The sequence below is a fragment of the Cibotium barometz genome, chromosome 58 (assembly GCF_041138505.1).
Source record: "Cibotium barometz isolate CiBa-2024 chromosome 58, ASM4113850v1, whole genome shotgun sequence".
NCBI classification, from domain to species: Eukaryota; Viridiplantae; Streptophyta; class Polypodiopsida; order Cyatheales; family Cibotiaceae; genus Cibotium; species Cibotium barometz.
In genome coordinates this window covers 36852608-36996786 of record NC_141103.1, presented here as the reverse complement: position 1 = coordinate 36996786, position 144179 = coordinate 36852608, and the positions used below count along the sequence as shown (strand labels likewise).

Here is a 144179-nt window from a genome sequence, read left to right as displayed (position 1 = left end):
ATAATCAATAACCAGCAATTTCTCATTAGACAAATGCCTCAATTTATAGAGTTTACATCCAAGCATCTAATCCCACTTATTTCTCCTTGATTCACTCCACCTCTCCCAGAATATCTCCACCTCTTTTGCTTGATTCTCTCCACCTCTTCACTTTTCCCAGAATATCTCTACACTTCCTAAATCTTCTCATGCTACCCTTTATTCTCTCCCAGTAGATTCTTCTCACCTTTTCACAAGTTCTTTCACATTTACACATTCTTTTACAACCTCTAACCAAGGGCTTGTTCTCGCACACACCCTATTCACTTGTATATTTCAACACATCTTGGGTCGACCCTTCATGCGACAAACACAACTGATCCATGATTGGGATACACATTATGTCTGCCTCTGCAAAGGGTCTCAAAACACTCAAGGTCAATTGATATACTTGACAATCCCATCCCATGGCCAAAGATCCCTTTGTCAAAGACTCTGTGACCGCCCACCACAGGAGAAATGACCGCCAGGAGAAATGAGCTCTTTGTTTGAGATGCATGTCATCAAGCCCTTGATGATGCGCAGGTGCTATGCACGGTCGCTTCTATCAAATAGTGACGGAGTCAACCACAATTTGTTTAAAATCCTTGCTACTCCCAGATTTCAAACTCGGCACACAATTTGTGCTCCCAAATGGCCAAACCCTCCATGAACGCTACAAAGCCATTGTCTCGCTTAGCACCCTAAGTGTAAGTGTAGCTCCACAACCCAAAACACTCACCCTTAGGGTTTAGATAGATTTTCCCTTTGGCAGAAATATGCACCGAAAACATGCCTTGCTGTCTTCCACAACTAGTGAAAGATCCCTGCCCCCACTGTGCATTGAATTCGGGGGTGCTAGCAGCGGAAGTAGCACTTCTTGTGTAGGGCAGAGTCTTCCACTCGGGGCCTCGCCCACAATGTTAACCTATGAGACGGACAATGAGACGTACTATGTTTTACATCATGTAATTAGTTTAACTATTCTGAGTCATGGGCCGGGCTTGTCGGCACCATATGTTAAGGATAAAGGGATTGGGTGATCGCCGATGAGAGGCGCACCTTGAATATTAGCAAGGTAAGGGTTAGGATCGGCCGGCCATGTATGGGCGCCCAAGTGTGAACGGCTAAGTCACCTATAAGAGTCAAATGTAACCCTAAAATCCTCATTCTCATGTGTTGTGAATACAAGAGTGCTCTTCTCCTGCGTGTGTGAGAGAGAGAGAGAGAGAGAGTGAGAGAGCGATCGAGCACTGTGTAGCGGCACGGCGGCGGAGAGGCAGTAGAGCGGCGACGGTGGCTCCTTCTTCACTACGACGCGGGAATCCGTCAAGGCGGCGGTTGAGCGGTGAGTGACACACCCTTTGCATTCTGTTTGAGCTTCCTTCCCTGGTTGTATGCTTGCAGCCATTCGTGGCTTGCATACGGTGTTCGGCAAGTCCCCAGCTACGACCTGTGCGGCAAAAGCACACATTTTTGGCGCCGCTACCGGGGAGTTTCCCTGCACCAAGCTCCAGTTTGCAGCTCGGGCTGTTGCGCGAAGTTTAATTTACACTGTAGGAAAGCGACTGTGTGTTTGTTGTTGAGGTCGTTCCATGTTCTGTTAGGCTGTTTCTGCAATTTGTCTTTTGCATTTCTATTTCTTCTATTATTTTTCCGCTCCGCGTGTGGGCGTGCGTTCTGTTATCTGGTTTTCTGCGTGCAGGGGGATTTCTGAATTCCCAGACTTGTGCTGTGTGCGAACTGCGCCACGGCCAAGGCTGAACCCTAGAAAGACATCGCAGAAAACTTATCTCAAGAAAATTAAAAAAAATTAATAATTTTTAAAAAATAAAAAAAATAAAAAAATTTAATTTTATCTTTAAAGAAAAAACCAAACGTGTGGAGAGGAAAGATTTTTTAATTAGAGAAAAAAAAAATTAAAAAGAAAAACTCCCAATTGACCCCGACCCCGGCCTCGGTCTCGGTCTTTTGATATATATATATATAGGAGAGTGAGCCTCCATAGCTTTCTTTCAAGTGAGAGCTTATGGGAAGTTGTGCCCCATATGTAGCCCACTCCCCAAGGAGTAAAGTGAGCATGTGGGATAAAGCCCTCACCCTTTCCTCCACAAGCAAATAGGCTTTCGTCCCTTCCCCCATAGGGAAACGGACTGTTTTGAGGACTACGAGAGCTCTAGATAGGCGAACACGGGACTATAAAGCACACTAGGACCCTTTGAATGATACGCTCGTTTCGAGCTATCACACGCCCTAGTCCAAGTTCGATCGTAAGTAAGGGGGTCAAAAACAAGTTAAAAACAATCTAAAAACAAGTAAAAACGGGGTGCGAAATACCCAAAAACCAATTGTGTGGGCTTCAAGGGTAGTTACCAACGCACGTGGGGTAACCACGTCACATGCATCTACGCTCTGGTCGGGTGCTAGAGCCTGAGCCACTAGAAAGCGTTTGAGTTTACGCAGGCTCACACCATCCCTCCACGTTGGCATCTTGGCCTTCGGCTGGAACCCAAGGGAGTGCAACCCAAGATCCATGAATAGTGGATAGTGACTCGTCCTCTGACTCAGAAGCCATGGAAGGACACCCTACCAAGAACCCTGAGGAGACAAGCCAAAACATGCCAGTGTGGGCCCCACAACCCAGATCTAGCATGTTTAGTCGTCTAATAGAGACCTTTAGTAGAGGTACGCGCTCTGAACATGCGACAAGCGAAGTAAATGAAGAAGGAGGGGTAGTGGATTCGCCAATCACATCTTATGTAGACCCTACCCTCCCAAAGAGTGTCCATGTGGATATTCTACCGACTTCGTTTAATGAGGGCCCTACTGAGCTACCACATTCTGATGCTCTTCCTAAAGTAGAGGTCCCTAGAAGCCAATCCATAAGAAGTGACATTGCGTCCACTTTAAGGGAACCGTTTGGCACACCAAGTCTGGATGGGATATTTCTCAATGAAAATTGGGAATATTATCTACACACAGAGACTCTAACTGACCTATACACGGGCTACACATACCATGTAGGTTGGTTACCTACGATCTACATCTAGCGCCACTAATCTAGAGGAGCAACAACAAATGATATGTGAGGTTATTCATAGAATTATCCAAATTGAGAGGCAAAATAGGGGAGTGAACTTAGGTTCCACTGGCCCTATGAGATTTTAGGATACAGGCAAGGCCAAACAACCAACCCTATCACAATTGGAGACTCCCTCGATGAGTCCCATAGACCCTTCGTATGTTGTTTCTCCTGGAGTCTCAATGCAAGTTGAGCCCACAAGCAGTAACTTTAGCTTTCCAACCTTGGCTCAACTTTCTCCTGGAGTCTCAATGCAGGTTGAGCCCACAAGCAGTAACTTTAGCTTTCCATTAAGGAATCCACAATGCCTACCCCAATGATGAGCATGACAGAAAGCGCACCTGTTGCCACTGTAGTTAGTACGACACCGCTACCTAGTGGAACAGTACCTACAACAGTGCGTGCCAGTGCCTATCGACCCTATGTACCTATCACTACTCATGCTCATGTAGCTCCTATGCCTCATAGTATGCCAATGGCGTATGCTCCACGATTGCCTTATCACAACCCTTATCCAAGAGGAGCTAGACCTAGCCACATATCATATCCTACGTCATTTGCCAACATACTCAGACCAACGCCAACTCCTGTCAGCCAGGCTATCCCAGAAGTGCCTCTACCAGCTATGCCTGCTCACCTAGGTGATCTTGCAGTGTTTGCTCAGACGATCGGACGATCTATTGCAGAAAACATGCGGGGTATGCCTAAGAGAGAACCTAGAAGCAAGGCAGTACAAGTGGCTAAGCTCACTCAAAACTTCAGTGGTAACGAGGATGTTAGGAAGCACATTGAAGTCTTTGAACACGTGTGTGATTCCTTGGAAGAGCACAATGAGCTGCATAAGTGTAAAGCCTTAGGCTTAACCTTGAGTGGGAAGGCCGGAGATTGGTATCGAACCTTAAGGGTTGAAGAGCGCACTCACTACCCCACTCTTAAGAGATTGTTCTTGAAAGAATACATACGTGAGGGTGTGCTTTGGGGAGTAGCATCTCAACTCCAAAAAGCTGAACGCGAGGAAGGGGAGTCAGTGAGAGACTTTATAAGTCAATTGAAGCATCTAAATTCTCGCTGCACTCCCAATGAGCGCTTCAATAACAACCAACTCCTCGATAGATTCATCCAAGGATTATGCCACGAGGACATTTACAATGGCCTAGTCATTAGAGGTCTTACAACGTGGGAAGCAGTCACTGCCAATGCAATCTAGTTAGAAGACAACTTGATGATTGCAGGTAAAAAGGTGTCTTCAGAAACAAAATCCGTTAGTTCGCAAGTATCTGGGCACGAGCCAATGACAGTAAAAGCTATGGCCAAGGAGCCCAAGATATCTGAAATGTCTGTGACCGACCTTACTAAGGCTCTCCAAGAATACTTTAGGGGTAATCGAGCTCCTCAGAATAGCCATATGTACCCAAGAAGAGAGCAACAATGGTGTTCGGTGTGTTTAGGACCACATAGCACGAGTGAATGTCCCACATTCAGAGTCAAATTCAATGGGAATTGCAATGCATGTGGTAAGTACGGCCATCAATCTAAGAATTGCCTAGTACTTAAGCGAATGTTAGCAAATCAAGCACCACTAGCCTGGTCAAACACACCTCAAGTACCCGTGCTAATGCCTTCACAACCTGTCGAGCAACTACCACAGCACATAGTTCCAAGGAATCCGAATGTAGTCCAGTCTGTGCCGTTACCACCGCCAGTGCTAGGACCACAACCTCCACATCCACCAAGGATTACCCCAATAAACCAGATCGGTTGTGAGTCACATAGTGCGTGTGGGGATTATGAAGAGGAGATAGACCCCACTGCTCCATATGGGATTGATACGTTTGAAATGATTCCCCAGTACTACATGAAGGATCATCTCGGGCAAGTCAAGCCTGTATATCAAGCAGCTGCTCTCGCCACTAGAGGGCAAAACCTTAATACCTTGGCAAGGAGACCACCTCTTCAACGCTACGATTGTGGTGGACCGCATCGTGTAGCGGAGTGTCCTAATAGGCTACAGAAGATCGCTACTCAGATGCAACCAAATCAAGGGAGCACATCGAGAATGCCGGTACTTACATGTAATCGTTATGGCATAGATCATTTGATCGCTCAATGTCCACATAATCCTAATGCACCCAAGATTACGCCATTGAATTTGGTTGAGGTCACCAACCAAGCACGAGGAACCACACCCGTTGTACCCGCGAATGTAGTTACACGGTCAATGCTTCAAAATCAAAACTACATTCTTGAAGAGAGGGATACTGCATCAATTGCTCGAGCAAAGAAAAAGAAAACGCGACGGAAGAGATCGCTTAATGCCACGAGCTCCAAGCCCAGTTCAAAGACCAACATAGGGACAAGAGACGACCCCGTGTATATGAATAATCCTGAAGATGATTCTGATTTAATAGAAACCATGGGGACCAAAGCCACTACCTTAAGGGAGGAACCCACTCGGGAGCTCAATGAAGGAGAATCAAGTGAGTACATAAATAAGGGAAAACAGAAGGAAACTTCCTCAGCCCCACAACCAAGTCAGTTAATGCCCTCTCGACCACCCAAATTGACTGAGACTCCCCAAGACAAGCCACGTGGGCCAAAAACCCTCAAGAAAAAGATTGGGACTTACCCAAACCCAGTTGAGGAGATTGAACAAGTGCAACACTTAAGGGGGTTGGTGGAAGAAACACAAAGAGAACTGGAGCCAAACCCGAGAAAAATCAAAATTCCAGACACAGTGTTTCCGACGCAAGTTCAGCCTCACAGGAACCATAAACCGTTAGCTATACCTAGTATCATTCGGGAAGAAAGTGAGGATAGGACATCAGGAAGTGGGCAAACACCCTTCTTGCTGGAAAGGATGTTTAGTGAGGGAATGCCTGACCCCATTGAAGAGGAAGTAATTCCATCTTCACCAGTTTCTAGTCAAGGAGCGATATCTCGAAAAGTACCATTGAATTTGTCCAAGCTAATGGATTTCATGTCCTCTGAAATCAGAACCACAATCATATCCAAATTATACGGAGATCCTGAGCTATTCTTAGCTCTTCGGGCATTTCTCAATGGACAACTAAAGGCGGGGCTACCACAATTTGCAAATATGGATAGACCCGACACGCTTCAAGATGAAGGGGAACATTGGGATCTACAACCCAACCCAGATGAAGACTCGGTCATTGAAATACCTGTGAACAAGTTGGGACAGTACTTTGAAGGTGGCGAATCTAATGCCACCCTCCCCATTACTACCAAGGGATTAACTCTAAAGGGAATCCTTGATGGTGGTGCTGGAGTGAGCATTGTGACTAAAAACTGTTGGGAATCCATGGGAAGACCTTACCTTGAAGTCACAAACATAGTGGTTAAGATGGCAAATGGAACCATAGCTAAACCTATTGGAATGTTAAGGGACCTTAAGATCAAGGTCCTGGGATACAAGGTAAAACATACCTTCATTGTAATGGATTTCTCCAAGCATCCTATGTCATATCAAATGATCTTAGGACGTCCTTTCATGAGGGAAGCACAAATGGTGCATGACTGGTCGAAAAACCATGTCTATCTACAATTCCAGGACTCTGTCATTCGAGTTGATCTTGAGAATGGTCGTGCACATCCTTTAGGAAGTAAGGTTATCATCGATAATCAATCGGATACCACTGTTCACTCCGCCCCATTAAGGTATTGCTATACATGCAAAAAAGAGATTAATGATGGGAAAGATTCTCCTTATATGGATGTCCTACCGGGTATGACTGAGTCGGATAACGTGGATTGGGTACACCTAGCGGCAACCATAGACACATGGGGGAATAGAGGCACAAGCTGGGTAACACCTGAGGGGCAAGATATGCCACCGTTAGTGCCAATAAACATGATAGGTGTTATGCACTTGACTCCTGATGGCGAGGAAGTGGCAAACTCCCTTGACAATGACAGTAGCGAAGACTCTGACCAATGCAACTCTAAGTCATCTAAATCTCAAGAAGAAATTGACTCTGAGCCTGATGGGAGGGATGAATCAAATATTCACCCAAATGGGAAAGCAATGTGCCCAAGGCCTAGGATGGTGACCTCCTGCTGTGCAGTTCATCCGAAGGTGAGGGGGACACAAGTGAAGATCGACCAAGTGAGTTCGAATCTGATAGAAACAAAAATCAAAAACTTGGTAAGAAGAAAACGAGACATAAGCGCCAACGCTATCGAGCTAATGTACGAACTGCAATAAACAAAGAGAGATCCACTGCAGAATGGCTTAGTTATGTAGGAGCCATTGACGCTCATCGGAAGATAGCGGATAATTGGGGACAATACCTCCAAAGTGTCATGTGGTGTATTCCGCAACCTCATGACGTCGCCCAATTAGAAATCAAAGAGAAGCCGAAACTAAGTCGTACTGCAAGAAGGCGGCAAAACCAAGAGTTAGCTCAGCAGCAAAAGGAGGCGGAATTGAAAGAAAAAAGCCTGGCATAACAAGAACCAGTAGACTTACACCCCGCACCCAAGCATTTCAAATCATTCACCACAGGGGAATGTAAAGTGGTCTACATAAAAGCCCAACGAATGCCTACCAATGGGAGTAGCGGTGTCTACGATGGCCCTGCGGTAGTTAAGGAGATAGACGTAGAACACCATATTGGGGAATATGGGAATTTCCCACAAGTTTGGGACACGTGGTCAAAAGTTTGGATTAACCATAACTTGAACAGCACTAATCCAAAATGAGCGCTTTATAGCTCTTTAGATTCCATTTTTCAAGCGCTTTCCAACGATAGGTCATATGATAGGGTTTTGAGAAACTTACAAACATGTTATCCATGTCCCCTTTTTTAAGTATTCAAAAATGGAAATTGGGAAATTTCCAAATTCACTAATATGGTGTTTTAGCAGATCTGGGTGAGGAGTCTAAACCAATTTTTATTGCTCAAGACCTCACCAAGGCGGAAGAAGCTGCACTTACGAAGCTTCTTAAGGAATTCAAGGACATATTTGCCTGGACATATCATGATATGAAGGGTGTTCCACCCTCGGTGGTGCAACACACGATTCCAATGATTAGCACTGCTAAACCAGTCCAGCAACGTCCCTACCCACCAATGAATCCTAAGTACGCAAAGATTGTACAAGAGGAAATTGAAAAGCTTGTAAAATGTGGATTCATATACCCTATTGAGCACTCAGAATGGGTTTCTCCGATAGTCATCGTACCAAAGAAGAATGGGAAACTCAGAGTGTGCGTTGATCTCAAAAAGGTTAATGCAGCCACCAGAAGGGATCATTACCCCTTGCTGTATTCGAAACATGTGCTTGAAAGAGTGGCAGGCAAGGAGGCATATAGCTTTTTAGATGGGTACTCGGGTTACAATTAGATCACAATTGCAGTCGAGGACCAAGCTAAAACAGCATTTATCACGGAGTTTGGAGTGTTTGCCTTTCGCGTCATAGCTTTTGGCTTGACCAATGCACCTGCAACATTCCAACGATTGATAAACACGGCCTTTAAGGAATATCTAAGGGACTTCTGTGAAGCTTTCTTAGATGATCTTTGTGTTCATTCCTCTTGGGATGAGCACTTGAGGTGTTTACGAAAAATATTTGAAAGGTGTAGATTATATCGCATCTCCGTTGAGTCCTTTCAAATGCCAATTCTAGGTTAAACACGGAGTTATCTTAGGGCATATAGTGTCCAAAAATGGGATTTCCACTGACGAGAGTAAAATCAAGGTCATTCTGGAATTGCCCCCACCCACCAACTATAAGGGAGTCCAACGCTTTATGGGCCACGTTGGTTATTATCGAAGGTTTATTCTATTCTTCGCGGAGATAGCTCGACCATTGTATAAGCTTCTCATCGAGTTTATTTGGACCGAAGACTGTGACCGTGCCTATGAGCTATTAAAGAAGGCCTTGGCGAGTGCTCCAATCTTGAGAATGCCTAACTGGGATTTACTCTTCCATGTGCATATTGATGCATCAAACTTTGCTATTGGGTGTGTGTTGACTCAACCTGGAGAACACAAGCTAGACTACCCCATTAGCTTTGCCAGTCTCGCTAGTTGAACGATGCTGAGATGAACTACACCACTATGGAGCGAGAAGGGTTGGCAATGATATATGCAGTAAGGAAATTTCGTTACTACCTCCTTGCCACCAAGTTTGTTTTCTATGTGGATCATCAAACATTGCTGTATCTGGTAAACAAACCATGCTCCACACGAAGAATCACACGATGGCTATTGATTCTTCTTGAGTTTGATTTCACTGTTGTTGTGAGACCTGGCAAAAAACATGTTATGGCTGATCATTTGTCTCGCATACCTAATGGTGAGGCTCCTACGGGGGTTGATGATGACTTACCTGACACTTCCTTGTTCATGGTGGAGACAATGCTTGAATGGAGTGAGAAGATTGTTAACTTTTTGGTTAATGGCTTTCCACCCAAGGAGCTTCGTAAAGATCTAGCTCGAAAGCTGATCAAAGAATGCGAACCCTATTGCTTGATAGCAGGGACTCTTTATAAAAGAGGAAAGGATGACGTTCTTAGGCGTTGTGCCCGAGAGGATGAGTATCTATACATTTTGCAAGAGGCACATATAGGCGTAGCCGGTGGTCACTTCTCAGGAGACTTAACTACGTGAAAGATCTTACAATCAGGGTATTGGTGGCCCACTATGTTCCAAGACGCATCACTCTTTGTGAAGGGTTGCGATGAATGCCAACGATACAAGAAACCCCAACGGAAAGATCAGATGCCTCTACATCCGATCAAAGTAAGCCAACCATTTGAAAAGTGGGGTTTAGACTTTGTAGGTCCAATTAGCCCAGCGGCCCGAAACACACAATCTCGCTATATTATTGTGGCCACTGACTATATGACCAAATGGGCTGAAGCAAAAGCGAAACGTAAGGCAGATGCGAGGACAACAGCCAAGTTCCTCTTTGAAAATATAATCACACGCTTCGGTTGTCCTTTTGAACTTGTGAGCGACAATGGTACGCATTTTATAAATGAAGTGATTAAGGAGCTCACAACAAATTTCATGATATCCCATCATAAATCTACTCCTTACTATCCGTAAGCGAATGGCCAAGCCGAGAGTACCAACAAGACTTTAATCTCTGTTTTGACAAAGACAGTTGAAGCTCATCATACGGATTGGGATCTAAAGCTTACGACAGCTTTATGGGCCTATCGTAATGCGTACAAAGTGGCTATTAACTGACACCATTCAAAATGGTATACGGCCAAGAAGCAGTCATGCTGTGGGAATTTGTCATTCCTAGTCTTCGTGTTGCTACTCAAGAGGGTTGGGATGGTAATCCCTTAGTAGAGTGACTGTATATCCTTGAGCGACTAAATGAAGAAAGACAATTGGTTGTGTACAATGCCCTTGTGGAGAAGGATAGAAGGAAAAGATGGTTTGATTGCCACCTAAAGGACAAGGACATCAAGGTTGGGGATAAAGTCCTGATGTATGGAGTGTGAAACGAAAAGAAGAAGCTCAAATATGCTGGTAAGGGACCGTATAGAGTATGTGAAATTACCCCACAAGGTACCATCAGAGTGGAGACTCTCGACGGAGTTGAAACCATTGGATTCCTTAATGGGAGCAAATTCAAAAGGTACTATGTCCCCCTGAGCCAAGAGGAGTTACATGCAATCCATCAAAAGAAGGCAGCCAAAGAACAAGCTGAGCTTAAAAAGATACAAGCGAGAGTCAAAGCCAAAGAACGTCAACAGCGTGCTAGGCGACAACGAGAAGCCAAATTGGGAATTACGCAAGTATTTTTCGAGGAAGCAGAGGAGGATGCTCTGGAATCCGACCCGCCTCTAAGATACCCAATTGAGTTACAGAGTCCTTACGGGGAGGTGCTGTATAATGCATTATTGGATACAGGAGCTCAACACAATTTGCTATCATATGGCGTGTGGTGTCAACTTGGAAAACCACCTTTATCCAAGAGTGCTATCCAAGTTCAAGGAATCAACAAGAAAAAAACCCCTGTCTCAGGAGTTCTGCACACTCTGGTTGCCTATGACAAGGGGATCGTAATTCAAAGCTTTTTAGTTATGCCTGTGGGTACCATGGAAGGGACTGTAAACTTAGGGCGCAAATGGATGATGGCTACCAAGTGCAATATAGATTGGGCAACCAGACGAGTCACAACGCAAGAACCAACACTAGGTCTGACCGCTCAAAATCCCGCACCTAAGTCATCCACTCAAATCTTAGATAATGAAAAATCACAAAGTCCAACCAATGGCAAAACCATCTTTGATTGTTTGCCACCCCTCTAACGCTTCAACGCTAAGAGTGGAAACATGCAAGGTGGTCTCTAAAGCCCCGCTTACTATGCCAAAAAACACATACAAATGGGTCCCAAAAGCTTCGTTAATAGCTACTTCCCTTGCTCAATCTTGTTCAGCCACCAAGAAGCCTCGTAAAAGGAAAGCAGCTAACCACCCGAGAAGCCTCGTAAAAGGAAATCAGCTAACCACCCGAGAAAGGGCAATGTAACATCGCGATGGATCCCTAAAAAATTAATAGTAGCCCAAGGGTACTACGAGGGGAATGACCAGATTTGGGTCCCTAAACATAAGCTGAATCCCTCTACATCACCTGTAAAACCTTGCAAACCAATTGTTGCCACCTCAATGACAATTCAACATGGTAAGGGAACGGTAACAGAGTGCTCCGCACCACTTCTTCCAGAGTTAGTTTGGATTCCTAAACGATATCGATCATTACCACCTAGCTCACGAAGGGGGGAGCCACATGAAGCTTCTAGCTCCTCATGCCAGGCACACACTCATATAGAAGTTTCTACATGCTCTATACCTACTCTTGCCAACACCCCCAACAAAAAACCGATGAGTCTACATCTCCCCTTGTAATAGTATCATCGGAAACCATTTCCTCCATTCGTCAATGGAAGCGTACACTACCATCTCTACAATTGGATGTGGCCACAAGGGTCATAAAAAGCTATCTGTCCACATCACAACCTATGACCCGCTGGACAAATTGGTTCCAAGAGGCTGCAACATCATTGCAAATAATATGATCCACCCAAGGAAAGAGGGAGCATGTACTCACGCTCGACATTCTAATGCTTCCTCAATCTTCTCCCCTGACCATGTAATTGCCAAATTCAAGGGGATGTATATATATAGCTTCATACATTAAAATAATAATAATAATAATAAAGAAAAGAAAAACAAAAAATAGTAAAAAGAGCAAGAGCACAAAAAGAGGATAAATATCCGTATACAAACAAGAACTAGATTGACCTGTCACAAACCTACTGATGCTATATCTGTGTTTGCAGATATGGCAGATGTATGATCATCATACACTTCATCCACTCCTACCTTTGGTAAGAGGTATTATCTGTACCTTTCTCAGATATTTCACATGTGCTATCCTGTAATTGAAACTGAATGGGATCATATAGATGTACTAGCCAGAGAGGAAAATGTTGAGGAATTAGAATGGCTAATTTGCCTATTGACCATGACTGACCCCTACTCCGTAGAGGAAATATCCCCGATAGCCCAATTAATGCTTTCCTTTTCCACAAGATGACTATCCTCGCATGGTTACATTCTTGATGAGTTTATGTGGATGGGAAAATGAAAAGGAAATATTTGACAATGATGAATGGACGGATGAAACTCATGGCACTACTGAGGTTGACTTTATTTGTTTGGATGATGCGGATAGAGGCTTAGCCTTAGGGCTAGAGCCAGGACTCTACAACATCCTCTTACCGTATCCTCAGTAGTAGTGTGGTGACTGGTAGATAGGTTAGTGTTTTCAAGTTTTTTCTAGTTTGGAGTCCTAAAACGAGTCTTGAATTTTTCACACTGATGTGCCTCTCGAGGTATAGTGCTTGTTAGTTGATTGTACAAGTTGAAAAGTTTGAGGTGGGTTCGCTTTCAAGTCCTGAGATAGCCCAACGCTCATACATAAATATCTCATCAAATTGCGGGCAATTCTCTCATCGCATCAAGGAGATCTCCAAAATACAGGTGTAATTCTTCCATACCCACTCTCTTTCGTTTTTTCTGTTCAATTAATTGCATAAACTATAATGCATGACCACATGGAAATTGTCAATATACTACTTAGTTTTTAAAGTTGCTTGACGTGCTAGTGTAAATCATTAATGAGCTTAACCTTATTGGATATATTCCTGAGAGTGCATGACGTCTTTAGTTAACCTTGGAATACGATTGTCTTAGGTCTAGGGTCAAACCATCTTAATGTTTGACACCTGGCCATGTGTGTGTTGACCTCTAGGACATAGCTTTTACCCCTTTGTCGAAAGGATGCAAGATAAATTATAGTTCAGGAGCGAAGATCAAAAGAAATAGATTTAAAAAAAAGCCTACAATAAATGGCAATACAAGTCTATGATGTGCTTTAATGTTGGCCTATCACCTTATTGATACTTGGTCGGCGAGGAGTATTCTACTCCAGACCGATGCCTTGGTTGGTAGGGGGTAGCCTTGCCTAAAGTGAGCTAATAGATTCCTGGATAATGCCTTGTGTTAAACATGGTACCAGGATCGATGTTAGTTTTGCCTTAGGAAGGTCGCCATTGTGTGTAAAAATTATCACGTGCATTAAAAAAAAATAAAGGCAAAAGGCTCCTGTAACTCTGATGTTTCTTGTGTCCCTAGGCTCGTGGTATTAACTTGTTCTTAGAGTAGACACAGTGTGGTCATCTGTTTATTTATTAAGCTTGGTTATTTTCCTTGACTTAGGCCAGTTATAAACCTTGATTAACCTTTGACACCTTGCTAACTCTTGATTTACTTTCAATAATTTTAGACTCATGTTAATTTGCTACACTAGCTCATTCATGTGACCCCTTAAACTAAGTTCTCATAGTAGCAACATCCATTGTGGTCTAACATGCTTGAATTTTACACTTTATATCTTTTAAATTCCAGCATACTTTCACTCTACTTCCCTGTTTTGCAGACGGTTCACCACAACAACCCTGTCGAGCTTACCATATCATAGCTTCTGAGGACGGAATCTACATCAGGAAGGGGGGCATGTTAACCTATGAGACGGACAATGAGACGTACTATGTTTTACATCATGTAATTAGTTTAACTATTCTGAGTCATGGGCCAGGCTTGTCGGCACCATATGTTAAGGATAAAGGGATTGGGTGATCGCCGATGAGAGGTGCACCTTGAATATCAGCAGGGTAAGGGTTAGGATCGGCCGGCCACGTATGGGCGCCCAAGTGTGAACGGCTAAGTCACCTATAAGAGTCAAATGTAACCCTAAAATCCTCATTCTCATGTGTTGTGAATACAAGAGTGCTCTTGCCTTAACTCTTTGGTTTCCTTCTCCTGCGTGTGTGAGAGAGAGAGAGTGAGAGAGCGATCGAGCACTGTGTAGTGGCACGGCGGCGGAGAGGCAGTAGAGCGGCCAAGGTGGCTCCTTCTTCACTGCGACGCGGGAATCCTTCAAGGCGGCGGTTGAGCGGTGAGTGACACACCCTTTGCATTCTGTTTGAGCTTCCTTCCCTGGTTGTATGCTTGCAGCCATTCGTGGCTTGCATACGGTGTTCGGCAAGTCCCCAGCTACGACCTGTGCGGCAAAAGCGCACACACGAATATCCGGACAAGAGACTAATCCCTTGGTTCTTCCAGAATCGAACCCGAAAAAAAATTCCCTCGTCCAGAAAGCACGAGCGATTCCTCTAAGAATCCATGCCCATGTTCAGAAAACAACTCCAACTCATTGTACTATTTTGTTCCTTGACGCACGTGTGGGTATCTTTAGTGACCCAGAGCTCGAGCACCATATGGTCAGCACCCTCTAGGCTCCTTCGCAGGCCACCTAGCGCTTCACTCATAGGCCGCTTCCTTGGTCCCTCATCCACCATACTAGAAGCTCACCATTTTAAATCGAACAACCGAGGCTGGTCGGCCAACCTTGCCACGTGAGGCGTCCTCCATTGACTCTCCGTCAGGTATTGCAACTTTCACTTAGGTCGTCCTCAATAATCGACATGATAGTCAAAATGCTTCCCCAGCATTCTTGACATAAAACAATCATTTAAAAATAGGTCATAAATATAGTTTCTAACGAACTCTCATCTTTCCACATTGTTCCACATCATTTCTTGTTATTTCACATTCGTCTACATCAATTCACATTGCTTATTCCACATCTAGTCATATCTATTTCCATCGTCCTTCATCCATACTCATCCAATATCATCATATTACATCTCATCACATCTATCCATATCTATTTCCATCGTCCTTCATCCATACTCATCCAATATCATCATATTACATCTCATCACATCTATCCATATCTATCCTCATTACATCATGTCACATTTATCCACATCACATCTCATCCATTCACATCTATCCAGGTCCACATCACATCACATCACATCTGTCCACATCATATCTCATCCATTCTCATCTACCCAGATCCATATCACATCATATCACATTCAACCACATTACATCTCATCCATCCATTCACATCACATCACATCCATTTATATTCATTTAGATCCACATCTCATCACATCATATCCATCCACATCACATCTCATCCATTCACATCTCATCACATCACATTCATATCCATTTACATCTCATCACATCACATTCACATCACCACATCACATCACATCACATCCATTCACATCACATCACATTCATTACATCTACCCAGATCCACATCACATCACATTCACATCACATCCACATCACACCGTAAAAATGGGATCAGACACTACCCTTGTCCAGAATAAGGCAAGAGGCGGGACCTCCCGCATAGATTTGGGTTTGCATTGCATAATGACACAAGATAAACATCAAAAGCCCAAAAGAACTGTCAACAATACATTAAAACATGATGCTCACATGGAGCAAGAACTGACGGACAAGCTCGTGGCCCCAACCATGAAAGAAGAAGAACATCTCTTTCCAAGAGGAGGATCAACACCGAGAAGAAGAGCTAGAGGGAGCATTGAAGGAAGACATGGACACGTGAAGAGGAGCTGCCACAACAAGAAGACTGAAAGAAGAGGAAGACATGGACGCGTGAAGAGAAGCTACCACGACAAGAAGACTGAAGACAAGAGAAGATGTGAGGCTCCACCAAGAAGTGAGGAGCCATGTATAAATCTCTGAGAGAGAGAGAGAGAGAGAGAGAGAGAGAGAGAGAGAGAGAGAGAGAGAGAGAGAGAGAGAAACCCCATAACCCATGTAACCTACCGCCCCAACAGAGTAAAACCACCTTTGAGCTAGTGATGATGTAGGCCATGTGGTAGATGTATGTGTGAGCACTTTAGTCAAGGTCACGGGCACTTGTAGTAGCCTTGGACACATAGAGAGAGAGAGTGTCAAGGACTATGAGTTTAGGGACTTGAGGCACCGGTCACGGACTATCAAGTAAGAAGGAAACTTAGTATAGGGTCCAGGTGTGCTAGGATTATTCACGTGAGGGGAGGTGTGCTAGGCACTGGTCGCGGACTATCAAGTAAGAGGGAAACTTGGTATCAGGTCTAGGTGTGCTAGGAGTATTCACTTGAGGGGAGGTGTTGAAATATACAAGTGAATAGGGTGTGTGCAGGAACAAGTCCTTAGCAAGAGGCTGTAAAAGAGAATCTATAAATGTGAGAGAACATGTGAAAAGGTGAGAAGTATCTACTGGGAGAGAATAAAGGGTACCATGAGGAGATTTAGGAGGTGTGGAGATATTCTGGGAGAGGTGGAGAGAATCAATCAAGAGAGGTGGAGAGAATCAAGCAAAAGAGGTGGAGTGAATCAAGGAGAAATCAGTGGGATTGGATGCTTGGATGTAAACTCTATAAATTGAGGCATTGGCCTAATGAGAATTTGCTGGATTTCGATTACCAATGCCTACATTAAGCTATCAGTTAATTGCTCACTAATCACATCTTAATTATCATCTAATCTCTTTGCTAATGATATTGATTCTAGCATTTGATCCACCATAGCTCATCACATTACTGCAAATTTAACAGGCCGAGGTCTTAACCATAGCTCATCACATTGTTGCAAATTTAGCAGGCCGAGGTCTTAACCAGCCTCGGTTCGATTTAAATGGTGAGCTTCCGGTATGGTGGATGAGGGACTAAGGAAGCGGCCTATGAGTGAAGCGCTAGGTGACCTGCGAAGGATCCTAGAGGGTACTGACCATATGGTGCTCGGGCTCTGAGTCGCCAAAGATACCCACACGTACGTTGTGGAAGATATTGGAACAAGGAAAAGAGTTGTTTTCTGAATTCGGGCATGGATCTGGTTGATTGACCTTGCTAGTCCTCAATGGATGAGTCCATGGCTCTTTTATATGGATATGTTGGTTGATCTTGCTGATCTTTAACGAAGATTTCATTTTGATTTTTATAAGTGAATATATTGTCGGGTACTATGAGCTAGGAACTATCAAAAAGGCCCCTAAGTGGACAGGTGGTGAGCATTCTGGTTGCCAATGATGCCATAGGTACATCGATGAAGGAAAAATTAGAAATTAGGATTCAACCGGATATTTTGGAGGATTATGATCAGTGATACTATAGTTTCATTAAATGATTGTTTTAAAGACAACTGAATCTGTGAAAAAGGCAATTTCATATTGGTGTGTAAGTGGTGTGAACTAGTTTTAAGTTTGCATGAATATCCGGCTAGGGGGCCTGGGAACTCTTTTCGCTGGTACGCCGGACAAAACCTAACCAAATTCTTAAATGGATCCCATCACTACAGTGGGGCTAACCCATACGAGAGTGGATGGGGTTAGGCTGGACTGATGGATCCCTAAAATGAGACTCAATTCTATTATAGTACGATAGATGAAGTAAATCTCGGATAAAAATTGTTCTATGGAAAAGAATCAACAGCTGTGCCTCTCAATGAGGAAAAAAGCGTTGGTCTCTATGATCCAAGTGCAAGTCTTTTCCTTGATCTGACTATGATACTTACGGGCTCGGTCAAATCAGTTCAGTTTGTTAAGGCTCTTGACTACGTTAGAGTAAAAATATCCTGGAGGAATTGCCCGTGCTTTCCGGATGAGGGAAGTTTTTTCGGGTTCGGTTTTGGAAGAACCGAGGGATTAGTCTCTTTTTCGGATATTCGTGGGCGAGGCCCCAAGTGAAGGACCCTACCCCGTGTAAGAAGTGCTACTTCTGCTGCTAGCACCCCAGGATTCATTGCATGGAGGGGACAGGGATCTTTCAAATTAGGTTGCAAGATAGATTAACTTGCACTCATAAAGAAACTTAAGGAATGTACTCCATATTACATTGCTTGAAAATTTCTCCCTTATATATGAGGGAGGTACAACTTGCTTTGCTAGCTCATGTGGAATAAAGTGGCCTAGATGATGTGGCTCACTCCTCATTGCCATTTATAACAGATTCGGCTGGCTTTAAAAGAATCCTTCAATAGAAATCATAATATTACTGATCATCATCCTCCAAAATTTTGAGTCCATTATATTACAAAATGTCTGGACTCTCCGTTGAAGACCAGCTGGCCAACCAACGAGATCCAGTATCAAAATTTGGTTCACAAAAATCTTTCCTTTTAGTCTACTCAAATCTTCCTCGATGCACGCATGGGTGTCCTAGCAACCACGAGCCCATGCATCACCTGCTCAGAACCCTCTAGGATCCTCATAAGGTGTCGTAGCACTTCACTTAGGGACCGCTTCGTCGGTCCTCACCCATCGTACACCAGAAGCGCACCATTTTAATCGTACCGAGGCTGGTCAAGACCTCTGCAGGCTTTGCCGGCGAGTGACGTCCCTCGACAACTCCCCGTCACCAGTTGTTGCAACAAACCTCCTCTTAGTAAAACACATGCCAAACGCTTCCTCCAGATTCTGGCGTAAAACAATTCTTTAAATGAAAACAGAGGTTCTATGCAAATAAAATTTCTAGTTTGAGATTGGTTCCACAAAAACTCCTTTTTCCTTAATTTCCCAATTTCATAATGAGAATCCTTGATCTCTCATCAGGGTAATCTACCCATCATTTGACTCATTGTCCAACTAGATTCTTGGTGATTTCGATCAAAGGAAAATTAGTTTAATTCAATGGTGGTCTATTCTTTGTATTTAGGAACTGGAATTGCTCACGAAGTTTTTGCTTGATTCAGATTGAGAAAAAGACAAGTAGGTTTATTGTCTGTCCCTCTCGTAGTCTAATCATTCGGTTTAGTTCTAACAAGGATTTTCTTTAGATAAATATCTTCTTTTGGGTAAGTAACAATTTAGTGATTTAGCCACATAAAATATCTAAAGATATTCTTTCTACCATTTAATTTCTCAACCTTAATTCCCTAGGTAGAATTTTGGTGAAAATTTATCTTTCGACACCTAAAATTAATTCAAATATTTCTTTTCTTAAATATCATAAAAAAAATTCTTTTAACTAAATGCCAATATCTATTTTTTTGAATAAGCTTGAAATTCCTCTCTTTCTCATTTAGTGAGTGCAATCCAATTGTCATGGGAATTCTTCTTTTATCATAACTTAAATCTATCTAAAATTCCTCTTTCAAGTTAAATAAAAATATTCAATATTCCAATATACCAAGAATTCTTCTTTTTCCATTTAAATGATTGAATTCTAAATATGATGGATATTCCTCTTTCATCATTTAAATCTATTCATGCATAAAATAATTTTAACTAAAATTTCTCTTAAAAATTACATAAAAATATCCATTAATCCTAATCTGACAAGAATTCCACTTTTTCCATTTAAATGATTGAATTCCAAATATGATGGAAATTCCTCTTTTATCATTTAAATTTTTCCTATGCATAAAAATAAATTTAACTAAAATTTCTCTTAAAATTGAATAAAAATATCCATTAATCCAAATATGACAAGAATTCCACTTTTTCCAAATAAATGATTGAATTCCAATTATGATGGAAATTCCTCTTTCATCATTTAAAGTTTTCATGCATAAAAATAATTTATCTAAAATTCTTCTTTAATTTTAAATAAAATATCCATTATTTTAGTATTCCAAATTTTCTCTTTGTCCATTGGAATACATGGATCTCCATTATCATGGGAATTTCTCTTTTATCATAAAAGTGAAATTACTAAAAATTTCTCTTTTTCTCTAATTAACTATTTATGCATAAACATTAAAATTTAATTTTCCATGGATATGATGAGAATTATCCATTTAACATAGGATGACTAATCCTGGAATATGGTAGGAAGTTTCCTTTTCACATTATGCATAAAAATGATTTATGTGTTAATTTTTAAAAAATTTGCCTTAGCTCCGTTGCTATTACTAAAAATTTTTAAAATTTTCTAAAAGAATAAGACTTAGTAATAGGATTATGATAGAGTAACTATCATTTGGACCAATATCCAATTTATGGACTTAATTCCTAAGTTTACCATAATTTATGTGACATTAAAGCATTAAAAAAAACCAGTTCTTTGGCCTCCTCTAGCTTGACTAGTGTAATCGCATTTACTTCTTGCACGGATAGTAAGCGATTACGAGACTGGTTACCTTCTTCACCGCATACTTATCTTACAGATGGATAAAAGATTAAGTTAATAGCATCACAGATTGAAGACAAGTATGGAAAAATTACACAGAACATTGGAATAGATTTCATTGATTGAAGAATTCCATTGATTCGTACATACAGTTACATCCATATATAGGAATAGTATCTGTGATCCGAATAGATACATCTACTAATGACATCCCTTGGAATCTCTACTGACTATTGCACATAACAGTTTATCCAGTGCGGTTACAAGAATACGGTTGCAGTGTGCGGTAAATGATGCAACACTTGGCACGCACGGTGGACTTGCGTGAACCCCAAAAAAAAAAGTTGCCCTTGATAGAAGTCAAGTGCCTTATGCATCCAACCGCATCTACATCCCTCTTAAGCTTCATCATTTGAATCCAAAGTTTCCACTTGTTCTGCTGCATTCTTCGGAGCAACTGCAGCATGCTCTCTCGTAGATTGTGGAACTCTGGCTCTATGTAATTCATCAATTTCCCACACCAGGTCCGTGTATCGTTCTGTTACGACTGGCCGTGTTACAGGCCACTGCGTGTGCGAGGAATCCATTGTTGCACATATTCATTCCGGCCGGCCCTTGGTTCTTCAGGTGTAGGTTCCCTGAGAATGACCCTTTCAGCAGGAGGGGCTTGAAGCTGAGCAAAAGGTACATGTCGCTCATAATGCTGGCTAAGATAGGAATCAGCTTCAGTCCAATACGGTGGTTGAGGGGGTAATGCTAGGGCAAATGAATGTCCCATCTGCTCCAGCAAGAAACATAGGTGCTGAATTTGTTCCTTCTGCCTATTCACCATCGAAGAAGCTCGGTGCCTCTTAGCAGTTTGCTCTGCCAAAGCACGGCTGCGTCATCACCACGTTCCCGGACCAGCTTGGCAATATCTACATCTGACCAAGTAGCAGCCAAAAGAATAGACTGCGAAGTAGAACCTTCTTCCATAGGAGCCTTACCCCTATCATTCTGTGCAATGGGCACAGAAATAGTACTTACATTGGAAACTTGAGATGGCTGTTGTTGGGAAACACTGGCCTTCCAGAGAGCAATTTGTTCTTCCCACACTGAGATGAGCGACTTCAAAACTGAGCATTAAAGCTAAGGATTCTAAATCTTCCATATTGATTAGGACATTCCCTGGATGCTGCTGTAAGTAATTAGCTAAGGCCTCATTAGTGCGGTGTCTGGCTAGTTTATCATTAACAGCTCTACAAAAAACTTCATGATTATCTCTTGTAGTCTCCTCACTACGTTCAGCCTCCTGCAACCGCTTCTCCAGCGCAGAAATTTTGTTTTGAAGACCTAGAATCCTATTAGCTTCATGCAATAAATTATCATTTTGGGATAGCCGCGCCACCTGTGCTTCAAGAGTTGTTATGCGAGTAGCTTGGGCACTAGCTTGAGGAGCATTGCGGCAGAAGTCTGCGATATGCTGAAGTAACCGCACAACACTTTCCAAGTGTGCTTGTTGGACCTCATACTGCGAGGTTTCCCAAGGGAAAAGGAAGAACTATGGTAACTACTGCATCAGTCAAAATTGCGGTCCCCACCCTGAAAACTGAAACCGCAGGCACGGGGAGCTGTTCAATTCTCGCAAGCATCAGTACTGGAAGGGTAGTACTTGGCACAATGACCGGTGCCATGCTCACCAGTGACCGCTCCTGAATCTATTGGTGCCACCGGTGTAGAGCAAAAACCCCCTGTGGGTTGGTGACATTGCAGCGATCGAAGGGCGCATAGGGGTACCCACTGGCACAACCCCCGCAGTAACCAAAACAGTGCCATCACCCCGTTCAGTATCACTAGCCACTTCTGCATGCGAGCGCTTTTGGCTAGAACTGCTACTGGCAACCGGTACTCCATCAGAAACAATAACTTTGACTGATGCACTGGTAGATAATGGAGCCGAAAAATGACAGGTAGGCCAAAGAGAAACTAAAAAATTGGCGCGCAGAGGGAACAGGATCTGCAGTATCTGACCCACCTTTGAGGGTACTACCTGCCCTTTCTGCACCTGAGAACATACCCGCTGGGCCTCAAATCTAATTCGGTTCTTCAGAATGTGAGCCCAAGAAACAGGCCCAAACTCAAAAGTTTTGATCAGCTGTTTCACCTTTATTGACATTGTATAGGTCTTTGCCTTGCAACTAAATGGCTTCTAAAAACCATCTGTAGCACTTTTTGCTGCCAAATTAGTTCATCTTGAAAGTTTATACTCCCCACTGATTTTGGGACGACCAAACTCGGCCTCCATCTCGGGCTATAAGAACTACCACCGTTTTGCTAGCAGCAATAGCTCCGTCTACAGGCAATAGCAGCAATAGCTCCATCTGCAGGCAATAGCAGCAATAGCTCCGTCTGCAGCAGGCAAGTGTAGCTTTTGCTGAATGTATTCCACTGTGAGCTCCACCGCTGCATCCTGTATAGCCACCATATCACCAACAGCTAATTGCCGTAGTAAGGGCAATGACTGTGGGTGTACCTGCACATGCTCCCAATGGAAGTTGGAGTAAATGTGGATGCGCTTATTGGTGAGCCATGCATCAATAGCCGACCGCTCGAGATGAACAATCGGCGTGACCGGCAAGAACTGCACAAGAGAAGTAGTCAAGGCTGCTGCAGAAGAAAAGAGCGCAAGGAAGAAAAGCAGAAGGCAAGCAGAAAGATAAGAGTGAAAATAGAATGCCTTTCCACAAAACCTCGAGAACAATTCCAAATCTTGACACAAAGAATAGATTACCGTTGAATTAGAGTAGTTTTCCCTTAACCGAAATCACCCAGAATCAAGTTGGAAATTCAATCAAATGATGGGTAAATTACCCTGATGTGAGATCAATGATTCTCATTATAAGAAAATCTAGATTGTGGGAAAAAAGGTCTTGTGGAATCAAACTCAAACCGGGAAATCTACTTGCATAGAACCTATGTTTTTTAAAAGGATTGTTCTATGCCAGAATGCTCGAGAAAGCATTTGGTTTGTGATTAACTAAGAAGAGACTCGTTTGCAACAGTTGGTGCGGAGAGTCATCGAGGGACGTCGCTTCGGCAAAGCCTGCTGAGGTCTTGACCAGCCTCGGTATGGTTAAAATGGTGCGCTTTCGGTACGATGGGTGAGGACCAACGAAGTGGTCCCTGAGTGAAGTGCTAGGACACCTAAGTAGGATCCTAGAGGGTTCTGACTAGGTGACGCACAGGCTCACAGTTGCAAGGATAATCATGCATACATCGAGGAAGATACGGATGAACTGAAGGGAATTACTTTTGTGAACTGAATTTTGATATTGGATCTCGTTGGTTGACCGGCTGGTCTTCAACGCAGAGTCCGGATGATATATTTTTGTAAAACAATGGACTCAATATTTTGGACGATTATGATCAGTAATACTATGATTTCATTGAAAGATTGTTTTAAAGACAGCCGAATCTATTAAAATGGTAATTTCATATTGGGTGTGTAAGTGTTATGACTATCTTGAGTCTTGCTTAAAGTGCCGGCGGCTAGGGGGCCTAGGAACTCTTTTCCTCGGTACCCGGGCAAAACATAACCAAATTTTTATAAAGGAATCCCACCAATATAGAGGTTGGGCGATTGGCTAACCCATGGGCCAGTTGGGGTAGGCTGGATTGGGGGATTCTTGCAATACAAATAGTTTACGATTAAGTTACATTAGTTAGATTAAGTCCTAAAAAGACCCTTGTTCTGTGGGAGGGAATTAGCGGTTGTGCCTCGCTAAAGGGAAAAAAAGCGGTGATTCTATGGACCAAGTGCAAGTCTCTTCCTTGATCTGCCCATGTGACTTTCAGGTTCAATCGGATCAATTTGGTTAGCTAAGACTTTGACTCATTAGATCAATTCTCCCGTTAGATGATTTTCCTAGTGGAATCGCACGTGCCTTCCAGTTGAGGGGAGTTTTTCCAGGTTTGGTTTCGGAGGAATTGCCGGGCTAGTCTTTTATCCGAACATCCGTGGGGGCGAGGCCGGGTGTGGATCCCTACCCCGGGCGAGAGGCTGACGCTGCTTCCGCCGCCAGCACCCTCAGAACAGGGAGGGATCTCACATCAGACATGAGGCAATGAGGAGGATGATCGACTAATCACTAATGTGCCTCAGGGAAAAGGAAGGCAACAAAGACTGGATGAAGCATTATGCCACAAGGTGAATATATTATGCATTCTAAATAGTCCCATCATGGAGAAGTGGATTGGGAGATACAAGGATGCAATCAATAGACAAAAGAATAAGACAAGAGCTTTCAGAAGAGCAAATGGACGCTTGCCATTCCCACCTAGCTTAGAACCTCAATATAGAATGGCTTCGTATGGCAATATCGATGGTATCACAAAATGGAGAGATGATCACAAGAGAAGAGCATGAGTATGCAAGAGGATGTGACCCTCAAGTAAGTACATTCTTCATCTCTATCTTGTGGTGCACTTGGTTAATGAAGTGGCATTGTGTGGTGTTGTTCATGTTTGATGGATGTTTTTCCTTGAAAGGTTCATGAAAACCTTAAAGGACTTTGTGAGACAAAGAGCAAGGCCAGAAGCAAGCATGCCAAAGGGATGGTTGATACAAGAGTCTCTGTATATCTCAAAACATCTATGGTTAATGAAGTGGCATTGTGTGGTGTTGTTCATGTTTGATGGATGTTTTTCCTTGAAAGGTTCATGAAAACCTTAAAGGACTTTGTGAGACAAAGAGCAAGGCTAGAAGCAAGCATGCCAAAGAGATGGTTGATACAAGAGTCTCTGTATATCTCAAAACATCTATCTTGCATAGATCCTTCCATGCCATGATTATGGAGAAATGAGGAGGATGATCGACTAATCATTAATGTGCCTCTCAGGGAAAAGGAAGGCAACGAAGACTGGATGAAGCATTAAGCTACTTACAAGGTGAATATATTCTGCATTCTAAATAGTCCCATCATGGAGAAGTGGATTGGGAGATACAAGGATGCAATCAATAGACAAAAGAATGAGAGAAGAGCTTTCAGAAGAGCAAATGGACGCTTGCCATTCCCACCTAGCTTAGAACCTCTACCAAATGTGATCAATATAGAATGGCTTCGTATGGCAATATCGATGGCATCGCAAAATGGAGAGATGATCACAAGAGAAGAGCATGAGTATGCAAGAGGATGTGACCCTCAAGTAAGTACATTCTTCATCTCTATCTCATATATATACCTTTTTTAATACCCTATATATACTAAATGTCATGCTTTTGTTTAATGTCAGTACAAACTATATAATGCAATATGGTCAAAGGGAAGGCACTTTTGCAGGAAGCGTATGGATTCTAAAAGAAACGCATTTGATTATGGTGTGATGGCAACTTTTGAGCAAGAAAGTCGAGCCACATGATACCAATGTCACAGAGAACAATCTTGAGTATTGTGGAACTATTCAAGATCTTCTTGAGGTTGGATTTAGAGCATTTAGTCTTTTCATCTTTGATGTCAAATGGTTCAAGGTGACATATAGAGGTTCTCAAGCAACCGTGAGAAGAAACATCCAAATGGGTTCTTCCAAATTGATTCCACCAAGTTTTGGAATGATGAGAAATATACCTTTATACTACCTCAACACTGTCAACAAGTTAGTAACCCAACCAATCCCAAATTAGATCTTGATGTAGTATAATAAAAGTGTAACCCCTTTGCTTTGTGATATTAGGTTGTGTTTCACATCGATCGAATTGATCCAAAGTGGTGGTATGTTATACAAGTTTTCCCTTGTTCAAAACATATCTTTCAAGATCAAGATGTGGAGGCCAAATCTCTGGATAAGGTGCAAGTACTACCTCAAATCAGCTCATTGGAAGAAGACAATGAAGAAAACATTTTGGATGGGACCGATGAAGAGCATGAGGAACATCAATCAGAAGAAGATAATAAGTCACCTATCAATCATGACAATGCTTCATTGGATCATGATAGTGATATTGATATTGATATAAAACCCCATCTTTTCATTGAGCTTCCATTAGATATAGACATTGATGAAGCAACACATGGATTTATTACAAGATGGGATAGATTCATGATGAAATGAAGGGGGCTTGGAATTAGACATAAAGGGAGTCCATGGGCGTGGATATGGTCGGGCAAGTATGGAGGTCCAACATTAATGAGTCTGAAAAGGTGGGCAAGTATAGAAGTGAATATTGTAACGATGGGCATTAATCACTTTTCGACTAATCAAATCATACTTAATAGAGATCCATGCTTCTATGGCTATGGTGGTACTCCCTTGAGTGCATGTGGTACTCCATCATGAGTGAAATCTCTTTCTTTCTCTCTCCATCATTACAGTGGTATCAGAGCCTTGTCTTTGATTCAAGCTTTCTAAAATTTTTCAAAATTTCTTCATTTTCTTGATTTTCTTGGAGTTTCTTGAAAATTTTCTTGATTTTGATTGATTTCTTGATCAAGAAATGGGGCATGGGGAGTGTGGAATGCTGGAAATCTCCTTGAATTTTAAATCGATTAAAATTTTTGGGGGCTATGGGTCACTTGTGGACCAAAAATTAGGACAGCCGCTCTAAAATTTGAGGAACATGACCAAATTTGGGAGAAAATTCTACTAATCATGATGATTAACTTTTCTTAATCAAAACATTTAGGTTTTTCCTTCTTCCTCATGTTTGATCTTGGAGAGAATAGAGCTTCAATCCATACCCGTTTGGCTTTGATTCATCTTCTCTTCAGCTTCATTTCAAGCTCTCTACTAATGGAGTTTCTCATGGATATTCTCACCATCTTGCTACTGTAAATCAAGCACCAATCTTCCTCAAGCAACAGCGGCTGATTTCACCATTATTTGCAGCATTGATGCTTGTTTAAGGTCAAGATTAGGATGGCAATGATGAATTAGGGCATCGATTCGACGGTTAGGCGACTATGAGATCTGCATTTTTTCTGATGTCGTTTAGTGCACCTTGCTAGAGTTTGTTGCGTCTTTTGTTGTGCCTTTCATAGCCATTGAGCATAGCTTAGCTACTGCTGCTTGCAACACACAGGAGATATCTTATGTGCCTCCTCTCATGGCAGCTATTCGACCTACAACTAGTGGGGAAGGTAGCTGTTTACGACCTGAAACTAGCGGCGGGGAGGGCTGATTCGCCTCATCAAGCTTCACTAATGAGACGGCTGACTGCAGATCCATATTTTCACCAACAAAATGAGCCTAATTGTGGAGCGGTTTCGGTTTTCACTCCTCTAGAGCTATCCATGCAACCTAAGGCTTAGCATAGCTTAAGATTCATTGCCCTGGCGATTTCTTGAGGTGTGGAGGAGCTGCAATTACTTATCAAATTGAGAGCTTCATCACTATGGTTTGAATGCCTTTTTGCAAAGAATCATTGCTTATGGACAAATGGTAAGCCTTTTATGATTCATGAGCTATCTCAAATCTTTGATTAATTGAGGGTGAAGACTTTTGGAACACCAGCTTGACGTGAAAGGACATTTCCATGCTTGGTACATGATGCTTGGTCTTGAGCAAATGCATCTATCAACATAACTTTTCTCTTACTATGGGTGAGAAGATATTGTGTTGTATTATGGAACATTTTGAGGACATTATGCTTACTCTTAAAGGGTGGAGCTAATCCTTGCAAGTCATATGCCTTGTGATTCGCATGATGTGGAATGCTATGTGGATGTTGTTTTTGTGTGGTGATTGGTGTAACAGAGCTACTTTGGATGATTGGGGAAAATCATGAGTAAATGCTCTTTGTAAATGATGAAATGAAAATAGTATGAATCATGCTAAACACATTGTAAGTGCTCCTACCTTATCCTTTTGAAGCTACATACACATACACCTCACTTGTACTCTCACTTCAATTCATAGTATCTAGTATGCTTGTGAGGGTACCTCGGGCATTGGAGGAGAGGCCCGAGAGGAGCATGGCATAAACTCTCCTTGTCGTGAGTGCTTTTGGTAAAGCGGAAAGGAGGGGGATTAGGTACTTGGATGTGAAGACTTGGCCCCAACTTATGCCTAGAATCACACTAGGTACGAGGGTGGGAAGGCTTGGCTGGGAGATCGCAACAAGCATAAAGCGCTCCTTCAACATACACTCGAATATATTGCAAGCATGCCGAGGCTATGGAAGCCAATTGTCACTTAATTGGGCATGCCATGGATACTTGATAGTGGTCTAAGCATAAGAGTTACATAAGCAATTATATGCTTTTAATATTGATCACTTGGGCATTATATCATGATTGGATATTGGGCAAGTGCTTATGGATTTTGATTGAGATTTGGACCAAATTGTGGGGAGATTATGGCAAAATTTTTGTGATTTTCCTACACTCTGTAGTAGTGGGTACAGAAGTGCAATTCAGTCCCAATCCATTCAAGATATCTCAAGTGTCTTTGGAAGCCTTAAAAGAGTATCTTAAGGCGAACCTAACTAGCCATCAAGCGGTTGATTCGGACACCAACTCAGGGTACAAAAGGGACAGTTTTGTCAGGCTAAAAAACCCTAATTTAGTAAAAAATGGTGCAGACTGAATTAAAGGTGTTTACATAGTTTAAGAACACTACCTAAGAGCTTCCAAACGAGCCAACAAGTTCCCAATTCTGTTACCATTTGGATGGTCAACCTCACATAGTTGACTTTCAGCTAAAAGTCAAAACAGAGAGGTATAGGGGTACTTAAAGTGGTGATTCACGGTGATAGGAGTGTTCTTCTCATTGAGACAAACATGGCAAGCCTTTGATCATTCAATGCCAACATCGGTAGCACCAAAAATCCTAATTTGGTACCATGGGTGACCGTGAACAAGAGGGAATGCCTTTACATGACATGAGTGATCACATAGTGTATGAGGGCATGTCAAGGCACACAAGTGGAAGTGCACAAGTTTCTTTAAAGCACATTACTTTGGATATGCTAAAGGTTACTATCACTTAAGCCATGAAGGATGCACAAAGGGATATTTACTTCCAAAGTTGTAAGCTTTTGAGGCAAAATAGTGAGCATATGCGGCAAAGCAATGTTCTCATGGAGCAAATGTTCAATGCTATGAATGAGGGCTTTAAGAAGCTTGGTGATGGGATAAATGAAGTGAAAAGGTGTGTGAAAAATATTGAGACTTATCTTGATAAGACAAGAGGTTGGTCACAACCACAAAGGTCATTTTCAAATCAATCATCTTATGGGCTTAGTCGACATGGAAATGTTGTATTTGAGGTGAGAACTTCCAATGGGAACACTCAAAATATGAAGACAGCACTTCAAAAGAACCCAAAATATGTCTCATGTTGATTCACCATTGTCAAATCCCTATGGAAAGGAAGAAAAGGATAGGCAAGATTTGATGGAGTCAAAACAAAGGGAAATAGCCATAATTTTCAATGATGATGACAAAGATAGGTATGCACAGTTGTATGATGAGGTCATACACTCCAAGTTACCAAAGTCCTTGGACAAAGGATGAATTTGTGGATCATATGATTTCTACTCCTATTAGAAGCTTATGGTTCAATCATGGTGTATCATTTGTAGAAGCTTTGCTCTCTTTTGATGGGGAAGGAGTCACTTGTATATAGCTTAAGAAATGGATTCACAATTCGGATACCTACTTTCGTGCATTTCCATGCAATGAGGGTGACAAAGTGAAGCAAGTGACATGCAAATTTGGAGGAAAAGCTAGACAATGGTGGGCTGCAAGTAATGCATGAGTGCAAGTGGGATTGGGTGAATCTAGCCTATGAAGTAGTGCAAAACTTTGTGGCTACTCAAGAGCAATGGAGCTTTAGGGAAAAATGCATGCCACTATTACATGTGGATTTGTTGCCTAAGTATGTCGAGGAATATTGGTACCTTTCCTTCTTTGTGCCTAACATTGAGAAGAAGGAGATCATAGGTGGATTTGTGCAAAAATTAGGAAAGGAGTTCATGCAATTGGTCCAATGCATCATGGATATTGACAATGGCATTGCTCTTAATGAGATCATGTTGTTAGTGGAGCTCTTCTACAAGCCTACCCCATCTATACATGGGCTTTCTACTAGGAGTTCACTTCAATCCACATCTCTTATTAGAAGCCATTGCTATGGAGACACTTCAAGTGATGAAGGCAATGCTAATGATTTATGTCAAGTGGCTTCAATGCATGTATGGATGGCTGAAATGAAGCAGCCATGAAGATGCAAATGTTGATGGGGAAGATGAAGAGAAAATGCATGGATCTCTTCTTGATGAGAATTGTATGGATAAAGATGAATGCAATGAGACTCTTCTTGATGAAGGAGACAACTCTTACGAAGATGCAAATGTTGATGGGGAAGATGAAGAGAAAATGCATGGATCTCTTCTTGATGAGAATTGTAGGATGACAAGGAGATAGTAGCTAACCATGTGAACAATGTCAGGAGTTTAATAGATCGGCTCAATGGATTTGGGGTTACCATTGATGAAGAGGAAGTAGTCTTTATCTTACTTTCTAGTATGCCTGATGTCTATGAGCAATGTGTGTCTGCTCTTGCCAACAAAACTAACATGACCCTGGCATTAGTTTTCTCATCTTTGATCCTTGAAGAAACCAAGATGAAAGCTAAGAAGACTTCTAAGGAATCCACCTCACAAGTTCAAGTGGAATCGGCTCTCTCATCATGGATGAGAAGAAGAAGTAGTTTCTCAGGACTTGCTATTACTGCAAGAAAAAGGGACATGAAGGCAAGGTTTGTTTCAAGAAGATGCAGGAGGTTGAAGAGAACAAGAAGATGCAGGCTGAGGAGAACAAGAAGAAAAAGGGACATGAAGGCAAGGTTTGTTTCAAGAAGACGCAGCAGGCTGAGGAGAACAAGAAGAAAGAAGACAAGCAACCTAGGAGCAGTTATCATGAGGCCAATGTGGTTCACTGATACACTTTTTTAAGCTTTTTTCTCTTCATATTTGTAGAGTTTGTGTGTGACATTCATTGTAACCCTCTTGACTACACACCCTATGTGGTATGGATGTAGATCAAGAGAGCGGGTGTTGATATTTTAGTGATCTAGCATCCATTAGTATTAGTTCTTAGTGGATAAATGCTATGTGCACGTTATGAATATAATTTCTAAGATCATTAGCTCTCCAATTACCATGGTTAACTAGAGTAGGCATGGTAGGTAGAGCCCTTGATTGTGGAGTCACTTTATGTGGTGAGTCTGGTGAGATAATTAGGGGAAGGTGGAGGCATCCTAGGGAGCTTAAGTGCTTACCTCTAGGAAATCTATATAAAGAGGTCTCTACACTTATTGTGTGTGATGAGAGAAGATTCCTTGTATTTGCTTAGTGTAACTTACCATTTGTTGGCAATATACTTGGTGGATCCTGTGAGGCTGCCCTCACCACCCTCAGTGAACTTTATTACACACTCCAGGTCACCCAAGAAGCTAAGCAGCATGCCAATCACGTTGTGTGGCCTCTGGGTGATGGCCTTTATACACCACCAGTAGGCACACAAGGAAGAAAAGAAAAGGGATCAGAACTGGGGGATGTTGAAATCCCACAATGTGTGGCCTCTGGGTGATGGCCTCGATACAATACCAGAAGGCACACAAGGAAGAAAAGAAAAGGGATCAGAACTGGGGAATGCTGAAATCCCAACTCCATAGGGGACATTGGATTATGGCCTCTTCTATGAGGCTGGTATACATCAGCAGGTGCATGGATACACTGATGCAGATTGGGCTAGTAGCATCTTGGATTGAATATCTACAACAGGTTTATATTTTCCTTTGGGAGTGGTGCTCATATATGGAGCAGCAAGAAGCAGTCGACAATTGCCTTGTCAATTATTACAGACGTAGAGTATAGGGGTGCTGCAATGGCAACATGTGAGGTAACTTGGTTACATAAGCTACTTGGAGATCTGGGACTACATGTAGACAAGTAGGTTGTCATCTATTATACGACAAGCTTAATAACATACAATTGGCCAATATAGTTGGCCAAGAACTCAATGTTTCATGCACGGAGCAAACATATAAAAGTCCTTTATCACTTCATCAGAGAGGAGGTCTTAGCAAGAGACGTTAATCTCGTGTACGTTAGCACACGAGATTAACGTTAGCACAGAGGAGCAGGTAGCTAACATTTTCACCAAAGCCTTGGGAGCAAAGAAGCTTTGCAAATTTTGCACTATGCTTAGAGTCTTCGAGATGGAGTTGAGCTTGAGGGGCAGTGTTGAGATGTCAAGCTCAACACAAGTTGACACTGATGATGCGTCTCGATGCGCTCCACATTTACACCACTGCTGGTAGCGCCGCTGACAAGATGGATCTTCGCCACAATGATTCTATAGCTGGACTACATCTACCTAGTCCAACCGAGTTATGGCATACTGCCAACTCACCTGCTTATTAGCGCACTATGGACCACTTGTACATAGTACTCTAGTACTTTTGTTGGTTTTTACTTATCTTTTCTAGACCTCTTTTGAGAGCAATAAGGAGAAGAAGATTTCAGCCTTCCATCTTTTTGTGTGTCTTATCCATTGTTGCATGAGTGAGTGTGTGCTTGTGCAAGAGCTTAAGCTCTCTCTCCTCCCCCAATCTTTCAACACACACAAGATGCATCTTCAATGTTTCCATTATAAGGGCCTGCAGCATTGTCGACTGTCCTTACAAATTCATTGCACCAAGTATCCCAACTTTATCTTTGAATCCAGTGCCAAACCCCAATGTCATACCTTACAGAGGCACATGTTATAAGTGTGGATTCAAACATGATTTCAATTACATGTTCTAAATGTGGATTCAAACATGCTTTCAATTACATGTTATAAATGTGGATTCAAACATAACTTTGTGGATCCATTGAAAAATGCACAACCCACCCCATGGGGAAAGAAACACCAACCCTAAGACATAGGGTTATGTGCAACCATTCCCTTACGCTACCTCAATATGTAGAGAGGACATGCTAAGGATAGGGTTTGAAATGGGAAAGAGGATTGCCATAAGCATAGCACCTAGAGCCTTAGATTTGGGAAAAATAAAGCCAATCCAATCTCAATGATAATGATTAAAAAAAATAATAGAACATGAGATCCCATTCAATACCTCAAGAAGTTTGATCAAGTGTAAGGACCAATAAGAGTCCTAGTCAAGGACATGAGCTTCTCTTCTTGGACGAGGAGGACTTGGGAATGCAAGAAAGGGAAAATAGAATGAGAACTCTCTCAAACCTAAGCATTCCACAAGAGTAATCACATGATGTGTTCTCAACTGTTGCAAGCATGTAGCCTCAAAGTTAAGCCGACATAACTGAAAACTGCACAGTCCATCCCATGGGGAAAGAAACGCCAACCCTAATACATAGAGTTATGTGCAACCATTCCCTTACACTACCTCAATATGTATGGAAGACATGCTAAGGATGGGGTTTGAAACGGGAAGGGGGATCGCCATAAGGATAACACCTAGTGCCTTAGATTTGGGCAAAATAAAACCAATCCTATCTCAAAGATAATGATAAAAACTTTAATGAAACATGAGATCCCATTCAATACCTCAAGGAGTTTGATCAAGTGGAAGGACCAATAAGAGTCCTAGTCAAGGACATGAGCTTGGATGAGTTGGCAAAAAATTTTCTCAACAAAATAGGGTAGCAATGGTGGTTAGGGACAACCCCAAGGGCAACCTCGAGGCCCAATTCCTCAAGCTAGACACCCACACTTATTTCCACGAAGAGATATGGTTTGTGCAATTTGCAACCGAAACCATACAAGCACTGAGTGTCTATTGCTAAGGCCTAGATAGTAAAAATATTTTTCTCATTGCTAGTGCCAACCCATTTTTGGTACCAAGGAAACTCAGAAGGGTGGACTCTCCTGAAAGTCCTCAGATCAATACTCCTAGCAATATATTCAGATTATTTCTCTTGATTTGCTCACTACTATCTGTTTCATTATCGGTTGATAACAGCTTTGGCAGAATTTTCATTATTTATTTCTAACACCACAACCCATACTCGACACCAAAGCAAGTACTAGCTCTACCAACTTACACATAATCTAGTGCCCGCTTATTGGAACCCCTCACCAAGAGGTATGTACGACTGCCCGCTTATTGGAACCCCTCACCAAGAGGTATGTATGACTGCTCGCTTTAGAACCCCTTACCAAAAGGTATGTACATACTACCACCAGTGCCATACCCACCTCTAGTATATTACTAATTGGTTCTTCCCAGAAACAGAACTCTATGACTTTATCGGTAAACTCTGAGATTCTGGAACAAGACAGGGTCATATCAGCAATACCAGTTGTATGGATATTCAAAACAACCTCGAGCAAGCAGCCTCGGGAAGCCATGGAGGAAGCCCCCCCCCCCCCCCCCCCCCCCCCCCCCAAATCTCTAAATTATATACTCTACCTCCTTGGAGATATGTAACAAAATGGACAAGGACAAGGCTAGCCATGGGAATTTTTGTCTACCTTGGGTCATTATTAAAAAAAAATCCCTATATGTACTAAATTGAGGCATCTATATGGAGAGAGGGCACACCGTAAATTGTGCTACAATGATGTGGTTATAGAATGAGAGTTTGCTCTATATGATCCATGGGGAATCGTGACTTGTATCTACTCTATCAAACTCCAACTCCAGGATGTATCACATGTAAGACCAATAGCCTAAAACAATACGCATATCCCAATATTTATCATGTAAGACCAATAGCCTCTCAAGATGTATCATGTAAGACCAATAGCCAAAAACAAAACTCCAAACATGGCTATTGGTCTAACTAGTGAGGTAAAGGGTCATTGCCTCTCTAAGTGTGCTAGTGATACTTGTCCCTAGGATATCCCCTAACTTATCTTACATATGCTACTAGTTTCATAAGGAATCCCATGCCTAAGAACACCTCCTAGGTATGTGTAGTCCCTCACTACTTTCACTTCATGTCCCACAAATGTGAAACTGTCTTTTTGTAGCCTTGATAACTTGTGTGGAAGAACATGACCATCTCGCCAAGATTAACATTCAAGTACCGTGCCTTAAAAAAAGAGTGCAATGCATCCAAGTGTTTATGTAACGCTTCTACTATGTGTGACAATTATGCTACATCATTTACATAGCATAGAACGCATACCACCATCTCAGCTACAATGGAGCCCTTTACACCAAGTCTATCCATTAAAATCACAGTCATCTGTATAGATCCCAAAAAGTGTAGAGGACAGAGGATAGCTTTTCTTTACCCCAATTATGCTCCTCACATGAATGTCCTTTGCTCTCTATATACACAAAGAGTGACCTGCTCATATAGTGTGATTATGGCCTAAGTGGCCTCATCTCCCACTCCTAACTACCTTATCCAACAACGTGCATGGATGTCAAGTCTTCACATAAAGAGAGTGGTTTCCTTCAAAGTGGCCCACTTCCATGTGGGTTAAGACATCTCTCAATTTGACTATGAGTGTTCTATCTTTGGTGTTGTCTTTCCCCATACACCACGCCTTTTTATTCTTTGCCCATTGTTCCTTGAACCACTTTGGTGATTGTCTCAACACGCAATGTCTCAATAGTTCATTCAATTCTCATGATCGTCAAGTTTAGAGATTTTACTTATTGCCACCTTTCTTGGATCTAAGGTCTCCTATACTACCTTTCTTGCTCTATGTGATGCCTTTCCAAGTGGTTTTTTTGGTTTTCTTGGACATGTACCTTCTCTTCTACTCTTTTGGCTTACGTTGTAGTATTGGCATGTGCTTTTTTGTAGCTCGTCCTCTAGCTTGCAAAGACCTATGTTTCTTGCTACAATGCAAACATTACTAAAAAGGACATACCTTGTTCATCTTTGTGCAATGACATTTCATGTTAACTTTGTTTTAGTTGCTTGCATGTCAAGAGCCATGTGCATGCATTTCCTCCTTTAGCTTAGCGATTTTACTAAGCAAAATCTAATGCTCTTCATTTTTGTAACATTTCAATCCCAGATTGTCATCGCTTATTGCGAGTGTCTTAGATGTGGAATGCCTCTTTCCCCAAATTTTCTTTGAATGCATACATCAGGAAAATCAAACTTCAACTTAATTGGCTCTAGAATATGATCATTGATGGGACCTCCATGTTTTCTGTCATCTTTACTACAACATGCACGAGTAAGAGAGAGAGAAGGGGGAGAAAAAGAGAGAGAAGGGGGAGAAGGGTGTAGCGAAAGGCCATGGGGAAGCCTTTCCCTAGAGGAAAGCGGGGAGATCCTGCTAGCCAAGGACCCATTTTCCTAGTCCTAGGGAAAGGCAACCCATGGCCTTTCACAAACATCATGGTCTTGGGGAGTGGAACAATTTTTTTAAATTCTCCTTGTTGATGTGGCAAATTTTTATTAGCTCTCTATTTTTTTCATTCCATGTGTTGATGTGTCAAGGTTTTATTGGGCTTCTATTTTTTAACATCGTCACTGCTTGTGTTTCATCGACTCGTTTGCTTAAATTCCGACTGTTGATGTGTCAATATCCTGTAGTGCATTCTTTAAAAACAGAGCTTGTTGATTTGATGGCTGGGATTTATTTTCCCATGATCCAAGACCATGATGGGATGGGGGGGGGGAGAATAAATCATTTAAATTTTAAAAAAAATCGTTAGTGTTTCTTAGCAGCCTGAAGTGTGAGCCTTGTGAACATCAATCCCTTGTTTTGGAGGGCTGCAAAATTCCCTTTACCTCACAAATCATGCGCATCATTCAAAAAAAATACCAAAGCTAAGAAAACCAAAAAAACAAGAAGTTTCACCATGAATTTTTGCTTTGGGGAGCCAAAATGGTTGGGCGTATATTCCCCATGATTTACACAAGCATTTGGTACCCATGGGAGCATTTATAAGCAAAATTCAAGTAAAAATGAATGGGGGAGTGTCTGTAAGTGTATATTTTTGACGTCATGCAAACCATGAGTCATTCGACGCAGTAACGAGGTCTACGTGAGGAGCCGTGGGCATGAATTGCAGAGCCAACATCCCACAAGGAGGGAGGGAGAGAGAGAGAGGAGGGGGTGCTGTGTGTGTGTGTGTGTGTGAGATTACTCACACGAGAGAGAGAGAGAGAGAGAGTGATTAACGTCTACAAAAGACTTAAGGTTTGTGAGACCGAAAGTATTGTAGAACATCCACTGAGTAACTGCACAATGGAGTAGAGATAAAACAGTCTAATCATCGACACATCGATCAACCATATAAGAGTGTTGACATTGTTAACAATCTAGATTTAAAAAATAGAATATCCATGTGTATTGACAATGTCTTAATATAACGATTTAGTAACTGAAATATTCTACGAGAAGAACTACCCAGCTAGAGGAAAGGGAGAATTTCAGCATCATAGGTAGATGCCATAGGGAACAATGTGTCTCACATATGTGACATACACTCTCTACATCGATAGCCGACGCTCCTGTGTTTGAAGGATCTCTCCGATCCTACATAAGTCATGTGAAAGGTCGTCTCGGTCCACGTTAGGCCTCGACATCCAACACACTCCACTAGAGTGCTCTCTGCAATGCAACCAGGTGTGGTGGTCGAGGTATCTTTGGTGTGCCAGTAACCCTTGCCTGGGGAGGGAGAGAGAGAGAGAGAGAGAGAGAGAGAGAGAGAGAGAGCAACACTACTTGCATTACGTTTCGGTCTGTATTTTATGCAAATTGCTTCCTATTCTGGATGGCCAGTTTCGACAATTCATTGCACTAACTAGTTGGATTTGGAATATTCTTTTTTCTTTCTTCCTTTTTTTGGGGGGGGAGAGAGAGAGAGAGAGAGAGAGAGAGATGTTTAAGGAGTGCAATCTTTTAACTACAACGAAATTAAGACATGTCTTTATTAACCAGCAAACTTTTGCTACAAAATTACTTTACAAAAACAATGAACGTGTAGAGTGACTTGAAAACTGAGTGTTCTCCTTTCAGCAAAATTAGCATCCTTTATCTGCTATTGAGTGATAGTGATTGGAGACTGCGTTGAGTTACACTTCAAGAACAACTCTCTTTCATGGTGCCATTAGCTTTACCTGAGACGTACTCAGAAGCACCACTCGGTCCAGACTGAACAATGTGAGCTATGCACATAGCTGTGTCTTAGATCAGAGGGGACTTCTTTATGTAGATATCTGTGTCTTTAGATGAGAGGGGAATCCAATCCAATACCAAGCTCTTCAGCAAGTCCATCCCAAAGGGGAAGCAATATAAGCACAACTAGCACTAGAGCCAGTGCAAAAGCAAACTGTCTCCAAGTCCCCACCTCACTCACATCATTCAGACACGGCTTTTCTGGTTCTCTCTGCAGAACATACAACAAGATTTGAGGCACAAATAACCTTCTCAATTGCAATAATCACAAGAAGGAAGATGTCTTTACTTGGCAGATCAATATATACAGTCCCCATGGAAGGGAGAGGGGCCCTCCTAGCTGCAAGTGTCCACCAGCACATATAATTTAGTCATCTGTTTGTTATGATATAGCCTTTAAAAATCTTTCATTTACTCACCACTCCAAGACCAAGTAGTAAATATGTACCCAACGCGAAGCCTGTCAAAGCAGCCTTCCCAAATGCTGCCTGAAATTTTCATCATCTTGCATAGTATCAGTCAACGAGAACGTATTAAAAGCGCCTTCATTGAAAGAGGAAAGCGTCCTCCCAAATAAAGGGTATCATTTTATTTTAGATTTTTAGAACAATGTAACCTTGTTGTTGCCTGTCTCTTACTCTTCAAATACTCCTGACAAAGAAATAGGTAACACAATCACGAGAGAAAACACCAATCTCCCTTGCAAATCAGATAATGAATTGCCTCAATGGTGCCTCGATCACTTTTACTATCAGCCCATAGAAACACCTGCTTTGCTCCCCTTCCCAGCTGTGCGCCACCGTTCGCCCTCCAGTTTCATTTTAGTTTTTAAATTTTACTTCCGTATCCAATTATCTCTATTTTTTTAAAAATTTCAAATAATAGGTTTATGTTTCCCTCCTAGACCTTGCTTCCGCCCTTCTCTCCTTCTTCCTTCAATGGACTGCCAGCCAGCCTGCCTGCAAGCTGGTTGCAGCCACCCACTGCCCACCTAGGCACGGCTGTTTCAACTGCGTCCACTTTTCCTCCCCCCTTTTTCCCATTCAGTGTTCACAAAAAACCTGCAAGCTATATAATGGACCTACAGTACAAATATATATATATTTCATTTGAGCCCACAAACTTTAATTCCTCAGTTTTTTAAAATCTACAACATTTTGGGTATCTTAGTTGAATTTTAGCTCTAACATCTGCAAATTCTAGAAAAAATAAATGGCTCTAGGAGTTTAGAGAGCGAGAGGGGAGTCTCCGTCGGAGCCTAGCCTCCCTGCAGCAACTACAGGAACTCTCCCCTGAAAACCCCTGGATTGAGGTGCAGATGGCCACAGCCCACGCTCAGATCCTGTTCATTGAGGAAAGGAGAGTGGAGTTCCAATACCACACACGGGCTTTTTAGACTCAAGCCGGAGACCGAGGCACATGAGATTTTTTTGAGATGGCAAGGCCTCACCACCGGAGGGATGGCATAAAGCGGCTTAGAGGCACGGATGGTTCCATAGCTTCAGACCCCCCCAAGTGTGCACCATAGCCACAAACTTCTTCAGCTCCCTTCTCTCTGCCACTGCACAGTACACCACCACTGGGGCCATGAAAGGCCGAACCACCCCCCCCCCCCCCCCCCCCCTCAATACTAAAGTATATTATTGGAGTATTTCAATCTGCACAAAGTTCCAAGGGCTTGCAAGCCAAATAATCCAATGCAATGCAAATATGAAGACAAGTTAAACAAAAGTGTGTCGGAGTAGATTGTCGATGTCAGACTCGTCGAATGAGTCGAAGTAGCCTACCACCGGTCTCATACACCGTGAACGCAAAACTGTCGTTATGAGACCACACACAAACAAGCGCTCTCGTACTAGAGCCTGGCTCACACCCTCATAGAGACCATGGCTCAAGCCTCCCTGGTGCAAGTAAACAAACAAGTACATGCACATGAATAGGTACACATTGTGAGGAGAATCCATAGCCCATCCTAAACATGATGAATAGATATAGGAAATGTACATATGATGGTATGCAATGGATCCCAAGTGGCTAAAGACGTGGCGACCAAATGAATAAACGCAGGTGCACGAAATGATAATAGAAACAATGTGGGAGAACGAAGAAGATGGGCGGCGTAAGATTCTGGAAAGAATCAAGGCGGCGACAGGGTAAAGGAGGGAGAATTGCGTTGGATCGTGGTGTGGTTCATCGTGTGTGGGAAGAGGGACCACCAGTGAGACTGCAGTTGAGTGGGCTCCTGCAGGTCTGTTTGATGCAGGCTGGAGTTCCTACATATATTTTCCAGATTATCGAAGAGAAGTCAGGTGCAGTGTGAGAGAATTGGTTGGATCAGAGCGGAGGGAGAGCTGGAGTCCAGAGAGTCTTGAAGGAGGTGTGTGCCCTTCGATCTCTGAGGAGCTGGACTTCGTTAGAGACTTGATTCAGATAAGTTTCTTCTCAATTGTTGCTGCTTTCTATCAGTTGAGTGTTGTTTTGTGTGGAAAGACCTATCGTGTGCGACAGTGGATTCAGGGTTTTGAAGCTATGTTGTTGTGGTCTATCGGTGGAGGACCCCTATGTGTTTTTGTGTTTTCTTCTGATATGTCAGTACCTAGTCTCAAGGCAGTATTTGAAGCAGACACAGAGTTTGGGCTTCATCTTTTGTTTTGATGTTTTGGTTGTGATGATTGAGTTGTTTACATTGAGTTCTTGGTGATGGAGAATTTGTATGTGTGAGTCTAATGACTAGGGAACTGATTCTGAGTCAGAATCAGATGAGATAGGGTACAAAATCAATTGTGTCAGCTGAGCTTCAGTATCATCAGCTGAGGGTATAGATAGCTTGCCCTCACTTGTTTGAATTTGGGGGAAGCGTTTGTGGGTCACTTACTGACCGTCAAAGTAGTCAACTGTCAGCAATCAGATTGGTTTGACGTCTGAGTGGTTTCAATGTCAGCTGTGTCTCAGCTGGAGTCAGCTGATTGTCCATAAAACTGGATCCTTGCTTGGTTTGAATGTTTTGTGGGTCTAGAAGTGTCAGCTGACACAAAGGAAAGAGAGCCTGCATCAGTTGAGTCAGTTTACTGAGTTTTAAGAGGGCAGCCAGTTTGGAGGCAACTGTGTGTCAGCTGTAGTCAGCAGAGAGCCTAAAGTGTGGTATCCTTGCAAGGTGAGGGCATTCAAAGAGCCAGAGAGAGGCTGTGGACATTTGGAGAAGGGTTCTATGTCAGTTGAGGGTTCTGAATCAGCCGGTTGTGTCAGATTGCTGAGGCAAAATTCAGTCTGCTTCAGTCAGAGGAGAGTCAGAGGAAGGTCAACAGAGTGTTCAGGAAGAGCCTGAGGGTGTGGGTTTGAGTGTAGCTGATGCTGGAGGACAATTGAAGAGGCTAGAGCATATCATCAAAATCAGCAGCAACCACATCATGGGAGTGCATGAAGGGGCTGTCGGCTGACAGCAGCCTCATGTCAGCTGGCAGCAGACTTGTGCATGCAAGCGGCCAAGGTTTCAGTAGGCGGCAGCAGGTGTGGGCAGCACATTCAACAAGCGCAGCAAACAGTATATTATTTCAAGCATTATTTGTCCACACATTCTGGCCGACAGCTGGATAGATGGCCGACTGCTGTCCCACACTCATATATAAGCATCTCATGGTTTTCAGCATTAGGCAAGTCATAATTCAGTTCATACATCATCTAGTATTCAATAGAAGATATGTAGAAGGGCCAGGGTCACCCCTATGGGGGCTGACCAAAGCCCTAAACCCTGTACAAGCATTCATCTACCTTTTTGTACCATATTAATACAGAAAACCCTAACACCAAATACTCTCTCTTCTTCTCTCTCCTCTGTCTTAACCATGTTAATTAGCATCAATGTTCTTAATCAGGCTTAGGGCTATGGATCAGTACAGCAAGGCTTCCGCGCATGCAACAAACCTCATCCACACTCTTCATGCCCATTAGGAGGGTAGGGTATTCAAGCAGCTCTCAGGTTATGAAGAACAGGCAACACACCTTTCTTTGCAATTGGAGCCCTGGCCCTTTTCTTGACCATAGCTGAGGGCAGTATCATTTTCCATTAACAGCCCCTAGAATGGCTATATATCCCCCCCCCCCCCCCCAAAAAAAAAAAAAAAAAACCTCTCCTCCTCTTATTTTTCTTTTCTTTTTTTGCCATGAGTAGATCCTTCTGTAGTAGCAACTTGATTGCCCACCCGAAGGCAGTACAATTACGGCTGCAAACAGCCCAAATGCCGCTGGGGAGCGTGTGGGGATTTGAACTTGGGACCTCCCCCTCCCGGTCACAAAACCACACCGCTAGGCTACACAACCATTGGCCCCCCTCCTCCTTTCTTGTAGTTAACTCTGTATGTAGTTGTAATCTGATTTTTCAGTTTCTTCCCTAATAGAAGGATCTTATTCTATGGTTTTTTTTTAAGGCACCAAATTTATTTTTACTTTGAAGCATCTTTTATGGAAAGTAATAAACTCTAACCATGCAAAGCATTGTGCAATACTTCCTCAAAGAAGTGTGAGGCTCACTATAAAGTACGTAAATCTAATCCATAATCACGGGAAACAGCCGAAAACCCGGTTTTTGGGCCATGTCAACCATTTCCAGGGGTCCAAAGGTGCGAAACACATTCAGCCGTTTCCATTTCCATAATGGCGCATTATGACTCTTTCAACAATTTCCCCCTCCCATTTTGGCCGTTTCCCATTGTTGATTGCCCACACCGCCCATGTCTGATCCGAGAGTGGAATCAAAGGATCAGGTGCATGACGAGAATGCGCACGGATATGTGCAATGTCCAAATCAGAACCCTTGAATGGCTGATATAGTTGTACATTAAGAAAGTTCAAGCATATTGATGTTTGTTAGATTCGCAAGGTAGGATCAATCCTTTAGGATAAAGATTGTTGTTCTTGTCTGCTTAAGAGGCAGTGTACAAGACAAAGAAAAAGCTAGCTTCAAGGATGAAAGGAAAGCACAATAATGAGAAGAATAGCAAATGGATTCCAAATGTGTTGGCATACAATGCTCTAATCTCGTCAACGTGTTCCCAGGTTACAACTAACTCAAAATTGTAAGGCCAACCTGTACATGAGAAGCAGCTATGTTTGATCAATCTGAATGCGCAGCATCCCAGTTCAAGCACAATAGGGAATCTATTGACATCAGATGTGGCTCATGTTAGCTTTGTGAAGCTCTAGCACACTGGCAGATAGGTCCAGCACACTGCCAAATAGGCTACTTGTAGAGACAACTGTCTTCACATCAGGACAAAGACTTCACTGCTTTACTAGACACACAGTATCGCCAGGCCCATTCAAGGGAAACAGTTCAAGATAGGGTCAGAAGATGTGCATCCATCCTAGTAATCATATGATCGACTGTATTTTCCTCTGACCAACAACCACAAGGGCCTATGAGACCATGGTAACACATCGCTGTGGATGCAGTATGCCCGGTGGCATGTTTTGAAGAAACTAACCCCTGAGACACCATTCCAAAACCACCACCTTGCACGACACCATTGGTGAATTTTACATGCACAAACAGTCACTTGGGTTCAATGCATTCAACATTATTCAGCACAAGATAATGACGGTCAGGAAGAAGTCCCACACATTCAGACTCTCGTCAGAATACCTGCATTGCTCTGCCCCCATCTAAGCAACCAACAGGAAGAAGGTTGAATGCCGTCGTAGTTAATCCACACCTGCAGAAATAAATAAACACTCTGAAGCCTTAAAGCAATACTACAAGCCTCTAGAGATGTGAGAAAAGCATATTCTAAAGCTTACCATCCTGCGAGTACAAGAGGATGAATAGAGACGGTAGCTGCATGCATTGCGCTGCCAAAATAAAAACTCAATCACATTACACATCCCACAATATCTCTATAAAATAATAGCTTTCAGTACAAAAACTTCAAGAAGAAACCTATGGGATCAAAGCATAGAAAAACATGGTTACCTTGTTTACAAGGGCCATCAATACATATTAGCTTACACCATGAAAACAATGAGCAGAGTGAAAATGAAAAGGAGAGACCCGAACAAATCAAAAAAGAACAAAAAACTGGATATGATAAAATTGACCACATTCTGATGGGATCAGAATCTCTGCCAGCACCAGCCAAGCCCCCGAGGTGCACCTCTTATGAGACATGACAGGGCTAACAGGGCGACTATCCCATCTCCAACAATTGCCCATCCCCTCAAAACTTCCAGCTGGGGGAAATCCCAGCCACTTTCAGCCTATATAGTGCCTGCTACAACCCACTCCACTGCTCTCTATGGGATAAGCGGCACCCACCAAGGCATGTGGCAGCTGTCCAGTGAGCCTCCTCCCTCCTCAGCGAGAATTGGGCCCTACACCCTCCTCCATTTGAGCCACCCGAATCAAGGAGCAAGGGCTGCCCAGTACCACCAGGCCCAAGCTCCAATATCATGATGGGGTCGGAGTTTCCGCCAGCCAGCTGACCCACTCCACTGCTCAATGGGATAACCGGCACCCACCAGGACATGTGGCAGCTTTCCAAAACGCCTCCTCCCTCCTCAGCGCGAGAATTGTGTCTCAACACATTCAAACAGCATGACCTTTCCATGATCAGGGTTCACACCATGCTCGCATCCCTAAAAGACCTACCTTTGCACATGGGCATGTGCATTATATATAGCCCTTCCATCATCCCATGACATAGGTAATCATTCATATGAACAATCCAGGCCTCTTTAATTTTCCTTTTTGACCTCCAATTTGTCATTTGTTCCCAACTTCAACTAAAGATCTAAAAGCCTGAGTTTGACTTTTGAGGTACAAATTTTCTAGTCGGGACACTTAAATATCTACTTAGCTAGGGAGGACCATTACAGAAAACTAATTTCATGATTAAGTGTAATCACAATGATAAGCACACGAACAATGATAATCTCGAAGCATCAAACAAAATTGCATTGCTTATCACATTCTCTTCGACTGAGAGCAAGAAGGTTGGCACCTAGCATGCCACCTCAACCATACGTGTATGAGCCACAGCCCTGGGGTTAGCATTCACAATGGAAGGGCCATGGAGGGTGGAAGTGTTCCGTGCTGTGAGTAGGAGAGAGATGAAAGAGAGAAAAGTAAACTCAATAGACTGTAGAGCAAATGATTGCACATACAAATGAAAGCTTATGATTGATATGTTAACCTTCAGAGTACGATGCCTTTTTATAGGCTAAATGCGTTATCTTTCTCAACACTCTACTCATGGGGCAATGACACTTGGCTAAACCAATGACATCACTACTTACACACACAAACACATTAGTGGCTATAAGCCCCTTGTTCACACACACACACACACTTTCACCTCTATGAGGTGTTCACACACATGAACCCCGATTTTCCCAACAATCCCCCCTTCGGAGTTAGGGTGGTGTTATGAAGAATAGCCTTCATACTTAAGATTCTTTGGGCTCACTGGCACCACATGATGCAAAAGATCACAATGGCCATACCTGACGTAGTACAACAGATCACAATAATCAAGCCTGCAAATGGAGCTTGACCGCACATAAGATTCTCTATCTCCCAGAACTATCCCCCCTGACTCAAAACAAGAATAACATAGGAATGGAGCCTTTTATAAAATAAGGTGTTACAAACATATAAGAGAGAAAACACGCAAAGGGATAATTAAATTCAGATTTCAGGGGACATCTCCGGCAAAGAACCCTTGACTCAAACATAAAGCTTCTTCAAAAAGCCCATCTGTCATCCACCCGAGAGAGAGAGAGAGAGAGAGAGAGAGAGAGATCAAAGAATGTGGCAGTGAAAGCTTTTTCAAGTACTGAAGTAGAGGTTTCCGGCTTCTTTGGAGCATTTCCAAACTCTTATCTTCCTCTTTTACCACTAGGTTGGCATGATTTTGCTCTTGCTCTTTTGCCATCGGCTTGTAGCATCTCTCTTCAGTGTGTCCCAGCTTCTTGCAAAATGTGCATTTGATTGCTTTTCCCTTGGGTTTACCCTTCATTTTGGACACGTAGCTCCTCTCTCTGTCATGAGTGACAGAAGCTTGCTCTCAAAGTCGACGATCCTCATCAATGAGGATAGCCACCATGTCTTCATATGGCATCTCTCAAGACACCCGAAGTGAAGACAGCACCTCCTTGTACTTTCCCATCACTTCCAAGCTGGAGAAGAGTACTTCTTTCTTGTCATCTCATCAATGTTGGCCTTTAAAGTAGCTAGTTGTTGGAGGGAACCTATGGTGTTGAGGTGCTCTTGCAATGTGTGATGTTCTTTCATTTTTAAACCACAGCACCTCCTTGTACTTTCCCATCACTTCCAAGCTGGAGAAGAGTACTTCTTTCTTGTCATCTCATCAATGTTGGCCTTTAAAGTAGCTAGTTGTTGGAGGGAACCTATGGTGTTGAGGTGCTCTTGCAATGTGTGATGTTCTTTCATTTTTAAACCATAATACTTTTGCTTGAGAAAACCTTTTGAATTGTTAATCTTGTTCCCGAACAGATTTTCAAGATCATCCCATACCTGATTTGCGGTTTTGTCAAAGTCGAGTGATGAATGAGATTGTCGGCAAGTCCTAGACCGATGTGAGCCAGTGCTCGATCATTCTTCTCTGTCCAGACTCTCATTGCAAAGAAATTCATGCAGAGAACCTTTCGAAAGAGATGTTGCTTTTGTGGGTCCATGGTGGTTGGAAACCAATGGCAAGTACAAGACAATTTTTAGTAAGCACAAAATTGCATGATGTATACAGAAAGATTGTTGTACAATAGTGTATGTAAGGTATTGTACCATCTTCCAAGGGTAGCAGTAGTGATAATAAGAGCAAGATGGAGACACCACAGCAAAGCTCACAGGAGTAGTTGGGTTATGGTGATGCTGCATGCATCCCGCTCTTGGATTTTGAGGGCCATTATTGAGGAAGTCAAGCATAAGGGAAGACAGGTGTACTGTTGTTTTGTGGTTTTCCACAAAGCTTTTGATAGTGTCCCGAGGGCTTGTCTTTTCAGGAGACTCCAGGAGCTTGAGATCCCAACGGATATGATATCGGGAGTACTAACACTATATGAGTCCGTGACAAGGAGAGTACATGCACCTAGAGGCATGTCAAAGGAGATCAAGAATACTATTGGGGTGAAACAAGGATGCCCACTATCACCCACTCGCCTCATTTACATATTGAGAGTGCTGGATCTACACTCGCTAATACACGAGTAAACATCCTCCTCTATGTGGATGACATTGTCCTAATTTCAGATTCAAAGGAGAGACTGCAAAGGCATTTGGATGCTTTGGGGGCACTTTGGGAGGGAGGAGTATGACCTCAAGGTGAACCTGGGAAAAACCAACATTGTGATTTAGCAGCAAAGAGAAATCAGTTTACATATGGTGGCAGAGTGGTGGTGATAGTCTCATCATTCCTATATCTGGGTTTTACTTTCCATGACCAATCTTCACAATGAGGCCAGTAGCACAAACGCAGATGGCACGCCACACAAGGACATGCAGCTTTGAGAGGCAATGTTTCGAGGCCCACTTCCAAGAACCAAGCACAAAGATGTGGCTCTTTTGATACCTTGGTCACTCCCACAGTATCTTATAGGATAGCTTTTTTGGGACCAAATTTAGAACAAAAAGACTGGAAAATTTTAGAGAGGATATAGAACTTGGGCAAAGCGTCAGTACAACATGAGATCATTGAGCAAAGTTTGGATCTGCCCCCTTGGTAGTGGATGCCCTTTTCCAAAGGGTGATATACTTACACCGGGTATACACACTAGGTAGAGACCGCCTCGTCAGATTAGCCCTAGAGTCCTTGATGAGACTAGAGACACAAGGAGCAGTTTGTTCATGCTATGGTCACGCAAAGAGATGGTTCGCCTCACACTCCCTAAGCATTGATCGTCTACCACCTTTCCAGTATAGCCTTGATGCCCCCCTCTTTCCCGTCACGCACCAGGAGATCAACTGCCTCATCCGCACAAACCTCACTCAATTAAACACTCAATTAACATCCGTGTTACATGGCTAGACCACCCTCAAGAGCAGCCCACCAAATCTCGGTTCTACAGTGAGCATTTTCTCAAGCTCACACCAGATGGATTCATACAATGGCCACACTACCTACAAAGACAAATGTCACATGCCATGAGGATGGCGATTGGCCAGATCCAAGTCTCATCACACTCACTGAGGATAGAGACAGAGAGATATGAAGGCATACAGGAGGAGCATAGAATCTGTCAGATGTGTACCACTAGGGAGGTAAAAACAAAGAAGCACTATATCTGCAGATGCCCAATGTACTAGGAGATTCGAGGCCGATACCATTGCCTATTCAGGGAGGGATTTGGCCCACTCTCTAGGGTGATGGATTATGAGAATCGACGTTGCCTAGGTCTATTTTTGATGGACATGCGTCGCCACGCAGATAGACTATTAAGGGCACACAGACCAAGATGGGACACATGTGACATCATAGAGAGTCCTCACACAATTTTTTGCCCAGACAATCCCTACGGTGACCAGACGTCGTACCTGTGAGCAAGAGGAGCCCCAACTCAGAAAGACCTACCAGTGCCTTACCCAGAGCACCCATGTAACATGCGGAAGCTCTGAGAGTCTTCTTTCCGCCCTAAACACCACTTAGAACATGTTGTTGCAAAAACGCAGACAAAAGAGAGAGAGAGAGAGAGAGAGAGAGAGAGAGAGAGCTGAAAATTCAATATATTCATATGGTACAAAAAGATACATAAATCCTTGCAGCCATGGGCTGCCTTGAAAAGGTAGTAAAATACCTAAACAAACTCCTAGTTCTATGACCCTAAGTGTAAGATTCCTCCCTCCAGCTTTTGAGGTGTAAAGGTATAAGAACCTCTCCTTCTGTTCTTGTAATTATTTCCCTCTCTGAAATAGAAGAAAGATTTTGTTTTACTCTGTTTTGGCTTAGAGAGAGAAAATGTCTAAAGAGAGATAATCCAAACTTAAAATATCTTTGGATATAAAAATCCTCCTAGTATCTAAGATGGATTTCCCTGAAACAGAAGTTCAAAATGAACTTTTCAATGTGCGTTAGGAATTAATTAAAAATGGTAAAAGGGACCTTAGCCTAAAGGTCTACATTTTCAGAAATTTTTAGATTATGGTCCAATTAAGGTTCCAATAGGCCAATTGGATTAATCCAAGTGTTGGGATGAGATAAATCCAAAGAATAAAAGAAATTACCCAAAAATGAGTAAATGCTCACATAAGATAAAGAGTTGACTGAGTACAAGGTTTATTAGTTAAAAATTATGAGATATTACTAAAAAAAATGAGATATTTTGAAATAATGATACATTTTTGAGACCTTGGTAAGGAAAGGGGGACTCTTGAGATAGGCGCCTCTTTCACATATATGGAAGGATTTTTAATTCAAAAAAATTATGATATTTTTCTCTCTTCTCTCTCTTGGATCAAACCAAATCAAAAGAGAGCCAAACTGGTCCAAATCTTGTCCAAATTGAGTCAAACTGAACCTGAAAAATTCTAGAACCTAGTTGGACTTGGTTAGTGACCTCCCTCACCTATAAATAAACTCTCAGTCATTTGTAATAAAATATTGGAGCTATACCATACCAGTATTATATTAAAATAATCATATTTTCTATTATTCCTTAAATTTTCCTCTCTTGGGAGCTTGGAGCTCTCTCCCTCTACAACTCCTCTTGGAGTTGCTCTTCTCCTCTTGGTGGACCAATTGATTGGTCCGGGCCTTCACTGCAATTAGAGAATTAAGCCAAACTTAGAGGTAAAATCAATTTTTATGATTTTTTTCAATTTTCTCAATGACTTTCTTCTTCTCAACCCCTCTTAAACTTGAGAAGCTTTCAAAATAATTGTTTTAATTCAAATCAAGCTTTCCCTAAAAATCTTAATGTTTAATTAAGAGAAAGTTAATCTTTATACTTAGTTGTAATGCTTTCTTTAAGTAAATCTCTCTCTCTAAAAGAATATCCATCTTTATGACTAAATCCCTTGGAAAAGGATGCTTCTCAATGATTTTCTCTTAGTTCAAAGCTAAACTCTAGGCTTGATAAGCTAGAGATTAAGAAAATGATATTTTCATGATTTTGTGCTATTAAAATAATGGTAAATTCTTTTAGATTATTTATGAGTAGTTAAAAACTACCCTAATTCATTCTAAATGAGAAATGAATTATCTTAACAAATTGGGAAAAGAGAAATGTTGAAATTAGATCAATCTAGTAGGATAATCATAGTTATGTTTAATTTTATGGTTAAAATTATGATTTAAATTCATAGTTTGATTTTAAGCATAAACGCCCAACTACTATCATATTTTCATTACAAGCTTTTATTCTTTAGAAAAAAATTGAGAATTATCAGTTATAACAGCGAAGCTATGGCAAAATTTTTAAAAAATAATACATATCTTATTTTTATGTATAATGTTTAAAGAAGACTTCCTACCATATTCTAGGATTTGACATCCTATGCAAAAAGAATGATTTTCATTATATTCATGAGAAATAATTTTTTTATAATTATACATAATTAATTGATTATGAGAAAAGAGTAAATTTGATAAATTTATTTTTATGCAAAAATAGAAATTCCCATGATATTTGAGATCTAAGTAATTAAATGATAAAAGATGAATTTTTGGCATAATTCAAATTATGAGTATTTATCAAAAGTAAAATTTTGAGCATTATTAATTTTATTAAAAAATATGGATAGAATTGATTTTTGTAAATCCCATGAATCTTTTACTCAAAAGAAGAATATTGAATATATTTCACTTGAGAAATTTGAGAAAGAATATGAAAATATCCATCGAGAAAAAGTACCTTTAACCAGACCAAGCAATTGGCAGAAACTAAGAAAAGTCCCATCGATATCGAAAATAAAAAACAATACTAAAAGTGAATGTGATAAGATGTGATGTAGAGCCGAATGAATGTAAATGAATGTGACGGGATGTGATTAGATGTGATGTGATTGTGATAAGAGGAGATGTAAACGTGATGTGATAAGATGTGATAAGTTGTGGATGAGATGTGATGTGTTGTAAATGGATGTGGATGTGATGTGATGTAAATGGATGTGGATGTGGATGTAGATGTGATGAGATGTGAATGATATGTGAATGGGTGTGATGTAACGTAAATGGATGAGAATGAGATGTGAAGTAATAGATGTGCATATGAATGAATGGATGGATGTGGATAGATGTGAATGTGAATGAATGGATGGATGTGGATGAATATAATGTGGATGGAATGAATGTAATGTGATGTGGATGGATGAATGTAATATGGATGGAATGAATGTGATGAGATATGGATGGAATGAATGTGATGTGATATGGATAGATGTGAACGGAATGTATGTGATGTGATGTGGATGCAATGGGATGTGAATGGGTGTGATGAGATATGAATAGATGTGATGAGACGTGAGTGAATGTGATGATATCTGAATGGATGCGATGAGATGTAAATGGATGTGAATGTGATGTGATGATATCTGAATGGATGTGATGTGTAGTGAATAGATGTGATAAGGATCTGGGTAGACGTAAATGGATGAGATGTAATGTGGATGGATGTAATGTGATATGATGAGATGTGAATCTGAACGAATATAAATGGATGTGATGTAATGTGAATGGATGGATGAGATGTAAGGTGGATGAATGTGATTGGATGTGGATCTAGGTAGACGTGAATGGATAAGATGTGCTGTGGATGGATGTGATGTGATGAGATGTGGATCTGAATGAATATAAATGGATGTAATGTAATGTGAATGGATGGATGCGATGTAAGATGATGAATGTGATGTGATGTGGATCTAGGTAGATGTGAATGGATGAGATGTGATGTGAATGGATGTGATGTGATGTGATGTGGCTATGGGTAGATGTGAATGCATGAGATGTGATAAGCATGGATGTGACTTGATGTGATGAGAATCTGAATAGATGTAATTGGATGTGATGAAATGTGATGTGGATGAATGTGATGTGATGTGGATAGATGTGATGAGATGTAATATAATGTGATTGGATGAGAATGGATGAAGGATGATGTGAATAGATATGACTGGATGTGGAATAAGCAAAGTGAATTGATTTAGAAGAATGTGGAATAACGAGAAATGATGTGGAACAATGTGGAAAGATGAAAGTTCGTTTAGAAACTGTATTTATGACCTGTTTTTAAATGACTGTTTTATATCAAGAATGCTGGGAAAGCATTTTGACCATCTTGTGAATGAGGTCATGGAGACCTAAGTGATAAAGTTGCAGCAGCTGATGGAGAGTCAATGGAGGACGTCTCACGTAACAAGGTCGGCCGAGGTCTTGACCAATCTCGGTTCGATTTAAATGGTGAGCTTCCCGTACGGTGGATGAGAGACCAAGGAAGCAACCTATGAGTGAAGCCCTAGGTGACTTGCGAAGGAGCCTAGAGAGGCTGACCATACGGTGCTCGGGCTCTGGGTCGCCGAAAATACCCACGCGTGCATCGAGGAAGAAAATGGAACAAGAAGTTAGAGTTGTTTTCTGAACTCGAGCATGGATCTGGTTGATTGGCCTTGCTGGTCTTCAACGGATGAGTCCATGGCTCTTTTATATGGATCTGTTGGTTGATCTTGCTGATCTTCAACGGAGAGTTATCTTTCTTATGTGATTATATTTCCAGGTACTATGAGCTAGGAACTATCGAAAAGGCCCCTGAGTGAACAGGTGGTGAGCTACTGGTTACCAATGATGCCATAGGTACGCTGGGAAAGAAATGAATGTAATACTTGATTATATTTCCGGGTACTATGAGCTAGAAACTATCGAAAAGGCCCCTGAGTGAGCAGGTGGTGAGCGTTCTAGTGCCAATGATGCCATAGGTACACCGATGAAGGAATGATTGGAAATTAGAATTCAAGCTAGATATTTTGGAGGATTATGATCAGTGATACTATGGTTTCATTAAAAGATTATTTTAAAGACAGCTGAATCTGTGAAAAAGACAATTTCATATTGGGTGTGTAAGTGGTGTGACTATCTTGAACTTCGCTTAAAGCGCCGACTAGAAGACCAGGCAACTCTTTTCCCTGGTACCCGGGACAAAACATAACCAAATTCCTAAATGGATCCTATCACTACAATGGTTGGGTGGTTGGCTAACCCATGGGATTGAATGGGGTTAGGCTGGACTAATAGATCCCTAAAATGAGACTCAATTCTGTTAAATTACGATAGTTAAAGTAAATCTCGGATAACCCTTGTTCTATGGAAAAGAATCAACGGCTATGCCTCTTGATGAGGAAAAAAGTGTTGGACTCTATGATCCAAGTGCAAGTCTCTTCCTTGATCTGACCATGAGACTTACGGGTTTGGTCGGATCAGTTTGGTTAGTGAAGACCTTGACTATGTTAAAATAAAATATCCTGGAGGAATCGCCTATGTCTGCTGGGCAAGGGAAGTTTTTCCAAGCTCGGTTTTGGAAGAACCGAGGGATTAGTCTCTTGTCCGGATATCCATGGGCGAGGCCCCGAGTGAGAGGCTCTGCCCGACGTAAGAAGTGCTACTTCCGCTACTAGCACCCCAGAATTCGTTGCACGGAGGGGGTAGGGATCTTTCACTAAGAACCCACTCCTTATGGGAGTGAATGCCTAACACAATGAGCACCCTATGCCTTTTATAGGCTCTTGGATCATAGGAGTACTACAGTCGGCCAGCCGACTGGGCCTATTTTCTCCATAAATGCTGGTCGGCCATCTTGACTATGTTGGTTCTCCACAAATGCTGAAGCGCCTGCAGCCCTTTCTTCCGGTGCAGCCGACACCCTGGTCATGCAGCCGACAACCTCTTCCATGCCATGTTCCAAGTCCACCCTAGCCACATTCTGCACCTTGTGCTCCAAATCCTAGCTCTAATGATCTTTTTCTTGCCTGCCCCTTCTGGATTAGCTCTGGGAATGTTCATGGCAATGCTTGCACATGACAACCCATCAGCTAGGGGTCACCATTGAGAGAGCATGACAGATCTGACGAGCCCGACATGCACGCCCACCCAAGTGCAAGCCCTTGACACAGCAGCTCGAGATCAGGGAAATACTTGAGTGGTATCGGAATGCCCCCCGCGAAGTGGATGTGTCTCACCTCATAGATGTAGATGTAGATGGCATGGACACACCAGCTGCATGATGTACACATGCCCAAAGTCTTGGGGCAGCATTATTTTGTCTTTTTTGTCTGTTTACTAATTTGTCGTAACATATAATCTTTGTAATCCCTTATGTCTCAGCCTTATGGTCTTTTGAAGACGTTTAATATAACTTTCTTTCATTCTTTCTTCCGTCCATGTCTATGCTCCCACATGCCATGGCTTGATCTCTCCATCTCTTTCTTCCTCTCTCACTCCCTCCTGGGCCTAGCACCATGGTGTTTTACAAAGCAGTCAAAAAGATTACCATATGTGTGAAGATCTCATTGCTTGATGTGATCTTGCTCTGGAATCCAGCTGTTGGAGAGGATCTGCACGTTGCAGAAGGTGCACAATCAAGGTATGAAGGCTCCAGGAGAGGCAGTTGCAGCATAGGAAAAAACGCAGCCATCAATGTGGAGAAGCTATGGCAGGAGAGGAGGCCCAAAAAAGAAAAAAACGCACAGCCGCTGGAGCCAGAGGAGAAGCTACTGGAGAGGATCTTGAAGAGGATGCTCAAGAAACGCAGGCCAGAACAGGCTCAGACGTGGAGAAAGAGGTAGGCAGGGCACTAAAGTAGGCAGCCGTCATGGAGGAGCTTGAGGGGCGGCAAGTTTGCAGAGGCCGCCAAGAGGGGAAAACTTCCGCTTGGCCTTGGAGGAGGCACCACTGGGTAGGGAGGCTGTGAGGCTGAGCCAAGGGGGCGGCTCAGCCAGACTTCTTGCCTCCCCACTGGGCTGGGCTGAGTGGCTGGCAAGCCACTGAGGGCTCAGCACTAGTGCCACCCATCTTTTGTGGTGGAAAGGGCGGTTCAGCCAAGGGAAGCGGCACACATAGAGGGGAAGGAAAAAAAACACAGGGAAGGTGGGAACCAGAAAATTCAGGAGGGGCCCGCTGAAAAAAGTGCAGAAAGTGTACTGCTATGGGGGCTTGAAGATCACCATGCTGGACATGCGGCACACAGATGAAAGGAGGAGAAGGTGCTACGTGGGCTCTAATACCATGTAAGAAAGCATGCTACCCATGAAAGAGTGGAACAGAAGCGGAAGGAGATGGAAACCAGAGAGAGAGAGAGAGAAAGATAGACCATGCATACGTCTATGTAAGAGGGAGAGAGAGAGAGAGAGAAATGAAAATGAAATGAAATGTTATATTAACGTCTTCAAAAGGCCATAATGACCTATGAGACCAAAAGTTACATCATGGTGGATCTGATACAATGTCTGGATAAAAAAACCCAGAAAATGAAAAATAAAGATGATACTACCGGCACCTAGAAAGAGAGAGAGAGAGAGAGAGAGAGAGAGAGAGAGACAAGGCTCTAAAGATCCGTTGGGCATGGGAAGGTGGCTCTATGCCTCTCCAAGATCTCCTCAACCTGGGGCTGATGCCTATATCACTGGTGACGTCCAGGGAGTCTGGGACGTCGGAGTGGCGTGGCCCGGTCTAGAGTCACACCAAAGTGAGGTCCGTTGGGGGGTCAAGCACTCGAGAGTGTGGCTCGATGAGGCTGTGGGTATGTCATCCATGGCTGGTGTGGTGTCCTCTCCTGGTAGGAAGAACTGAGTGATGGTCACCCGGGACCGGGGTGGATGTCTCCCACAGGGTCTCGACTCCCTAATCACTGAGTCTCCGTGGCGATGAAGCTCTAGTAGGAAGAGGCCTAGTCACCGCTGATCTGGGTAATCCATATTCTTGGATAAGGGTCTAAACCCCTCTCTGAAGAGTGTTGCACTGTGTTCATCTCCAACATTTATCCCATTTATTGCAACATAGTTATCTGATGTATTTACTTAGTCATGTATTTTTCCCACATTTTTTGGCACTTTTCCCACTTGTAGGTATTTTCACCAGTCGTGGGTTTCTTCTACTGGCTGACTTGGCTCTTTGTGTTGTATATAAGAATAGTCTTTGGGTTTCTTCTACTTGGCTCTTTGTGTTGTATATAAGAATAGGCTTTTGCCATTTAATTCATTCATCATTTTGCTCAAGTGTTGTTGCATCATTGTTGGTTGCTCCAAGTCTCTCCTCTACTTTGGCTTGCTGCCTTCAACCATTCTCTCATGGTATCGTATCAGACTGTTGAAGTTCTCAGGCTCTTGCTTCTACACTCTACACAAAGACTATCGGCCAGCCTTCTCTTTTTTTTCCCAGCCCTCGCTCCCTGCAATTTAATGCAAATTTTCTGCAGCAGCCCTAATTTTTGTATTCTAACCATTTAATTCTCAAGTGTTGGATCATTGTTGTCTACTCCAAGTCTCTCCTCTCCTTTCACTTGTTGCCTTCAACCATTCTCTCATGGTATCAGAGTGTTGAGGTTCTCAGGCTCTTGCTTCTACACTCTACAGGATGACTATAAGCCAACGTTCTCTTTTTTTTCCAGGCCTCCCTCCCTCCCTCTCTGCAGTATAACGCAAATTTGCAAATTTTCTACATCACCTTTGTCGACACCCTGAACTAGTGGTAGCACCTTTGTCAATACCCCAGACTAGTGGTAGCACCATGCACTTGCTCGATTAGCCTCTCCCTCCCTTCCTTCATCGCAAATCAGGTCAGCTCCCGTCTTCACCCGTGTGTCTTGATCTCCAGAAGGAGTACAGTTCTACATCTTTTTGTCACCTCACCTAACATCCATGGAGGAGTGGGCAGCCCCCGGTTACCTACTTGCAACCTTTTCACTGTACAAGAGCAGGATTCCATGGCTTCTACATTGATTCCATGGCTTCTACATCGACTCTCATCTCTTCATCTATTTCCCAACTTCCCAAGGAATCCATCCTAGACGGGACCAACTACCTTGATTGGTCCAGAAAGAGATATCATCATAGAGAGAACTCTACTCAGAAGATTGCCTTGGAGAATCAGCTTGCCGACCTGACGATCCCTGATACTACGAACATCATGGATTCCATTATGGAGTTTGATTCCATTATGGAGTTTGTTACCTTCCAGAAGCAGTTGGTCTCTTTGGGGAGCAAGGCTACTGATGAAGACTTTGTTCATCGGCTCCTCGTCAAATTACTCAAAACTTTCTCATCTTTCTGGAATACTATTTCAATTCTTCCCTCTAAACCTGATCTACATACTGTTGTTGGCATGATTCAAGATAGAGCTACAAAAAAAAACAAGCCACAGTGCTTCCGAGACCCTTCTTCAGGTCAAGGGCAAAGACAAATGGCAGTTTAAGGGTTCCACCAACCAAAAAGTTGACTCTAAACCTGCTAGCAATACTGCTCAAAAGGATCTTACTTGCCATTATTGTGGCCACAAAGGTCACATTCAGCCTGGCTGTCGCAAGAAGACGAGAGAAGGTGGTTCTGCAAAGAAGCCCACCAATCAAACCTCTCTGTCTACCAATCAATCCCAAAGTTCCTCTTCCACCAAGGAGACTGTCTTCATCGGCCTTGAGGAGCTTCCCGTGGACTCACTTCTGCCTGCCACCTCACGTCTTATGGATTGGGTGGTTGATAGTGGGTGCACTACTCACATGACTCATGACAGGTCCATTCCACATGATATTCGGCCTAGCTCTTCGAAGATGTCCATTTGGCGATGCTTCCAACCTTGAGACCTCTTGTGTAGGTAACCTGCGATTAACTCTTCTCCTAGCCGGCCTTCTACCATCTAAGATGTGTTTTATGTTCCCAAGCTCTCTAGCAATCTACTCTCGGTGTTTCCGATTGTAGAGAAAGGCTACGACGTGTACTTTGACAATTCGGTTCTTGAGGTCATTGACACTAGCACCTTGCAGATTGTTGCCATAGGTGTACAAGAAGGTGGTCTTTACAGATTAAAGGGCTTTGGTGGCTCTTTGAATGAGTCAGAGTCTCATTTGCTACAACTTCTTCAAAGCTATCATACCTTGGTAGCTCAGGAGGATACAGCGTAGTGAGATGCTCACTACGGGCACTTGAATTATGCTTCTCTTTAGCAGTTGTCTTCTCAACAGATGGCCAAGGGCCTTCTGCAAACTGAAACATTGGTTCCATAGGAAGAGCGCTATTATCCAGATTCCCGAGAGGACTATTTCTTTTAAGCACAAGAATAAGGATATCACTATTGTAGCAAAGAAGAAGGGAGATACCATCCCATGTATCTATTTCCAAAGAAATAAAGTCCTCCATCTTTGCCTATATTATATTTGTAAAGGATAAGAGTGAAGACTCGATGAAAGATTTGCACTCTCTTGAGAGGGAGAGACTACAATTTCTAGAGGGATACAAGAATTACTTCAAGGATGTTATTCTAGGAGAGTTGCCTCCTGAGCGACTAGAGGATCATGTGAGAGTTGATTCCAGGGAGTTCACCCCGAATCATGTGTGAGTGCAGTACAACAAAAGAGAGAGAGCAAAGAGAGAAGACACCACACTGGGGTCAAAATAGCCTTGGACCTACCCCCCCTCCGAGTTATATTAGATAAAACTCGTTGGAGGAGTCTTGAGTACAAGTCCTTAGACCTAGAGAGCTCTCATCTTTTTACATGTCTGAACAATGAGAATGGCTGAATTTATAGTTCTTGCCCAAAGGCACTTAAGAAAACAACTTTAAACCTACTTATAGTCCAAAAAATATCTTTTTAATAATAGAAACTCTTCTCTTCTTAGTATTTAAAAAGCTTTTAATATTTTGCTTTCCAAAACCTAGTCACACCACATCATCAATGCCATGCCACTTTTTTTCCCAAAACTTTTTTCTCTTTTTTTTTTTTTGTGTGAGCGCGTTGCATTTTTGCATATCATCAACCTGTATTTTGCTTCAGTAACATTGAGGGTTGTTGTCCAAGTTGTATCCAAAGAGCAGCTTTGAGATTGAACAACACTAAATCTTTTGTACAAGAGTCATGGGACTAGCCATCTCATGGAGGCATTGTTTATCAGTGAAGGAAATCAGAACTAAGTACATGGATATGATTACTGTTAGTCTACCATAGTCAGACACTCACATGGGTACCTGGACTACAGTAAGAACTGGTGTAAAAACCAAGAAATTGGTGTCAAAACCAAGGAACTGTTTGTGCATTCATTTGTTTACTTGATTTATGCTTATGAGCATATTTGTGTGTGCGCCAAGGGTCGGGGGTGCCCGGTTAATCCCAAGGACGAGCATGTGTGTTTGTGTCTTCTGACATATAACGGGTGCGCATTGATCTTGACACAAGGAGAATCATGTTGGGAAACTCCTGCCTGAGGGGGAGTCCAGAAGTGCAAGGGGTGGGAGTATCTGCCATAAGTCAAACCCAAGGTCACTCTATGTGAAGAATGAAAACCGTGAGAGCAAGATACTCCCCAAAGCCAAGCACAAGAGAAGAGGACATTCCGCATGAAGAACCATGTCTCAAGAGCCAGAGATAGAAGAGCTAAGCCCACAAAAAAAAAAAAAAAAAGCAAGACCTCACAGTCATCTCGAGCATTTATCCCATTTATTGCAACATATTTGTCTGATGTATTTTACTTGGTCATGGGTATTTTTTCCCACATTTTTAGGCATTTTTCCCAATTGTAGGTAATTTCACCAGTTGTGGGTTTCTTCTACTAGCCGACTTAGCTATTTGTGTTGTGTATAGAACAGGTTTTTTGCCATTTAATTCATTCATCATTTTGCTCAAGTGTTGGATCATTGTTGGCTGCTCCAAGTCTCTCCTCTACTTCCACTTCCTGCATTCTCTCAAAGAGAGTGGAACCTCCCTCCAATCTCATAATATACAGTGCACCTGCATATGAAGAGCTCCTCTAACTCAACCTCCCACTGGCACATAGTGCATATCCTCTCCTCACGAGGTATCTGCATGGCTCTCCTTGTCTCTATCCTCAGGCAGTGCAATGACACCCGCAGTTGGCCCACTGCGGCGACTTCAGTAGGTCGGACAGCTGGCGCAACAGTACAAGCAGCAGACACAAAAAGTTCATGCCATGATTCAATATGTATGGGCTGGTTTGCATAGGCAATGAATTTATTTCACTTCTCTGACACGTATGCCTTGGAGAGAGAGAGTCATGAAGCCTACTCTCAAAGGTGGTTGCCATTGGGCCACCTCACCCATGGCCACACCTCTCCCTTAAGTGGGGAGAGTGCCCACTAAGGTATCCACACCTCTTTAATAAAAGAGGGTTCCTGTTTAAGTGCATGGCCAGCCGGAGGTGTAAAATGCCCAAACTCGCTTGTGAAGTGTGGACCTGCAAAACAGAAAATAAGCAATAACTTGCACGAATAAACAGAGTTTAGAGTCACACTGATCACCTATTTATAAGCCACAAGGAAGATCAGACTACACATTCATACGCACGTCACAGAAGGGCGTCCCCTGCCCGTAAACTGGACATACACATCTTGTAGGCAGTAAAACATTTCACGCACAAATAGCTTCAGGCATGCAGGTATGCCACACAATTCACAAAATGTATTGGACAATCTCCCTTTAATTTAGCTTATTGCTAGTGGTCGTTCCGAGCGTAGACATGACGTCCACTAGGCGCAAACAGAAGTCCCCAACCTACCGGATCCAAACTACTGGCCCTAGGCGTAGACAAAAGTCTCCTACCACGAGGTACCAGTCCACATGACTCCTTGCTTAGACACAAGTCCCCTGCCATTTCACATGTTGTGTCCACACTATGGAGCCTATCCATAGGTCCAAAGCTCATCCAGAGGTCAGCAGCACGGAGAAAATTGGTCTCAAAAAACCCATTGGGCCTTTAGTAGACATTAATAAAGTCTTTCTTTCTGCTGAACCATAGTCACTCATTGTTCCCCAATGCTCGTGGGGATGATGCATGTGTCACAAGTACGAAGAACTCAAATCTATGAACTTGTCAACTAAAAGGCATCTATCAAGATTCTAGTGAGCTCTTCGAGAAGGAAAGAAGGGGGACAAGGGTCAGCTTAAAGACCTTCATTCCCAATCTTGCTTTAGTATTTCAGAATTTCAACACTTTGTTTTGGCACTTCGCATTTGAGCTTGCGTAATGTATTATGTTGGGTTTTACACGTCTGTATGCACCCACGGGAGTGCTAGTGATCAGTCTAGGACCACTGGGGCACTTTTTACTTCAGTTAGTGGAGGTTTTTTCCCCCAGTTCACTCTAGTTCAGTTTATTAGTTATTTGGTCCACCCGGCACACTTATGGCCGGCCCATGTGAACCCTTATCTTTTAGGGTCACCTTTATGTGGTGGGATAGTACCTCATTTTTAATATAGAATCATAGGAGCTGCACGACTCACTCTCTCTCTCACTGTGTGTGTGTGTTTGCTCTACTGTGTGCTAACCCTAATCCTTTCCCGGACCTTCATTTGGTATCAGAGCCTGGAGAGTACCCGTCGTCAGTTGCTGCTGCAGCCCGCCATCAGAGAGAGCTGCCCGTACTGCTGCTGTGTCTGCCCGTACTGCCTGACAGCAGCCCGTACTGTTGCTACAGCTCTGCCCTTGACCAGAAGTCGCCGCCGCCAGCAACTCAGCAGACCAGGCCACCGCCTGTTGCTGTCTCCAGGCGCCGTACAGTCGCCGCCCTCCTGCATACTCTACGCTGCCCTCCTGCAGCTTTGCGCCGTACAACTGCTCCAGCTCCAGCTGCTACAGCTCAGCTCGACGTTCAGCCAAGCCAGCTGTCTGTCATCAGCACCTGCATATGTACCTGTAAGTGAATCTTCAGTTTGGGTTTTCCTTCTGTAGATTGTCTCTGCAGGCATTGGCAGAACATTTGGGTGCAGGTATTTGCAAAGCAGTTGGGTGCAGCATTTTTTTGGGCATTTCCAGGGTTTACTTGCTGCAAGGTTGGTCAGTTGGTGCATTGAAAGCACATTCAAAGGACACAGCTTGCAGGCAATTTTTGAGGGTTTTTGTTCTTTGCACACAGGTTGATACTCTTGTAGAGTATTTTTTTCTGCTTGGAAGTCTGCCAGCAGAGTTTGTACACATTTGGGCATTTGCAGGCATTTGTTCTGCATACAATGGCTGCTCCAGGGAATGATGTGTTCACTTTTGTGTCCAAAGAGGACAAGCTTGATGGGACAAACTATTCCTTGTGGAGTTTCATGCTGAAGAATGTGTTGGTCGCCAAGAATCTTTGGGATTATGTCAGTGGGGACGAGGCACGTCCAGTTCCTATTGCCCCAGAGACTCCTCCGCAGGGGGGTGCTCGTGGGAGAGGAGTACAGGTGCAGGTAGCCCCAGTTCAAAGGACAAACGCCCAAAAGGCTTGGGATTCGAGGGATGCACAGGCACTCTCATTGATTGCTTTGTCGGTCCAACGTTCCATTATTCCTCATATCCGGTCTGCGGGTACATCGAGGATAGCGTGGACGACATTGGAACATATGTATGCAGCCAGGAATGAGGCTCGTATATCCTTCTTAAAGAAGGAATTGGAGAATGTCAAGATGCATGAAGGAGAGGAAATGAGTTCACATGTGAACAAAATACAGGATTTGCGTGAGCAACTCATCAATGTAGATGAGATTATGTCAGATGCACAGATAGTCTCAAGGACTATGGATTCTTTGCCACCATCCTACCTCTCTTTTCATACTTCTCTTTCTCTTTCCATGCGACATGCCCGGGAACCGTTGACGTTCCAAGACTTGGTTGGGTTGTTGTTGCAGGAAGAGCAAACGAGGAAGAACTTGGGGGTGGATCAGGCAGCTGCCGATAAAGCTTATGCTGCTGATCGTAAAGGCAAGGGCAAGTTTCAGCCCAAGTCAAAAGGTACAGGTGGTGGTGGCTCCTCACAGGACACTAAAGGGTCTGATGGACAGCCCAAGAAGAAGGGCAAGTGTCACTATTGCAAGAAGCCAGGCCATTATATCATAGATTGCAGGAAGAGGATTGCCAAAGAGAAGGAGAAGAAGGACAAGGAGTCAGGGATGTCTGCCACAGATGCCTCTCATTCCGTAGCATCCACTGAGACTGCTTCCTATGCAGTAGACAGGGATTATTGCTTCTATACTTGCAGTTATGCACCCTCTTTACATGCTCTCAGTATGACAGATCATGCTCGTACATGGTACTTTGACAGTGGTGCTTCAAAGCATATCACATCTCGCAGAGAGTTGTTTTGTAATGTAAGCCCTGCCCCTGTTGGCAAGTCAGTTCAGTGTGCCAACAATGCATCCTACCCAGTTCGTGGCATAGGAGAGATCCAGTTGACAGCCATTGATGGCTCCATTCTTCGCCTACAGGATGCCTTATTTGTGCCAGGCATCAAGAAGAACTTGCTCTCCATTTCTTCTATGGCACAGTGTGGCTTGCATGTCAGTTTTGATGACGATAGATGTATTGTCAGAAGCAAGGGGACGGAAGGTCTACTGCTTACTGGCACATTGAGCCATGGGTTGTATCAGCTTGATACATTTCAGCCTATAGATCAGTCCGCTTATGTACTCACTGATCGTACTCCATCTATGGTAGATGCGGAGTTGTGGCATGCACGCATGGGGCATGTCAATTATGGCAGCTTATTGTTGCTTCAGAGACATTCTATGGTCAGAGATTTACCTCTATTGGAGAAACCATTGGATCACATATGCGAGGGATGTATTTTGGGCAAAATGCATCGCTTCTCTTTTCCCCGTGATCAAGCTTTGAGGGCAACACAGAAATTGCAGCTCATACACAGTGACTTGTGTGGTCCGATGCAGACCAAATCATTGGGTGGCTACTTCTACTTTGCCACATTCATTGATGATTTCACTCGGATGTGTTGGGTGTACCCTTTGACTAGAAAGTCAGAGGTCTATGATGCATTTCTGGTTTTTGTTGCACTTACAGAGACTGACTCTAGTTGTAGAGTCAAGACCCTACGGTCAGACAGAGGGGGGGAGTACATGTCTTCCCGGCTGAATTCTTACCTCGTTGGAAAAGGTATTCAGCATCAGTACACTACAAGGTACACCCCTCAGCAGAATGGGGTAGCGGAAAGAAAGAACAGGTCACTTATGGAGATGGCCCGTTGCATGCTTAAGGGCAAGAAGCTACCACATGTGTTTTGGATGGAGGCCATCATGTGTGCTTGTCATGTATTGAACAGATGCCCTACCAAGGCACTGAAGACATTGACACCTTTTGAGGCTTGGTATGATCGCAAGCCTACAGTGTCACATTTCCGTACTTTTGGGTGTGTTGCATATGCCCACGTACCGCAAGAGTTGCGAAGGAAACTAGATGACAAGGCCACTAAATGCTTGTTTGTGGGGTACAGCCGTGAAAGCAAAGGTTACCGGTTGTACGACCCCTCCTCCAAGAAGTTGTTTGTCAGCAGGGATGTGATTTTTGATGAAAAATCAGAATTATCCATTGCTGATTTTGATGCTTTTCAGGCTACAAATGATGTCTTTGACAACCTACTGCCTATGGATTTCTATTCCACAGATGGGCAACAAGTACATGATGCTGAAATTCAGCCGGTTGGTCCACCTATGCATGCTGAAAATCAGCCAAGAGCTGAACCGAATATTCAGCACATGGTACCTCAAGAACCCGTTGCAACACAGGGGGCAAGGCCGATACCGAGATGGTATCTTCGTACCTTGCAGGACAGCCATCTTGAGGCACCTCTTGTTGGCCGCACTCGTAGAGAGACAAGGTCATTTGAGCATGCAGATGTTATTGACATTGACATGGTTATGGCAGCCAGTTTACAGGATGATGATGAGCCTGATAGTTATGAGGATGCATGTGAAAATGTGCATTGGAAAACAGCCATGCAGGCTGAGTTTGATTCTATTGAAAAGAATCACACATGGGATTTAGTTGATTTGCCCAAAGGCAAAAGAGCAATTGGTACCAAATGGGTCTTCAAGATCAAGAGACACGCAGATGGCTCTATTGACAGGTACAAAGCCCGTCTCGTAGCTAAGGGCTATGCTCAGAAAAAGGGCATTGATTATGAGGAGACTTTTGCTCCTACATCCCGTATGACAACACTTCGTTGTGTAACCGCATTGGGTGCACATCATGGTTGGGTTGTTCACCAACTCGACATCAAGACTGCATTCTTGCATGGGGACCTCGAGGAGGAAGTTTATGTACAGCAACCCCATGGTTTTGCAGCACATGGTCATGAAGGCAAAGTATGCAGGTTGAAAAAGGCCTTGTATGGTTTGAAACAAGCTCCTCGAGCTTGGTATGCAAAGATAGATGCCTTCCTACTTGACCAGGGCTTTGTGAATAGTCCATCCGAAGCCACTTTGTATGTTAAAAAAACATTGACATATCTGCTGATCATCAGTCTATATGTGGATGATCTCTTGCTTATGGGATCACATGACGATGAAATTGCAGCTTTCAAGAGGGTATTGCAACAGACATTTGACATGTCTGATTTGGGGCCTTTACATTACTATTTGGGCATCCAGTTTGTGCAGAATGATAGGGGTATTGGTATGATGCAATCTCAGTATGTGGATACACTTCTGAGAAAGTTTAAATTTCAGGATTGCAAGCCCATGAGCACTCCTATGGAAACGGGGCTGAAACTGTCCATCCATGATGACAGTGATTCTTTTGATGTTACCACCTATGCACAGGCTGTGGGCTGCCTCATATACTTGTGTAATACGAGGCCAGATATTCAGTTTGCAGTCTCTCAGCTCAGCAGATTCATGCACAGCCCACATATGTCACATTGGCAGGCTGTCAAGCGTGTATTCCGTTACTTGCAGGGCACCAAGACCTTTGGCCTATGGTATGCCACAGGGGGGTCTATGCCTCTACATGCTTACAGTGATTCAGATTGGGCAGGTGATTTTGACTCTCGCCGTTCCACGAGTGGGTTTTGTTTCTTTCTTGGCTCTTCATGCATTTCATGGTTAAGCAAGAAACAAACCACAGTTGCCAGTTCATCTTGTGAGGCAGAATACAGAGCCGCATACACTACTACAGTGGAGTGCATTTGGCTACGCAGGTTATTGACTGATATGGATGTATTAGTAGAGGAGTCTACTACCATTTACAGTGACAGTCAGAGTGCCATTGCAGTGGCCAGGAATCCTGTGTTTCATGCTCGCACGAAACACATCGAGATCCACTATCACTTTGTTCGGGAGAGACTCCATGCAGGTGATATCAGTCTGATCTTCTGTCCTACAGATCAGAATGTGGCAGATATCTTCACCAAGGCACTTTCCAGAGAAAAGTTCGAGGCTTTTCGCACTGCCTTGCACTTACAGCCTCTTGGTGCTTGATATTTACAGTGATCACATATCACTCCAGGGGGGTTTGTTGGGTTTTACACGTCTGTATGCACCCACGGGAGTGCTAGTGATCAGTCTAGGACCACTGGGGCACTTTTTACTTCAGTTAGTGGAGGTTTTTTCCCCCAGTTCACTCTAGTTCAGTTTATTAGTTATTTGGTCCACCCGGCACACTTATGGCCGGCCCATGTGAACCCTTATCTTTTAGGGTCACCTTTATGTGGTGGGATAGTACCTCATTTTTAATATAGAATCATAGGAGCTGCACGACTCACTCTCTCTCTCACTGTGTGTGTGTGTTTGCTCTACTGTGTGCTAACCCTAATCCTTTCCCGGACCTTCATATTAGCCTATAAATACTGCCTCATTCCCTCAAGTAAATAGACTAAGAATTTCACCAACATTAGAATGTTTTCAGACTTGAGAACAGCAGGTTTACAGACTGTTTTCAATGTTCTTCACATGTGTTAATCCCTTTCTTATTCAAGTATTTCCTGCATGTTATTTTCTTTAGAACGATGCACCTTCACATAGCTGGAAAAATCCATCGGAATTGCAATTCTATCTTTTTGATTGGCAAATGGATCACAATTTCAAAGCATTCAGAGAGAAGACTCACTCATAGCCGAGCACACTTCTGCTTAGAGTCCCGAGGAGCAATGATCCTTGAAAAAGCATGCTTGGCACTTGTACCAAATCGCCGGCTGCTTCAGCGCTAGTAGAGAGCAAAAGCCCAACACCAAGCATGGCAAGAGACAAAAGCCCACCCGCCAAAGGGCCTGCCAATGAAATGTCAAATTTTGCAGTACGGTCAGGCAGGATCGATCTGAACTGCAACCATATGTAAATCACGTGGACAATATGAGAAGCTGTAACATGGAACATCAGTTGAAAGAGAAGGACTTCCAAAGAAGTAGCCAGAAATAAACATTACTAGGGGTTTTTTTGACAAAAACTGAACTTAAAAGTTAGTATACTACCAAAAGGAAAAGAATGCTGTGGCCTGTTCATAAAGAAGTAAAGAGTCTTATGGGCACCATAGACATGTACAAAGTGAGACTTGTGGCAAAGGCATATATAATAAGCATGATGGCGACAATATCTTTTTTCTTTCAAGATAAATAAAAGACCAGCAGAAAAGAATGGATGGAAGGTCCTCTAGAGCAAGCAGTTGAGAATCCATAAAGTATTTATAAGGGTAGGTTCACAAAGGAGCACCAGCCTGCTGGCTAGTGCAATGACATGGCACAAAAGGGATTTCAGAGGAACAATATGCTAACAGCAGACTAGAACTGCAACTAGCACTACCAGCCAGCCATAAACTTTTCCTCTTTATATACTTGTACAAGACATGTCTGAGACTTAATCCGACAACTCACTAACAACAGACTAGAACTGCAACTAGAACAACCTCTAGCACAACTGGTCAGCCATGAACTTTTCCTCATTATATACCCCTGGAAGGTTCAGATCAAGACTCAACATGACAAAATGGCCCTTGAAGGCCCCATGATAAAGGAAAGGCTTAACTGACCAAGCCAGTTGGTCATTGAAGTGCATGCCCTCTTAGCCAGCCTAGTTTTGTGCTGCTAAAAAAAAGAACTTCAGAATTAGGTCTGTGCTTTGATATAAGTACCTGTGTGATGGCACCAAAACTGCCCAGTGTTATGTTGGGAATGAAGTAGGGAATTCCCAGCTTTACTTTCTTTTGAGAAGCAGCAAGAAAATGCCCAACCTCCTAATAACAATTCAACCAACAAAAGTTAGAAAGCTTTGCTACACCATACGCATGTGGGAAATCTACATAACACGACAATTTTTATTTTTATTTTTAAAGATAATTTCTAAACAGTTCCAAAAGACTACCACTACTGAAAAAAAGAAAACATCATTTTTTATTTCCCCACTGTGTTAAGACTGTTCAGGGAAAGGTAACAACATGGAAGAGTTGTACTCCAAGAACTCCATACGTAAGAGGTATTGCAGCCTCCACATATGGAACCAATGTATTCAAGTCTGGTGGTTCCACAACCTCCGGATTTGTAAAATACTGGACAACTTCTGGTGGTAGCTTTGAAAGCTGCACAAGCAGCATATTAACTATCAAAATGAGAATTATCAAAATGCAACAGAAAATCTAACAAAAAAGGGGTACGGAGCCAAAAAAAAATATATTGAAAGATGGTTACCTGTGATGCAATTCCAAGCTCTAGACAAGAGCCAGCTGTAATGACAAATAAGACAAAAGCAATCACAAACTGCCACAAAGTTGTCGACTTTGGCTCAGAAACTTCTCTCCGTAGTAACACAAAACTGACCCGAGGGCCACCTCGTGGGTCTAAATCTTCTGAATTCGGTTCCTCCACCATAAACAAATTATACTTGGAGCCAGTCACCTCTCGTAACTGACGCTGAAGCTTTGCAAAGACCTCCTCCCTTTTGCCTCTTAGATTACCTAGAAAGAGAACTCCCGCACCTAGATCCCCAAAAGGCTCCTGCCCTGTCACCCAGAAAGTGGTATAGCCAAAAACTTTCTCCTTCAATAGCTTCACATCTGCTGGATCTACTTTCTCCGGACCAAGTAAATCCAGGAGTTTGAAAGCATCCATCTGTACATTGACAGGTTCTGGTATAGAGCTAAGGTCTGTCTGAACACAAATAAAACAACACAATAAGAAGAAAAGAAGTCCACTTGAACATATCTCTCTCCACATATCAACAATCACATAACATGCATGCACACAAGAATCAATCAATTTCACATTCAGCTATATGCATGCAGTCATCATCCACTTAATTTGCATGTGTGCACTTGACTATCCATGCATAGCATCAACACACATGCATCCTTGACTAATATACTTAAAATCCAGTTTTTCAAAGGACACATAGGCACCCTTTGTTGGGTATTTTGGAGTCTGTGTGTGTGTACCCAACATGTAGGTGTACCCCTGTTTGTGTACCCCGCTTGTGTCAGTGTGTGAACGGCCCTTGTATGTGTGTGTGCACTGTGAACACTCACTCATGTGAATAAGTGAGTAAGTGTGTGAATGTAATAAGCAGTGATATCATAGGACTAGCCATGTGTCATTGCCCCATTAAATGTGATGTGTCAAAGATAAGACTTCTAAGCCTATAAAAACCACTGTACTCTTAAGCCGTTTTATGTGTGAATGTAATAAGCAGTGATGTCATAGGACTAGCCATGTGTCATTGCCCCATTAAATGTGATGTGTCAAAGATAAGGCTTTTAAGCCTATAAAAAGCACTGTACTCCTTGAAGTTTTATCATTATTAATCAATAGAACATCATTGGGTCGTGCAATCACGGTCTCTGGTTCTCCATTTCAGTTTGTTACATCTTTCTCACACTCTCTCTTCTACACAAAACACCATGTGGATATCTTCAAGCCTCCATGGCTGCTGTTCTGTGCTAACCCTAATACCAACAAATGGTATCAGAGCTCGTTAGAGTTTATGCCAGCCTAGTTAGGACTCATGCCCCATGTCAGTTCTGTTGCTTTGCGCCGCTCTGCTGATAGCCAACGACCTGCTGCTACACCTGCAGCGCTCTCTGCACCAAGCTAGGCATCGCCTCTGCCCACCATCACCAGTAGCTGACCACTGAACTACAGCAACTTGGTGACGCCTGCCCGTGAGAAATCGCACCTTCAACTGCATCACCTGCTGCTATCTTCAACTCCTGCAAGTTGCTGCTGCTGTCACCGCCCAGCATCGACGCCTTCCTTGCACGTGGCGACATCGTTTCTTAACTTTAAGGTTTTAATAACCTTGAAGTCGTCATGAGGCAGCTCCCGACACCTCAAAGGGCCCACACACTAATGGCCGCTGATGTTCACTTGTTCGCTACTGCCTGGACCTTCTCACCAATAGTTACTTGCCACCGCTTCTGTGGTACTTCTCCGCTTCTAACCTGTCATCATGCTGCAGGCGCTCCACTCCAATTTGTGGCTCCACCTCAGCCGCCTTGCTGCAGTGACTCCACAGCACGACCACTACCTGCAAATGCCACATTAGCAATTAAATTAGGGTTTCTCAGAAATAAGGTAAAATCCATGAAATTGATGCTCCTACAATTTAGGGCTTTCCTGAAATTTCAGCAATTAGCCCAAAATTGAAGCCTCTGCGACACTATAAATTTGGGGCTTCTCAAAATTAGAGCAAAATTTGCCTGATTGAAGCCTCTACAAATTCAGAAAATTTGGGGCTTTCTCAAATTGAAGCCTCTTTCGACACATTGAAGACATTCCAGGTCCTCTACCGTAGCCCCCGGCCTAAAATGATCGGCCAAGCATCAATTTCTTGCAGCGCCAGCGTAAACGGCATCTTCATCCATGCTTCACCAGTTCGGAAGTTCCTAAACTTCTATTCCTTGTGTTGATGTGTGAGTGCCATGGGTCCTCTTGAAAAAACATGGATCTAGGCTAGGCTATGGAGGATCAAAACTAGTTAAACTCATAGTCAGGTGATTAAAAAAGTTAGAAGACCTGATAAATGATAAAATTACAATGATTAACTCAAGCAAAAAAACCCAATGAGAATATAATCAAATAGCATAATCACCTTGCATTAGAGTTGATCCAAGTACATAATTATATAGCTCTCATGGAGCCCCCAAATAACAAGCTACGTGCACCCTTGTGCCATCCACGTGTCCATAAATGCTCACACTACATGTGCCTCCATAGACTTTCCATGTGCTACCTTTTTTACCTTTGACTTCACCTTTTACAAGTGACCATACAAATCAATCTTTGAGTTTAGACCCTTAGTCTTTCTTCTTCCTTTTTAATGTGCATACTCTCCCCCTTGCTCTACACTTGTTATACCCTCACACATTGCTATTTCAATACTCCCCCTCAAGGATCTATCACCTAACATGCTACATTGGGCCTACACTCCTACTCATATGCTGGAGTGGTCCGTCTCAACTTGCCCTATGGGCTACAATGTTCACTTTGACTTGACACTTTACATACAGAAGGATGGGGTTACAACAAGGGGTGAGTCACCATGCCTTCTCATGCTCAAAACAACTGCTTTTGAGCTGCTTTGGGTTGCTTCCATCTTTAGAAGCCTCGCTTTTGTCTTCACCCTGGATCATGATATTTGCTGCTTTGGCACATTTTTTGTTCCAACTGTCCTTGTTGTTTTCATGCTTGCCTGACCAATGTGTAGTTTCGGGGATAAGGGGACGCCAGCCCGTGAACCGTGTGTGTGAAACTGTATGTTGACATGGTTATATGGCATGTGATAGGTGGTAAGTATCGGTCATTAACCTAGTCTTGGAAATTAACATTAATTTATAAGTGAGTGTGTACACACTTCATTAAGTTTTGGGCGACCAAAACACACTTATAAATTATAACCAACCCTGTAATCACACACTGATGTCCCCAGGTGGACAGAACTCAATGCCCACCGCCCAAACAGTATCCCCTTTGCTCCTTTGTACAAACGGAGCAACCAACCATGTGTCCATCCCAACTTGCACAAGTCACTTGTCCACTCTACCTAACATCTAGGTTGGATATCTCATCATATCTCTCCTCTCTCTCTCTCTCTCTCTCTCTCTCTCTCTCTCTCTCTCTCGGTTCGCGCCCTCCTTCATGAGGCCTTTTGGCTGTATTTTCTGCACTTTCTCCTTCCCAACTCCATATCCAAGCTTGCTAGTGTGTTTTCCAAGCTTCCAAGAGTGTTTCCAGGTGGTGTTTTCTCTCCCACACACTCCCAATGACTGAAGTTCAACAAAACAACTCCTATATTTAATGTAATTTTTGGTCTTTTTGATGAAAACCCTAATTTCAACCTTCCTTTCTCAAGTTGAACCATAGGGGAACTTTCCCAGAGTTCCCTTCATCCTCTTGAAGACTTTTGTCACGAAGGATCGCGACAAATTGAAGATTTCAACACTCCAAATGCTTCCATCGTGAAGACTTCCGCTGTCATCAATGAAAGAGTGCACAGAGCGGAAGCAGAGTGGCACTAGAATGTGCTGAACAGAGAGTGCAAGAGAGAGAGAGATATGGAGCAAACTATGCTGAATATACTGAACCAAAACAGTCCCAAGCAAGAGACAATGATAGTCTCATAAGTGACGATATGCCTTGGACACAGTGCTGTATCCGAGAAAAGTCATGCGCTGAGACTTCGAGTCCAACTTGGAGCGGTGCTCCTTAGGCACATGAACATACGCGGTACATCCAAATATCCGGAAATGAACAACGGAGGGCTTCTCACCATGAAAAGCCTCATATGGAGTTTTGTCGGGAAGAGCAACAGTAGGAGACCTATTCTGAATGTAGACAGCAGTGGAAGCCACCTCAGCCCAGAAACGTCGAGGTAATTAAGAATGCTCAAGCATAGCACGGGCCATCTCCATAATGGTCCTATTCTTCCTCTCGGCAACTCCATTCTGAGATGGAGTATATGCTGTAGTAAGCTGTCTCCGAATGCCATGTGTCTTGCAATATTGCTGAAACTCCTGGGATGTAAACTCACCCCCTCCATCGGTCCTGAGAGCCTTGACCGAGTGACCGGTCTCTTTTTCCACCTCGGCTTTCCAATCACAGAAGTGATGAAAAGTCTCATCCTTGGTCTTCAGAAAGAAAACCCAAGTATATCTGGTAAAATCATCCACCATCACGAGCATGTACAACGCCTTACTCAAAGACGCGGTACTCATAGGACCACATAAGTCTGCATGAATGAGAGCAAGTGATGTCGAAGATCTGTGTGTCGCCTCCTTCAGAAAGGCGGCTCGGTGATGCTTCCCCTGTAAACAAGAGGAACAAGCAGAAGACGGAGCCTTGATGATTGGTAATCCATCAACCAACCCATCCTTCGAAGCTCGCTGCAGAAGCTGATAGCTCAAATGGCCAAACCAAGCATGCCAAAGAGCAGAAGAAGCACCAGAAGAAAGCAGAGCAGTCAGTTTGTAGAGGCCACTATCTTGGACTCCCTGAGCCAAGATGCTACCAGTCGCTTTATCACGAATGGTAATCTCATAACGAGAAAAGATCACCTCCGCACCCTGAGCTGTAAGAGCACTCACTGACAAAAGGTTAAAAGCCAAATCTGGAATATACAGAACGTCAGAGAAGTACCTCTTGTCCTCATCAGAACGGAAGATGGGGATAGTGCCATGACCATGCACTGGCACAGAAGAAGAATCACCCAGAGTGATCTCGCCTGATCTGGCAGTGAAGTCCTCGAACCAACCTCGATGGGGTGTCATATGAGCAGTAGCACCGCTATCAACAATCCAAGACCGTGACTGAGAAGTCACAAGAGCAAGTATACGCCGAGTACCTGCTAAGAGAAGAATTCCATCATCCTTCTTGGGTTGAGACACCGCCGTTGAGGAAGAGTTCTTTGCTGCTTCATCACGCTTCTTCTTGTGACATTGGGGTGACTTGTGACCCTTCTTGCCACAATAATGACATTCAATGTCCTTATTCTTTGAAGATTTGTTGTCTTTATCCTTATCGGAATCCTTGGAGTTCTTGTCAGAACCCCCTTTACCTTTCTTTTGTTGAGACTTCCCTTTATCTCGTGCCGCCAAAGCTCCATCAGCGCCACCGGAGGTGCCAGTCCGCTCCTCAAAGCGAGACTCTATCTGCATAATGGAGGGGAGAACTTCCTCCCAAGTAACTGGAACAGGACGAGGAGAAGAAACCAGAGACTGAAAGTATGCATCAAACCTCTCTGGAAGTTTGGAGAGCAGCCGAATAGCCATATCCTCTGTGGAGATGTCCTTGCCACAAACAGCAAGCTCGTCCCGGAGATCTTTCATCTTTGAGATGAAAGCAGATAAAGATGGAAACGCAGAAACTGATAAGTTCATAAGTTGCTTTTCCAATGCCAAAATCCGACTCGGAGACTTAATCTCATAGAGATCTGCAAAAGCCTTCCAAACTTCATGTGCAGCATCTGTTGTACGCACATGAGAGAGAACAGCATCCTGACAGTTCAACATCAGGAAGGAGAAAACACGTCGATCATTCGACTGCCAAATATCAATCTGTGCCTGAGTCACACCACCGGAAGCAAGGGTGGGAGGGGTGGCATTGGCTGGTGTAACAAGCCAATCCCAGAGATCCACGCCACGCAAGGCCGATTTCACCTTCACCTTCCATAGGGTGTAGTTGGAACCGTCCAACTTGGCAGACTCAGCAAACATATGAAGAGAAGTGGGAGCAGCCATCACAAGAGCTTGGGCTCAATCTCAAGAAATGCACAAACTCTGAAGAAAAGGTGTCCTCCACAGGTACCAAGAGTGCCACCAAAGCCTGCAACACCACAAGCCCCCTCTCCAAAGGGAAAGGACCACTAGAGAGGAAAACGTAGCAGTGAAAGAGTGCTGTCCTGTAGAAAACAGGCCGCCTGCAGTCCAATCTCCAAGTGGGCAATGAAATGCTGATCTACAAGAGCTAGACGGCTGAATCGGTGAAGCCAATCTGAAGAAAAAACGACCAGCAGAGTGCTGTCCAGAAAACGCAGCAGCAAAAGCTATGGATCTGGAAGAAAACGCAGAGGAGAAGGTGCTGAAAACAGGGCTGAATCTGGGGCAGCAGAAAGGTTGCTAAACCTAGAGCGATGATACCATGAAAGAGTGCACAGAGCGGAAGCAGAGTGGCACTAGAATGTGCTGAACAGAGAGTGCAAGAGAGAGAGAGAGAGATATGGAGCAAACTATGCTGAATATACTGAACCAAAACAGTCCCAAGCAAGAGACAGTGATAGTCTCATAAGTGAGGGAGCAAATAAGTACAAGACTCAATGAAAAATGAGAGGCTAGCACCCACTATTTATAGTGGGGAAGTGCTGGCCAACTGGAGCTCATAAACAGGCCGATTGGAGCTGTTGGACATGGCTCACTGGAAAAATGCCAGAATGGCTGGGAAAAATCCCAGAAAAATAGTAAAAAAAGGGGTGGCCAGCCCACAAGCAAGGGCCATACAAAAGGGGACCAAATGGGCACCATAAAGAGCAGAAACTGGGGATGAAAGTGCTAACAATCAACACTACTTGCAATTGGTAAGCTTTGATGCTTAAATATGGAAGCAAGTAGCAAGAGGGAAGAGCACGACTCCATGTTCACATACCCTATGTAGTGTTCTCTTGTCCTAAGTGCTCTCTTGTAAATTGTTACTACCATGTGTTGGTGGAACAATAGAGAGCAGATGGTAGAGAACATGGGCACTTGAGAGGGTGTGAGTTGCAAGTCTACACTGACAACCACATTGTTTGCAATACTGTATTCATATGCATTGGTACAGAAATCTGGTCAGAAATGCCCATGACACTATGTACTTGCTTCTCCCAAGATTAATATACTTTATTTGAGGGAGGGACCGGCCATTCCGGCTCATTGTGTGTCTCTTGTCAATTCAGCAAATTACTTCTGGCATTGAGCATGGTGTCCATTAAATCTTGGTGTATTTAAGTATATTGATTAGCATTGTGTTCAACCAAGTCACAAAACACGTCTTAGATGGAGCATTAGAGTGCAGTGTTGAGCCCAAATCACTGTGGGTATTGAAGGTCGATCTCAGGACATCTCCACCTTTGCTCTAAAGGGAGGTTTGTTGGATATTTTGGAGTCTCTCTATGTGCACCCATCATGTGCGTATACCCTCTTTGTGTACGCACTTGTGTCTATGTGTGAACAGCCCTTGTATGTGTGTGTGAACACTCACTTATGTGAGTAAGTAAGTGTGTGTGAAAAGCCTCTTATAGCTGTTGGGTATGGGGGGAGAAGCCTACATACAGACACACACACACAGCTGCAAGAGATAGAAAACGAGTGAAGCTCAAGAGTGCTGGAAAAGATGTACTCAATAATAATATGAAAGTACAATGTGAGTACATAGAGTAGCCTAGGGCAAGGTGCCCAACACACATAAGTGTGTTCACACGGGGAAAAAACCTGTATCCAGTCACAGATGTTGGGTATTGGGGGAGAAGCCTACACACAGACACACACACACACAACTGCAAGAGATAGAAAACGAGTGAAGCTCAAGAGTGCTGGAAAAGATGTACTCAATAATAATATGAAAGTACAATGTGAGTACATAAAGTAGCCTAGGGCAAGGTGCCCAACACACATAAGTGTGTTCACACGGGGAAAAAACCTGTGTCCAATCACAGGGAAAAAGTGCCCGTGAGTAAGCTGTGTTGACACCTGAACTAGCCGGGAGTGGTCATGACCAACAAACCCCCCTCAAGTGAATGGTGTGAACGGGGAAAAGGTGTAGCAGACTACCCTGGAAGAGGCTGTAAGCTTAAAGCTTCGCGGAAAGCTTCAAACTTTTCCCTCAAAAGAGGCTTTGTAAACCCATCTGCTATATTGGCATGGTAGACACATAAGCCAAGTCAATCTCTCCTGCATGGAGCCTTTCCCTAACATAGTGATAGTGAACCTCAATATGCTTTGTGCGGACATGAAATATTGGGTTTCATGCAACTGCCAAAGCACTCTGACTGTCAGTGTAAATGGTGGTAGGGGACTGCTGTCCAACACCAAGATAGGCTAGAAGGCGTCGTAGCCAAACACATTCCACAGTAACTGTAAAGGCTGCCCTGTATTCAGCTTCACAACTAGAAGTGGCCACTATTGTGTGTGTCTGTATAGTGTAGGCTGTATGTAGGCTTCTCCCCCCATACCCAACAGCTATAAGAGGCTTTTCACACACACTTACTTACTCACATAAGTGAGTGTTCACACACACATACAAGGGCTGTTCACACATAGACACAAGTGCGTACACAAAGAGGGTATACGCACACGATGGGTGCACATAGAGAGACTCCAAAATATCCAACAAACCTCCCTTTAGAGCAAAGGTGGAGATGTCCTGAGATCGACCTTCAATACCCACAGTGATTTGGGCTCAACACTGCACTCTAATGCTCCATCTAAGACATGTTTTGTGACTTGGTTGAACACAATGCTAATCAATATACTTAAATACACCAAGATTTAATGGACACCATGCTCAATGCCAGAAGTAATTTGCTGAATTGACAAGAGACACACAATGAGCCGGAACGGCCGGTCCCTCCCTCAAATAAAGTATATTAATCTTGGGAGAAGCAAGTACATAGTGTCATGGGCATTTCTGACCAGATTTCTGTACCAATGCATATGAATACAGTATTGCAAACAATGTGGTTGTCAGTGTAGACTTGCAACTCACACCCTCTCAAGTGCCCATGTTCTCTACCATCTGCTCTCTATTGTTCCACCAACACATGGTAGTAACAATTTACAAGAGAGCACTTAGGACAAGAGAACACTACATAGGGTATGTGAACATGGAGTCGTGCTCTTCCCTCTTGCTACTTGCTTCCATATTTAAGCATCAAAGCTTACCAATTGCAAGTAGTGTTGATTGTTAGCACTTTCATCCCCAGTTTCTGCTCTTTATGGTGCCCATTTGGTCCCCTTTTGTATGGCCCTTGCTTGTGGGCTGGCCACCCCTTTTTTTACTATTTTTTTGGGATTTTTCCCAGCCATTCTGGCATTTTTCCAGCGAGCCATGTCCAACAGCTCCAATCGGCCTGTTTATGAGCTCCAGTTGGCCAGCACTTCCCCACTATAAATAGTGGGTGCTAGCCTCTCATTTTTCATTGAGTCTTGTACTTATTTGCTCCCTCACTTATGAGACTATCACTGTCTCTTGCTTGGGACTGTTTTGGTTCAGTATATTCAGCATAGTTTGCTCCATATCTCTCTCTCTCTCTTGCACTCTCTGTTCAGCACATTCTAGTGCCACTCTGCTTCCGCTCTGTGCACTCTTTCATGGTATCATCGCTCTAGGTTTAGCAACCTTTCTGCTGCCCCAGATTCAGCCCTGTTTTCAGCACCTTCTCCTCTGCGTTTTCTTCCAGATCCATAGCTTTTGCTGCTGCGTTTTCTGGACAGCACTCTGCTGGTCGTTTTTTCTTCAGATTGGCTTCACCGATTCAGCCGTCTAGCTCTTGTAGATCAGCATTTCATTGCCCACTTGGAGATTGGACTGCAGGCGGCCTGTTTTCTACAGGACAGCACTCTTTCACTGCTGCGTTTTCCTCTCTAGTGGTCCTTTCCCTTTGGAGAGGGGGCTTGTGGTGTTGCAGGCTTTGGTGGCACTCTTGGTACCTGTGGAGGACACCTTTTCTTCAGAGTTTGTGCATTTCTTGAGATTGAGCCCAAGCTCTTGTGATGGCTGCTCCCACTTCTCTTCATATGTTTGCTGAGTCTGCCAAGTTGGACGGTTCCAACTACACCCTATGGAAGGTGAAGGTGAAATCGGCCTTGCGTGGCGTGGATCTCTGGGATTGGCTTGTTACACCAGCCAATGCCACCCCTCCCACCCTTGCTTCCGGTGGTGTGACTCAGGCACAGATTGATATTTGGCAGTCGAATGATCGACGTGTTTTCTCCTTCCTGATGTTGAACTGTCAGGATGCTGTTCTCTCTCATGTGCGTACAACAGATGCTGCACATGAAGTTTGGAAGGCTTTTGCAGATCTCTATGAGATTAAGTCTCCGAGTCGGATTTTGGCATTGGAAAAGCAACTTATGAACTTATCAGTTTCTGCGTTTCCATCTTTATCTGCTTTCATCTCAAAGATGAAAGATCTCCGGGACGAGCTTGCTGTTTGTGGCAAGGACATCTCCACAGAGGATATGGCTATTCGGCTGCTCTCCAAACTTCCAGAGAGGTTTGATGCATACTTTCAGTCTCTGGTTTCTTCTCCTCGTCCTGTTCCAGTTACTTGGGAGGAAGTTCTCCCCTCCATTATGCAGATAGAGTCTCGCTTTGAGGAGCGGACTGGCACCTCCGATGGCGCTGATGGAGCTTTGGCAGCACGAGATAAAGGGAAGCCTCAACAAAAGAAAGGTAAAGGGGGTTCTGACAAGAACTCCAAGGATTCCGATAAGGATAAAGACACACATATAGTGGCCACTTCACAACTAGAAGTGGCCACTATAGGCTGCTTCTTACTGAGCCATGAGATGCATGAGTCACCAAGAAGAAAACAGTTACCACTAGTTGACACTCGCGTGTCATAGCAACCTGCCCAACAATCACTGTCTGTAAATGCAAGCAAGCATAGTGTAGAAGAACTGCCATAAAACAAGGCAAAGTTTGCAGTGCCTTTGAGATAGTGAAAGACACGCTTACACGCTTGCCAATGCGTAGTGCTCGGACAATGCATGAATCTGCTCAGCTGGGAAATAGCATACTGTATGTCCAAACCAGTAGAGCATAAGTAGATAAGGCATCCCACAGCTTGCTGATAGGTGGCAACATCAAAAGGCTCACCAGGATGCTCAAGTGACAGTTTTAGACCTGGTTCCATCTTCAAGTAGGCTCCCCCTTTCTGGACCAAAAAAGCACACGTGTGGGCTATTTTCAGCAGGGAAGCACTATTATGGAAGAAAACTCAGTTCTGGGGTAGGCGCCTGTTTTTCTGGGTGCATGGGAGCTGGTCGACTGCTTCTACAGGCTGTTTACAGCCTTCTACTGCGACGAAATCATAACACGTGCATGGGAGGCCCTTTCCGCATGTTCTCCACTGCTGGCTGGCTGATTTACAGCTTGAACAAAGGCTGGACAGACCATTAAAACAGAAAGAAAGAGCTGGTTGAGTGCATCTGGACCAGTTTTCCTTCGGAACGGGGGCTTGCGGGCTTGTCTACTAAAGCTGGTCCATTTCTTTTGAGACTCCTGAGGGCTGGTTGACTGCTGAAAACAGTCTTTGAGGGCTGGTCGACTTGCTCTATGAGCCAGACAGGAAGAAGACGATGATGTTGAGTTGTCCTGGGCTGATGTGGGAGTGCTATGGGCTGTCCATAGTTGTCCTGCATGTGCTTGATGCCGGGAATGCTCACTTGTGCAGAGAATTGTCAGCAAATTCAATTTATGTTATGTTTTCTTGTTTTCATATCGTATTGGAAGAAACAAGTGCAGCCAGTGAACCCTGGGCACCCGCAAAGTTGTATTGGAAGCAGACTCCTTTTTGGTAATCTAACCATAAAGGGGAGGGGGGGAGGGGTCAGCCCATCTTCTGGCCCCTAGTGTGGTGTACTGTGCAGATTTGTCATCTTGTTTTATCTTGCATGCTTATGTGTATTTTCAGATTTCATGATTGATAAGGTTTTTCTGTGTCCAGTTGCCCTTCTGTTTACATTGGTATCGAGGTAGCCCTCGTCTTATTGTCGCACCTCAAAAGAGGTTACTTTTGGTTTAAGCGGCAGTGAGTGTGTGGAAAGACTTCGTGGCCCTCCCCTCCTGTCTGTGTAGGGACACTATTGCACCCTTGCAATCTATTCAGTATCATACTTGGGTATTGGTAGAGTGCAATTCAGGGGCACGGAAAATTCTTTTCTTTCTGAAAAGCTAGAAGATAAATTATGGCCAGCCAGTCAGATCACTCTGTGGAGGACTCTATCACCCGTACTCGCCGCATGCAGGAAGAAGATAGAGGCACGGATCATGTTGGGGCTTTGGCGGATAACGATCCACCGTTGTCTGCCAGGGCTGAGGATCAACAGGATATTGATGCCTTGATGAATGAGCTTGAAGAGCTCCGTGCTTCGCAAAGAGATCCTGATGTACAGAGGGTAATTGAATCAAAGTCTCATGTCAAGGCTGATGTGGTCACTTTTAATGCAATTGCCCAACATATGGGAATCGACAAACCTCGAGAGTTGGCTGTTGCTTATTTAAAAAGCCGTGGCGATGTTGTTTCCGATGATGAGGGCAAGTGGGTCTTCACACGGCAGCCTCGCAGGCTATCCCGTGAAGAGAACTTCGATGATGTTGTGAGAGGGCATGCAAACCGCACCAGTAATGTAAGAGGGCATGCAGCCCGAGCAAGTGTTTTGAGGGGGCTTGCAACCCATGCAACAGATATGAGGGGGCATGCAGCCCGAGGAGATGATGTACATCGACATGTAGCTTGTGGGGATGATGAGGGGTTTTCAGCCCATTAGAGAGATGCAAAAGATCTTCATGCATTGTCGGTGGTGTCTCCACCTTCTAGGTATGTTCCTACTCCTAAAGTTCCAAATGTTGTTGATTTTCTATTATGTGATTGGATATTTCATACACAAAGTACATGAACGGATATGAGAACCGACTTGCCATCTACATGAGAGAGCAATCAATGCATGAGTCTGCACATCTTTAGCATCCCATCTGAGTTGTTCCTATGTAGAAGGGACAGGTGCAGGCGTTGCACTTCCACTTGAAACCAAAATCACTAGTCCCAACAATGGACCTCCCTGACGTGCTAGCTGCAGGTGAAGGACCAGTACGTCTTAACTCAAAACCAAATACAAATACCCATAAATTCTTTACAACCAGTACATGCTTCATCATATATGCACATATGGAATAGTTAGTCCTGTCAAGCTTGTCCTCAGCAAAGAGCATCCCAAATACATCATTATTAGCCACAAATCAAAGCAAACTAACAACCTTCCCCAAGCAAATGTCACTGCAAAATGTAGTGTAGACCCTCAATGTCCACTGAAAGGCAGCCTTTTGAGATGCCAATGATTCACTGATGACAAGAACCTCCAAGTGTACAGAGTGTAGAGATAGAAAAGTGATCTAAATAGAGCCTTGATGACCAAAAAAGACCCTAGTAATGGGTGTCGGAATGTCATATGTCGATGCCGAGTGCACGAAATGTCACGTGCACGCCCATAATCCTCGACACATGAACAACATAATCCCTCGTTAGGATAAGCAGTTAGGAAAGCATTCAGTTCATCAGCATCAACATCACTTGAGGGCATGGAACCCTGTCGGCAAGCAGCCTGACAACTGTCAGCAGCCTACATGGGGTCCCAAGCAGTAGGTGGGACAGCACCTACATGAAGGCCAGTAAGTGGGGCAGCAGAAGAAGCACAAGTGCAACAGTATTGGAATTTAATGCCTAGGACTTGTCCAGGACCTGGCCGACTGCTCTCGGTACTGGCCGACTAGCACCTCAGTAAAGTATATAAGCACCAAGTCATTCATTCATCATCTAAGCATTCTCTTAAGTAGAAGCTATGTAGGGCTGGGGGTCAACCCCTTTGGGGCTGACCAAGGGCCTGACTATGTACATTCATTAGGGAACCTTTTTGTACCATATTAAATACAAGAAAACCTGATACCAATCTCTCTCTCTTTTTCTCTCTCCTCTGTCTTAATCACGTCTGATCAGCATCTTGTTCTTAATCAGGTTTAGGATTGTGGATAAGTACAACAAAGCTTCCACGCATGCAACATTGTTATCATAGCATTCAGTGTAACGCGCGGAAGCTATGGGAGTCTTCTTTCAGCCCTAAACACTCCTGGCAACACGCTGATGCAAAACAGATCTAGAGAGAGAGTAGAGAGAGAGATGTGCTGGAAATTCAGTATATTACTATAGTACAAAACGGTACTTGTCTCCAGCCCTAGGCTGCCTTGAAGAAAAGGTGGTAACACCCAAAATTCTGTCCCCCTATGGGACTCCTACTGACCTAATCCCTAGAGGATTGAATGGCTAGAACAATGAACATGAGTGCCTATTTATAGGCCTTGGATCCCTTGGAGAGCTCGCTGACCAGCAGTCGGCCAGCAGCCTTGGAATAAATACAAAAACGCAAGCCCCTTTATCAGTCGCCTTGTCTTTCTTGATGCGCTCCAGCCCCTTGGCTCTCTGGAATCAGCCGACAGCCCTCTGGAACCAACCGACAGCATCCTCCTCCATGATCCCCATGCCTTGCTCCAAGTCCACCACGGATTCTGCACCTGAGGCTTCTCAATTCTGGTTCTACTCATCTTTTACTGGCTGCCCCCTTTTGGATTAGCCCTGAGAAAGTACATGGCATTGATCATGCACATGACATCCCCCTCTGCTAAACTTGATGACGGGAATCCAACCTGCTCTTGGATGACTGTCATCATCCCAATCCTTTTCCCGAAGTCCCCCTGTAATCCATCCATCCCTGGCAACCTTTTTCTCTGAAAGCCCAGCCTGTTCTCCAAACCACTCTGTCTCAGACGAAGATCTATGCATCTGTTCCATCTAGTCCACAATCCATTCCTACCCTGACTCTGAACACCGTCTTGGTCTTCATTCTTGAGAAATGAGTCTGGCACTCTCACATCACCCTTCGAGGATAAACCTCCCTTGGGACCGTTGCCCGAGAACCTATCTGGCTCATAGGACTGCCATCCCCTCTAGCACTGTGGAACACCACCAACAAACCTCCTGGGAGCTCTTCCCGATTCTGTGTTCCTTGCCTTAGGCTTCGTCTCCGTGTACTTTCCTGTACCTTGGACCTGTACACCATCATATGGGACTGAATCAGTGTTTAGCTTTGCTGAGCCTAATGCTCTAATACCAATGTAACGCGCGGAAGCTCTGGGAGTCTTCTTTCAGCCCTAAACACTCCTAGCAACATGCTGATGCAAAACGCAGATCTAGAGAGAGAGTAGAGAGAGAGAGAGATGTGCTAGAAATTCAGTATATTACTATAGTACAAAAAGGTACTTGTCTGCAGCCCTAGGCTGCCTTGAAGAAAAGGTGGTAACACCCAAAATTCTGTCCCCCTATGGGACTCCTACTGACCCAATCCCTAGAGGATTGAATGGCTAGAGCAATGAACATGAGTGCCTATTTATAGGCCTTGGATCCCTTGGAGAGCTGGCCGACCAGCAATCGGCCAGCAACCTTGGCATAAATACAAAAATGCAAGCCCCTTTATCAGCCGCCTTGTCTTTCTTGATGCGCTCCAGCCCCTTGGCTCTCTGGAATCAGCCGACACCCTCTAGAACCAGCCGACAGCATCCTCCTCCATGATCCCCATGCCCTGCTCCAAGTCCACCACAGATTCTGCACTTGAGGCTCCTAAATTCTGGTTCTACTCATCTTTTACTGGCTGCACCCTTCTGGATTAGCCCCGAGAAAGTACATGGCATTGATCATGCACATGACATTCAGGCTCAGCCCACTAAGCATAGTCTCAAGGAAGGTGCATAGTTCCAGTAGAAGAATGCAATAAGGTAGCAAATGGAGTGGTCTGCACACAGGCGAAGCCAGAGGAAGCATTCCCTGAGGGTATGTACGCAGAACCAGTACATCAGTAAGCTCTCAAATCAGTTCCAAAGGCCTAGCAACAGGAATGATCAGTTCTGGGAGGTGACCCACCGTTGTGTTAAGGATAAGGGAAAGCTAGCATGGGGACAACATTGGAACAAATGCTCAGTTCTTCAGCAAGAGTTGAAAATGGAGATCAGAAGTGAAGGTGTTCATACAAAATTAACATCAAAGTCAAAAGCAGCAATAGAAGTCAAAGTAGTAAAGGGAGGAAGGATGACAAAGTGTCCACCCCATCATCAAGTTTAGCAGAAGGGAATGTCACGTGCACGCCCGTGCCATGGCATAATCCTCGACATGAACAGCATAATCCCTAGATAAGCCATTAGAACAGCATCAACATCAGCACCATCAATATCACCTGAGGGCATGGAACCCTGTTGGCAGGCAACCTAACAGCTATCGGCGGTCAGCATGGGGTCCCAAGCAACAGGTGGTACAGCACCCAGATAAAGGCCAGTAAGTGGAGCAGAAGAAGAAGCACAAGCACAACAATATTGGCATTTAATGCCTAGGACTTGTCCAGGACCCGGCCAACTGCTCTTGGTACTGGCCAACCAGCACGTCAACAAAGTATATAAGCATCAAGGCACAAATTAGTCCAACCAAGTCATTCATTCATCATCTAAGCATTCTCTTAAGTCAATAGAAGCTATGTAGGGCTGCCAGAGGTCAACCCCTTTGGGGCTGACCAAGGGCCTGACCATGTACATTCATTAAGCAATTTTTTTGTACCATATTAAATACAAGAAAACTTGACACCGATCTCTCCTCCTCTGTCTTAATCATGTTTAATCAGCATCTTGTTCTTAATCAAGATTGGGGCCATGAATCAATGCAACAACAAGGCTTCCGCGTAGCCAACACGAAAAGATAACACGAGGAATGCCAGATTCAACCCAAGGCTCAAATCAGCTCTGTTTTTGGAAAAGCTGAAAATTTGCAAAAGGGTTTTGATGGCCTAAACAGGCTCTGATTCTTGATTTGTTCGGCTTGGGAGACTTGGAAAATTATGAGGAATACACCCATGCAAAAACAATGAAAAAAAATCACTTCCAAAATGGGATTTGCAACAGTAGCGCCGCCGACAGCGGTGAGCAGAACAGGCGGCTCAGCTGACGGATGGGCGCTGCTAGGGCGGAGGAGGCAGAGTTGCCCAAATCAAAAAATTGATTTTGGGCTTCGCTAATTAGCACCCAGGCGAGTCTTCTGGCGTAGGCGAAACTGCGGAGCAATGGGCAAAGCAGGCGGCGACGGCTGTTTCTTGGGCAGCGGCGCCAAGCAGCAGTGTGGCTGGGCGCTTGGCAGCAGCTGCAGGAGCTGTGCGCGTGTTACTGTTAGAAGTCATCTCCTGTCTTAATCAGACACCAGGGCTTCTGTTGTGGGTGTGCCCGCCCTGTATAGGTGTTTTATCATTTTTCCTCACTCCCCGTATTTTTTTCCCATTTGTCCATGGTGCGGATGGATGCCACATGTTGGCAGGAGCCCCTGGTGCTCGCCGACTGCACCTCATGTGCTCCTGGTGGCTGGCCAACTGCCTATGATGCAATCATGGAGGTTTTGATGCTGGCCGACCTATTTTGTACAGTCGTGGAGATATTTTCTGCTAGCCGACTTGCTTTATGCAGTCGTGGAGAGCCCTCAAGCGCTGGCCGACTGCATCCATGGGGCATATAAATAGGCCCCATGTTCCTCACCGTTTTCTCATTCAGTTTTGTACAGGATCTTGTGTATAGAGAAGAGTTTACACGCCTATCTCTCAATGTTTCTTGTGCTGTCTATTTTCTGCACTCTACTTGCTCTTGTGGACCCAAGTTTGGTTATCATTTGCGCTGTGTATTTTGACATGGTATCAAAGCCCTAGGCTCTTGATAGATCTTGGGAGTTTTCTGAGCAAGAGGGGGATAGTTAAGTTGCTGTTTTGGACTGTTCGGGAAGAGAAATTGCCAGAGTAAGGCGGGCTAAGGTGCTGGACAGCCACTTGCAGGTTTAGAGTTTTTTTTTTCCACCCACCCACCCTTTTTCAATTTAATCCCCGCAATGGCAGATTTGTTAGAGATGGCTGAGAAGCACGTGAAGATCCGGACTCTCCCCACGTTCCCTGTGGACCATCAGTTGGACGGGAACAATTACGGCATCTGGAAGGTTATGATGGAGTCTGTACTGGAGTCATATGACCTTGCTGATTTCATCGTCATCGGGGTTCCACGGCCAGAAGCAGAGGAAGGGGAGGTACTGTCGATGAAGAAGGACCGGGAGGCACAGGCACAGATGTGGGATCGTGTCAACGCCAGGGTCCGGTCATTTATTTTCCTCAATTGCACACCACAAGTGATCAATCATGTAAAGCACATGACGCTGGCCAGAGGCATATGGCAGCACTTGGCTTCTCTTTATTAACAGGGTATCACCCATGAAGAGGATCTCCTTGGAAGTGCAGATGCGGGTTATGAACCCTGCAAAGTCCTCGACAAATGCGGGAATACATTAACAAGCTACAGGCCCTTCAGCAGGAAGTCCTCCAAGCTGGGAAGGAGATATCATCTGAAGACACGGCCATCACCTTGCTGTCCCACTTGCCTGCTCAGTATTCTGCTTTCTACACCTCGTTGATTACGAGTGGCAGGCTCAACACCATTACCTGGGAGGAGCTTGTGCCAATGGTCTTGGACCAAGAGGAACGTTTCATGAACCCTCCTCACAGCGGCGGTTCGGAGGCCTTAACTGGCCAACGGTCAAAAGGCCGGAATAACAACAAGGGCAAAGGGAAGGCTTCACCGGAGAAGTCTTCTAAGAAGGAGCCTGACTCAGAACAAGAGAAGCTGAAGGCCGAAAGATCCTGCAATGATTGTGGCGAGAAAGGCCACTATTGGAGGAAGTGTCCTAAGCGGACTGGGAAGAGTGCTGATTCCTCAGCCTCAGCTGCAAAGACTCCTGCATTTGTGCACTTAGAGATGATGGACTCCGATGCTTCATCGTCTTCAAGCAAGGAGGCAGTTGGCTTCACCGCGAAGGATACCCGGGAATGGATTCTTGACAGTGGTGCTTCCAGGCACGGCAGTCAGGTCGCATCTTTATTGGCGACAACTCCACTATTCCGATACATAGTGAGGGCCGGATGGAAATTATTTCCGACGGCAAGGGGGCAAGCATGCTTCCCATGTTCTTTATGTCCCTGCTCTGGGTTTTTGTCTTCTGTCAGTGCATGAAGTATGCAAGACTGGCTTTCGGGTGGAATTTGAGGAGCATTCAGTTGCTCTACGGGACCGTGAGACTGGCCAGGTTGTTTGGGAAGGCGGTGTGGAGAATGGTATCTACAAGCTCTCTGCACTCTCCTCGTTGACAAGTTCTCAGGTCAGAGATTTGTGGCACTTTCGTTTTGGCCACTGAAATGTGGATGCACTTCGGCGAGCTTTCCGAGACCAGATGGTGGTTGGCTTGCCAGATGTCGGCAGTAGGCAAGGGCGTTGCAGTTCTTGCATACGTGGTAAGCAGCACAGGGGATCCTTTCCGAAGCAGGCTTCCAGGCGGGCTTCGAAACCATTGGAGTTGATTCACACTGACTTGTAAGGACCTTAGTAGACACCATCTTTGTGAGGATCTCTCTACATTATGCTGCTTGTTGATGATTGTACCAGATTCACGTGGGTCTACTTTCTTTCCCAGAAGGACCAAGCTTTTGCACGGTTCAAGGATTGGCACGTGATGGTGGAGAAAGAGTCTGGATTTCAAGTAAAGACTCTCAGGGCTGACAAAGGAGGTGAATTCTCCTCAACTGTATTTCTCAGATTTTGTGCAGATCATGGCATCAAGAGGGAACTGGCCAATACAGGATCGCCTTCGCTAAATGGAGTTGTAGAACGCAAGAATAGGACTGTGGTGGAGATGGCGAGGACCATGCTGGAGCATCGTGATCTTCCTCGTCCACTTTGGGGAGAGGCTATGGCAACGGCTGTCCATACCCTCAACCAATCTCCGACGACTTCATTACCTCATATGACTCCATTTGAGGACTACTTTGGCAGGAAACCTGATGTCTCGCACTTCCGTGTTTTTGGGAGTGATGCATATGTACATATTCCAAAGAAGCAGAGGGGGAAGCTTGACTCCAAGTCCCGCAAGCTTGTATTTGTGGGGTATAATTCTCTTTCCAAGAGATACAGATTGTATGATCCAGACAGGAATGAGATTGTTGTCAGCCAGGATGTGGTCTTCAACGAGCATGTTCCAGTATCCACTGTCGAGGAGCCGCCACTTCTTGGAGATCCAGAGGAGTCTGATGATGATTTCCAGACCATTATTCCAGTTGATCAACCTTAGTCAGTACAGGAAGTTGAGCCCGCAGCTGGAGTAGAGCCTCCGCAACCACAGGAGGCTCCATGATCTGTTCGAGTACCTAGGTGGTTGTTGGACACCCTTCGGGAGTCAGGTGTCACAGAGTTACCCTCCAAGTGGACCACAGAGGACGGCCCTCGAAGATCACACAGAGTCCGAGATAAAAGCAATACAGCAGAGCTTCTTCAGGTAAACTATGCTCTGATGTCTCGTATTATGCGGTGCAGGTACAGACCCTAAAGAGGTGGTAAGCCAATACATTATAGATTCCTATGGATTCCGGAACAAAGAGCCCACTTCCGTCAAGGAAGCCCTTTCACAGGATACTTGGAGGAAAGCCATGCAGGTGGAACTTGATGCCATCGAGAAGAACAACACATGGGAGTTGGTACCGAGGCCGTCGAAACGGTCAGTCGTTGGTGTCAATTGGGTCTTTAAGACCAAATATGCGTCTGATGGGTCGGTGGACAAACACAAAGCCAGACTTGTGGCTAAAGGTTATGCTCAGCGGCCAGGCATCGACTACGAGGATACCTTTGCACCGACAGCACGGATGTCCACGATTCGGACCGTTCTTGCCCTTGCTTCTTCTCAGAGGTGGCCCGTGTATCAAATGGATGTAAAATCTGCGTTCCTTAATGGTGACCGGCACGAGGAGGTGTATGTTGAGTAGCCTCCAGGCTTTGTTGTTTCAGGATCAGAAGGGATGGTTTACAGGTTACGTAAGGCCTTGTATGGTCTTAAGGAAGCTCCCAGGGCTTGGAATCAGAAGATTGATTCCTTCTTTATTTGGACTGGATTTCAGAGATCGGTTGCAGATCCTAACCTGTATCTCTTTCGGGAATGCGGCATGGTTACGATAATCATCCTTTATGTGGATGATCTCATTCTCACCGATGGTCATGTGTTGCACATTGGTGTGACGAAGGCTACCTTGTCAAAGGAGTTTGAGATGACCGACTTAGGCTTACTCTACTTCTTTTTGGGATTGGAGATCTGGCAGACCCAGAGGGGGGTTTTTGTCTCTCAGCAGCGGTATGTTCATGAGTTGCTTGAGGCCTTTGGGATGGAGAACTGCAAGCCTATTACTTCACCGATGGACCCAAACACAAAGTTAACCGTTACTGATCCTTGTGAGCCAGTTGATTGCCTCGCAGTACCGGAAGTTGGTTGGTTCATTGATCTGGTTGCTGAACACCAGATTGGACTTGAGCTTCTCCGTGGGGCTGTTGAGCTCTTTTATGCAGACGCCATTGAAGTCTCATTGGGACGCAGGATTGCGGATCTTGCGGTATCTGCAGAGTACGAAGGATCTAGGACTCTTTTACACAGGAGGGGATGGAGTCAGACTCCAAGGGTGGAGTGACTCAGATTGGGGAGGAGATCTACACACGAGGAGATCTACTTCAAGATACAGTTTTACCCTCGGCTCAGGAGCAGTTTCTTGGAGCAGCAAGAGGCAGCCAACTATTGCCCTCTCTTCGACAGAGGCATAGTACCGGGCTGCTTGTGGTGCTGCTTGCGAGGTTGTGGGGTTGCGGAGGCTGCTAGGCGAGATTGGGTTTCCACAGAAGGAGCCCACAGGTATAGCTATTGCTCGGAACCCGGTCTTCCATGCCCGGACCAAGCACATAGAGATACAGTATCACTTTGTACGTGAGAAGATCTTGGCAGGTGACATCTTGCTCCTTTATTGTTCGACAGAGGACAATGCGGCGGACCTCTTCACAAAGTCTCTACCTCAGGCTACGCTCAGGCGGCACTCCAGCTCCCCTTGGGTTGATTGCACAGCCAGGAGCTGAGAGGGGGTGTTAGAAGTCATCTCCTATCTTAATCAGACACCAGGGCTTCTGTTGTGGGTGTGCCCGCCCTGTATAGGTGTTTTATCATTTTTCCTCACTCCCCGTATTTTTTCCCCATTTTTCCATGGTGCGGATGGATGCCACATGTTGGCAGGAGCCCCTGATGTTGGCCGACTGCACCTCATGTGCTCCTGGTGGCTGGCCAACTGCCTATGGTGCAATCGTGGAGGTTTTGATGCTGGCCGACCTGTTTTGTACAGTCGTGGAGATATTTTCTGCTAGCCGACTTGCTTTATGCAGTCGTGGAGAGCCCTCAAGTGCTGGCCGACTACATCCATGGGGCATATAAATAGGCCCCATGTTCCTCACCATTTTCTCATTCAGTTTTGTACGGGATCTTGTGTATAGAGAAGAGTTTACACGCCTATCTCTCAGTGTTTCTTGTGCTGTCTATTTTCTGCACTCTACTTGCTCTTTTGGACCAAGTTTGGTTATCATTTCCGCTGTGTATTTTGACAGTTACGACCCTGTGTTTTTCCCTTTGGACAACAAGCAGGTGGGCACGGGCACGGGCACGAGCACGGGATGCACACTGTGGACAGGCATCAGTTAAATGTGAAAAGGAAACTCATAAGTCTGGCCAACCCAAGTGTGAAAGGGGACAAAAGGGATTTTGAGGTTATAAGGTTTTTAAAACCTTTGATGACAAAAATAATAATATTATTTGAAGGCATGCGTTTTTGCTATTGCTTTTAGTTTTTGGAGAAAAAAAAACAGGTGGAGGCGAATCTTTATAAAGGGAAGGGTGGCGGATTCCGAAACGTGGAGTCGTGTGGCGCTTCTCCTTGGACATGGTTTCCTCCCACACATCTGTGCGACCAGTTACGTGTGGGTGTGCGCTTGTAGGAGCGTGTGCATGTGGGCATGTTGTCGCCTGCTTTTCTATGGCCATGTTGGCGGGCAGTATGGCCATGTTGGCGGGCAGTGTTTCAGTTACACGTGTGGTGTTTCTTTGGCGACTGGCGGGCTGCAGGAAAGCGCAAGGTTGCACGCAGCGCACGGCTGAGTAGGAGGCGGGGCTGGAATGCGCTTGTTCGCTCTCTCGATCGGAAGGGGGTGAGAAAGCTGCGCACGACTGCAGGGGAAAGTTGGCAGCTGCAGGATAGCACGTGGGCTGGGCTGCAGGACTGCTTTTAGCTCGTGGGAAGACGGGCAGCAACACGTGTTTTTCTCTCTTGCTAAGAGTCGGGCAGCAGCACATACAGGACTTTTCCACTCTGCAATAGACCAGCGAACTGAACCACCTTGTCTTTCTCTCTCTCTTGCAAGGAGGCGGTGCTGTACTGAGCACGCTCTCTCTTTTGCTTGGATGTATGCGGGCTGGCTGCAGGAGGCGCACGGCAGAACTACAGGAAGGCTGTGGCGGGCTGGGCTGCTGAGGTGCTGAACTGTAGGAAGCTCTGGACGGCGAACAGGGCAAGGCCTGGGCTACAAGTGGCTACAGATTGCACAGAACTACAGAGGTGCAGAACTGATCGTGGGTGTGAGGAGGACCATGCGCTTGATGTTGGGTGCAGGGTGGAGACTTGAAGATGATTATTTCTCTCTCCCTCTCTCTCTCATCTTAAGGGCCTTGCGTGTTTTCTCTTCTGTGTGCCATGGAAGCATAAGAGACTCTGAAACAAAAGAACAAGCTACAGATACACAGGACAATGTTCATGGGAGAGATGGTGTGACTTCTCTTCGTGATGAACTTATATGTATTCAGGGATTTACTTACAGGTTCTCTATTTTTCTCTCGCTTGGCTATGGAGAACAACCTTGGTTTTTAGCACCGAGATTGGATGGTGCATATGTGGATTTATCTGTCATGGAAACAGGACATTGGTCTTTCGAGAAGAAATAGGACTTTGGTATCGAGGAAACAGGCCTATGGTTTATGGGATATAGGTCTTTGGTTTATCGGATGAAGGTCTTTGGTTTCATGTGGAAAGCTTGTCTTTGGATTCATGTTGTCATGTGCATGATCAATGCCATGGACAATCTTCAGACGCTGATCCAGAAGAGGCAGCCAGATAAAGAGTATGAACCAGATAGAGTCAGGGTTTGGAGCACAAGATACAGAAGTGGACAGTATGGACTTGGAGCAAGGCTTGGAGTGCATGTCCTGTCAGTGAGTTAGAAGAAAAGGGATGCTGTCAGCTGCTCACAGAGTGTGGTCGGCTGAACCAGAGGACAAGGGGCAGGCTGCAGGCGCATCACAAAGTGAAGAGGACCAGTCGGCTGCGTTAAAGAGCATTTTAATGCATTTATGACTGGCCGACCAGCAGTCGGCCAGCATACCAAGTGTCCAAGACCCATATAAATAGCCAAGTGTGCTCATTGAATGAACCATTCATTCCTTTATGGAGTGGATCATTAGGGTCCTAGTTTAGGATAGGATTTTGGGTGTTCACCACCTTTTGTACAAGGCAGCCTATGGCTGTAGTAGAAGTACCTTTTTGTACCATATCAATATACTGAATTTCCAGCACATCTCTCTCTCTCTATATCTGCGTTTTGCATCAGATGTTTTCCAAGAGTGTTTAGCGCTGAAAGAAGACCCCCAAGGCTTCCGCGTGTTACATTGGTATCAGAGCATCAGGCTCAGCAAAGCTAAACACGAATTCAGTCCCATATGATGGTGTACAGGGACAAGGTACAGGAAAGTACACAGATACGAAGCCCAAGGCAAGGAGCACAGAACCGGGAAGAATTCCCTGGAGGTTTGTTGGTGGTGTTCCACAGTGCCAAAGGGGATGGCAGTCCTGCGAGCCAGATAGGTTCTCGGGCAACGGTCCCAAGGGAGGTTTATCCTCCAAGGGGTGAGGTGAGAGTGCCAGACTCATTTCTCGGGAATGAAGACCAAGACAGTGTTCAGAGTCGGGGCAGGAATGGATTGTGGACTAGATGGAACAAATGCATAGATCTTATTCTGAGACAGAGTGGTTTGGAGAAGAGGCCGGGTTTTCAGAGAAAAAGGGTTGCGAGGGATGGATGGATGACAGAGGGACTTCAGGAAAAAGTATGGGATGATGACAGTCATCCAAGAACAGGTTGGAATCCCGTCATCAAGTTTAGCAGAGGGGGATGTCATGTGCATGATCAATGCCATGGACAATCTTCAAACGCTGATCCAGAAGAGGCAGCCAGATAAAGAGTATGAACCAGATAGAGTCAGGGTTTGGAGCACAAGATACAGAAGTGGACAGTATGGACTTGGAGCAAGGCCTGGAGGGCATGTCCTGTCAGTGAGTTAGAAGAAAAGGGGTGCTGTAGGCTGCTCACAGAGTGTGGTCGGCCAAACCAGAGGACAAGGGGCGGGCTGCAGGCGCATCACAAAGTGAAGAGGACCAGTCGGCTGCGTTAAAGAGCATTTTAATGCATTTATGACTGGCCGACCAGCAGTCGGCCAGCATACCAAGTGTCCAAGACCCATATAAATAGCCAAGTGTGCTCATTGAATGAACCATTCATTCCTTTATGGAGTGGATCATTAGGGTCCTAGTTTAGGACAGGATTTTGGGTGTTCACCACCTTTTGTACAAGGCAGCCTATGGCTGTAGTAGAAGTACCTTTTTGTACCATATCAATATACTGAATTTCCAGCACATCTCTCTCTCTCTCTACTCTCTCTCTATATCTGCGTTTTGCATCAGATGTTTTCCAAGAGTGTTTAGGGCTGAAAGAAGACCCCAGAGCTTCCGCGTGTTACACATGTGTGTTGGGTTTTATGCTGTGTATGCACCCAGAGGAGTGCTAGTGATCATCAGTAGATTATTGGGGCACTTTTTACTTCAGTTAGTGGAGGTTTTTTCCCCCAGTTTAGCTCAGTTTCACTTATATGCAGTTTATAAGTGTTTTGGTCCACCCGGCACATTTTATGGCCGGACATGTGAACACTTATCTTTAGGGTCACTATTATGTGGCTATTGTACTTCATTTTTTTCATCAAGCAATCTGAAGTCGTGTTCTCTCTCTCTGTTGGTTTCCACGCCTGCTTGAAGCTTCTGTAAACCCTAACCCTAACACTTCATTGCCTTCATTTGGTATCAGAGCATTGAAGGCTTGACTGTTCCTGCCCGTACACTGCCAGGCTTCTATTGCTGCTGACCGTACAACTCCCGTACGTTTTTGAAGCTTCTCCCGTACACCTGTGCGCCGCCTGCAAATCTCGCCTGCAGCCTGCCGTACCTGTTCGTTGCTGTCAGCACCCGTACCAGCTCCTTGTCCACGCTGACTAAGTCGTGTGCTGCAACAAGCGTCGACTGTACTTGTCAACGCTGACTCAGTCGGGTACTGCAACAGGCGTCGCCTACCATATAGGACCATAACAAATAGTTGGTCTTGTCAAGTTTATCCTTAGTGGAAAGCATACTAAAAAGCTAATGCCTTGACCTTGATGCTTACTGGTACATTATGTCATGGACTTTATCAGTTGGATGCATTTCAGCCAGTGGATCAGTCTGCTTATAATGCTTACTCCAGCTATGGTTGATGCGGAGTTATGGCATGCTCGCATGGGGCATGTAAATTTTGGTAGTCTTATGCTTATGCAGCGACATAACATGTTTACAGATCTACCTCTCATGGAGAAGCCTCCAGATCACATTTGTGAAGGATGTATTTTGGGAAAAATGCACAGGTTTTCCTTCCCACGTGATCAAGCTCTAAGAGCAACTGCAAAGTTGCAACTTATACACAGTGATCTTTGTGGTCCCATGCAGACGAAGTCATTAGGTGGTTGCTTCTATTTTGCAACATTTATTGATGACTTCTCTCGTATATGCTGGGTCTATCCTTTGACACAGAAATCACAGGTATATGATGCATTTTTGGCCTTTGTAGCACTTGCTGAGACAGAGTCAGGATGCAAGGTCAAGACTCTCCGTTCTGATCGAGAGGGGGAATATATGTCACATATGCTGAATTCCTTTCTTGGGAGTAGAGGTATAAAACATCAGTATACTACTCCTTACACTCCACAGCAGAATGGGGTTGCAGAAAGGAAGAATCGGTCACTCATGGAGATGGCCAGATGTATGCTAAAGGCAAAAAGGCTACCACATATCTTTTGGGTGGAAGCAGTAATGTGTGCTTGTCATATTTTGAATCGATGTCCCACAAAGGCATTGGTTTCTATTACTCCTTTTGAGGCTTGGCATGGCCGCAAGCCTACTGTATCGCATTTTCGTATCTTTGGGTGTCTTGCATATGCACACATACCCAAAGAGTTGAGGAGGAAGCTGGATGATAAAGCCACAAAATGCATTTTTGTTGGGTATAGCCGTGAGAGCAAGGGCTACAGGTTATATGACCCACTATCCAGGAAGATATTCACTAGTCAGGATGTGATTTTTTATGAAAAATCAGAAATATCCATGGCTGGTTATGAGGCTGAAAATGATGTGTTTGAAGGTCTACTACCCATGGAGTTTCATTCCACAGTTGGTGATCCAACTCATGAGGGTACAGGACAGCCAGCAAATGATGTAGGTGGTGCAGAAATTCAGCAGCAAAATGAGCCAGAAGCTGAACCAAATATGGGGCAGCAGGCACCACAGGTCAGACACATACCTAGATGGTATTTGAGGACATTACAGGACAGCCATTTAGAGGGTCCTCTTGCTGGTCGTACTCGTAGGGAGACAAGGACCAATGAGCATGCACACATCATGGATTTGAATCTGGTTATGGAAGCCAGTTTACAGGATGATGATGAGCCTGATTCATTTGTGGATGCACGAGATAATGTGCATTGGAACAAAGCCATGCAGGATGAGCTTGATTCTATTAAAAGGAATCAAACATGGGATTTGGTTGATCTGCCCAAGGGCAAGAAAGCAATTGGTACTAAATGGGTCTATAAGTTGAAAAGAAATGCAGATGGATCCATTGACAGGTACAAAGCCCGTCTAGTTGCAAAGGGCTATGCACAGAAGAAGGGCATTGATTATGAGGAGACATTTGCTCCTACATCCCGTATGTCGACACTTAGGTGTGTCATTGCATTGGCTGCACATCGTGGTTGGGTTGTTCACCAGTTGGACATAAAGACTGCATTCCTACATGGTGACCTCGAGGAGGAAGTTTATGTATTTCAGCCCATGGGTTTTGCAGAACATGGTCATGAGGGGAAAGTTTGCAGGCTGAAAAAGGCCTTGTATGGTTTGAAACAAGCTCCACGAGCTTGGTATGCAAAAATAGATGCTTTTCTACTCACTCAGGGATTTGTGAACAGTCCATCAGAGGCCACTCTGTATGTAAAGAAAGAAGAGACAGATCTGCTGGTCATCAGTCTTTATGTGGATGATCTCTTGCTCATGGGATCAAATGATGACAAAATTGCAGCTTTTAAGGAGATACTGCAACAGACATTTGACATGTCTGACTTGGGGCTTGTACATTACTATTTGGGCATACAGTTTCTGCAGGATAACAGAGGCATTGGGTTGTTGCAATCACGTTATGTTGCTAAACTTCTGGAGAAGTTTAAATTTCAGGATTGCAAGCCTATTAGTACTCCTATGGAGCCTGGGATGAAACTGTCACTACAAGATGACAGTGTTTCCTTTGATGCCACTACATATGCTCAGGCTGTTGGGTGCCTCATTTACTTGTGTAATACAAGGCCAGATATTCAGTATGCAGTCTCTCAGTTGAGCAGATTCATGCACAGCCCGCAGTTGTCACATTGGCAAGCTGTGAAGCGTGTATTCCGTTATTTGCAGGGTACCTTGTCTCTTGGATTGCTTTATCCTGAGGGGGGTGACATGCAGTTATACGCTTACAGTGATTCAGATTGGGCTGGTGATTTTGATACCAGACATTCCACTAGTGGAAATTGTTTCTTTCTTGGCTCTTCATGCATTTCTTGGCTAAGCAAGAAACAAACCACAGTGGCCACTTCGTCTTGTGAGGCAGAGTACAGAGCAGCCTACACTACTACTGTTGAGTGTGTTTGGCTGCGTCGTCTCATGACTGATATGGATATTTCAGTGGAGGAGCCTACACCTATCTATACTGATAGTCAGAGTGCCATTGCTGTGGCCAGGAATCCTGTGTTTCATGCTCGCACGAAACACATTGAGATTCACTATCATTTTGTTCGGGAGAGACTCCAGGCAGAAGATATCAGTCTGATCTACTGTCCTACAGATCAGAATGTGGCAGACATCTTCACCAAGGCATTACCACGTCCGAAATTTGAAGCATTCCGCAGTGCTTTGAATTTGTTTCCTTTTGGTGGATGATGTACAGTGATCACATATCACTCCAGGGGGGTTTGTTGGGTTTTATGCTGTGTATGCACCCACAGGAGTGCTAGTGATCATCAGTAGATTACTGGGGCACTTTTTACTTCAGTTAGTGGAGGTTTTTTCCCCCAGTTTAGCTCAGTTTCACTTATATGCAGTTTATAAGTGTTTTGGTCCACCCGGCACATTTTATGGCCCGACATGTGAACACTTATCTTTAGGGTCACTATTATGTGGTTATTGTACTTCATTTTTTTCATCAAGCAATAGACTGAAGTCGTGTTCTCTCTCTCTGTTGGTTTCCACGCTTGCTTGAAGCTTCTGTAAACCCTAACCCTAACACTTCATTGCCTTCAATGTGAACATGTTCTAGTTTTCTCGAGGTTACATGCAAGCTGTGACTATAGGAAGGACATATGGTTTGGTACAGCCCTACTGCTGTTTGGGAAAGGGTTCGTGAGATCCATGGTTGAGATGGAGAAGACCTTTTCAAGCAGGGAGGTGTCATACAGATGTGCCTTCTCTATGGAATGCTTTGCTGTAGTAATGAGAGATCTTATTTGGAAAGTCCTGGGTGAAAAGCTAAAAAGGGATCCTATTGGTAAAGGATTCAACAAGTTGTACTTTGTACTCATTTTTTTTTTATCAAGTAAAGAAATACCGCAAGGGGTGCCACTGCGTTTTGGGGCCAATCGGTGTCCTTGTACTATTTGCAGGAGCATTCTAGCTCCCCTGTTTGTTTTCTGTAACACGTGGAAGCTCTAGGGGTCTTCTTTCTGATGCAAAAACGCAAACAGAAGGGAGAGTAGAGAGAGAGAAATGCTGGAAATTCAGTATATTTCATATGATACAAAAAGGTACTCAGTCTACAGCCCTAGGCTGCCTTGCTAAAAAGGTGTGACACACCAAAATCTGTCCTAGTACTTGATCCACTCCATAAGGGAGAGAATGACTAATACAATGAGCATCCTTGCCTTTTTATAGGCTCTTGAACAAATAGGAGAGCTGGCCGACTGCTGGTCGGCCAGCCGACTGGCAGTATTTTCCCATAAATGTGATGCGCCTGCAGCCGCCTCTAATCTAGTCTAGCCGACAGCCTTTTCTTGCAGACGACAATACCCTCTTGCAGCCGCCTCTAATCTGGTCTAGCCGACAGCCTTTTCTTGCAGCCGACAATACCCTCCTGCAGCTGCCTGGTCATCCTGGACCCCTCTAGCCAAAACAGCACTTGATGCTCCAACTTCTGGTTCTTATCGTTCTTTTCTGGCTGCCCCTTCTGAATTAGCTGAGGAACATGTCCATGGCATACTTGCACATGACATTTTCTTTTTCCCAGGTTCCTATGGGTGATGAAGTGTTTTGTGTGCGAGTTTTGTTCCACCACCCGTCAAATTTCTGAAGGCCGGTTCACATGGTTCCCTTGCCGGGATATTGTCGACTTTCTCAAGGAGGCGAGCCCGTGGTTGTCACATCAAAAGCTTCTACATGAGGAAAGTGAAAAAGAAGTACAGGAGACAGTGCAGGATTGATTGTCTTTGCCTATATGAGGTGAAGAGCAAAAGCTAAAGATGAAGCTCAGGAGAAAAGACACCAAGGACAAGAAGTAGTTGGCCAGGAAACAAGAAGCAGTTGAAGTGTTATGGTGCAAAACATGGGTTGAAGGCTATGGCTTTCGACAATTTGTAACCGGTGGTATCTTCACGGAGGCTTCATGGGGTTCGGAAGGCAGCTTCTTTCTATGTTTAGCAGTGGTGATCTACTATGCTTCATCAGAGACTTGTGCTTACCACTTGGGTGGAGTGCAAGCAGGTTTTGGGTGCCTGTGGATGTATCAGATGAGGCTCAGACGGAAGCGGAGGAACTTGATGAGGTTCTTATTCCCGGGAAGATACTGGCACACAAGGAAAGAAAGGTACACCGTACAAGGTAAAGTTTCCCGTCGCTATCTTGTGAAGTTCACAGATGGATGCGAAGTGGATGGAGGAGGGTGACTTAGCAGATTCACCTAAGGTATTGCAGCTTTATCTTGATGCCTTTGAGTTGGAGCCGACTCTTGCTACGGCTCATTCAGGTTCAGCAGAGCATGGGTCTGGAGCATTGCCTGATGCTCAAGAGGGGGGTAGCACCTCCACTCCCTTGTTATAGACAGGCTCAGTTTTCATCTAGGAGTCGCTTGGTGACATCTTTGTATTCACCCAAGGTACTGAGGCTGATAGTACATTTGCTTATGGGACTTCTATGATATTGTGTACTAGTCACATGAGATGGTAAAGTTGGGTATGGTTCACAGTCGGCTGCACCTTGAACTATAACTGCAACTATGGATGGTTTTTGCCTTTGGAACTAAGGTATGACTGAGGAAGATGGATCTTTGTCATATGGTTCAGGCTGTTCTTGACCACAAGATTGGTCAATCTCTCCCATGAACATCGTCCTGTGTATCTGTAGCTTGTTCTCTTGTTTCAGAGTCTCTTATGCTTCCATGGCACAAAGAAGAGAAAACAAGCAAGGCCCTTAAGATGAGAGAGAGAGGGAGAGAGAAATAATCATCTTCAAGTCTCCACCCTGCACCCAACATCAAGCTTATGGTCCTCCTCACACCCACGATCAGTTTTGCACCTCTGTAGTTCTGTGCAATCTGTAGCCACTTGTATATGTATTCAAGGATTTGCTTACAGGTTCTCTATTTTTCTCTCGCTTGGTACTATGGAGAACAACCTTGCTTGAAAAGGTCTTCTCCATCTCAACCATGGATCTCACGAACCCTTTCCCAAACACCAGTAGGGTTGTACCAAACCATATGTCCTTCCTATAGTCACAGCTTGCATGTAACCTCAAGAAAACTAGAACATGTTCACATGAATCCAAAGACAAGCTTTCCACATGAAACCAAAGACCTGTATCCGATAAACCAAAGACCTATATCCCATAAACCATAGGCCTGTTTCCTCGATACCAAAGTCCTGTTTCTTCTCGAAAGACCAATGTCCTATTTCCATGATAGATAAATCCACATATGCACCATCCAATCTCAGTGCTAAAAACCAATTCTCTATGGCATGCTTTGGTGTAGTAACGAGAGATCTTATTTGGAAAGTCCTGGGTGAAAAGCTAAAAAGGGATCCTATTGATAAAGGATTCGACAAGTTGTACTTTGTACTCATTTTTTTTTTATCAAGTAAAGAAATACCGCAAGGGGCGCCACTGCGTTTTGGGGCCAATCGGTGTCCTTGTACTATTTGCAGGAGCATTCTAGCTCCCCTGTTTGTTTTCTTTTTGAGGAGCATATTGTTTGCGAATGCATATCTGTGTCATGCATATGTTTGTCATATGTAGAATGATGCATGGTTTTGTTTTTGGTTAACACAGGTGACGTGTTTCCACTTAATTTTAGACTTTTGGCTACAGGTTCTGAAGGAACAAGCAAGAGTTGTTTGTCACTTTGACGTGACGGTTTGGCCTTATTGTTCAGGATGATTGTTTCATCACCCAGATGCACTTGAGGGACATTGTTTTGGTCATATGGGGAATCTTTTGGATGCTTACTGTGTTATTGAGTGCAATCCAGGACGCTTGCTATTTTTCAAGAGGGGGGTATGTTACGACCCTGTGTTTTTCCCTCTGGACAACAAGCAGGTGCGCACGAGCACGGGACGCACAGTGTGGACAGGCATCAGTTGAATGTGAAAAGGAAACTCATAAGTGTGGCCAGCCCAAGTGTGAAAGGGGACAAAAGGGATTTTGAGGTTATAAATTTCTGAAGGCCGGTTCACAGCCGGCTACTGTATGGACAACAACAGGTCGGCATAGATCCATGTACAAGCAGCAAGCTAAGCTGGCTCTGATACCAATATCGGGTATGGGGGAAGCTCTGCAACCACATAGACACACACACACACAGCTTGAACAGAAAACATGTGTGAGAGAGAGTGTGCTGGAAAGTTGTACTTGATGATAGTGAAATGAAAGTACAAAGTACAATATATGAGACCTAAACCTAAAAGGCCGACACACTAGCGTGTGTTCCCACGGGAAAAGAACCCTGTCCAGTCAGAGTAAACAAGTGCCCGGGATAGATCCTGTTCACTTCTGAGATGTCCCAAGAGTGTAGCTAACAGTAGAGGTGTATCGGGCTCTACCTGGAACACCAGTCATAGGTTTAGAAGTCTTATAGCATACATACTCTGGTATGTGGGCAGGTAGGCAAAGGGACAGCCTTGTGGGCCACCCCAAAAGGCCTTAAGGGCCTTGCCTACAAGGTAGGCAGCCCTTGTGGGCCCCCCATGGCCAAGCAAACAGCCCATGGAAGGGCTGAGCAGCAAGTCAGTCAGGCCTAGGGGCCTGGGCAGCAAGTCAGCCAGGCTTAGGGGCCTGGCCAGCAAGGCGGCCAGCCCATAGCGGTTAGGGACCTGGTCGGCCAGCCCAAGGAAGGGCTTAGGTCCCAGTTGGGCAGCATTAGAACTCCCAAAGCAGTCGGCCAGCAGTCCTGTTGGGCCACATGTGAAAGGCACCGTAATAATGGTGAATAAACAAGTCGTGCGGCCCTTTTACAGCAGACTCACAGGGGTTTATGCAGACCGACCAGCAGCATTGAGACCTATATACACATAGGCTAGCAAATGGTTAATCTATCTCATTATTCACAAGTGCTGAAGAACTCCAAGGGCCAGGACAGTCAAAGGGAGAACCAAAGCAAGGTGAAATTGAAAGTCAGAATTAGGTCATCTTCAGGCTGCAGATTTACAGCCAAGGAAGATCTCCAAGGCGTCAGTCTTTTTCATCATTCAATAAAGCAAATACACCAGTCCTTGGTGGCGGCCCTTCAGAGGGTATTTGGGACCGAATCAGGTGTACTTGTCTTTGTTCTTCTTCTTCTTCTTTTCTTCTCTCTCTCTCTCTCTCTCTCTCTCTCTCTCTCTCTCTCTCTCTCTTCTTCTTTTCTTCTCTCTCTCTCTCTCTCTCTCTCTCTCTCTCTCTCTCTCTCTCCATTACATTGTGCAATCGTCAAGAACCAAGGTGCTGAATATTCCTTTTCGAAGTATAATCCTGTCTGTAAGTCTCCGCATGTTACAATTTCATACATTCACCACTATCAAGAAAGCCATTGCAAAAATTTCCCTGCATCGGATAGAAAGCACACTGCAGATTGATGTCTCGTGATCTGCATTCCCTACATTAAAAAGCGGTTTTTCACTCTAGGCTTCCCATATGGCCAGGTTCGTGAGGGAAGCCGATTTCCTTTCTAGAAAGCCAAGCCATAAGACTTCAGAGTTACTGCTTTACTAGAGAACCCCTAGTCAAGTTTTGCAAAGAACTCTTATTTCTTGCATCTAGCCAGTGCATTTGACAGTGTATGGGAAGCTATCATCACCTAGCTCTCTAGTTTTGCGCTGTCCATCCAACACTCTGTAAGAATGATGTGAGGGTAGTTTGGCTCTGAATCTGGTCCTCTCTCCTCTTCTGTCCCTCATAAGTCTGTCTTTAGTTCTCTGTAAGAAAGATGATTGAACTAGACTCTTCCCATAATCAGCTTCAAGTTTCTCATTTGTGACACTATAACCACTTGTTTTTTCGCTTGTGAGATTGAATGCATATGACAACAAAACATCCACACCATATGCATATTACAACAAAAGAACATGCACCACACGCATGGCAACCACCATGACTAATGGATGTAAAGCGTAGCATGTGATATGTGCTGGCACCATCAAGTCAGCACATAGCCACCAAGTGCATGCGACACCAATTGGCCACCACATGCAAAAGTTGCAGCCACGTGGAAGAAAAATTCTTCACTGTAGATAAAGTAGTGAATCTTTCAAGTTGAAAAAATGGGCACGATAGGTAGAGTAGGGTAACTTACCTCCTCAGATGATGGTGGAGAGGGGGTTGGCTTGGACTCATCTGGGTCTTCTGTGGTGACCACGGTGGTGGACTTTGCACCATCCTGCTCATCTTCTGGCCCTGTGCTGTGACACCTGAGCCTGTTGTCGTGTCTGTATTTCATGCCCTCCAGCTTTCTGCATCTGTTTCGGAGCCGGGCATTGCCATTGCAATAAATTCTGCAGGGAGCAGAAAACCCTAATAATGATCTTCTGAAGCTAAATGAGACTGATTTGTGCTGCTGCTGAGAGCAGGTAAAGTGCCTGATTGATCTCCTCAAGCTTCTCCAGCAACAAAGTCTTGCAGAAGCTTCCCCTTCTGTGGCTATGGCGGGGGCCCATCCCAGTGCGTTGGAAGGCCTTCGGAGCGCATAATTGGCCGTACAGAGAGAGACGCAAGATGACAAAGGATGGAAGCAGAGCTCTGCTTCTGCAGGTTTGCACAGAGAAGCCGGTTGCGGAGAGCCCCGAGATGACGCTCTGATAAAGGGCGGGGCGCTAGACAAGCTGGTAGCAGCAGCCATTTCCATGTGTGTGTATATATTCACTTAGATAGAAAAGGAAGTCATCGATGCCTGCTACGCGGAGCGAGTGAGCTGATCATCACACAAGGACATGGAAGGGCACGTTTTCAATCAAAATTTCACCCAAAGAGAGTGTGTCACTGAAAGGCTTATCACGATATTTCAAAAGAACAAAACAAGGGACTAGCCACCATGAGCTTGCATAGCTAGCTAACACGAGATTTATATGCATCATCCAAAATTGGAGGATTTTGCATCACACCTAAATGGCCTACATAACACCACATGGGTGCTAACTCATAACCCACTTCCACCACAGATTTCCCGACTTTTCACAAAAATCACAGTTGAATAGCAACCATCTACCGTTCTATGAATAATAGGAAGAGGTAGGTTCCACACCACTGCTCTAAATATTCTTTGCCATCTTTGTATCAAAGTGCAATTTACCTTAGCCAACCCCAACTTACCTCCATTGCTGTGATCAAGACAACCATATGCAGCTTCTTCCATGAATTATACTTCTCTAGTTACAGAACTAACAATTTTACATTCTTCGGTGAATTTTCTTGCTGTGATCAAGACAACCATATGCAGCTTCTTCCATGCATTATACTTCTCTAGTTACAGAACTAACAATTTTCCCTCCATTGTTGTGATCAAGACAACCGTATGCAGCTTCTTCCATGCATTATACTTCTCTAGTTACAGAACTAACAATTTTCCCTCTACATTCTTCGGTGAATTTTATTGCATTTGCCTTACCAAAGCATGGTTTGCATCGCTTGTCCCTAATTTTTTCTCATCCTTCTTAATCTCGCTTTCCCTTAATGCAATCCGATCTTTGAATCTAAGGCATATTAGCAATAGTGGAGAAGAGATGGGGAGGTCTAGAGAAATGTAGTCACAATCATGAGAATGAAATTGGAATCCAAGTTCCTTATTTGATACATCAAATCAACCTGTAAGATGGCAGCTTCTTGGTTGATGCTTTCACTAGGAGGACTTTGTCCCTGCATTCTTTAACCTATAAGATGTCAACTTCTTGGTTGATGCTTTCGTTAGGAGAATTGTTAACTGAACTTGAGGACGACCTGTCCTTGCATTATTCAACCCATGTGCTTTTTATGTTCTAAGTGCGTATGAAAGAACTCTTGATGTAGCTGATGTTGAAGTTGAGACCATTGGAGAGGAATGAAAGAATTAAGCGAATTAAGTCGACTTGTAAGGCTAAAGATGAACTTCTCCAACTTTGGGGCTCATCAACATTTTGTTGAGGGAACCCTGTTAATTACAAGGTTGGAGTTGTCGAATAAAGTGGGAATTAGTAGTAATAATAAGGACAACTTGTTGTGTATGCACCTTTCAAGTGAAATCTAGGTGATGGGGGTTTGGGGGTCGTACCACGGACCAAGCTTTCACCCACCATGACTCCCCCATCTAGAGATATACTTGGAAGGATGTCGATGACGAGGCTATGATGCATACATACTTTGCAGCTAGATCTTTCTATGGTAGATTAGGGACACCTGAAATATCATTGCATCATGTTGGTAGTTGGTATCATGGGTGATTCTATTATTAAATACTAATAATGGGCTAGTGTTGGTGTCACTGGACCTTTTGTACTTCTTGAAGAAACAATTAAAAACTCACAAATTCATCAAAGATTAAAGCATAGACTTGCATCAAATTGATATGAAAGAGCAAAACATAGCATTAACAAGAGTGATAGAACAACATCACCATCAAGACAAGATTGGGTGCAATCTCCCCCCTCATGCATGTAGCTCCACTTCCACGACATGAGTATTTTTGAGAATTATATTCAATAAATAGCCCAAGGAGCTATAAATAGTTGTGCATACAAAATTGGGCTTTGCTTTTTCACTTTTTACAAAAATGGCACTAGAGCTTGTTCACACACTAAGTGTAAATAATCAAAACTCTTCTAGCATATATGCTAGGAACGCCATGCACAACCGTGCATAAATAATTTGCACAAACATTTGGCATGAGAATAACAAAAATAACTCATAAAATAACCTTGTTCACATTCGCACATATAATAACCTTGTGCACATTCGCACATTTCATTAAGCTGATTTCTGCACACATTAAATCAAGCATATTTTTCTATGATTAAATCAAGCATATTTTTCTATGATTATTAAGCATTAAAAATATATACCTATAATAATTGGTATATGAAAATTTGGACCATGCTAGTGTTATTAATATTACAGGTGATTCCATGTTATATAATAAGCTAGTGTTATTGGTGTTTAAGTTTGTGCCTATCATATGTTGTCATGTTGGGATTGTTTGTGAGCATTCCAATTGATTATATGTAAGTAACATGATCAGCATTATTAAGTAGTAGGTGATGAGCACTATCATGGAGCTAGCTAGGATATCTATCTGTAGGGTTGTGCAGAGTGCATATTTATCGTTTGTGGTATAATGTGGAGTTACTTCATTTATTTGCCACGTGCGGACATTTTGGTCTTATGTCTACCCATTTTGTATAGTTGGGGCGTGTTATATTTCATGCACATTTGCATAAAATAATATAACATGTTATATTTTATACACATGTGCATGCAATTATTTATGGTTGCAGTATGAATTGCAAGACTTATGGTTATTTTTGTAAATGACAAGTCTAATTTTGTAAGGAAAGTAATTTATGGCTCCTTGGGGTATTTTGGACGAAATATAAAAAATATCTGCTTGTGGGAAGTGGAGCCACTCACATCGGGGGGGGCGGGAGGGCGGGGAGAAGATTCATTGAAAGAGATTTCAAGGAATGGTGGGCCTAGGATTCACACTTCTTGTATAGCTTTTCTCGCTTTGAGCATAACCAATTTGGCAATTTATGCTCACCATAGTGCATGCCTAGAAGGAGATCCCAGATCTAGCTATAGTAGCCACGGTGCGGTTTTTCCAAGATGATTATTCTTCTCATTAATATATATAATGAATATGTCCATAGGCTACAATCATGAGGGGATGTGCTTTGATCTCCACAATGGGCCTTCCGACAATGGCATCACGTACTACTACCATTGGCTATGCTATCTGCTCTCATACATGCATACTACTTTTGAGAATATGATCGACACCAAATTCTGGAGGTCGCTCTACTTTCTTTGCCAAACTCTTCCCACGTCCTCCAGACAAGAAAGAGCCACTACAAATAATATCTAGGGCAACATTAATAGATTTCGATAACGGAATCTCCAACAAGTAAGGGGAATGTTACCCTCATTTTGAGGTTAACCTAGCATCTTTCCATTACATAAGAGAGATAGCACAATAAGTGTCATGAAACAACACTATAAATGTTATAATTATGAGAATGGCTGGAAATGCCCAAAGAATATCTAGGATAACTAGCCCTTCAGCAATAGATTCCGAGAACGGAATCTCCAACAAGTAGGATGTTAACCCCATTTTGAGGTTAATCTAGCATCTTATCTGTTACATAAGAGAGATAGCACAATAAGTGTCATGAAACGGCACTATAAAATGTTGTAAATATGAGAATGGCAATGCCCAAAGCTATGTATCTTGTAATCATTTAGTTCATCTTTTTTGAAGTTTTGGGCACCCAAGTGTGAATAAGAGCCAGATGTATAAATAACAAATTCTCATAATGCAAGACACGATCCCCCTTTGTGCCAATTGAGTTTAGCCTTATCTCCTTGCTCTCTTTGTGTCTATGGTGTGAGAGAGAGAGCTTCATTCTTAGTGCACGTTCTTCCTATTATTGTGTTTATGAATGTGAGAGCAGAGAGGAGTGAGTGTCCTTGTATGAGTAGAGAGGAGTGAGTGTCCTTGTATGAGTAGAGCAACCTCATGGTGATAGCTTAAGGAACGAGGCAAAGGAGTAAAGCTAGCTACCACTAGTATAGCTTGGAGTCTTTAGAGATACGAGCTTGGATGAAATTCCCCATGATGTGTTGAGCTAAGTATTATCCATTGCAATAAGGGAGGGATAGTGTAAGCATTATCCATTGTAATAGGAGAGGGATAGTGTAGCATATCTAACACATATCTATAATAAATTCCTAGAATGTTCTCATTCAAGAAATAGCCACGACGCACCGTCCTTTTTGATGTGATAGTCTAATGGGAATCGTTTTGCTAAGAAGTGGGTGATGTCTCCACTCTATTTTGATATGTGTTCAATGTGGAACCAAGGGAGATCATAAAAAACATCTTCCACTCCTAGAGGGGGTTTACCATTTGAAATTCTAGAAAGGTGGCTAGCATGAACATGCATGGACCCTTTCTCACTATGATGGTGAAGTCAAATTCTAAAACAAAGAACTATCAACAATGCACCCTATGGTGTAAGGCTTTATTCACCAAATATAGCAAGGCTTGATAGTGTAAGAGATAATGTTTGTACTTGTTTACAACATACACCATGGATAAACTTATGAATGTGTTACATTCATAATGTAATTGAGTTGACGACTCTCATCCCAATGCCGAATGAATTTGATGTACATCAATATGCACATTAAAAATTAGATCCCAAATGGGAGATCTCAATATGGGTGCACTTGCTAATGCTTTCTTTAGCCTTTTATATGTCAATTGGCATTAGTATGCTCACATTCATAGACATTACAAAGGCCTCATATATGCATGCCCTTACAATGGAAGCATTGGCCTACATAACAAGTTGTTGAGGTATCCTGCTTTCTATTGCACATGCATCCCTTAAGACTTTTTGGTGGTGGGGTTAAGGTCCCTTAACCATGGAGGTTTTGGAGATGCATCCCCTATCTCTTGGTTTGGGTGAACAACTGATATACCTGAGTTTCTTCATCAATAGGTTTTAGGTTTGAGACCGATGGGCATGGCTCAAGGTAGGCGGTATTGTCCATTGATGTAACCTCATGGGCGGTAACACTCATCAAAGAGAACACCATCTTTAAAATTATCCATTGCCGCTCAATGTGACCTCATAGTAATACTCATCAAAGAGAACACATCCAAAAATGTAGTGTCTAGAACTATAGATATGGTCATGAAGCCTCTTACTCTTGACATCAATCATGAATCAATCAATTAGTCTTCCTCTGGGACTTCATCATGTGGAGATATTTAGTAATGACAATGTAGTCCCTTCCCTTGCTTGAGGTTATAGATTTGAGCACAATGGGACTCTATCTTAGCTCCACTAGATGAGAATCCCACAGTAAAAGTGGGTATTAAGACCTTGTAAGTGGCCTTTGCAAATTGGATTAAGTGACCTTAACTATACTGTGAGCCACACCTTGGGAGGTGAGCTCTACAGTATAGTTAAGTGACCTTAACTATACTGTGAGCCACACCTTGGGAGGTGAGCTCTACAGCTCTAAATGGCCCTAGCTCTCGATATTTTATTTTTTTCCTCTGTTGGGGGATCTGACTCCTTACATAAGTACTAGGTCTCCTTCCTACAACTCTTTAGATTTCAGGTTTTGATCAAACCATCGTTTGCGTGTGAGCTTCTCTACTACCATTCCATGGAGAGAAACCACTCTAGTTTCATCAAGCTTTTCTTACTTAATCAACCTCTCCACTAGAGCATTCTCCCTAAGATGTTCTTTCATTTCTATCCTCAAGCTCAGCACTAAATATTCCATAGGCATCACTACCTTAATTGTTGCCATATATATAGGCAGTGATGTGTGTGAACACACTTAGGACCGCCGAGGCACTTTTTTCCTCTTTAGGAGGTTTTTTCCCCCGGCTTGTATATACGCCCAGGGCTAACTTATCTTTTTACATTGACACAATCTAATACACTGTGTGTTGTGTGCATTCTTGCTTCTTCTTCTACAAGCTTTGTGTGCTTTTCTGCAACCCTAATTCCAACAATTGGTATTAGAGCAAGCATCGACTCCTAGGGCTACGTCGCTAGCACCCTCCGACTCACGTTCTCCGATTGAGGTGAGCTTTCACGAACGTCCATATACTCTGCAGATAAGCCTATAGGACTTTGCGTTCTTAGAAATTGGATCTGACGTCGTTTCGGGCTCGTTTCGGGCTCGTTTCGGGCTCTGTTTTTGCATTACAAGTTCCGTACAGGTGTTTTCGTCATCTTGTGCAGAAATTTTGACAGTGCAGTTTTTTACAAAACAGGCATATGTATTCTATTGTGGACCGTGCTACATAGCACGAGCTGTTTTTTACAAAACAGGCATATGTATTCTATTGTGGACCGTGCTACATAGCACGAGATTCAATCTTTGCTTCATTACAGGTAGCTTTTGCATCAGTTTCAGTCAGTGGCCATGGCTGATAACAGCAATGATGTATTTCGCATGTTATCTGCTGATGACAAACTGGATGGAGACAGCAACTACCCACTTTGGGCATGCATGATGTAGCATGTTTTGGTTGCAAAAGGAGTGCGAAACATTGTGCAGGGTATGGATGTATGTCCAGGTTCTGTGGATGTAGGATCTGTTGAGGATGTTGCAGGTTCTAGCAGCTCTACTGTTGTTACTATTTTACCCACTGCTGAACAAGCTTGTTGGGATAGTAAAGATGCGCAGGCTCATGCCTTGATTGCACTTTCTGTCAACTGATATTCATTCAAAACAGCAAAACAGGCTTGGGATATTCTAGCTGGTTTGTATGCAGGTCATAAACAAGGCAAAAATCTCTTACCTGCGTAAAGAGCTAGAATCAAAGATTATGCAGGAATATTATGACATGAATGTTTTTCTTGCTGAGATTAAAGATCTCAAGGAACAGTTGATTTTTGCAGGTGAGATTATTCCTGATCATTCTCTTAGACTGTTCTTGATGCTTTACCTGAGTCATATCAGACTGTTCTTGATGCTTTACCTGAGTCATATCAGACTTTTGCTTCCACGTGGAGACTTGTTATTGAGGACAGACCTGCTGATGTTGTCAAGTATGATACTTTAGTCAACAAGCTCTTGCAAGAAGCACAGTCCAGGCAAAATAGGGCTAGGCAGCGTGCAGCTGTTTGTTGTTGCTGCCCACCAGCAGAGAAGAAGTGGTAAGGCAGCCCCTTTCACTGTTTCTTCTCCTATTAATAGGTATGCAACTTCTTCTCCTTCCAACCACAGGTAGCAACAATAGGTCTGAGAAGGCTCTTGATAAAGGCAAGAAAAAGATCAAGTGCAACTATTGTAAGGCAACTGATCATGTCATTAAGAATTGCCCTAAGCTAAAGGCTAAAGAGGCAAAAAAGAAAGAGTCAAATGCAGCCACAATAGCGGATGCTTCTACAAATGCAGATTCTGCAAATGTTGTGCAGGATACAGAATGGGCGTTTAGCGTATATTGCTAGTATAACCTATTTGTACATGATGCATGTTTGTTGGCAGTTTCTGTTGACTCTGATGTATGGTATTTTGACAATGGTGCTACAAAGCACATTACCTCGCATCATGATATGTTCACTTGTCTTGAGGCTGTCTCTAATGGGAATATTGTCACATGTGCCAATAATGCTTCTTACCCAGTGAAGGGCGTTGGTAAAATTATGCTTACTGCTGTAAATGGCAGCGCTTTCACACTTTCAGATGCTTTGTATGTGCCAAGGATAAAAAGAAGAATCTATTGTCTGTCTCTGCGCTTGCTAGACTTGGACTTTGTAGTCAAATTTGTAGATGACAGATGTATTGTTCATGATTTGACTCTTCTGGTGATACGATTATTGCATCTGGCACCTTGTTTCGTGGGCTATATAGGCTCAATTCTTATGACAAGTGTGTGGAAGATTCAGCAAATGTAGTTTCTGATGAAAAGGCAGTTTCAGATGCAAAACTATGGCCTGCTCGTTTTGGTCATCTGAACTTTGCTAGTTTGCTGCGTTTGCAGAAATTTGATATGGTTGCTTCATTGCCCCCTCTTGAGGTACCATTGAAACATGTTTGTGAAGGCTGTATTTTGGGCAAAATGCAGCGTTCTGCGTTTCCAAAGGATGGTTCTGTGCGGGCCACTCGCAAATTGCAACTTATACATAGTGATGTATGTGGGCCTATGCAAACTCCGTCATTTGGTAAACACTTGTACTTCGTGACTTTCATTGATTACTCAAGGCATGCATGGGTATATCCACTGAAGACAAAGTCCGAAGTTTTTTTGTGCTTCAAATAGTTTTTGCTTATGGTTGAAAATGTATCCAATTGTACTGTGGGCACCCTCCGTTGTGATCGAGGGGGGGAGTACATGTCTAAAGAGTTTGATGCATTTCTGGCTAGTCGTGGGATAAAACACCAATGTACAGTGCCGTATACCCCTCAGCAAAATGGTGTTGCTGAGAGGAAAAACAGGTCACTTATGGAGATGGCACGATGTATGGTCAAGAGCCAAGCTTTTCCACATGCGTTTTGGCTTGAGGCTATCATGTGTGCTGCATATGTACTCTCAACAAGGCCTTGCAGTCTGTTACTCCATACGAAGCTTGGCATGGCAGGAAGCCTTCTATTGGTCACTTGCGTGGCTTTGGTTGCTTGGCCTATGCTTTAGTGCCTGTGCAACAACGTAAAAAATTAGATGATAAGGCTGTCAAATGCTTTTTTGTTGGTTACAGTGCTGAGAGCAAGGGTTACAGATTGTATCATCTGCAGTCAAAGCGTATCTTGATTAGTCGAGATGTTGTTTTTGTGGAAGATGCTGTGCAGCCTTTGTTATCATGTACCAAAGAGATAGGTGTGAGCTCACAGGATGTATTTGATACGTTGTTGCCTTTGTTTATAGGTGGAAATTCAAATGTAAGTCCTAATGAGGTAAATATTCAGCCTATGCAGATTTCAAATGACATCATAGATCAGCCTATTTCTCATGCAGATTTACAGGATGTAATTTATGAGGATAGGGCTGAAAATGAGCAGGCTAGAGGTATGCCTAAATGGCTAGTGCAAACCTTGCATGATAGTAAAATTGATGCACCTATGTCTAGTCGTACTCGTTCAGGTTTTTAGCATGCCTCTTATGCATCAGATTGTTATGATTTGGCTGTGTCTAGTATGTGTGAAGAGGAAGAACCTCTTTCATTTGATGAGGCACAAAAATCAGAAAATTGGTTGGCTGCAATGCAAAGTGAATATGATGCTATAATGAAGAATGATACATGGTCTTTGTGTGATTTGCCTATTGGTAAAAAGGTCATTGGGGTTTTTAAGTTGAAACAAAAGCCAGATGGCAGTGTTGATCGCTATAAGGCTAGACTTGTTGCAAAGGGTTATGCTCAAGAAAAGGGCATTGATTTTGATGAGACCTTTGCTCCCACTTGTCGTATGACTACCATTCATAGCATTTGTGCATTGGCAGCTCATAATGGTTGGAATGTACATCAGTTGGACATAAAGACTGCGTTCTTGAATGGAGATTTACATGAGGAGGTGTATGTATCGCAGCCTCGTGGTTTTGTTCAAAGAGGGCAGGAAAACAAAGTGTGCAAGTTGAAAAAGGCTTTATATGGTTTAAAGCAAGCTCCACGAGCTTGGTATGAAAAGATACATGCATATTTGACTGCACATGGTTTTCAGAATAGTCCAACAGAAAGCACTTTTGTATGTTAAACGTGTGGATGATGTACATCTAATCATTGCTCTCTATGTCGATGAGATAGAGAGCAATGATGTACATCTAATCATTGCTCCTATGTCGATGACATGCTGCTCACAGGACCAAATGAAAGTCATATTGCTGATTTTAAGGTTGATTTGAATGCCTCTTTTGAGATGTCAGATTTGGGGCATTTGCATCATTATTTAGGGACACAATTTAAGCAATGTGATGAAGGTATTGCTTTGTGTCACACAAAGTATATTAAGACATTGTTGCGGAGATTTGGCCTTGAAGACTGCAAGCCTATTACTACTCCAATGGAGACAGGTTTGAAGTTGAGTCTTCATGATGCTGGAGATCACTTTGATGTCACACTCTATCAGACAGTTGTTGGTTGCCTCATTTATGTATGCATTATGAGGCCGGACATTCAGTTTGCAGTCTTGCAGTCTCACAGGTGAGCAGGTTTATGCATAGCCCAGGGTCTAAGCATTGGAAGGCAGTTAAACGCATCTTTCGCTACTTGAGTGGCACCATACATCTTGGGTTGTTTTATCCCAAGGGAGGATCGTTGCTGCCAGATTTATATGCTTTTTCGGACTCAGATTGGGCTGGTTGCTATGACACAAGAGTGTCCACAAGTGGTTTTTGTTTCATGCTCGGTAGCTCATGCATATCTTGGCTGAGCAAGAAGCAATCTACTGTGGCCACTTCTAGTTGTGAAGCTGAGTACAGGGTAGCTTTCACAGCTATGGTTGAGTGTGTGTGGCTCAGACGGCTTATGGTGGGCTGACTCGGGTGTTGGACAGGAGTTTGCAACCTCTATCTACACTGACAGTCAGAGCGCATTGGCAGTTACGAGAAACCCAATTTTTCATGCTCGCACAAAGCACATTGAGGTGCATTATCACTATGTCAGGGAGAGACTCTCTGTAGGAGAGATCAGCTTGGCCTATGTGCCAACACCACAGGACAACCTCGTCGATCTTTTCACAAAGGCGCTTCCTTGTGAGAAGTTCGAAGCTTTCCGCAAAGCTTTGGGCTTGCTCCCCTTTGTGGACTGATCTACTTCGGCCATGGCACTTCCCTATACATGAGTGCCAGCTCTCGTTCACACCATCACTCCCAGGGGGGATTTGTTGCCATATATATAGGCAGTGATGTGTGTAAACACTGTGTGTAAACACACTTAGGACCGCCAGGGCACTTTTTCCCTCTTGAGGAGGTTTTTTTCCCTGGCTTGTATATACGCCCATTATTCTAGGACTAACTTATCTTTGTACATTGACACAATAATCTAATACACTATGTGTTGTGTGCATTCTTGCTTCTTCTTCTACAAGCTTTGTGTGCTTTTTTGCAACCCTAATTCCAACATTAATCCCATAAAGGTGATCTGAAAAGAAGTTATTCTATAGCTACCTTAGGAAGTCCTATAGGCCCACATTGCTCTTAACTTGCTCCCAATTGTTATGACTAGCCTCTATAGTCATGGTTGCAATGCCACAAAGGACTTTATTAGTACTTTTTATCTACCCACCCCACTGGCTTGAGGATAATATGGTGATGACTTTTGGTACACCATCAAAAATCCAATCAACATATATTCAATGACCTCATTGATATAATGGGAACCCTTATCGCTATAACCAGTTGTTGTAGGGGGGGCACCCAAACCTTTATATAACATGCTTGTATAAAAATTTGATAGTTGTATGAGCATCCACCTTTCATGTGGCTTTCACTTCCACCCACTTCGTGAAATAGTCTGTGGTGGCAACAATTATATAATGGCCCTACGTACACATAATAAGTCCAACAAAGTCTATTCCTCGTTTTCAAAAGGTTGTTACATGATGATTGAAACTACAGGCATTATGTCTTGTCGTCCATGAGGGATGTTAAAGTGTTGGCATTCATCATAGTGTTTGATGAATTCCATGATGGCATCATAGTTGGCCACCCAACCCTGCTTGGAAGATCTTTCGAGTAGTTACTTCACCCACAAAATGTCCACCACCAACGATCCCACTATGAGCTGTGAGGGCAAAAGGACAAAAGGACCAAATGTATGAGAGATCAAAGCAAAACAACACAACATGAAATATGTGAGTGAGTCTATATACAATGGTGAGTGAACGTATGTATAAGAGCCCTCAAATGTGAGGTGACTCTGAGTAGAAAGACTAGTGCAAAAGCATAGATGATGTCGGAACTGAGGCACGGTCAATGACAAAGGCTCGCATCGATGTGAGGCAAAGCACTCGGAGAGGTAGTTGGTGTCAAAGGCTCGCGTCGGTGGAAGCAGAGGCACTCCAAGGTGGTAGTGGCAGCGGAAGATGAGGTGATGTAGGCTCTAGTGACAAGGGTACTGTGTACGTGAGGTGGTAGATGAAGAGCAGAGAGGGGTGCCATCCCAAGTGGTGGTGGTGGTGCAAACTCTGATGACAAGGGTGTTGCGTACCTTGTTGGAGGAGAATGACTCAAACACAAGAGCTTTAGCCAAGGAAGTGCAGAGGAGATAGAGAAGAGTGAGAGTGAGAGAGAGAGAGAGAACTCACACAATGCTCAAGAATATCTTGAATGTCTTATTGAGGCTCAAGGGAGACCTCGTATTTATAGTGATACAAGGGTATGGGCGGGCGCCCAACTTATGGGGCGCCCGGCGGACCAAATACAAAGAATGCCTTTACAAGGCCCATATGGGGGCCAAATGTACAAGTAAATATATGGCCGCGAAGCTCTCGAAAAGAGCTACGCGATGATCAAGGTCCGGAGGTGAAACTGGGACTTTATACCCAACAACCTCCCACTTAAAGGGCCAGTGAAGCTCCTCTAAGCTATGTAACTCCCACCCGCTGTAGACACATATCAAGCTGTGCTTTTGGCAAACTTTTGGTGAGAGCATCTGCAGGGTTCTCATGAGTGCCAATCTTGACCAAACTGACCAAACCATCATCTAGCACCTGTCTGATGAAGTGGTACCGTACATCAATGTGTTTGGTACGAGCATGAAACATGGCATTCTTAGCCAGGTATATGGCACTCTGGCTATCACACAACCAAGGACCGGAGCCCTCTTTGGCAATCCAAACTCTGTGACAAGGCGTGCTAACCAAATGGCCTCCTTAGAAGCCTCTGTGAGACGGAGATGTACTCGGCCTCAGTAGTAGAAAGTGCTACTATCCTCTGGAGTCTAGAGCACCAAGAAACAGCACCACCTGCAAGAGTATAGATGTACCCACTAGTAGACTTGCGGGTATCAGAATCACCTGCCATGTCTGAATCACAATAACCCTGCACCTCAAGTGGACCTTTACCATACATAAGGCATTTCTTCTGTGTCCCCTTCAAGTACCTCAAAATAGATTTTATAGCATCCCAATGTGCTTTGCCAGGGTTGGACATAAAACGACTGACTACTCCCACTGAATGAGCAATGTCTGGCCGTGTAGCAACCATAGCATACATAAGAGATCCACAAGCAGAAGCATAAGGGATCCCACGCATAGTACTGGCTGCATCATCATCTTTTGGGCAATCATCCTTGGATAGTTTAACATAGGGCTGCAATGGAGCACCCAAAGGCTTAGAATCAGCCATGTTAAATCTATCAAGGACTTTCTGGATATACTTCTCCTGTGAGAGGAAAAGCAACTTCTGTGCTCTGTCCCGTCTAATCCGAAGACCCAAAATATGTTCAGCTGAACCCAAGTCCTTCATAGCAAAAGCTGACTTCAGCTGGTCCTTAAGAGCTTCCAAAATGCTCTTATTCTTCCCTGCAAGAAGCATGTCATCAACATACAGCACAAGTATCACTGGGCTGCCATCTGCATCAGTTTTAGTATACAAGCAATGATCTGCATGGCTACGATTAAACTTTTGGTTAAGCATGAAAGCATCAAACTTTTTGTACCACTGCCTCGGGGCTTGTTTCAGCCCATAGAGACTACGCTTCAGCTTACAAACCAGATGTTCTTTGCCAGGAATGACAAAGCCTTCAGGCTGCTTCATATACAGCTCTTCATCTAAATCACCATGTAAGAAAGCTGTCTTTACATCCATCTGATACAGTTCTAAATCCAAAACAGCAGTGAGAGCAAACAAAACATGAAGGGTGGTCATTTTGACCACAGGAGAGAAGACCTCCTGAAAATCAATCCCTTCCTTCTGAGCATAGCCCTTAGCAACAAGGCGGGCTTTATACTTAGGCTGGCCGTCAACTGTCTTGACTTTGTACACCCACTTGTTAGGAATAGACTTCCTTCCTTTGGGCAACTCAACCAAGTCCCAAGTGTCATTTGCATGTAGAGACTTAATCTCCTCCTGCATAGCATGCTCCCACTTGTTTCGGAGTTCACAAGACTTAGCCTCTTTGAAAGTAAGAGGCTCACCCTCATCTGTAAGCAAAACATGTTGCAAAGAAGGATCAAAACGCTGAGGTTCCCTCCGAAAACGAGTAGACCTCCGTACCCAATGATCATTGGCTGGTTGGGGGTCAATATCGGGAGGAATCATAATTTCAGCATCAAAAGGCTGCGGGTTTTCACGAACAGCCTGATTTTCAGCATATAGGGGTTGCTGCCCTACACCTCCAGGAGCATGAAGCGGCTGTCCAACCTCTTCTGGCTCAAATATCACGGACTCATTATCTTCAGCTCTTTGTGAAGCATCCTGGGGCTCATTTTCAGCATCAATGGGTGGCTGCCCTTGCTGAAATTTGACCTTTTTCTGATCACCATGAGAGGCACAAACATTACGGAGCAGCTTTGCCTCATAAAATACAACATCCCGGCTGCGAACCACTTTGTTGGTTGATGGCAACCACACACGGTAGCCCATCTCACCTTCATCACCGTAGCCAACGAAGGTGCCCTTCTCGGACTTAGCATCAAGCTTGTTCCGGTCTTCCTTGCGGATATGCACATATGCATCACAACCAAAGATGCGTAAGTGGGCATATGAGGACGGTTTGCCAGACCAAACCTCCTCAGGGATTCCACCTTTCAAAGCTGTGTGTGGAGATCGATTGCAAACATGAACTGCAGTTTTCAAGGCTTCTCCCCAAAAATCCTGAGAGAGATTAGCTGTGGACAGCATGCATCGAATTCTTTCACACAGTGTACGATTATACCTTTCAGCCACACCATTTGAAGAGGGGCTATAGGGGGGTGTAAGTTCCCTCTTAATGCCATTATCATCACAAAATTTCTGAAATTTAGTACTAACAAACTCACCCCCATTGTCAGTGCGTAAGCATTTAATCTTCACTCCTGTTTGAGTATGAACAAATGCATAAAACTTTTGAAATGCAGCAAAAGCATCATCCTTAGATTTCAACAAAGTGATCCATACTTTTCGTGAGTGATCATCCACAAAAGACACAAAGTACTTTGAACCACCTTTAGATTTAATGGGCATGCTGCACACATCAGAGTGGACCAAGTCCAACTTTTCAGCCTTGTGAGAGGCACGAGAGGAGTAAGAACTCCTATTCTGTTTCCCATACAAGCAATCATTACAAAAATCAAGCTTGCTTCCTTTTGCATCAAATTTGTTCAAAGAGGACAAAATGGAGAGACCCTTTTGGCTCATGTGGCCAAGTCTCTTATGCCAAAGCTCCATGTGGGAGCGTACCTCTGCAAAAGCAATAAACTTACCAGACAAAGCCTGACCATGAAGGCTATATAATGTTCCTTTCTTGCATCCTTTTGAAATCAGCCTTGTGCCTTTGGTCAATTTCCATGTGCCATTTCCAAATATGGCCGTGTATCCCAAGGCATCAAGCTGGCCCACAGACAGGAGACTGGTTTTCAAACCAGGCACATACCTCACATTTGGCAGCACAAACTCACTACCATCCTGCAAAGTCAAATTCACGGTGCCCATACCTTCAATATTGCAAGCATGATCATTCCCCAAGAACACCTTTCCTCGGGAGCCTGTAGTGAAAGTTGCAAAACACTCCTTGATAGGAGTTACATGAAAAGAGGCACCCGTGTCAATAATCCAAGTCTGTGAAAGCACATCAGATTCATACATCAAGGCATGAATAACATCTGGTTCTGTGACATGCAAGTTATGAACATCAAGTGCATTAGCAGAAAAAACACATAGCACATCATCTGAGTCAGACAGTTCCTCTATGACAACACCAGAGGCCACATTGGCCTTGCTCTTGTCCTTTTCGAACTCTTCTGCTTTGCTGGAATTACTCTCTTTTTCCTTCTTTTTGTCATTTGAATGACTGGATTTCTTCTTCTGGTCTTGCTCCATCTTGTAAAACTTGCAATCTGGCTTCTTGTGGCCTTTACGACCACACTGGTAGCATGTAACATCAGATTGCTGGCCCTTGCTCTTGCTTCTACCCTTTGAATTGGTAGTAGTATTTCCCCGCTTGGTCGTCCTCCCTCGTGAGACATTTGCAGAACCGCTAGTCTCTGAGGTCTTCCTCCGGATATCTTCATTGAGAATAGCACCCCTGACTCCATCAAAAGTTAGGTTGGGATTTGTCCCAAGTGACACCACAAGTGTTTCCCAAGAGTCAGGCAAAGTAGTGAGCAAAAAGATAGCTTTCAACTTATCATCAAAAGCAGGCAATCCAGAATCCTGCATCTGATTAAGCACCCCTGTGAAAGTAGTAATATGCTCTACTGCATTCTTAGAATCATCAAGTTGCATATTCATGAGTTTCCTGATGAGATGTACCTGGTTCACTGGCGTGGTGATCTCATAGGTGCTTCTCAGCTTCTCCCAGACGGCATAGGCTGTTGTCAGCCCTTTGAGGTCTACAAGAACCTCATCAGCAACAGCCATCTGGAGATAGGCAACGGCCTTTCTGTTCAGGATTCCCCATTCATCATCTGTCATAGCAGCGGGTTTGAACTGCTCAAGTGCAGTATCACATTCCCGCAGATAGAGGATATTCTGAATCCTCACCTTCCAAAGATCAAACCCAGTGCCTGCAAACTTCTTAATCTCTAGTAGACCCTTAAGATCACTTGTAGACGCCATGACTTATCAAACTGACACTTCAGAAAGTAAGTAATAGCAAGATGTTATGTACCAGATATGGGTTGACTTGTAGGATGCTCGTAGATTGATGAAACAACTTCAAGTGAAGGTGACGGCGGAAGAGAATCACCGGATGTCGATGTAAACCCGCCGAGGGGCAGAATGCTTGCTGTCTTTGGTGTTGCTCGTAGATCCTGTCTGCTAGAGGCAAAGTCGGCTGCTGTTAGTGGCCGTGGGACTGCTGGCTGCAGCCCGGACTACTTGCTGGTGGCCTTGGGGCTGCTGGCTGCAGCGTTGGCTGCTGCTGGTGGTCGTGGGGCTGCTGGCTGCAGCCCTAGCTGCTGCTGGTAGTCGTGGGGCTGCTGGCAGCAGCGTTGGCTGCTGCTGATGGCAGCCGTACAGCAGGCAGAGAACAAGGCAACAAAAAACGCTGCTGATTGCAGCAGCGCAGCACCAGAAACGCAGCACAGGGGCAGCAATGGAGAGGAAAAATGCAGCAAAGGGGGCAGCAAGGGAGAGGAAAAACGCAGCAGAAGGGCAGCAGGGGTGGAGCAGAAAACGCAGGAGAAAGGGAAAGCAAGGAAAAACCACAAAAGAGGCTCTTGCGTTAAAAAGAAAAGAGCAGCACTCTAGAAAAAAAAAACGCACCATCTTGATGATAGAAGGGAGGTGTTTGACGATCCCGTAGTCAAGTGGTGGAAGACACCTCTAACTCCATAGCTTCTGCATACAGCTTCCCTCCATAGCTCTGATACCAGTTGTTGGAGGAGAATGACTCAAACACAAGAGCTTTAGCCAAGGAAGTGCAGAGGAGATAGAGAAGAGTGAGAGTGAGAGAGAGAGAGAGAACTCACACAATGCTCAAGAATATCTTGAATGTCTTATTGAGGCTCAAGGGAGACCTCGTATTTATAGTGATACAAGGGTATGGGCGGGCGCCCAACTTATGGGGCGCCCGACGGACCAAATACAAAGAATGCCTTTACAAGGCCCATATGGGGGCCAAATGTACAAGTAAATATATGGCCGCGAAGCTCTCGAAAAGAGCTACGCGATGATCAAGGTCCGGAGGCGAAACTGGGACTTTATACCCAACATACCTGAGGGGTGAAAGCTCTGGTGAGACAAGGGTGCTGTGTACCTGAGGGGTGGTGAGGAGCAAAGAGGGTTGTTGTCCCAAGGGGTGCAAGCTCTAGTGACACAGGTATTGTTGCGTACCTGAGGGGTGAAAGCTCTGGTGAGACAAGGGTGCTATGTACCTGAGGGGTGGTGAGGAGCAAAGAGGGCTGTTGTCCCAAGGGGTGCAAGCTCTAGTGACACAGGTACTGTTGCGTACCTGAGGTGGTAAGGAGCAGAGAGGGCTATCATCACCCTAAGTGGTGCAAGCTCTGGTGACATGGGTATTATGTACCTGTCGATGGTGAAGATAAGCAGAGAGTGGGCTATCATCCCGATGGTATGATGTAGCAGAGAGTGGGATGTTGTCCCGATGGTGAGAGTTGAGGCAAAAAACGCTGAAGTGCTCTATGTATAGCAGAGGGGGATGTTGTCCCATGAGCTATGGAGAAAACGTTGATGTGTTGATGTAAACGCAGATGTAAAACCTTGATGTAGGTAGTGATGTTAAAGTTGATGATGTAAAAGCTGAATGTAGGCTGATATGTGAAGCCTAATGTAAGTAGCACTGATGTAAAACGCTGAAGGTAGTAGAGAGAGGGATGTTGTCCCACCGTGTGCCCTATAGTAGAGCAGAGAGTGGGTTCATGTCTCGTGTACTGGCCAGATGAGAAACACTGATGTGTTGAATATCAGGCGAGGATGATGAAGCTGTGTTGTATAGAGCCCAACAGAAGCACCAACACCAGCAACATATGGTACCGGATATGTGCAATGAAGTGGTGCTATGAGGTGAATGATGAGGCAATGCTATATATACCATGGGGGCGTGCTAGTTGGCCAGCCTAAAGGCTATTAGCTAGCAGCAAAGACAAAAATCCCCAAATAAAACCAAAAATACCCTTTTTAAGGGCTGGGAAAAATACTGTTTTCACACGAGCTTCTTCCAAAAGATTGTCACACAATGATCGAAAAACTAAAGGCATTCTGTCTTGTCTACAAGGGACATTATGGCATTGGGGCATTCATCACAGTGTTTAATAAATTACCTGGCATCACCAAACATAGTTGGCCACCCATAACCTTCCTTGCAAGATCTTTCGAGTGGTTCCTTCACCCACAAAATGTCCACCACCAATGATCCCACTATGAGCTTCTTCCAAAAGGCCATTGAACAAGGATAAAATGCGATGACTTATTAAGTTTGCAACACCTTACTAAAATTGATTAGCAGGTCAACTGTGTAAGCTAGGCAAAGATCATGTGCTTAGACAGTGTGTCAGGGAGGATGAACTCCTGACTATTTTGGAAGAAGCTCACAGTGGGATCTCTGGTGTGGTAGACATGATATTTTGCGAGTGAAGTAACCTTTTGAAAGATCTTACAAGTAGGGTTATAGTGGCCAACTATGTTTGGTGATGCCATGGAATTCATCAAACACTGTGATGAATGCCAATGCTTTAATGTCCCTTGTGGTGGATAAGACAGAATGACTTTAGTTCTGATCATTGTGCAACAACATAGGCAAGATATTCAAAGATTTCTTCACTCTATTTTGGTACCAAATCTAATTTAAAAGGTGTAGCATCTGGTAGTTGATCATCAACACCAGTGGTGGTGGTAGGTTCTCCATTAGGTATTCTCGACATGTGATCTACCAAGACATGTTGTGAACCTTTCTCACCATGACAATAAAGTAAAACTCCATCAATAGCAATAACAAGCGGGGGTAATTTGCCTAGTTATGTAAGGTTTGTTGACAAGATACATCAAAGCCTAATGGTCCATAAAGAAGACGAATAGGTAGTGTCTATAATTTCACCACATACTTTGTGAACCATCAAAACTTGATGGTCCACAAAGAAGACGAACTTATTAGCCAACAGATAATGTCATACTTTTTCACCACATACACCATGGCCAACCCTTCCCTCTTTGTTGTGGTATAATTCAACTTAGTTTCATTGAGCTATTGACTTGCAAAAAGCAAATTGGGTAGTCTAATTTATGCTCTCCTGGCTATGCCAAAACACACCCAATTGTGAAGTTTAATGCATTAATATGCACATGGAACATGGATTGCAATTTGGTGGTCTCAAGATAGGTGCACTAGCTAATACCCTCTTTAATTCATTGTAAGCTTGTTGACATACCTCATTCCATTCAAAGATAATAAAAAGCTTATATAATGGCCTGACAATATCAACATCATAGAACATATAAACCTCTTATATCCATAATATTTCTCATCAAGTGGTTAAAGATAGAGACCCTAAATGGAACTAAGATGATGGAAGGATACTTGGTAGTAGATAGCAAGCTAAAATGCTACTATCAGACTTCTCACACCCATGATATGCTCTATCAAATCCATAAGAAAAAGGAGGAGAAACAAAGGGAAGACAACAAAAAAAGCCAAGGGCATGCATCAAGGTGAAATTTTTTGACAAAAAACAAATAATAGAGAATCATAGGAGGCTTGCAAGTGTTTATGTACAAATGTTCGTACATAAAGCCAACCTTCATAGTGTATTTAAAATGGAAATAATGGTGAAATTGGCTTTCCTTGAGCTACAATTTCCTTAAGAAGACCACGTAGTTGTGTGCATTTAAAATGGAAATAACAGTGAAATTAGCTTGCCTTAAGCTATAGTTTCCCCAAGAAGACCACGTAGTTGTGTGGATGACACCAAGGCCAATTATAACTTAATGTCTCCAAAGATGTGGACTGTATTATGCCACCCACCTCTAACACCAATAATAACTTAATGACACTAGGACCAGTTAACTTAATGTCTTGAAAGACGCATGAGAAAGTATTTACATAAGCTTAGCTTCTTATACAAGCATCTACTCGATAAGCATTATTGGAATACCAAATGCCAGGTCCCACATGGATAATCACCACACTTGGTAAGCATTATTAGCATACCAAATATTGATGGGTGCCCCACATGGATAATCACCAAACATATATATTATTCATTGTAATAAAGAAGCCCTAATTAAAGGGAAATTTTGGTACTACAGGTCCATAAATGGTCCACTTATCGAGTAGGTAGATTCTACTTTTAGAGACCCTGTATTAGCATTTGTAGGTGGGGCTTGAACATGACCTAAAAGAAGGCTATAATGACAAGTGGGGAGACATATACTAGCTACCGTGATGACAAGTGTGAGGGCCTCACTTTGATCCACTTTCTAACAAGTGTGAGGACACTTGTTTCACTTTTGTAATAAAGAAGCCCTAATTAAAGGGAAATTTTGGTACTACAGGTCCATAAATGGTCCACTTATCAAGTAGGTAGATTTTACTTTTAGAGACCCTGTATTAGCATTTGTAGGTGGGGCTTGAACATGACCTAAAAGAAGGCTATAATGACAAGTGGAGAGACATATACTAGCTACCGTGATGACAAGTGTGATGGCACTTGCCTCACTTTGATCCACTTTCTAACAAGTGTGAGGACACTTGTTTCACTTTGACCCACTTTCTTGTCACATGTCCCGATCTAAGAGATGGGTCCTCCCATAATCTTTACCTTTAAAAATGTCCCAATTGATGGTAGCCCATTTGTTGTAGGTACTTTGTCAGCTCTTGGTATTTTCTCAATTCCATACGTAATGACACGAACAAAATTTCCATCGAAATCAGGCCAAAAATAACAACTCTCCTAAATTTTAGGAGTGTGATCCTTTGTAGTCCAAGATAATCCCCCATTCCCAACATATTCCATAGATGAATAAGGACTCAAATAAGAATACATATATGAATCATGAAAATGAAATCCCTGGACTTTGGAGTCATCAAGATAAATGTTAATAACAAAAGTTTAAACTATAAATGAAATCCTAAATCCTGATTTCCTACAACAGTCGACATAAGACTCAAGAGTCAAGACTCGTCATCATCTCGACCCTCACTCAGCAAGTTTCATATCCTCATCTTCAGGCTCAGTATCATATGCCCTATGCTTACTCTTTCTGCCACTCTTATAAGACTTTGCAAAATCCCCGTACAATTTATACTTTTAGGGCACCCAAATTTTGTATGCTTTAAAATTTGTGTTTCATACGTATATGAAACGTTGTTTCATACGTGTTTCCTACATGAATGAAACACGTTTCATTGATCCCACACCCATCACATCCCTTAATACTTAGTACTCATACACCCATTCTCTCTACTCCATTCCTGACCAGCCCCCAATCCCCCATCCACAGGACCCTAGACCTGCCACATCCACTTTCTTTACACAAGGGATGGTGCTCAAAGGCATCAAGCAACTCAACAATGGACAAGCACAGGACGACCACGAGGGACTAGTTTGCTTTTTTTACTTTTTTCTAGGTTTTTAAACAAGGAATCAATAAACTTACAGAAGGAAAGTAAGAATGTGCAAGATTGCACATAAATTGTTTTTCCGCTCTTTGCTGAGAATCCAATTAGATCGATGTTAGATGGACGATATGAAGTGTAAATTATTTGAATATTGACGATCCAAACTTACTGCAATGCAAGAGGAGCCCTTGAGTGGTATCTAGATAGCATGGTAGTCAAAAGGTGGAGCAATGCAAGCACATATCATTGTAATTATCACGAACATTTTTATGAGGATGCCTCACATCCAAGTGTGGGAATACCGTAAAGTCCTTTGAAAGTGTGGCATTCAATTTTCAAGCCTAAACCCCCCTCTCCCCCCACACCCAAAAAAAAAACCTGCCACATAAACACACAAAAAAGTGCTTTATTGGTGGATAGCCAAGAATCAAGTTTCGTGGGCATGTGGTGTCTCAAAATGGGATAGAACCAAATCTAGATAAGGTCAAGTCTCTCATTCTATTATCTTCTCCTACTTCTACAAAGCAGTTACATACTTTCATTCAAAAAGTAAAATATATGTCAAGGTTCGTTCCTTTGTTATCTCAACTGCTATATCCACTTCAGCAACAAGTAGTTAAAAAGGATCCTCTTCAGCAGCAAGTAGTTAAACAGGATCCTCTTCAATGGGATGAGGAATGTGAAGTAGTGTTTGGCAAGGTCAAAGAAGTATTGTGAGAAATTTCAAACCTAAAGTCTCTTGATTTTAACAAGCCATTTTATGTGAATCCTTCTATTAGACTAGATGCAATAGACTAGATGCAATAGGGGCTATTTTGTTGCACAACAAGGAAATGAATCCAGGTATACAAGACCGGTTTATTATGCAAGTAGGGTGAAGAATGAGGTGGAGAGGAGGTATCTAGACGCTTGTGTTATCCAGTTTAGTTTATACTTGCAGGAGGTTACCCAAACCTTTTGTAGTGTTGACCAGTTATACCCTCTTGCTACAGCTTGTCAACAATACTAACTTGTCAAAAAGTATGATGAAATGGATAGTTAAGTTGCAAGAATTTGAATTCACATTCTTAATCAAGGAGTCCACATGAGCTTCTTTAGCCAATCTACTCACATACAAAGAGGGGCCAACCTTGGTAAAAGAGGCAAAGAAGCAAAACAAAAGGATGGAAGATCAACAGCTTGTCAATGCTCATGTACTTTTTTTTATGGATCTTTCAAAAAGAGTTTAAATCAAGCCATAAGAGGATGGTGATTTTGGACCTGCAAGGGAAATAAATGCAAAGGAAAGGGTTTCAGCTAGAAGACAAAAGTAATGATGAGGTAGAATATTCAGCCTTATGTCAAAGTTTAAAGGTATGTCATAATCTTGGAGTCAAGAGGATCAAAATTAAAGGAGATGCTTTGTTAGTAGTCAAGCAAGTGTTGGGAGTGTGGAGGACCAAGCATGTTTATCTCAAAGCTTCAGTAGGACAAGTAAAGAGATTACTTGGATGTTTTGAAGCATGGAGCATTCAACATATAGACATGGAACAAAACCATGGAGCACATGAAGCCGCAAAATGCAATTATATCAAGGAAGAGAGTATCTTCATATAAAGAGGAAGCATTTCTCATGACATGAAAAGTCCCACCAGATGTACCAAAATCAAAGAGGTATCATTTTGTTAAAAGATGTTAAAACTTTTGTCTTTTTAATGATGCTTTGTTTATGAAAGGACATTATTTAGTGCTGAGAAGAATCCTTGGAGAGAGAAGAAATCTGTCGTATCTTGGAAATGAATCATGAAGGTGGCTGTGGAGGGTATTTTGCTTTCAAGATCACATTACAAACGGTACTCTTAGAGGGTTATGAGTGGCCCTCTATTCAGAAGGATGTACATCACTGGTGTAAATCATGTTTCCAATGGCAAAGGATGGGAAGAAGAATGCTAAAGTTTGAACCTAGGAATATCATGCTTGCTTTTAACATCTTTGAGAAGTGTGGGATCGATGCACTTAGACCATTACCCACCATGACTGCACGTGGGAAATGTTATATTCTCACAGCCATAGATTACCTCTCAAGGTGGGTAGAAGCTAAAGCTACAAGAGTAGTCAATGCAAAAGGGGTATCCAAATTCGTGTATGAAGGGATTTTTTGTCATTTTGGAGTATCACTAGAGCTTCTCTAATAGGGGACCAGGAATCAAGAGTAAATTAATGGACCATCTATGTGAGAAGCTAAAACTTTAGCATGGATATGCTACACCATACTACCCTCAATGCAATGGGATGAATGAAAGATTTAATCAAGAACTGATACGCATGTTAAGCAAAATGACGCAGTCTCATGAAAGGACTTAAGACTTGGATCTCCCTTGTGCACTTTGGGCTTACAAAATTGCAATAAATGGGAGGGTACTCGGTTCTCTCATTTTCATCTTCTTTATGTGATGAAGCATTGTTGCCTATTGAGGTGGAAATACCAACTTTAAAAATATTATTAAAGGAAAGTGAGGAACCACAACATTTTTTCAGGAACGGGATTCTTGCGTTACAGATAGCAGAGTTGGATAGGATGCATGCTTTGGAACACTATCAAAGGACTCAAGAGAAAAATCAACAAAGGGCCAACGAGATGATTAAAGACAAAGGAATTGGTAAGGGTGACCTTGTGCTCCGATATAATAGCAAGCTGGATAATACTTTCCACACTAAGTTCTCAAACAAGATGGGAAGTTTCTTCAATGGCTCATACCAGCTAGAGGATTTGGATAGAACTTTGTGCCAGAGAAGAGTTAATGGGGGTATTGGCTAAAGAAGTATGTAGCAAGGATGATGATGATCACAACCAATCAAGCAAACAAGGAGAAGGGGGGAGCAAGTTCATGTGAAGGAAACCAAGAAAAGGATGATTCCATGTATTCAATACATCAGATATTTGAAGGCTACAGGACATGAATGAATGTGAAGGAAACCAAGAAAAGGATGATTCCATGTATTCAATACATCAGATATTTGAAGGCTACAGGACATGAATGTCCGTAGACTAAGGGGTGGGAAAAATATGTTAAGTGGTTTTTGTGAACCCTAAAAGTGCACAAAATAATACTATATTTGAATGTATGGAGACTTAGAATATAGATAAAACCATGCTTTTGATGTTAGGCAAATCAGTTTTTGTGAGATTTTAGGTGGATGCATTTTTTAGTTGTGCGCTCATCATTTTTATATATAGCATGATGTCATTACATTGTTTAGAAGAATGAGGGAACATGATGATATTTTTTCTTGTATATCGAGGAAGGTTAGATTGAAATAATCCAGTGTCAACATCATGGTGATATACTAATAAGGTTGGTGACTCATAGTATGATGGGGGTTTTCACTGGGTAAGGCAATCACATCATTTTGATGAGGACCTAAACAATTGGTGGCCCATCTCCCTCTACATCTATTGGTGGCATGGACAAAAAACAATGGGTGTGAACACTTATATTTTTCAAAAGCTTTGGGAAGAGGAGCCTTGAACCCTCCTTGCTATAAGCTTGGGGTTTTAACTTTTAAAAACAAAGGAGAAAAACAAATTATGAGGTGGTAAAGCAAGGTTTTTTTGGTGCATCCAACAATTGGAGAAAAGAAGGGTTGTGCGCTAAAGAGCTAAAAGAATGGTGGAGAAGGAAAAGCAGTTGGTTTCAACTAAAGGATTGGCCGTTTTTGGATGCATGGCATAACGAGAGAGAAGAAGTAGTGGTGGCTTAGTCACCCACCACACTTACAGCCAGATATGTTGGAAAGCATGCATGACAGCTAGTAAGGAAGGAGAAGGCGGAGCTCAAAGCTGTAGAGCAAGTGACACTATAAAAGCCTATGAGAAACAAGAGGAAAATAAGTGGAGTGGAATCACTGTAAGAGTGACCACTTTTGTTTTTTTGTTGTCTTGATGGCTACTCGATCTGTGTAGAGCCGACTTATTGCATATACAAGGAGTTGACCCACTGTAGGGGAAACTTGCCGTTTTCTAGATTTTGATATTTTTGTTGAAGGTTGTAAGCCTATGTGTGGAGCCAGTCACTTGTAGTTGTTGATGTATTGGTGATTGGCTAGTCAGCTTGTGAAAGCCATCTCACTGCTATACACGGACTTTTTTGGGTTTTTTTCCCTTGTTGTTTTTGTTGAGAGAGTCAGTTTGTGTGGGGGTTATAAAACAGCATGTATACAGCCTATCTTTTGCAAGAATGTGGGGTTTGTAGCCATGAGTCCGGGTACAAGACTCGTGAAGGAAGAGAGCGACGGCTTGCACAAGAAGGATTGTGTGTGTTCTTTTCTTTGAGAGGGTCAACTACAAGCAGTGTAATCATTTGTGAGATTCACAAGAGAGAAGAACTCAAGGTGGCTCTGTAGGAAGGTTGTCCAATTTTAAAGATTGTGTTTGATGTGATTATGAAGGTCACTCTCTCATACTTGGGAGATATTCATACACCTTGAAGAACTAAACCATAGTAGAGCTACTATGAGTCTCTCACATCTGTGAGAGATTCACAAATTGAAAGTGATTGTGTCCCCAGTATTTCATCATTTGATAAGGAGGTGCTATAGTCAAATCATGATTTTGTCTCTAGTTTTAGGTCTTAAAGTTACACAAGTTATATGCCTTGGGTTTCCATTCTCAGTAGTACTATCTTTCCAAACTGATTATGAGTGGTTCATTTTGTTACATGTACCCAATTCATTACAAATCGCTCAAGTTGAGTCCCACTTACTTGAGGATATATATCACCTAGAGCTCTATGACGAGGAAGATATTTTTTGAATACTTCCCATTGTAATAATCTAGCCATAATTCATCTAGCCATTGTAATAATCTAGCCATAATTCATCTATATAATAATATTATCCTTTTTTTTCCCGCTCAACACCATAATATTGTATGTGTATTGTATCCCAAAATCAATTGGGGTCCAGTGAACTCAAATAGCGGGTGTTTCAAAGTTTGTAAATACACAATCATGAGAAGGAAGGCAATGTTATAGAGGTTCTCTGTGTTGTTTCAGTTTTATAACAACGTCCACATCGATGCCTCTGCCTTTGCAATTGGGTGTGTACTGGCTCAACTCGGTTTACAACTCGGTTTACATAATAGGAATTTCCCTATTAGTTTTTCCAGTCGCCAACTCAATGAGGTAGAACACAATTATACCACCCATCGAAAGGTTAAAAAGTTTTGCCATTATCTTTTGGCAAAAACTAAGTTTTGCCATTACAGCATCCACCTGGCCAATCTTCCTGTTAAATTCTGTTGTTACACCACAGAATTGTCCACATGAAAATAGAACATTCTTCCTAGTAGATAATGCCAAAACTTCTTCACTAAATAAATCATGCCTAAGCACTCCCACTCAGTTTACTGAATAATTATTCTTTGCGGAGGATAATCTGTAGCTTGCATAATAAACAGGTCAGAACCAGCCAGCTTGCAGGTCAAAACCAGCTAGAACCAGCCAGCTTGCAGGTCAAAACCAGCTAGCATAATAAACAGGTCAGAACCAGCCAGCTTGCAGGTCAAAACCAGCTAGCATAATAAACAGGTCAGAACCAGCCAGCTTGCAGGTCAAAACCAGCTAGCATAATAAACAGGTCAGAACCAGCTAGCACTCTACTCCTACATTAATACACTGCCAATTTCCATGTCCGAAGCATCCACAAAGACATGAAAATACTTCTCCCAATCAGGTGGCATCATAGCTGGTGCACGGGACAGCTGTATCTTCAACCTCCAACATGCCAAATCACATTCCTTTATCCAAGAAAGTTCTTTGCGGCCTGCATGCGCCACCAAATTTAGCGGGATCGCCATATGTGCCAGAAATCGCAAATGCCGACCATGCCACCAAATTTGACCCAAAAACAGCATACACTTCTTCGAATTGACAGGTGCGAGGGCTTGCATCACCGCCGCCACCTTATTAGGAATCCATAGCAATGCCTTCTTGTGACATAATGTGCCCCAATAACTTCCCACTCCAAACCACAAAGGCACACTTTAAGGGGTTTAAGCTAAAAGATACCCGACATTTCTGAAAACACAGTCCTCGCAGATGTTCCAAATGCTGAATAGAGGTCCCAAATAGACTGAGATCATCCAAAAAGACCTACATGAAAGCTGTCAAGAATGGCCCAAAAATTTCATGCATATCCCTTTGAAATGTCCGGAGCATTCCTCAAGCCAAACCATATCACTGTACACACAAACACACCCCAGGCTATGATGAATGCTATCTTAGCTTGTTCCACTAGTGCCATCCGAATCTGTTATATCCACTAAACCCATCAAGAAATGAATACATTTCATGACCTACCACATCATCTAGAATGGTATCCATGTAGGGCAAGGGAAAAGGATCTGGGACAGTAGCTGCATTGAGTTTCCTGTAATCAACACAGATGCGTATCTTCTTATTGTTCTTGGGCACAATCACAATTGGAGAAATCCACTCCGGATTCTCTATTGGGGCAATGAATCCAACCCACAGAAGATGATCCAACTCTTCTTTAACATGCTTCGCAACATGTGGATTCATTCTATACCATTGCTATCTGGAAGGAACTGCATCTGGCTTTAAATGAATGCGGTGCTGATAAAACTTCAGATCCATGCCCTTCATGTTTGAGTAATCCCATGCAAAGACATCTATGAATTCTGTCAAAAGATCCACCAAAGCCTTCTGGAACTCATCATCTAGCAAACTGCTACCTTTCACTGGTTTGGATCCCTTATCTTTCCCCCCAGAAATCTGTCTCTAGAGCATCTTCTTCGACTCTGGTAACCTTACTCATTTGCGCCTCAAAAGCTCTCTCTTATTCCAGAATATCTTTCAGTTCACCATCTAGGGGATGACCATCCTCACCAAGAAACGGCTCCCCTGGGATCTTTTCATACTCCACGAAAATGCAGGCTACATCCACCACACATAGTGGGACCAAATCCGCATTAGCCTGCAAAAATTTCTCTTCTTCATCTTCATCCAAGCCCTCAGCCATATTTATTGTTTTCGCAATCACCAGCCAGACGGCACTACTCAGCTGACGATGCTCCCGTAATGTGAACGTCACTTTTTTTCGACCCCGACGCACAGTCATCTGATTCCCAATTGTGTCGCACCTTGGCCTGAAGATTGTATTCCTGATTGGAGTCTTCCATACTGAGGACCACAAAAGACATGACAAATGGAATGCCCGCAATCACTATTCCTTTCAAAATGCCCAAAGGATGAACTCAGCGCTAGTCAGTTATCCGCACCAAAAATGGGGCCGATTCCCATTCCAACCATCCCATCTTCTCACAAGCCAACTGCGTCGTAATATTGACACCCGTACCACCATCAATCAGAACTTGATCAATGACGGTCCCATGAGGAAGCACCAAAATCTTTGGAATATGTTTGTCTGTCACCGAAACATCAGGGACTGGTTCTTTATGAACTTCAACCGCAGCCACGGCGGGGGACACCTTACACAGGTCAGCAGTTGCCAACAAGGACTGGTGAAAATTTAGAACAAGCTTAAGTAATTGGCCCAACTTGATCTGAAGTGGTGCTTTTGCAAGAGTTCATCCCAATCATTTCCTTCCGATTGCTGCTGCGCTATTGAGGCTGTGTAGATCCCTCCCCGGCACCTACGGAGGGATTCTAGGGACGGCTCAGAGAAGAACCCACAATCACTGTAACATTTTCCCGAAAGTGAACTGCATGTGAGGTTTTCACCGCCTCTACTTTGGGTGCTTGCTCCTGAACCCAAGAGGTAACTTGATGCCGCACTTCTTCCTATGCTAGCCAATCAATGCGAGCCTGATCTGCTGCCTGAGCTAGAGGTCGACTCTTCTTATCACAGGGCGTCACCACACAGACCTCTGGATCTCCTTGCTCAGCAAGAGACTCAACTTGGACCATGGATACACTTGGCTGCTTCCTTGCGGCCTTTTCTTGTTTCTCTGCCTTCATGTGGTCATACTCCTATGCCTCGGGGCACTCCAATCGCCAATGCTCTTCCTCTCTGTAGAACAAGATGCGTAGTCTTTCGTTGCCTTGGACACCCCGACCTCGACCCTGACCACGGCCTCCTCCTCAGCCCCGGCCTCCACTGGAGTAGCCATAAGCATTATCCGAACCACCCGTTGTTTGAGCAAATGCCACCGCAGGATCTTTTTCATCTTTATCCTTCCATTGAATGGGGCCTCTAGGCCATTGACCCCTCCCATTATAATAACGATCACTGGTGTTATGAGAATTAACAGTACTGATGGCACACCACTTCTAATTGAGGGCACACTCTATAGCAAGATGACCCAGATTACGACATGTCAAGCACCAGACCTCTTTCACAAAACGACTTAGCAGCCGAGGATTCCCCAGACACCGTCATGCTGACCTTCTCACCCTTGTGGGTCTTCTTGGTCGCTTTCACCAGTTCGACATCCGAATCTTCTCGCCACTACCGTCAGAAGAATCTTCCTCTGGACTCTCCTCATCCGAATCTTCATAGCTACTATGCTTTCTCCCATGAGATGAGCTTTTTCCTTACTTCATTTTGGATTTCTGCTTTGCAGGGCCTGTCTTTGTCCTTGAGGGAATCTTCGACAAAGATCTCCCTCGCAATCACATCTGGTAGCATCGTGGCAACCCTGTCCCACAGTCGCTAAGGCTATTCGGAGATCCTTAGACAAGCCCTTGAGAAAATAATCATTGAACACCTCATGTGCTGGATGTTGGTTTTGAGGAACCCGCTGCAACATGACCCAGAACCGAGCCTCAACGGTGCGCTTGCCTTGCTTAATCACATGCAGCTTCTCCAAATTCAAAGCAACAATCTTTTCCACTCGAAAGCGCCATAAGAAAGTTGTCTTGACCGCATCAAAAGTGAAAGATCCATGTCACCGTGCAACGAATTCAGGGGTGCTAACAGCGGAAGTAGCACTTTATACACGGGGCAGGGTCCCTCACTCAGGGCCTCACCCACGGATATCTGGACAAGAGACTAATCCATCGGTTCTTCCAAAACCGAACCCAGAAAAACTTTCCTCACCCGGAAAGCATGGGTAAATTCCTCCACAGATCAAGTCCACAGATCAAGTCGAAGGGTCTCAAACTTAGTTTCAGATTTGGCAGGAGTTTTGAGTGTATTTTTCTAAACTGGTCACACCTTCTTTCCTCGAAACTCACGAAAGAGTTTGGTATTGGTCATAGTCTGATTCAAGATTCGAGTCAGATAAGATTTTTCTTGAACTGTCTTTCTCGAAAAGATTTGACAATTCAGTTACTATTTTACTGAATTTCTTTCTCTGAATATTCACTTAACTGAATTCTAAAATAGTTACGAATTCCAATGAGGAATAAATTAATCATTTATCCGAATATTTTGATCTCGATAGATTTCTTGAATTTTTTTTTTACAATCCGTGTGAATATAAAATGATAGAAATTTTTCTTTTAGAGTATTTAATTATTCATTTATCAAATACTCATAAAATTTAAACATAGAATTTAAGAGAATTCTAATCTTGATATAAATTTTTTTAATGCATCTATTTATGCATAAAAATCAACTTCAATGGGAATAACACTTTTATAAAAAAAGAATTTCTTTATGCATCTATTTATGCATAAAAATCAACTTCAATGGGAATAACACTTTTATAATAAAAAGAACTTCTTTATGCATCTATTTATGCATAAAATTAATTTTTATAAGAATAACTCTTTTGTAATAAAAATAATTTCTTTATGCATTTTTCTATGCATAAAATCAAATCTAATAAGAATAACACTTTTGTAATTAAAAAAAATTCCTTTATGCATCTTTCTATGCATAAAATCAAATTAAATAAGAATAACACTTTTGTAATAAAAATTGCTTTTACAAAGGGGGAGGCTTCCATTTTTGGAAAAAGTGAGCTTCTAACCAAGCAAACTGATTCTAGAATTTTCCAGATTAGTTTGGTCAATTTTTGACCATTTTTGGGTCAGTTCAGCTTACTTTTTTGAATCTAGTTTTGAAATAGGAGAGAGGAGAGATAAAAATATCTCATTTAATTGATTAAAAATTGGGAGTAATGATGAGAAAAAGGCACCTAGTTCATGAGGGAAGATCCCCACATTGAGGTGTCAAAATTTAATTTTTTATCCTTTTCTTTGGTCCTTAGTCCACTCTTCATCTTATGTGAGCATTTACTCATTTTTGGGGGGGGGTTTCTTTTATTCTTCAATTTATCTCCTCCCTACATTTGGATTGATCCTATTGGCCCATAGGAACCTTAATTGGACCATAATCTAAAAATTTCTGAAAATCTACATCCTTAGGCTAAGGTCCTTTATACCTATTTTCAATTAATTCCAATTGCACATTGGAAAGTTCTTTTTGAATTTTTGTTTCAGGGGAAACCATTTTAGACACTAGGAAGATTTTTATATCAAAAAATATCTCAATTTTAAATTACCTCCCTCTAGACATTTTCTCTCTCCAGGCCAAAACAGGGTAAAACATGATCTTTCTTTTATTTCAGAGAGGGGAGGTTCTTACACCTGCATACCTCAAAAGCTGGAGGGAGGAATATTACATCCTACCCCACTTAAAAAACACGAGATGATGGTTCCTTATAGAATGGTCAACCCAACAGAATCTTGGGATAAAGATCCCTTATATAGAACTCATCATCAAATAACAATTCATTCAAATCATATCATTCATATCTTTAACACAATAATGGTCCATTAGACCAAAATCTCCAACTGAACAGTCCTCCATGGGAATTTCAATTATACAAATTTTTAATTTGTCATCCCTTAACTTGATCCACTGGGTCAAGTGTTAACAGTAGCAATCTATCAGCACAATCCACTAATCTCATAGTGATTTGCTGCAGCCATTATCGTCATTCTAGTTATGAACATCATCACAGGGACTCGTCCCATTTATCCTCATTGTGGTTTTGCTCAGCTTATCGCTTTTCAACCAAAATTCAAGAATCATCATTTTTCAATCAGAATCCAAATCAACTCATCAGTTTTCAACCAGAATTTTAAAATCATATCAACCACATTCGAATTCATCATCTGGATAGCATTTTTGCTTATAATTTCAAGGTCTTAGATTTACTCTGTCAGTAAAGAGCTATAGTTATATTCTCGGTATATACGGGTACAGGTAGTCATGGTCCTTGGAAATTTAAGGTAAATATCATCATGTCTAGGCCTCAAGCAAGTCAGGGATTCCATACAATTATGATACTTCCATTTGAAGACCCAATTACCTATTTATGAATCTTCATTCTGAATATCAATTTGTATGAATTTTATCACACACACAATAACAACCTTTTACTGCTACTTCATAAAATTTTGACATTTCTGGTTTCTCAACTTTAGCCAATTTGCTCATGCTTGAAAGATCCTTGTCCCCTCCGTGCAATGAATTCAGGGGTGCTAGCAGCGGAAGCAGCACTTCTTGCACGAGCCAGGGTCCCTCACTCAGGGCCTCACCCATGGATATCTGGACAAGAGACTAATCCATCGGTTCTTTCAAAACCGAACCCGAAAAAACTTCCCTCACCCGGAAAGCACGGGCGAATTCCTCTAGGATATTTTTACTCTAACGTAGTCAAGAGCCTTAACTAACTGAACTGATCTGACCGAACCCGTAAGTCCTATAGTAGTCAGATCAAGGAAAAGACTTGCACTTGGATCAGAGAGACCAACGCTTTTTTCCTCATTGAGAGGCACAACCATTGATGCTTTTCCATAGAACAATTTTTATGCGTGATTTTCCTCATCTATCATACCATAATAGAATTAAGTCTCATTTTAGGGATCCATCAGTCCAGCCTATCCAGTCCCGTGGGTTAGCCAACCACCCAACCACTGTAGTGATGGGATCCATTTAAGAATTTGGTTAGGTTTTGTCCTGGTACCAGGGAAAAGAGATCCTAGGCCCCCTAGCCGGATATTCATACAAACTTAAAACTAGTCACACCACTTACACACCCACCAATATGAAATTTCCTTTTTCACAGATTCAGCTGTCTTTAAAACAATCATTTAATGAAACTATAGTATCACTGATCATAATCCTCCAAAATATCCGGTTGAATCCTAATTTCTAATTTTTCCTTCATCGATGTACCTATGGCATCATTGGCAACCAGAACGCTCACCACCTGACCACTCAGGGGCCTTTTCGATAGTTCCTAGCTCATAGTACTCGGTAATATATTCACTTATAAAAATCAAAATGGAATCTCCGTTGAAGATCAGCAAGATCAACCAACAGATCAGTATAAAAGAGCCATGGACTCATCCGTTTTGATGAGGACCAGCAAGGCCAATCAACCAGAGCCATGCCCGAATTCAGAAAACAACTCTTACTCCTTGTTCCAATATCTTCCACCACATACATGTGGGTATCTTCGGTGACCCAGAGCCCGAGCACCGTATGGTCAGCACCCTCTAGGATCCTTCGTAGGGGGGGATTTTTTTTTGCGAGCTTTTTTTGCCGAGCTTTTTGGAGCAATGAACAAGGAGTCCGAGCTTTGCAAAGGACCATGAACTTACTATGAGCTTTGTAAAGGACCAAGAACTTACTTACATATAAATAACAAGCTTTGAAAGATCAACAATATAAATTTCAATCTTTTGATCCACATCATACTTATTGATATAATTACATATATTCATATATGTAACTAAATTCATGCACCTCATACATATACACATACAAAATATACATATACATACATACATGCAAGAGCTACCTACATACATACTAACATATATACATACATACATACATACATACATACTTTCTTACTTACTTAAATATAAAAAACAATCCTTTAAAGATAAAAAATATATATATCGATCTGTAAAGTTCCAAACCATGAAAATCTCGATTACAAAGTCTTTGATCCACATCATACTTATTGATATAATTATATATATACATATATCTACCTAAATTCATACACCTCATACATATACATATACATACATACATATATACAAGAGCCACCTACGCAGCACTAACATATATACATACATTCCATACATACATACTTTCTTACTTACTTAAATATAAAACACAATCTTTTAAAGATCAAAAATGTATATATCGATCTTTAAACTTCCAAACCATGACAATCTCGAATACAAAGTCTTTTGATCCACAAATTATAGCATTCTAATTATAGCATTCTTCTACATGTCATCCCGACCTAATGAGAAATCTCCCAGACATGCTTTGGCTACCTCCATGTCATTCTCTATCCCCATGTAGTGCCTTTTTAACTCTTGGCATGCACATCCCAAGCCTCCACATCCCGCAAAAACGTCCAAGACACTATCTCCTTCACTTGAGAAGGTCTCCACTAGCCACCTACAATGAAATACAATCATAAACGTGCATCTAAGTATTTTGAAAAAGTAGCTATGAAAATGACCAGAATGAAAATTCTCACCTAAAGAACATAGGAGATCTTTCTGCACCACCTCGAATGTAGCGCTCCAAGACCATTGTGCGTTGGAATGGATGCTTCTTATTCTTCTCAAAAATGAAATTTTGTTGAGCGTTGAATAACTTCTTTGAAACATTTTGCCCAGCCTCACGATCAATAATAGGGACATGGCAATTTACTCGATAGAACATACTAAGCGCCAATGTATCCACCTACCATAACGAGAAAACATTATGTTTGGATATCCATACCACATAACATGTATACACAAAGGGAAATATTTTAGAGATTATGACTTACCCGTTCTCCATTGTCATACAAATAACTTGATTCCACATGAACAGACATGACCAATCCAACTTTCTTTCCCATGGAATATATTTTAGGAAGTTGATCCATTAGACTCAAACACACAAACCAACCCTCATCAGCCACAAACAAACCAACAAAACTGAGTGTGGCACGTATCAATGATGAAGAAACTTGATTCCATGAGGGACACCCATCTGTATCTACATCAACAACTTGTAAACCTGTAGGAAAGTCAGCCCATACGAGGCGAGCCACTGTATCTGAGGGAGCACCTCTATGAGATAGAGCCTTGGGAATCTTCATCAAGAATTCTTCCACACTACATAAAAGATTTATGATGTTTGGTTTTGGTAAGTACAACTTGGAAAACTAATTATATGGTGAAATTATTCTTTTTACCTATCTGAGCCCTCCGAAAGAGTGTGGATGTCTACCAGCAATATGTGTGAAAAACATCTCTCACCTGCAAGTAAACAAGACAAAAAATGAGATGCATTTCGAAAGCACACACTTCTCAAAATAAATTTGCAATGGAAAGTACTCTTACTAGTCATGTCCATGATGTCACGTTGTCCTGACACCTCCCCCTCTTGAAGATGCTCTGGAGGGTCTCTCTCTTGATTTTCATTTGTGGGGTCTCCCTCTTGAACATCATGCATAATGTCAAGACGTCTCTTTGTTCGCCTCTCACGTTTGTGTGCGTGTGGGGAGAGAGAGAATAGCATAGACATGAAGTGAAGCCACGGATTATCATTAGGAAAAATATGGACTCAAAAAGGGGCCGTGTAAGAGAGCCCATGTGGTGGGGACGTGTAAGCAAAAGGCGAATACTTTTGAATATAATATTTGCTTGTGGAGCCTTGGATCCCTCTGAAAGGTCTAATTTTTTATTCAAATGCCTGACATGTGGTGTATTAGTTTATTCTAAAGGCTGACATGGTGTAATAATTTATTCCAATGGCGGGAATCCTAGTTCTTTTGAGCGGGAAGCTCTTTGGGTTTATCTCTTTTCCACCCTTTCTTTCCATTTCTGAGCCGAAATAGCCTGCCTGTTTCTGATTTCCCCTTCCATTTCAATGAGTGTCTCTCCGCCTCCACCTTTGAATCTGTTGCACATTCAATGAAACATTGATTTAGCACACATCGAGCTTTGATGAGATCTTTGGGCGGCATTTTTGAAAGAAGATGGAAGGGGTCTTGATCTTCGCTCTGGCCTCTAGGAGAGAGACCATTCGTGCGCTCCGGCAGATGAACATGGGATCTCTCGCCGTCCTCGGACCACGATTCAATTTGGGAATACAAGTTCAAGGTGTAGAATGCTTATTCCCCATGCTGGACGAAGAAGTCTAGATTTTGAATGATCCTCACAAGGAGATGAATGACAAAATCTTGCGGTGTGTTTTGAGGTATGTGATAAAGCTCACCTTCTCCAACCCCTTTTTTTGTAACTTACACTTTGTAACTTACACTTTGTAACTTACATTTTGTAACTTACACTTTGTAACTTACACGATTCATGACAACGCGAGAAAGGTAGTGTTTAATTTTATGTAAGGTTCAACTCGCGTTGTGATGAATCCAGAGATTTTTGGGCCTGTTCTTCAAGCAATGGTATTCTGATGCTGATTCCAATTGTTATGCAGCTATATTATTTCAATTTTGCCTCGGGAGGTTCAGGAGCAGGTGTACCAAATTGATTCGCTGATTTCTACGTTGCTGATCAGCGATGATTCAAATTCTTATGTTGACATTTGCCCCTGGTTCCGGGATGCTCAAGTGGACACCGCCCGAGTCTTCTTTTTTTGCATACTTCGAAGAGTGAGTATTTTTTTGGAAGATGGCGTATCCATGACATGTGATGTTTTATTCCTCCCGCCACATATTAAAATAAACTAAGATATCCCTACTCATGCAGTTCCCACTGGAGCCTGGTACTCGTTGATGTGCAAACAGCAAGGGTGTACCTCGCAAATTCAGTGGCGGGCGTCCACGCCAACGTCGAGCTGTAAGTACAACAAAAGTAATCTCAGACTTAGTTTGTGGATCTATGTAACGAATTCGTTAGTTTGAGTGTGGTGAAAATACTGTTATATTGCTTATAGTAGTCATAGATTTTCCTGAGTCAGGTCGATGGCAAAATCGAATGCTAATCTCCGAAATTCATTTTGAAGATAGATGTGCCACCCCCATGAGCTCTTTACTTCATTGAAACCTTCGAGGAAAGTAGCCAATGTGTGGAATATTTTGTAAATGTAGATCTTCAAATGATCTTCAAATTCCTTATGCTCACCCATGAACATGCTTATCACTTCAAGCATGCATTGTTCAATGATGGCTTCACTTGGCAATGAGACGGCAGAGATGGTAAATTTAGAAAGTTGGACGCCACCGGCGGCTCCACCTCTTCAAATGCCACCGGCTCCACCTCCATGGCCTCTCTTCCAGCAAGTCCACTCCCCCGGCAGAGCCTGGGGATGGTCTGCGCTAGCACCGGCTCCACCTCCATGGCCTCTCTTCCAGCAAGTCCACTCCCCCGGCAGAGCCTGGGGATGGTCTAGCGCAGACCATCCCCAAGCTCTGCCGGGGGAGTGGACTTGCTGGAAGAGAGGCCATGGAGGTGGAGCCGGTGTCTCCTAACACTTAACACTTGACCTATGCAACGCCACAATCTCGATGTCTTCAGCACCGTCAGCGCCTCGTACACCTCGTACACCTCATCTTCAGCACCGTCAGCTACCACGTACACCTCGTACACCTTGTCTTCAGCACCGTCAGCTACCACGTACACCTCGTCTCCGCCAACGCAGCGAAAGCTACCACGTAAGGAACGCCACCGGCTCCACCTCCACCATGGCCTCCTCTCTAGCTAGTCCACTCCCCCGGCAGAGCCTGGGGATGGTCTGCGCTAGACCATCCCCCAGCAGGCTCTGCCGGGGGAGTGGACTTGCTGGAAGAGAGGCCATGGAGGTGGAGCCGGTGTCTCCTAACACTTAACACTTGACCTACGCAACGCCACAATCTCGATGTCTTCAGCACCGTCAGCGCCTCGTACACCTCGTACACCTCGTCTTCAGCACCGTCAGCTACCACGTACACCTCGTCTCCGCCAACGCAGCGAAAGCTACCACGTAAGGAACGCCACCAGCGGCTCCACCTCCACCATGGCCTCCTCTCTAGCTAGTCCACTCCCCCGGCAGAGCCTGGGGATGGTCTG

At 43.4% G+C, this 144179-nt stretch overlaps 1 protein-coding gene across 1 annotated transcript; it reads right to left on the bottom strand.

The window, feature by feature from the left end:
* Nucleotides 1–38502: 38502 nt before the first annotated feature.
* Nucleotides 38503–105331, bottom strand: EGY1 (Peptidase M50 family protein). Its single transcript, XM_086792980.1, has 10 exons — nt 104604–105331; nt 69336–69794; nt 69086–69226; nt 68783–68884; nt 67766–67977; nt 44545–44595; nt 44390–44459; nt 39171–39239; nt 39041–39091; nt 38503–38962 (listed from the first exon to the last, which is right to left on the bottom strand). The coding sequence occupies exons 1-10, from the start codon at nt 105150–105152 to the stop codon at nt 38801–38803; spliced, it is 1866 nt and encodes a 621-aa protein (XP_086649106.1). The 5' UTR covers nt 105153–105331; the 3' UTR covers nt 38503–38800.
* Nucleotides 105332–144179: the final 38848 nt, after the last annotated feature.

Bases quoted from the DNA above. Each gene is read 5' to 3' on its own strand.
- EGY1 (XM_086792980.1), bottom strand. From the start codon at position 105,152: ATGGAAATGGCTGCTGCTACCAGCTTGTCTAGCGCCCCGCCCTTTATC. The intron at 39,240-44,389 runs GTATTCTGACGA...TGAAAATTTCAG, and splicing joins ATGGGGGCAGAGCAATGCAG to GCAGCATTTGGGAAGGCTGC. The intron at 39,092-39,170 runs GTGAGTAAATGA...GGACACTTGCAG, and splicing joins TACTACTTGGTCTTGGAGTG to CTAGGAGGGCCCCTCTCCCT.